At 42.0% G+C, this 144,179-nt stretch overlaps 1 protein-coding gene across 5 annotated transcripts; it reads right to left on the bottom strand.

Annotated features, from left to right (window-relative positions):
* Positions 1-34,464: 34,464 nt before the first annotated feature.
* IPCEF1 (interaction protein for cytohesin exchange factors 1) lies at positions 34,465-142,788 on the bottom strand. Of its 5 annotated transcripts, XM_034765362.1 has the most exons (12): positions 142,644-142,788; positions 142,486-142,533; positions 92,728-92,779; positions 87,520-87,556; positions 86,703-86,872; positions 75,347-75,420; positions 71,851-71,922; positions 69,350-69,411; positions 65,250-65,341; positions 57,645-58,017; positions 42,479-42,669; positions 34,465-38,930 (listed from the first exon to the last, which is right to left on the bottom strand). In XM_034765362.1, exons 3-12 carry the CDS (start codon positions 92,749-92,751, stop codon positions 38,766-38,768), a joined length of 1,260 nt encoding a protein of 419 aa, XP_034621253.1. In that variant the 5' UTR covers positions 92,752-92,779; positions 142,486-142,533; positions 142,644-142,788; the 3' UTR covers positions 34,465-38,765. The 5 variants fall into 5 exon arrangements, with proteins under 5 accessions (XP_034621253.1, XP_034621254.1, XP_034621257.1 ...); XM_034765363.1 differs by lacking the exons at positions 142,486-142,533; positions 142,644-142,788 and adding an exon at positions 120,571-120,649; XM_034765366.1 differs by lacking the exons at positions 92,728-92,779; positions 142,486-142,533; positions 142,644-142,788 and adding an exon at positions 87,679-87,742.
* Between the last annotated feature and the right edge of the window lie 1,391 nt (positions 142,789-144,179).

Below are 144,179 nucleotides of genomic sequence, written 5' to 3'. Positions count from 1 at the left end.
CACAGCAGGAAGGCTGCCTTCAGCGGCACGCCTGCGGGAGGTCCCTGGTCCCGTGGATTCAGCGGCATGCCTGCTGGAGGTCTGCCGGTCCTGCGGCTTCGATGTACCCATGCCGAATTGCCGCCAAAGCCAGCAGACCTCCCGCAGGCAAGCCACCAAAGGCTGCCTGACTGCTGCCCTTGCAGGGACCAGCAGGCCGCCCCCCGCGGCTTGCCGCCCCAAGCACGCGCTTGGAGCGCTGGTGCCGGGAGCCGCTGCTGGGTGCTATTATTCTGCAGTGGATCCACAACAGTATTGAACTCAAAATTTATATTCTGTATATCCATGTCAATGTAGCAAACACCTTCCTTTGTAAATATACAGACCCCCTCCTCCTGTTATTTTTCGGTCACATCTGAGGACATCATATGCTGCATGTCCAAACAAATATAACTTTTCTCACTACCTAGGTTTCTTGTGCTCATATCATGTCAGGTTTGCTTTCCCATTTTAGAAAACTGTTTTCTTTAATTCCTGTCCATGTGTTATTAAACTATGTGCATTCCAGCAAAAAAAAAAAAAAAAAAAAAAAAACCACCATTAGAACCACATTGCTTAAACTACATTTTTACTTTCATTTAAATGTGCATGCATGCAGCCTATCAAGAGATTGGCTATATGCAAATAATTTCCTGTGGCTTTTGTTATAATTTTTATTCTTTCAGTCTTCTTCCCTGTCTGTAGAGTGCAATTAATCACTTCTATCATAAATGCTATAAATTTCTCTTTACCTACAAGCCCTATATCTTCATCTATTCCCCTTATGTTATCTTTTTTGTTTTGAACTGCATATTATTTTACCAGTAGCTCTTTTCCCTCATTAGCATTTTCCTCTTTCTCCACATTATGCTTTGAATATTTTTGGTAGCTTTTGCATAGGCTATTTTATGGATAGTTTTATGTATCTCTCTAGCTCATTCCGCTGCCATGCACACTTTGTATGCTGCACTGTGCTTATCCCCACCACTGCTGCATTTCAGTTGTTTCTTCTACACAGTTCTCGTACAAGTGTTCTCCACATTTCCCACACCTTGTTTTCCCCTTACAGAGAGCCACCACATACCCAAATCTTTGACATTTATAACATCTCAAAGGGGCCATGCTATGTGTCTTAGCCCAGAAGAGGAGATATCCTATATTAACCCTATCAGGCAGCACTGCACCTTTGAACGTTATTCAGAGAGATATAGATGTTGTGTGTTCTCCTCTCTCTTGCTAATCGGTCACTTAACAAGCAGCACTTGGTCCTCACTTATACCCTTTTAATTTAATCCTCAGCCATACCACTCTTGCTTCTGTCATAAATTAAAGTGGCTGGCAAATTACTCTGACTTTTCCCTAAAATTGTAGTTTTAAGAATTTTCTCAGCCTATTTCTTATGTGTACATTCCACTAATAAGTCTCCAAGCTGCATTCTTTTAGCTCTTAATAGACCTGCAATACTTCATCTGACCCATTCTGCTGTTTTCAAGGGATTAACATCTCCTATTCTTGCATCTTCCGCTAATGATTTGTTGATTAAAATGTTGATCCTGTTCCTTACTCTTTTTTCCATTCCCTGCCCACTCCCGGTTTTTCAGATACAGATATTTCTATTTCCTCCCCCGCTTCTTCCTGCACTGAAGCCATTCCTCATCCCTTGCTTCTTCTCCCTTGTTTGCCAACATAACTTCCAGTCTCTCTCTTTCAGACAGTATTTCCAGCTCTCTTCAGCCAGCACAAGCTCTCAGCTTACCCCAGCCAAACAGCTACAGTACCATAGCCCAACTAGGGTTAGCAGGAACGCCCAGTCAAAAAAGAACCCTGGTGGATTGGTACCGCCGACTGGGCCATTAAAAGCCGGTCAGTGATGCAGCAGGGGCCCAGGGCAAAGGCAGGCTCCCTGCCTGCTCTAGCTCTGCGTGGCTCCCAGAAGCAGCTGCAAGGTCCTTGAAACCCCATGGCACATGGGGGGCCAGAGAGGCTCCACACCCTGCCCCCACCCGGAGTGCCAGCTCAGCAGCTCCCATTAGCTGGGAAACATGACCAGTGGAACCTGTGGGGGCGGCACCTGTGGGTATGAGCCTCCCTGGCCGCCCACATGCCGGGGGCTGCAGGGACCTGGCAGCCACTTCCTGGGAGCTGCAGTAAGCACCACCAGGACCCTGCACCCCAAAACCCCTCTCACACCCCAATCCTCTGCCCCAACCCAGAGTCCTCTCTAGGGTTGCCAGGTGTCCAGTTTTTGACAGGAACGCCTAGTCAAAAAGGGACCCTGGTGGCTCCGGTCAGCACTGATGACCAGGCCGTTAAAAAGTCTGGTCAGCAGGGCCGGTGCAAGGAAGTTTCGCGCCCTAGGCGAAACTTCCACTTTGCGCCACCCTCCCACCCAGCTAACCCTGCCCCTCCATGGTAGCTAACCCAGCCCCCCACCAGGAGAGCCCGCCAGCCCCCCACCAGGGGATCTCCCCCTCCCCGCAGCAGCTGCCCCCCCTCTGCAGCAGCTAACCCCGCCTGGGGAGAGGGCCCCTCCCCCCCCCCCACGCGGCAGCTAACCCCACCTGGGGAGACTCCCCGCGACAGCTAACCCCACCTGGAGAGACTCCCTCAGCTCACCTCCGCGCCGCCTCCTCTGCTGAGCTCGCCGGCGCCGCTCTAATTCTCCTCCCCTCCCAGGCTTGCGGCGCCAATTGGAGGAGACTTAGATCAGGGGCTGAGTGCTCAGCGGAGGAGGCAGAGTGGAGGTGATCCTGGGGGGAGGGTAGCAGTTCCCTTGTGCACCCCCCCATTACTGCGGGCAGCTCTGCTCACCTCCACTCCACCTCCTCGCCTGAGCGGGCTTTTAGGGGCCCCCAACCACTAGGCGCCCAGTCGGCTACCTAGTTGCCTAAATGGTTGTACTGGCCCTGCTGGTCTTTGGTGCAGCGGGGCTGAAGCAGGCTCCCTACCTGCCATGGCTCCATGCAGATCCCAGAAGCATCAGCATGCCCCCCCCCCAGCTCCTACATGTAAGGGCAGTCAGAGGACTCCATACACTGCCCCCAGTCCAAGTGCCAGCTCTGCAGCTCCCATTGGCCGGGAATTGTGGCCAATGGGAGCTGGAGGTAGGTAGTACCTGTGGACAGGGCAGCATGCCACAGAGACATCTGGCTATGCCTCCACTTAGGAGCCAGAGCAGGGACATGCTGCTGCTTCTGGGAGCTGCTTGAGGTAAGCACCTCCTGAAGCCTGCACCCCTGCCCTCCTCCCATGCCTCAACCCCCTGCCCCAGCCCTGATCACTCTCCAAACCCTCATCCCAGCCCAGAGCACCCTCCTGAACCCCAAACACCCCAGAACCCACAGCCCCCCTACCCCCTCCCACACTCCAGTCCCCTGCCTCAACCAGGTGAAAATGAGTGAGGGTGCAGGGGGGAGCGAGCAATGGAGGAAGGGGGAAATGGATTGGTTGGGGGATGGGGCCTCAGAGAAGGGGTGGGGGTTATTCAGTTTTGTGCCATTAGAAAGTTAGCAACCCCCAGACCAGCTGTCTCTTACCCCGAACTTCCTCTTTTTATAAGTTTATCCCAGCTCCTCCCGCAGCTGGGCTTCATCAGCTATTAGGCCTCATGACTTCCAGATGCAGTCTATAAAATTAATTGGCCTATTTTATCTCTTCAGGCTTGTATGGGGAGTGGACAGCCACAATGTATAGAGTAATTCCACTATCCCAATTTCAAACCTCATATGAGTATCTTGGAAATTTTTGGTGGGAGGCAAAAGCATTTCTCTGATTTTTTTTTTTTTTTTAATGGTAGCTGTTTGAAGCAGTTCAGGGTTTTGAATAGTTAGAATAAGCCCCAGGGTTCTGGCGTAGTAGGCAAAGGTGAGTGAACTAAATCTATTGCAATTTACCACTTGAATTTTATCTCCCTCTTAATTCTAGTACTTCCTAACCTTTGTGCCTGTTTTTACAACTTTAATGTTATTTTAATGTAGTATCTTGTTAAGATATAATTGTTCTTCCTCTTTGCTCTTTATTTAAGAATATTTGTATGAAGACGTGTATTTAAGTGTTCATTTGCTGCTGTTTATTCCCAATCAGTTCACAGTCCTCTCTAACATCACAATTGGTTGTCAGTCAAAATCACTGTTCAGCTCAGAATTATAAAGGAATTATCACAGTACTTATTATATTCCTATGGACATGAATATGATACCACAAACAGAAGAGTTTGACTTCAGGGAAGGGAGAAGTTTAGGTAAAGATCAGCAGAGCACAAGGATTTTTTAGAAATAACCCTCCTGGTTTATGTCAGTGTCCTTGGAAAAGAAGTAAAAGAAGCATAGAAAAGTACAGAAAACGTGAAATAAGATAAAAGGGCAGACTTACTTTTCCAGATGATGATTTTTCATGAAATATCAGCAGCATTTGAAGGGATCACTTCATATTCTAAGCAAAATCCATGTGCTATTAATATGACTCGGAATATATTTTTCAGATTTCATCCATGAATTTTGCCTTTCTTGCTTTGTTAATCTAGGCATACACCCAATCTGGGAAAGTAAAGGCCACATATTGTTTGGTGAAAATAAAGGAAATTTACGCATACTGCTGAAAACACAACACTTTTCTTTTAATATTAAAATTGGGGTTGGTGGTTTAAAATGCTACCATTTAATTTTAACAATTATCTTTCCTTATTACTGATATTTATAGCTTACCTGTTGCTGTCTATCAAAATTACTAGTGGTTGGAAAATAAAACAACCAAAAGGAGCTTGAGAAAGCTACAAAAAGAAAAATACAAACACTTCTGTAGATGTCATCTGGAAGAGCCACAAGACTGTGGCATGGGAGGAAACTTATAGACGTTTGGCTGGGGACTGCGGTAACACCAGTGAGAGGAAAACATAACAGCAGAAGATAATGTCAACAAAATACTGGGAACCCCTCAAACTTGTTAGTCTCCTTTCAGCTCCTCTTGCATAGAGATGAAGGCAGAGACACAGCATAGAGACTACAGTGAGCATTGTAGGTTTCATAAATATGAGCACAGAGAATGGTTTCTCAGAAACCAGAGTTCTCTATGATATTGTGAAGCACTCAACTGAAGGAACACGTTAGGAGCTATTTTAGAAACTGTCAGGATCGGGGGGCAGGGGAAAAGGAGAGGTGAAACTAGACACATTCAGATTTTGCTGCTGTCCACACAGTTTAACTCAAGCCCAGCCATCTCCTGCTTGCCTTATTGAATTCCAGGAGGCAGGTGGGCACAAGTCTGCCCACCTCTAAAGATCCATCCCCAAACCATAGGGGAGGATCCACTGGATGGGACTCAACTGAATACTGGGGACAACTAAGGAATAACAGGTCAGGAGTGGGCTCCAGAGGGGGGACACCGAACAGAGCACCCCAGACAGAACCCACTTTTCCTAAAAGTTGTGTAGGGAGCCAGCAGACACAGCCCAGAGGAACTCCGCCTGGATGCGTGAGACAAGGAAGGAATAGAAATAGGCCCCACAGTCACAGATCACCTCCCCTCCAGGATCCTCCTCCCAGTATTGTAGATAGCAACTTTACCCAGCGCCAGGAGGAGGTTGACAAGGAGGTCTCACGACTTCGTGGAGCCACAGACAGGTTGTGTGTATATGAAGAGGTGTGGGGAAGAGTGCAGCTAGAACCTCAACGAGAGATTCTGGAGGAGCTGAAAAGGAGGCTTCATTGTGGTGCAATCCAGATTGACACACGCCAGGGTCTCCCTCACGCCACAAATGGACAGGTGGCAGCGATTGGGGTGAACCATACCGGGTACACGCCTGTGCTCATGGCTCTGTGAATTTCTGACCAAGCAGTTTACTCTTAATCAGGACCCAGTCTGAGAGGGTCAGCGCTAAGGGGAAAATATCATAGGATTTGAATAAAGAGCAGTGATTAAAAATAAATTGTCTGAACTTGCTAATGCTCTGAGGTTTCCATTTTACTGGTTGTTAATGGTTGGACCTTTGCATTTAATTTCATAATGTTCCTCCCCTTCACTAGTCATGCAAAGGTTAATGGATTATTATGGTGCCTGTTGAAGCAGTGGTTTCAGATTTCTGTCCATCAGGGGATATTGTGTGTGTGATGGATCGGACCCCCCTTCTAGGATGCCAACTCATGTACTGGGATTTCACTGAGCCTCTCCTGCTCCACCGGCCTGGGTTCCTGCTCCCTTTTGCTGAATTAGCCACTCCAGCCTCTTGCAGCACACACATACAGGGAGGGCCCTACCCAGCCACAGACTGAAGTCAGCTCTGTGTGAGAGGACTCCCCTAGCACTTACGTGCACACCTCTTGGGAGATAAACCCAAAATAATACTGTCTTGCACTATATAGAAAAATCTATATTTATGAGCGCAAGCTCATAAAAATATGCCCTCTTCCTCAATGTGATGAGAGATGTGCACAGCTTCTTCACCCTCCCCATTAGAAATTAAACAAACTGGGTTTAATAATCAACAAAATAAGTTTATTAACTACAAAAGGTAGATTTTGAATAGTTAAAGGGATAACAAACAGAACAAAGCAGATTACCCTAGTAAATAAACAAAAGCTGCAAACTGAGTTGTATCCTACCCATCTAGTTTGTTAAAATTAACAAACTCTCACCCAGGGTGATAAAAAGCTGGCAGATTCTTAAGGCACAAGTTGCTTTGGCTTTCCAGGTTTTATACACAGATCTTAGCCTGGGACCATCACTTCCCACAGTTCAGTCTTTGTTCCTCAGATGTTTTTAGGTGTGCTGTTGTAGGGAGAGTGAGGACCCCTCATGTTCTCATTGTCTCTCTTGTATATCTTCCCCCCACTTGCTGGAAAGCTTTTTTGCTGTCATTTGAGTCAAACAGTTCCCATTGTGTAGAGCTATCTCTGAGAGGTTTCTATTGCACACAGTTCCTGGGGTGATCAATGTGCTGGTGTGCATTTCTTCAATAAGCCACTAGCATTGTTTGGCCTCATCCAATGTAGCACATTTGAAATAGAGAGACATGGTCAATATTCCAGACTTCAGATACAAAAATGATAAATGCATTCAAATTGGATAAACATATTCAGTAAATCATAACCTTTCCAATGATACCTTATATGAGCCATCTTGCACAAAGTACATTTCAGTTATGTCATATCTATATCATAACCATTTTTCCATGAAGAATATGGGGTGTAACATAGGGTGACTAGACAGCAAGTGTGACAAATCAGGATGGGATGGGGGGGAGGGCTAATAGGAGCCTATATAAGAAAAAGCCCCAAATATCATGACTGTCCCTATAAAATTGGGACATCTGGTCACCCTAGTGTAACATCCCAGTGTGCTCTGTTAATAATTAGCACTGCTATAGCACTTTTCATCTGCAATTTGATTATAAACAATGATTATTTATTGGACATTTACCCCAAAGAAACTTGTGAGCATATTGGAATGAACTGAGAAACAAGAGAGACTTTCTGCAGTCAGATGTAGGCAGTGACCCTTTGACTGCCATTTTGTGTTTTGTAACATACTATGAAGAGCAGTCCGACCCTAACATCCTTTTACCTTCCATTTTGTATCTTGTCTGGATGGCAAAACTGACCACATCTAGAATCAGTCCCATCTAATCAAACATCAGGCTTTTCCTGAAGTCAGTTCTGAATTTTTTTTTCAGACAGTCACAATTTGTCTCCTCTCTGCAGCAAGTATCTCGGTTTTTTTGTTTGTTTGTTTATTTTTTAAGAGTATTCTGTTAGTCAGTCCCCTCACTCAGCCAGTGCTAGTGAGACAACTGACATCTTGGTTGACATCAGGAATGAATGAGGGAACCTCAAAAGCTAAAAGCATGAGCTCCTACAGCTTAGGCTAGGTCCAGAGATTAGGCCCTGTATTTGGGAACTATAAGAGACATCCTGTGAGTGAATGCAGGTAACGTACTGAACAGTCGCTTATATTAACATGCTGCTGAGGGTCATTAGACAGCCTTCACAGTTTAGGATTAAATTAATTAATTTTGTGAAACGGATCCTTTTCCCTGTCTTTTAAAAGAAAAACTATTGCCTATTACATAGCAATAAGGCTGGTTACCTAAGATTTGTGGGACTACACTTAAATAAAATGTCTCCTTTAATTGAAAAACTGGTGGTAAATTTCTCTCTCCTAAGCCTCTTCTCTCTCTCTCTCTCTCTCTCTCTCTCTGTTCCTTATTTTAACTTATGGTGTGACACTTTTCATCTGCTTGGACTAAATATGCATTCTTCCCACCCACCCCCCTTTTGGTTGACAGATGAAAGTCACACTTTAGGAAAAATTGACAGTGATCGTGTGTTTGATAGTTTCAGGCTTTATACTTTTTAGAATTAAAAAGAAGTTTGTGAGAGTGAAACACTTGCTAGACCCCAACATATAGGCTAAGAAACACTGTTGTAATGGTTTCCCCCAGTTACCACTTGGAACTGGGGTACCACTGAGCCCACCTGATGCACCAGCCTAGGTTCCCTTTACACTGTACTGCTATGCAGTCTGTCAAGCCCTTCATCAGGCTTCAGACTGCACTTAACCAGCACACATACAGGTAGGGACACACCCAACTGCAGCTATACACACATGCTGAGATCAGCTCTGCATGGGAAGGCTCAGCTAAGGCACCTCCCAGTTAAGAAGGCATGCACCCCAGTCTGGAGTGTAAACCCAAAATTATACTATCTTGCACTGCACAGAGAACTGTACAGTGTACACTCATGAAATTCCACCACCCCCCTCAATGTGGAGGAAGATATGCAACAGCTTTCTGCCCCGAGTTATAATTCACACACACACTGGTTTTAGACAAAACAAAACAAGTTTATTAACTACAAAATATAGATCTTAAGTGTTATAAACAGATCAAAGCAGATTACCTTAGTAAATAAACAAAACCACAAACTGAGTTTAACACACTAAATAGGTATGCTATGAATTAGCAAATTCTCACCCTGAGTGATAAACAGACTGGCAGATTTTTATGGCACAAGCTGCCTTGGCTTCCCAGGTTTTCATAGACAGGTTAAAAATCCCTTGAGCCTGTGACCATCACTTCCCACAGTTCAGTCCTTACCCTTCCGATGTTTCCAGGTGTGTTGTTGTAGGGAAAGTGAGGTACCATCATTTTCTCCCTTTTATATCTTCTTCCCACTTGCTGGAAAGCTCTTTCGCTCTGACCTGGGTCAAACAGTTCCCATTGGGTAGTGCTATTTCTGAGAGGTTTCTATTGTACACAGTTCCTGTGGTAACCCTTGTGCTTGTGTGCATTTCCTCAATGAGTCATTAACATTGTTTGGCCTTTTTACTGTTGTACCTGAAAAGCTGCTTGTGAGTGTTTTCAATCTCACAACATGTTTCAGTAACACATACATAGCCTAACTTCACATATAATGATAGCACATACAATCCAACAAGATATTACTGTCTAGCAGATCAAGACTTTTAGAATGATACCTTGTAAGGCATACTTTGTACAAAAAAATATCCTAATTACATGATAGTGGTGAATATTGGAGTGCCAGCACTGTGATGCTGAATATGCTTATATTTATTGCAATGAAAATAAAAGACCTTCCATGAGGAGAGAGAACTCTGTGAAAAATGATCAAATATTCATGGTACATTCTGCTTTATTCATAAACTTTTTAAATACTAAGAGCAGCAAAAAGAAAAGGCTCATCATAAACCTGGAGAAATATGATACTCCATTTCACACACTCCTTGTCTCTGCTGCCATAAGACCTTTCCCCAACCATTTTCTAATTATTTTTATATTTTATGATACCCAGAGTATGTATGCGTGTGGGCCTGGGACTCGCAATGAATATCACTAACATGCTACTATCCAGTGATCTGGAAAACAGCAGCACCTTGAGGCCCTAATCAGAGATCAACACCCCATTTTTCTACGTGCTGTACAGAAAAATGCAGAAGGGAACATTATGATCATCTAGTCTGTCCTCCTGAATAAATACGTGGATAATGGAGTGGAGAGTATACTTATTAAATTTTACAGAACACACCAAGCTGGGAGTGGTTACTAACAGTTTGGAGGACAGGATTACAGTTGAAAACATCCTTGACATATTGATCTGACAATTGGTCTGAAATCAATATGATGAAATTCAATAAAGGTAAGTGCAAAGTACTACACTTAGGAAGGAAAAATCAGATGCACAACTACAAAATGGGAAATAACTGGGCCGCTGATAGTACTGCCCGAAAGGATCTGGTGGATATAGTGGATCACAAATTGAATGAGTTAACAATAAGATGCAGTTACAAAAAACTCATTCGGGAATGTACTAACAGGAATGTCATATGTGAGACATGAGATACAGGGCACTGGTAAGGCCTAAGATGGAGTACTGTGTCCAAATCTGGATGCCACACTTTGGAGAGTGCAGAAGAGAGCAACAAAAAAGATTAAAGGGTTTAGAAAACCAGATTTGAGGAAAGGCTACAAGAACAGACTAAACATGCAGGAGAAAAGAAGAGGGGGGACCTGATAAGTCTTCCAATATGTTAAGGGCTGTTATGAAGTGTACTGTGATCAACTGATCTCTGGGTCCACTGAAGGTAGGACAAGAAGTAGTGGGCTTAATTTGCAGTAAGGGAGATTTAGGCTAGATATTAGAAGAAACATTCTAATTATAAGAGTAAATAAGCTCCGGAATAGGCTTCTAAGGGAGGTTGTGGAATTCCCATCATTGAATGTTTTTAACAACAGGTTGGACAAATACCTGTTGGGATGGTCTAGGTTTACTTGGTCTTGCCTCAACTCAGGGAGCTGGACTTGATGATATCTCAAGGTCCTTTGCAGCCCTATATTTTTATGATAATACAAACCATAGACCCTTACAAGCCTGTATTGTATGTTTGAGTTATATTATATCTTTTAGAAAGATAACCTTCAAGACTTCCAGTAATGGAGAATCCATCATGTTCCTAGGCAATCTGGTCCAATGGTTAATTACCTTCAAGGTGTAAAATCTGTGATTTATTGCTAGACTGAATTTGTCTAGCTTCCAACCATTAGATCTTGTAATATCTTTTTTTTTTTTTTTGCTAGATCAAAGAGCTCTCTGCCATTAAATTCTCATCCTCATATAGGTACTTGTAGACTGTGATCAAGTCATCTCTTAATCTTCTCTTGAATAAGCTACATTGATTGAGCTTCTTAAGTCTTTCACTATTCAATTTTTTCCAGACTTCTAATCATGCATGTAGTTCTTTTCTGAACCCTTCTAATTTTTCAACATTCTCTTTGAAATGTGGACACCAGATATAATTCCAGCAGTAGTCATTCTGATTCTGTATAATAAGGTACTTGATATTCCCTTGCTTATGCATCCCAGCATCATGTTCACCCTCTTAGCTATATCATCACACTGGAAGCTCATGTTCAGTTGACTCTCTACCATTATCCTTTAAGTCCTTTCTAGTGTCACTGTACTCCAGGACACAGTCCCCCGTCTTGTAAGAGTGACCTACATTCATTGTTCTTATATGTATGACCCTGGCCTTTCCAAGCAATCCATATTAGTGCATGCACTTGGTTGTATTCAGTACTAGGCTACTGCTTCATGCTCAACTAAAAACAATAACATTCAATGAATCATTGACAAAAAATTGAAATATTTTTAAAATGTCATTTTTCACCATTTTTGCATATCACTCCAATAGCGGTAGACTGGATGGTTTCTAGTCTGTTTCACTTTCAGGTTCTCTTGCACTAGAACAATGCTGCACTATGGCAAATGCCACAAGGAAATATTTAAAAAGTAAGTTATGATATTTTGCTCACAATTTATTTTAAACTAAAATCTAGGTTTGGAGCCTGGAGTGTCTCTTTAACAATATAAAAACTCTCTTTCCTCTAAAACAAGTCAATTATTGTACTGAAGTTACTGTTCCACCACTTCAGCAGCCAATAAATTGTTTAATGTATTCCTACATTGCTACATCAATTCCTACATTGCTACATTGCTGGTACATATTGACAATGCAAATGCAAGTTTATTGGGCCAAATTCACCACTGACATAATCAGGGATAACATAATCAAAGTCAACGGATTTAAATCATGTTCCATAAGCTGGAAATTTAACTCTTTCCTATTAGTTGAGCCAGCACAAGCCAATATAATAATTACATACATTTTGCCAAAGATTGGTTTGAATTCCTCAATTCTTAAAAATAGCTCAGATATAAATAATGAAAAACACTGGAAGAAAATTTTTTTAAAGTATTGGACCAAAGGAAACTTGGACAGTCATTTTAAATTTAAAATCTCTATTACAATGAAACTAATAGATCGAACAGAGGTTATAGATTGAATATGTATGTTTGTTACTACTTCTTTTAAGACTATTTATATTTTATTATATTTATGTCACCTAAAGATTGCTTTTCCTCCAAAAAAAGATGGGTTTTTTTTTAAAGATTACACTGCATCTGAATTCCAAGGACTGACACAATGATAAGAAGGAAATCTAGGTAAAGGGCTACCATTTTTTTTAATAAGCAAAATATACATATGGTGTGCAGTGGTGGGATAATGAGCTGCTTGCAGACATGGAGACCATATGTAATTAACATCATCACTAGGTGGCCCACCATTCAAATTGCTCCTCTAGCAGTGACACACTATCTTCTGCATTACCAAGAGATATTGTCCTTGCACACACACTGATCCATCACAAGTTATCACTTACAGTTGGCCTTCTTTTGCCTTTGACTGGCGTCTGGATATGGTGGCCTAAGTTGACATGGCCTGCAAAAAGTTTAAAAAGCACATGCAAAGTTGCAGCAGATCAGAAGTTAATACAAGTCATTCCTGTACAGGAGGATCACCTGATCAACATCATGATGAATCAGTATATCTCTAAGGCCCTTTGTTATTATTATGTATCTAGTCATGTATAAATCTCCAGATTATATCGTACTGTATTGCTTTTTTTATGTGTGGTGCCAGAATATACTAACATGTTATTCTGTAGTGTAATGTTCCTGCATATGAGGTTTACAAATGAAGAACAATAATTAAACCAGAACACCTTGTTGCATTTCTCTAGGAACACTGTCAATTAGAGTGAATAAATGCTCAAAAGAAAGTGAGAAACCTGTATATTCATAGGACTCCATTAAATGATAAGGGATATTCTGGGTTACTTACAATCATATCCAATAATATGGTGTATCAGATGAACTTCTTTGGAGTGCAATGCAATAGCAGAAGCACTCTAATTGGTACCCAGAGGAATAACTTCTAACGTCACATTCTGTGCACACATCAAAATATTAAAGGTCATCATTCTATCCCTATTCTTTGTGCAAAGGTCCCGTTGTTAACAATGGGAGTTCCCAGTATAGGATGAAGGCAACACATGCCTCTAAGGAAATGTGAGGAACAAGAAAGGAAAAGTGGTTTTACACCAATGTGAAGATCACGGGTGACAGTTATCCTAGTTGACAAAAATGCTATTCCATTTACCAAGGCAACTACTATCTGGGGATATTTACATCTGTGGAATATCAACAAATACATGTAATTTTAAAAGCAGTAGCACAGTTCAATCCCTCATTGCTACTTCAGAAAGGTGAGACTTTAGAAACAAAGGCACACAACAAATGATTTGAGCAAATCTCTGAAAACTACAACTTGCAGGGACCAGATGGTTCCCAGACCTTCAGGCCTGTCTGTTTGGAACCAAGTGCAGCTTGGAGTTTGGGGAAGAGGAGAGTTACAAAGGTGACTGTAAGTGACCTGTATGGTTTCATGATGCTTTGGCCACTGGAAAAAAATCGCAAACATATTGTTCTTGTGGAGAATTCAAAAAACTGCTCAGATTTTTAGTCTGGGCAGGGGACTAGGCTAAAAATATAAATACTTGCTTGGATTAGCATTCAGCCAAAACAGTATAAATAGTTTCTGATTCACTCCATTCTTCTGATGTAAATGCTTGACATTTAATAACTGGAAATAGAATTGGGGAGGGGGCAGGAAAATGTTTCAGTAGAGGGGCAGGTTAGAAACTTTTGGGGAAATACAAGGAGATTAAAGAGCTGATCTGGTTGTCTGATTTAGGGATTACTATAATATCTGTCATTGTAATAGCTATCTCCAACCAATTATCAGTTCCCACCAGGAGGAGAGTTGATCCAGTTCTAGAAGTTGTAGATAAATATTGTTATATAAGCCAGTGACTCAAGTAAGTCAGTAGTGCACTCTTTTATAATGTCTGTAGGACCAGGGAATCTTCTGGAACACTACCAAACACTTTGAGAGAATAGTGAAAACTATTAATCTAGGTCTGAGTCATTGCTGGAGAAATGAGTCAGGTTTCTTTTGAAAGTAATTGCTAATATTTTTATATTAATTCCCCAAACAGAGCGACTGAGTTTTGAACAGAGTGATGTGGGGTTTAACAAACTGATATTAGTGCAACAGAAGAGCCAAAAGCTTTACATTTATCAGAAGAAATGACATTTTTGAAACTAACTCCAGTTCTTGTCAGATTCTTTTCAGAGAGAGACACCAGGGGCCAGATTCTGATCTCACATGTGTGTCAACGTGTCATTCAGTTGAACTCAGTGGAGTGAAAGTGATAAAGTCAGCGTCAGGCTCAAGAATCTCACATTTTGCAGCTATGGAGTGGGTATAAATATAGAGAAAGTGGATAAAGTTACACCCAGAAAGCCCCAGGATTTGGGCTCAGCTGCCTCCTCAACAAATCCTCCTTGTCTGTTACAACAATGCACAAGAGGGAGTCTAAACAGGAAATCTCCTTGACATGTTCTCTCACTCTGTTCCACCACAATATACCCTCTGGGAAGCACAGCATGTGGTAGACTAATCAGGCAGAAGGAGTGACCCACAAAAGGAGCTGCTTATATGCCCATCCCCAAGATCTGACAAACGTACATTGCTACCCCTCTCCGCCCCCGTCTGTCTAGTGAGCTTCAAAGAACATAAGAATGGCCCTACTGGGTCAGACAAACGTCCATCTAGCCCAGTATCCTGTCTTCCAACAGTGGCCAGTGACAGGTGCCCCAGAGGGAATGAACAGAACAGGTAATCATCAAGTGATCCATCCCCCGTCGCTCATTCCCAGCTTCTGGCAAACAGACGCTAGGGACACCATCCCTGCCCATCCTGACTAATAGCCATTGATGGACCTATCCTCCATGAATTTATCTAGTTCTTTTTTGAACCCTGTTATGGTCTTGGCCTTCACAACATCCTCTGGCAAGGAGTTCCACAGGTTGACTGTGCATTGTGTGAAGAAATACTTCCTTTTATTTGTTTTAAACCTGCGGCTGATTAATTTCATTTGGTGACTCCTAGTTCTTGTGTTATGAGACGTAGTAAACAACACTTCCTTATCTACTTTCTCTACACCAGTCATGATTTTATAGACCTCAATCATATCTCCTCTTAGCCGTCTCTTTTTCAAGCTGAAAAGTCCCAATCTCATTAATTTCTCCTCATACGGAAGCTGTTCCATATCCCTAATCATTCTTGTTGCCCTTTTCTGAACCTTTTCCAATTCCAATATATCTTTTTTGAGATGGGGCAACCACATCTGCACACAGTATTCAAGATGTGGCCATACCATGGATTTATATAGAGGCAATCTCTGTCTCTCTCTCTCTCTCTTAATGATTCCCAACATTCTGTTCACTTTTTTTGACTGTCACTGCAGATTGAGCGATATTTTCAGAGAATTATCCATGATGATTCCAAGATCTCTTTCTCAAGTGGTAACAGCTAATTTAGACCCATCATTTTATATGTATAGGTGAGATTATGTTTTCCAATGTGCATTACTTTGCATTTATCAACACTGAATTTCATCTGCCATTTTGTTGCCTAGTCATCCAGTTTTGAGAGATCCTTTTGTAGCTCTTCGGAGTCTGCCTAGGTCTTAACTATCTTTGGTAATTTTGTATCATCTGCAAATTTACTCACTCACTATTTACCCCTTTTTCCAGATCATTTATGAATATGTTGAATAGGACTGGTCTAGGTGCTTATAGAATCCTCATCACTGTAGCATTTGAATGCCCTACAATTACTAATAGATTTTTATCTTCACTGCAACCCCGTGAGACAAGCAAGTATTATCTCCATTTTACAGTTGGAGAATTGAGACACTGGATAGATTGCAAGACTTGACCAAGGTCACACAAGTAGTTTGTGGCTGAGCTGGAAATTGAACCCAGGTCTCCTGAATCCCAGTTCAGTATCCTATCCATTAAGCCAGCATTCCCATCACATGCAGATTTCTTTCACAGTGTGTGTGTGTGTGTGTGTGTGTGTGTGTGTGTGTGTGTGTGTGTGTGTGTAAGTAAATGGGATGGCGGTGGAGGGAGTTAGTTACAGGACTTTGATTGTACCATAAGCTTGATTGCTCTGGGATGAGAGTTGTACAGCTGCTCCAAACTCTTCCCCCAACCAGCTGCCATGCACTGGCTCCTTAGCTGCTACCAAATTTCTGCCCTAGTCTACACTACAGAATAACTTCGGTATAATTACATGGCTCAGGGGTGTGAGTGACGGAGTCATACCAAACTAAATGCTGGTGTAGACAATACTCTGTTGGCAGGAGAGCTTCTCCTGCTGACTTAGCTACTGCCTCTCTCAGAGGTGGATCAATTAATCCAATAGGAGAAGCTCTCTCTCCCATTGGCTTACAGCAGGGGTCGGCAACCTTTCAGAAGTGGTGTGCCAAATCTTCATTTATTCACTTTAATTTAAGGTTTCACATGCCGGTAATACACTTTAATGTTTTTTAAATGGTCTCTCTCTAGAAGTCTATATATTATATAACTAAACTAGTTCTGTATTGTAAAATAAACAAGGTTTTCAAAATGTTTAAGAAGCTTCATTTCAAATTAAATCAAAAAAGGTTGATCTTATGCCACCGGTCCGCTCAGCCCACTGCTGGTCTGGGGTTCTGTTCACCTAGGCCGGCAGTGGGCTGAGCGGGGCTTACCATGAGGCTACTCGCAGCATGTTCTGCTCCGCGCAGAGCCAGACATGCTGTCCCGCAGGAGTGCGCAGCTCCGCCTCTCAGAGCACTGCGCATGCGGAGGCATGGCTCCAGGCGAGGGGGGAGCATGTCTGCCTCCCCACGGAGCCAAACACTGCACCATGGGAGCGCTCAGTCCCGGCCCCCAGAGTGCTGTGCGCGTGGCGGTATGGCTCCAGGGGAGGAGGAGGGGGAGGGGCCGGTGGCTTGCTGCGCTCAGCCGGGCGCTCCGGCCCGGGAGCGTGGACCCTGGGAGTGTGGACCCCGCGGCTTGCCGCGCCAGGAGAGTGGGGCCATTTGCCCACCCCTGCATCAGGGTGTGCCTGGGCACACCCTGTGCGCATGCCTATGCTTCTGCCCCCTGCCCCAGAGGGGGGAGTGGAGGGCGGAGAAGAGCGGGCTGGGTCGGGCAGGATTTTTAATGGCACACTGCTCCGGAAGGCAGCAGCGTGCCATTAAAAATCGGCACACGTGCCATAGGTTGCCGACCCCTGGCCAATGCTGCATTTTAAATGTAGACAAGCCCTCTGCAACAGTTACATTATAAGGCAGCAGGATGCTAATGTAGATAGAGCCCCAGGTCCCTGCTCAGGTAGGTTTTCTGTGATTTTGCTCCTATCGGCATCATGCAGCAGAAGGGAGCACGTGTTCCATAGTTGAAGAGTTCAGCCAAACAGTCAAGCGGCCATGGATATAGAAAGTAACGGAACTGAGCCTATCCAGAGCTCCAAATCACAGAACATTCCCATCTGGAAAATCTACCAGCCTCAAACTGTGTTCCTGCCTGATAAACGTTACCTAGAATAAATATCACTGATTAGAGACCAGACTCACAAACACCAATTTGCAATATAAACACACAAAGAAAGCAAAAATCACAGATTATCTACAGCTGCAATCTGCCCCTCACCCTGCACTCAGAAAGCTTTCAAGCTCCCTGTGTTTGACAGGAGTCAGCTGGGAGAGCATTAAAACATCCAAACAATGAAGCAAATCCAAGTCATCCTTCTTCAAGGACATTTGGGTGGTTCTTTGTTTTTTAACCTAACCAGGTGTCCACACTCATTTGCTCAGTCCCACACCTTCTTAAAAGCCATTCGATTACCCTTTTTTCCCCACAGCCAAACGCACTGACAGAGACTCTAAAGCCTCCCACTCCATCTATTTCTACTCTCACAAAGCGTCCCATGAACTTTTATCCCAGTCCTGTCTCCATAAGCAGCACAGCTGGTCGAGTGCACAAAGCTGCCTGTTAAGTTAAAAATAACATTTTAAGGATAGTTTTATCATCTGTACAGCATCTATCCAACAAAGATGCATGTTACTGTCCTGCCTCTCTTGTGCTAGTAGGGTGGGAGGGGAGAGAACTGTCTGTACACTCCACAGAGCCCCAGGGAGGGCACAGACAGGTCAGGCTCCAAAAGAGAGAGACACACCTGAGACACTGGGAAACAAGGTGCCAGTTCTTGTCAGGGCTTTAGGCCTCAGCCCAGCACTGACAAATTCATTGCTGGAAACTCTGCATGTTAGTATGGTTAAAATGGATATTGCACTTATAACAATGGGTTTAGTGTTTAGACTTTATGAAATGCTTGGAAGTTGCTGCATGCATTAATCTCACTTATAATATTTTTATCACATGCTATTAGGTAATATTTATGTTTTTGCTTTATAACTGTAAAAAAAAGTTTGCTCTAGAACTGTGAATCAGTCAGGATGGATCTTCTCCCAACCATCAAGAAGGCTTAACAAAACTGGGCCACCGAGGGACATTACAGTACAAAGACTTTAATTGTCCCTTCACACCCATGAAAAGGGCTTGTCCCATCCAGTTGAATTATGGAAGAAAAAATAAAAATACCTGTCAATAAAAATTTTCATCTCTCTCTTTTGCTGTTTAGACTCCAATGGCCAGAGTTCTGAAACAGAAGCAGAGGTCCCCAGGGTCAACCTGGGTTAGCCCTAAAAAACATTCAGTGCTGACAGATTACCACAGCTCTGTCACCTTCTGGAACTGTAGACTGTAACGTATTTGTGTATATATGTTTGCCTGCTTTAACCTGTAAATAACTCTCATTTCTTTTTTCCTAGTTAATAAATCTATAGTTAGTTTACTGTAGGACTGGCTACAAGCGTTATCTTTGGTGAAAGATCTCAGGTACAAATTGACTTGAGGTAAGCAACTGCTCTCTTGGGACTGGGAACAACCAGAATATTTTGTGATCTTTGGTGTATAGCAATCAACTCTCACTAGGTCCAGCTTGCTTGGGTGGCAAGAATAGACTGGAATGCCCAAAGGGACTGTCTGTAATTCTATGGTAAGACTGTGATAGTGCTTCAGGAGTTCAAATTTGTCACTGGGTTGGTTAAATCTAATTATAAAACACACCACCAGTTTGGGGTGTCTGCCCTGCTTCTTAACAGTCTGCCCTGAAGTCAGCACTCTCAGTCATGAACCACTCCAAACAGCGTGACAACTCCCACAGACTATACATGTAGACAAGCACTGTAATAATCCCCACCTTCATTACTATTATGGTTAAAAACCAACGTAGACCAGGTGAAAGACAAAAAGCTAACTTAGTATTAGCAATGATCAAGAAAAGTATTTTATTTTCCATACCAACAACTTTTTAAAAATGAAACCTTTTCAGTTTAGTGAAAACAACCCAAAACTGGAAAATTTTTGGTTTTCAACAAAACCTTGAAACCATTCAAACTGCTCTATTTAGCGCTGGCGGTATATCCTGCTGGCAGTACAGCCAGTGGCGCCACTAGACACTCCCTCTGCAGGTATCAATCAGCCTTCATTCCGGTGTCCTCCCAGGGGATTCCCAGAGATACCACAGCTGCCTGCAGTGGTGGATGTGGCGGGCTAGTTTCACACCTGGTGCAATTTTGCGTAGCTCAGTTGAAGTCAATAGATCTACACCAGCCAAGAGTCTGACCTTCAGTCTTTAATGGACATCCCCTTCAGCAGCTTTGGTGGGCCTGCACTCTCTAGGGAATGGTAATTGACTGTGGCTATGCACATTATTTTTATTCTATTACATAAAATCATCCTTAAAAATACAAAACAGTTATAGTGAAGCAGTTCCCCATCCCGTGTGTGATGGGTTGAATCACTGAATCCCCCTTGGGAGCTGCCAACTGATGTGCCAAGACTACTTCTGCCCCTGCCTTCTTGCCCGGTCAGCTTAGGACTTCAGAGCCCTGCCTGGTTTGAGCCAGACTCGCTAGCCTGCTGCAAACCCAGACCCAGGTCTGACTCATGTCCCTAACAGCTGTAGGCTTACCTGAAAGCAGCTCACAGAAGTGTTCCTTTAACACTCAGATGCCCAACTTCCAATGGGGTCTAAACCCAAATAAATCCGTTTTACCCTGTATAAAGCTTATACAGAGTAAACTCATAAATTGTTCACCCTCTATAACACTGATAGAGAGATATGCACCATTGTTTGCCTCCCCCAGATATTAATACATACTCTGGGTTAATTAATAAGTAAAAAGTGATTTTATTAAATACAGAAAGTAGGATTTAAGTGGTTCCAAGTAGTAACAGATAGAACAAAGTAAATCACCAAGCAAAATAAAATAAAACACGCAAATCTATGTCTAATCAAACTGAATACAGATAATCTCACCCTCAGAGATGCTTCAGTAAGTTTTTTCCTCAGACTGGACACCTTCCAGGCCTGGGCACAATTCTTTCCCCTGGTACAGCTCTTGTTCCAGCTCAGGTGGTAGCTAGGGGATTCCTCATGATGGCTCCTCTCCTCTCTTCTGTTCCACCCATTTATCTATCTTTTGCATAAGGCGGGAATCCTTTGTCTCTCTCTAGGTTCCCACCCCCGTCCTTCTAAATGGTTAAAGGTGGATTCCAGTTCAGGTGACATGATCACATGTCACTGTAAGAGTTCAAGCCTTCATTCTTCCCAGCCTGACTCATAGGAAGGCCTGCCTTCAAACAGAGCCATCCACTGTCAATTGTCCTGGTTGATGGGAGCCATCAAGATTCCAAACCACCATTAATGGCCCACACTTTGCATAATTACAATAGGCCCTCAGAGTTATATTTCATATTTCTAGTTTCAGATACAAGAGTGATAGATACATTTATACAAATAGGATGACCACACTCAGTAGATTTATAAGCTTTGTAATGATACCTTACAAGAGACCTTTTACATGAAGCATATTCCAGTTACATTATATTCACTAATTAGCATATATTTATAAAATCCTATAGACTGCACAACGTCACACCGTGCACAAGACTCCTACATCCCAGGCGAACTTTAAAAATTAGAGGTTTTGCATGAAATCCTGGCCCCACTGAAATCAATGGCAAAACTCCTATTGACTTCAGTGGGGGTGGGGGCACTCAGGATTTAACCCCTTATCTCTATATTCTGATCATTGTTAACCTTCCCGGCCAGCTTGTTACCAGATTTGCCCCTTACTTTGGGGTACACTCATTTATTAGTGTTACTCTTCTGGGGGGGTCTGTAATTCTATCAATGTACTGCTTGTGTCACTTATGTTCTCATATGGTCTTTCGTGAGTCAGACAGGCTGGGTACTGCACCCGGGTTCCCTAAGAACACAGAGCTGATAGGTAAAAAGTCCCCTCATTGATGGGGTGCTTGAGCTGAGCGAATATCCCCATCCTTACTCTGTGGTACTGGGTCTGATCTTCAATCCACTGCAGTCGCCGCATCAGTCATTGGATCCACCAAACCAGTAGAACCAGACAAATTGCTAGTATAATTTGGAAACCAATGACCATCACGATGGGGTGAAGCATGATAGTCGAAAGACCTGTTTCACTTGGGCTCCACCCAAGCAAAGAATGATTAAAGGTCTTGAGAACATGACCTATGAAGGAAGGCTGAAAGAATTGGGTTTGTTTAGTTTGGAAAAGAGAAGACTGAGAGGGGACATGATAGCAGTTTTCAGGTATCTAAAAGGGTGTCATAAGGAGGAGGGAGAAAACTTGTTCACCTTAGCCTCTAAGGATAGAACAAGAAGCAATGGGCTTAAACTGCAGCAAGGGAGGTCTAGGTTGGACATTAGGAAAAAGTTCCTAACTGTCACGGTGGTTAAACACTGGAATAAATTGCGTAGGGAGGTTGTGGAATCTCCATCTCTGGAGATATTTAAGAGTAGGTTAGATAAATGTCTATCAGGGATGGCCTAGACAGTATTTGGTCTAGGGCAGGGGACTGGACTCGATGACCTCTCGAGGTCCCTTCCAGTCCTAGAATCTATGAAAGTCTCCCACCAGAAGTGATGCCCCATGTTTTTAACTGTAGCAGCTAGCCTAGAGATCTGATGGTTGTGATGTTGAATCTCGAGTTTGCCATTCTCCCCCAAAGTTCAGAGCTTCTGCAGCTCAGCTTGTAAGGAGGGATGAGTTAATAGTCCCTTAATGGCAGTGAGACCAATTCCTAGTGAAATGGGGGAAACCTCCTTGTAGAGGTCAGGATAGGCTTTCAAATGTTGTAGAGTCCATATGGGCACAGTAAACTTAATATCACAACTAACAATAGTGGTTACATTACAGAAACAGCGATTAAGGTAAGGCCCCATGGATTGAATCCAGTGTCCATTAATCAATACAATATTACATTTTGTTCTTATACACACACATGCTTTATCAACATAGACAATAACAGACCCCTCTTCCTGGATAACATTGAAGGAACAGTGAGAATTATTCCCAGGTTGTGGGAAGAAGCATTCATCATGTTTCTCCAATGCTTGGTTTTCACAGATATAGCCCAAACCTTCTTTTCTCCTACACCCTTTTACATTTCCACACATTACCTTTCTGCCAGGCCCAAGTGTTAGGATCTCTGGAGTACATTACTGAGTTAGCATTAATCTGTAATCCCAGTGGGACTACTGGGTGGATTACTCTAATTTCTTTTCCTGCCACAGTTATCAGGAATAACTGCAAGCTTTGCTGGAGTTGATTGTATGAAGCGTTAACTAGTCTCCACCAGGACTGGAGGACTAATTCTTCCTCCGTTACGTTTGGCCAAATCAAATTGATTGCCTCCATGGGAATTTATCCTGCTATGGCTTGCCAAATCATTCCCATGATTACGTTCTGGGTGAGAGCCTGAGCTTGCTCACACACTGAGGTCAATGAAACATTATTCTGGAGGGACTGTACACTAGACATCATTAACTCTTCATCGTTTTATGAGTCTTTCCCACCCCGGAAATACCTTACTTATTAACTGCTGTTTCTCACTTAACTGTTCCAAAGATGCTGTTAATGGGGTCCCCATCTTTCCTATATTTTTGGTGGCATATGATAGTTTATTAGCCAGAACTTCTATGTTTGTGGCATCAACTAAAGAGATTCCTGATTCCTGCTCCAATCACTTAATTCCCTTTTTACTCTATTTACATAGTTGGCCCCTTGCCATATTCTTACAGATTCATCCCAACCCTTATGGCTAGTTCCAATCAAGGGAGCACATACAAGTGCAATGTGAGAGATATTCATGCCTTCTAAGTGGATTTAAACCTCCTTCAGAGAAGTCTTAGGTTGAAGAACCAAATGTTCTTGTTGATCCAATTTTAATACACGGGGTCCTAAAAGTGGGGCTCTTAAACATCGGAGAGGAGCGAGGTTTGTGATCAGAGGGTCAAAATTTAAAACTGTTTTTTGTTGTTGGCCCAATTCCATTGTATACAATCCAGACTCATGGAATCCCTCCAAAATGGCAATGTGCCCATAGAATTTAAACCAAATTGTTGGCATGAGCTTGTCACAATGTGTGGCCTTTAATGGAACTACCCAGTCTGGGGGACATTGCTGAATCAGGTCATGTCCAGTTAATGTCCAGTTCAGCGGTTCCCAGTTTACGAGGATCCATGTGATATTCTTGCCTGCTGGCATGATCAGAGACAGCTGCAGTTCATCTCCAGGTAACAGAGGTGTCTGGGTTCCGACGACAATGATGACACGTAGGGGCATGGTTGCTCCCCAAATAGTGGAGGAAACCAGGACTATCCTGCACCTTCCGCCACCCAGGAGGCTGTCACTGGTTGCGTTTGATGGTGTATGTCCCTTTCGAGACCACAACAGCTTACAGAAAAATGGGACGGAGTCTGGTGTGGTCTTAGTTTCATAACAAAATTTGAGTGATTCCCCGGTGGCATTCTGCATGCAATTGGCAACACTTTCCCAGGGGCAACCCAAGGAGTTGCTGACAGTGTAGAATTGGTAGCAACGCTGCAGGGCCAGGGAGTTGTGCCCTTTCCAATAGAATCCATGCATGTGGCACAGCAATTTTTCTTCCTGGCCTCCAACTGGCAAGCACCTCCAGAAGTTCAGAGGGATCACAGGTTCAGCGTAGAGCCTGGAGAGCATCAGACTCTAGACACTTATGAACACCAGGGGCTGGTGCAATGGTGGGATGTCATGGCTCATGTTTGGGACCTGTGAGGGGGCAGAGAAGAAAGAACAAACTGCCACACTCCCCCCATATATACTGGGAGAGTCTGGGACCAATATTGCAGGGTGAACATGAAGCAGTAATCTATGTGGGGGTGGCCAAAATAAGTCAAGGACTTCTCTGGCCTTTTTCTGCCTCAACATTGGGGTAGGCACTGACCAACCCACCCGATGCGTATTTTCCAATGGCTCCAAGCCGTTCCTTCTTGCTAGCCAAGAAGGGTGGCTGGCAGGATGGAGAAGACAGTTATACAATTCCTTGTGGGTCAGGTGGTTTACCCTTCCACTCTTTGAGCTGTGAGGAATGAAACCATTTCCACAAGGGTTTCCCATTTTTTCCATTCAGGATTTCTACCATAAACACTGGGGCTGGCCTGATTCACAATAAAGCAGGGGCCATCCCAGGTGTGTGTCAAAGAGTGCTCCTTTGCTGAAAACTTTCTGTACATAAATTGTTACCCGCACACATTTCTCTGTTATTCACACACTCTATGGGCACCAACCTTTACCCAGTTCTTAGGGCTTAATTTATGCATCCTTTCCCAGTTCGTAGGGCTCCAGGCAAAAGGCAAGTAACTTTACCCCTCTGTGGGCTCTGGGTTTTACTCCTCCATGGGCTCCAGGCAAACACCCTTTCCCTGTGGACTTGGAGCTTAATCTTTTGCGGGTTTATGGGGTCTCCCACCAGCGAAAGAGATCCACACACCAATATCCCACTCAATCTCCACTTATCAACAATCACCAAAACAGAATGCACCCACCATAAGCACAACGCTCACCACTCCTAACAAGACAGGTGAATCCTTCCTGATGGCCAGCCAGGATCAGATCCATCTGGGGGACTCCAGCCTCCGCACGGTGGCAGCTCCGATCCCGGGGCTGTTTCCTGGAGTTGGTTCCCTTAGACCACCCCCTTTCCCAGGGGCATTTCCCCTTCTTCATTACCCATCTCTCTAACCTGTTGGTTTTCTGCTGTCTCAAGCGAGCAGCCAAGGTTTTTTTTTTCAGCCATCTCTACTTCTCTGATCTCACTAATGATCCCTACCAAAAGCCCTTTCATGCAGTCACAGCATTGCGCTAAAATCTTTACTTTTAAGGCACAACTCTTAACTCCTTATTGCACAGTCCTAAAGTCATTCTAAAATTTATGGGATGTTACCAAATATTCTATGAGAGAGGGAACTCACTAAAGGAGTTTAGTCTGAAAAAGGAAGAGACAGTTTGCTCAGGTCTGTGCCTCAGTTTCCCCACTCCACAGCAACTACTCAACAAGTACCACGTGATTAGGGTCACATGCTGACCGCGTTCCTCCACCAATTCGTTACCCAATTTTCCCATTACTTTGGGGTATGCTCATTTATTAGGGTTACTCTTCTGGGCCGGGGTGTCTGTAATTCTATCAATGTACTGCTTGTGTCACTTCTGTTTTCATATGAAACTCTACTTCTCCCTTCTGCAAGTTCCCTTCCAATGGAGCTATCCTGCAGGGCCTAGGTTCCCCGGGCCGGGTTCTTCCAGCCCCAGAATCAGACGAACACACACACACACACACACACACACACACATTAACAGAGCACATCTGAGAGGCCCGAATTAATCAGCACTCCCAATCTGACCCTTTATATGCCCCTGGATTCATCAGGCTGGGTCAAGCAGCACTTCCAAGCTGCCACCCTCATATTTCCCAGGTTCAGCATGTCCCTATCCCCACATTCACGTTACAATTGTTCTGGTAGTAACCCACTTGATGAGCAAACCCCACGGGATTTTTGGGCGCTGCAGGGATCTTTAACTTAGGTACGAGGAGCGTTGCTGCAGAGTGAATGAGGAAGCCTCATGGCGGGGGGGGACGACTGAGAGAGAAGCAACCAGCTTAATGATTAAAGCTATTTATTGCCAGGTAATAACCATACAAGGGGAACCAAACAAAACAGTTATAATATTAAAATCTAACTTAAATTTGATTATAAAAGTCAGGTTTAGAAAACTATAATTTATCACACAAGTCAGGGTTAGAAGGTTATACCTAGAGAGAAAGAGAACAAGAGAGAGCTGGGATCTCACCATGCCGTGAAGCTTGAATCGATTGGGGTTCCCAGGTGGTGATGGTAGCGGAGGGTCCGGAGTGCTGGAGACAGCACGATCAGCCAGGAGAAGATGAAGTCCCAATGGAACTGATGCAGATGTTGAATCCAGGCATCAGAGCACTTAGTTGAGCATGGGTAGGAGTTTTTGTAGGACAAGAACAGTGGTTCAAGGGAGAACACTAGATTTGTTTATGGGTAAACTGATGGCTCGAGGGAGTATAGCAAAGTTGTTTTGTTCAGGCTAGACAATAGGAACTGATCATTCCTGGCTATGGGTGGTGTTCCTTCAAGGGCGCTCACAATGCAATTAGGCAGCTTCAGTATTTTGGATACCAAGAAAGGATTTATTACTAGAATTGATCTGATAACTGCTGAGTTGGGTGTGTGCAGGCATGGGTTCATTAACATCTGGAGCAGAAATCCCCCATCATGCAGTGCTTCCCTGATTTTCTGGTCCCAGAGTTCCCTGCGGTTCCTGCTTTGGAATCTCTGTTCTCCATTCTCTGTGCTAATGGGGATGCCACCCTGTCCCATCTTGATTCAAATGAGGCTAGGGGAGTTTCCTTAATCCTATCACCTTTGTCTGGAGGGGTTTAGGTGTGTCTCCCAGTGCCTGTTCATTGCTTTTTGTAAATCTTTCTTCTGATCGGCTTTGGTTCAAGAAGAGGCTGGTGGGGGGGAGGTCTTTTGTGAGTCAGACAGGCTGGGTACTGTGCCCTGGTTCCCCAAGAACACAGAGCTGATAGGTAACAAGCTCACAAGAGAGGCAGCATTAAGGTGATGTAACGTGAAGCTCAGCTTGATCCTTCATACTGACCGCTAGAGTTTCAAATAACATGCTCCCAGCCAAACGTTTGTGATTAATCCACCCAGCAGCACAGAAAATAAATACATGTCTTTGGTTAAACTACAATAACAAATTCAAGGAAATCACACTCTGCTCACTAATGTTTCTTGAACAAGATGAGAGGCTAAATTAACTGTGTGTGTGTCAGTCAGTCAGTTCTACTTCGTACCCTTTTCTTACATGGACAGTGTTGTTTTACAAGCTATTCCTTCCTATATCCTCAATGCCCATCTAATTTCCTGAAGACTGAGGAAACCATGTTTCCTTGGTAAGCAAGCTATGTGGGTCTCACAGTCACAGCAAGCCATCATTTGTGTCACTCTCGGAGGCTCTGAGTTGTGTCTGCATAGATGGGATGTGAGCATTCTAGAGCTGCTCCCAGCCAAAAGTATTAGCAATGTAATTCAGCATTTTACAGTATAAGAAAATGTGGTTCAAATCACAGGATGATTGAATTTGAATTCCCTTTGCTTGTCATCATGCAAGCAGGAGAATTTCCAGGCTGAATAATAATACAGAGTTGATATCAACTGACAATTGGCCTCAAGATGAAATAGCAAACAAAGGCCACACAGGCGGACAATGAAAGTAACGCACATTTTTTCTAGTTATGTGCAACATTGTGTATGGTTTCTGTTGGCACAATCCCCTCATTGCAGGGTTGAATGGGGCTTTCCTTCAGCAGAACTCCCCCCCCCCCCCCCCAAGGTGGACAGCAGTGGCAACATTGTATTCACCACTCATGCAGTTTGTGTCACTACGTGCTAGCAACAGTGAATGTAATTCACTGTCTTTAAGAAGACCGAGAATAAAAAAAATGCAGCAGTGGATCTACAAAGAGAACAGTCATTGACGTGCCATAAGGAAAGATGGTTTTGTGGTAACAACACTGGATTATGATTCAGGACAGCTGAATTCTATTCCTAACTCTGCCATAGACTTCCTGTGTGACCTTAGGCAAGTCACTTCTATTCTTTAAGCATACGTTTCCCAATGTGTAAAAGGGGAAATTTCCCTACCTCAGAGTGAGATTTGCAAGGATAAGTTCATTAATGTTTGTGAGGTGCTCCATTACTACCTTGATGAATGCCATAGAAAAGTCTATAAACACAATATTTGAAAGGCACATTGCATGCTCAGAGAAACTTTTTCACGAGTTCATAACTTTGATAATTTCTAACCAATTTTTCTAAGTGTAGGAAGGTGGATACATCGTATGTGCTAAATTTCATATTTCAAATCACAGCTGTGTTTTAAGCTATTTGTAGGAAGAAAAAATGCAGCATATTTTTAGAATGGGAAGAGTATATTTTTATCCATGCTCTCAGTAACTTAAAAGCAGTTGGATTCAGCTTGCTTAAACTTTCACCAAAAAAAAATTATTATTGAGACTGAGACAAAGCATGGAGCATCTCAGAATAAAAAGGCAAATGTTTTGGGAAGTTCTGATGTGTTGTGAGAAAGCTGTGTATTATAACAGAAACAACACAGCAACCCTCACAATAGCATTTGCTACCTATGAGCAAAATAGGTAAGGGAGAAAAAATAATTATGTATAAGAATGTAAGTGAGGAACCATATATTTCCATACCAGTTAATATCCTAACTAGACTTGAAGTCTGTTAGACAATACAATGGTGTGTTTTGTGGAGCTTCTGATGTCATTTCTACAGTTAGCTAAGGTTGCGTAATATTTAAAAATAGTATTTTTTTCTAGCCATTTAAAAATTATCAGTAGATTCTAAAAGACAGAATTGCTTAGATATTTATAAGTGTCCTTTCATTTAAATTTGCTTGTACCAACTTAATATACAAGGAAGCAACAACAACAACAAAACCACAGGAGAGTCAAATAACCTTCATAGGGCATCTAACAAAATCAGGCTTCTGTCATGGAGATAGAAACTGTTATACCATTTATTTATTAGGCACCAACTTCTTGTTTAAGCCACTGCAGGTAATGGATGTGCCTAAATCAGGATTGTAGAATGACCAGGGCCTGATCCCGAAAAGAGCTCCACCTAGAGTAGTCCAATACAGAGGTCTTCGGGGGTTCCATGTGGGCAAAGAATCTGCCTGCCTGGACTCCTCGCAGGATCAGGGCCTAACTTAGCCGTTTATGTGGCACGTAGCAGAAGCTTAACTGACATTCAGCCTGCATAACATGTTTTGGGGTTTTTTGCCAGGGAAAGTGAGTTGGCCAACTGATGTACATGGTTACTATAATTAGGTGTCAGTGCTCAAGTTCAAGTACCTATAGATGTGACAGTGTTTTTTGTGTATAATGCCAAGACTTTGAGTGATGCAATAAAAATACAGATGGGAAAATATAAAGATATAAAAAGGGAAAAAAATCATTAAGTCCTATAAATGAGCCCATTGGATTATTAGGTTTCAGAGTAGCAGCCGTGTTAGTCTGTATCCGCAAAACGAACAGGAGTACTTGTGGCACCTTAGAGACTAACAAATTTATTTGAGCATAAGCATTATTAGTTCACTTGCAATATCACTAAAAGCCAGCAGGCTGTGCATGCGTACTAGTTTTCTTAATTAAAAAAAACCCACTATTTGATAAAGCTATCATAAAGCTGCCTTTTCCCAAAGGCAATAAAAAGGTAGTTTTACCCCAAAACACGGTCACCTGCTTTTCCTGTTTTATTCAGATGTAAGAAAGGAACATCATCTGAGGATCTTGCCCAATAACCATAAATTATTGTGATATATACAGAATGATACACACGTTTTATGTATAGGCGACACACAGTTTTCCACATATTTAAATCTTTTACTTACAGATAAGGTACATGCACAGATCAAAGAGTTCCCTTCATTTACAATCTTACAAAAATAAGCTGATGAGCAGTTACACTTTATGCCACCAAAGGACAGTGTAACCTAAAAAATTGTCGAGAAAGGAGGAAATGGAAAAGACTTAAGTTTGCTTCATAACAGTGTATGATAACAGGGATCTGGAGGAAGCATATTTCCTATGCTGCTGCATGTGTTGCCTTTCTAAAATGAAGTGAAATTTCCCTTATGCAACTCCCATCCCCTTTATTATTTAATTTTAGTAAAAAGAGCTGTCTGGCTGTGCTACATATATGAACATTTAAACACATCACATTTCTTTCAAGGCGTTCATTTGGCATGAGATGTCCTTCTTTAGGAACAGGTTTAGCAGCCAGTTAAAGGGGCTGTTTCAGCCAGGCCATCCAAAAGATATGTTCTCTACCAGAGTGCAAGGCATTTTTCAAAATAGCCATTCACAGAAGCTTCCTGATGCTAAAAAAACAGGCTTTGACATAATAATCCCCAAGTAAATTTGCCTGTCTTAAGAACAGGCTGTTTTTTATGTTACTACAAAGCAGCCAAGTTAAGTTTGTTTGTTTGTTTTTTCAAAACCAATTTGGAAAAAAAAAAAGTCAGAGTTAAGAATTCTGTCTTGCGTGTTTAATGCAGAAGTGTCAATGTAGGAGGCTAGTTACCCTGGGCTACATGTATGTCATGTCCCCTAAAGTTAGGAGTTACATGCATGCATGCACCAAGATGCAAAAAAATTAGTTCCGAGCACACTTATAGCACTTTAAATTTTAAAATATTGAACAAATATTAACCTAACTAGCTAGTAAGCACTGGACTGGGGTTCAGAAGATCTGGGCTCTGTTCCTGATTCTGCCACTGGTCTACTGGGCAAGTCACTTCATTACTCTGTGCCTTAGTTTCCCTATCTGTAAAAAGAGGATAATGATATTGCCCTTCTTGGTAAAGTGCTTTCAGATCTATTATTATTATGCATGTGTGTAACTTTATTCATCTGAGTCATTCCATTGACTTCTCATGGGTAAAGTTACTCACCTGTGTAAGTGTCTGCAAGACTGGGTATTAATCAATCTTCATATCACCATATGAGGTAGATACATGTTTATATCTTCATTTTACAGAAGGGAGAAAGTGAGCCAGGAAGGATAACTTGTGAGAGCAGCTACAGTAACCTGTTCAAGGCCGCACAATATCTGGGACAGAGTGAGCATTAGTACTCAGATGGTTTCTAAGTTCTTGACCAATCTACTAATGCAAAACTCCTGTCTTGGAGAAAATTTACCCCTGTGCAGATGGTCCACAAAAAGGCTCATGTTCACTTAACTCCTCAAAATAGGTTTTAAGTGGGATATTAGTGGCACGTCAACTTGGTAGTGTCCCTCTGCAGAGGGAGAATTTCACTCTAATAGTAGATCCTTCTGTTTAAAGGCTGGGCCAATGTAAAAAAGAAAGCAAGAAGAGTAAACTGCGGAACTTGCTGAAAGTTCAAGGAAATCACGACTGACATTTTAAAGTGTATGTTCTTTCTACATGTCCCACATAAAACAGGAAATACCACTTTGGCCCTACCACTAGAAGAAAACCACTCCATTTCCTGTTATTAGAGTTTAACTTTTCTCATAAATGATACATATTGCCATTGCAATCGATCACAGTTGAGCCACACAAAAAATCTTCCCATACAATGCAAGGAGGAGTCTCCCTTGGAAGTGTCTTACATTTAGAGACGGATTTTATCAAAAAAATAAGTTGGTATACCAAATATACCGTATTATATACACACCCATCCCCATATATGTAGACATGATAGCCATGCGATAAACTGCATTTATCTTCCACATTGATTTACCTGCACTCTGCCCATTAACTTCTCCAATCAGCATTAATTCCAAAACTCTGAGTAGATTTAAATTAGCTCCATTACCACACACACACACTTCAACATACTGCCACATGTTTCCTTTCTCCCCTTCCCCCCCCCCCACCCAAATGGTAGGATTTTCCCCCCACCCCCAAAAAATGACATTTGTCTGAGGCACATGGCTGTCACCATTCAGTCCTGGACAAATGACAGCTCTTCAGTCCACTCTCTGATGAAATCATTACAGCTAGAAATGGAGCTCTGGGATTCTCTCCCATCTCAGGTGATTACAGCATTCACGTCTAGTCCTAATAGCTCATGAGCTCTGGAACATTGAAATAGAGATACATCCTTGATTTACAGAAAAGCCATTAAAAATGGATTTTAGAACTGACTAAAATGGTTAAGTTCTACTTTTCCAATCACTCCAAGGTCTGAACAGCTGGACTTCCTGTACTAATGTAGAGATTGGCCTTACAGACAAAGGAATAATAATGAAGCTTTTTATTTTCTCTTTCTCTCTCGCACACACACTTAATTCTAAAACATTTCTAAGTTCTCCTGAATAATATGTGAAACAACACACCTGGGTGCGATAATATAATGGCACCCATTTAGGACCTGAGGCATAATTCCCTGTATACTTCGCATTTTAGAGTAATGCTGCCATTCCAAATTCATGCCCCAAACCTTTTATACAAACACAATTGACTGCAAAGACCACTGAGCAGAGAACATGGTGTTCAGTGCTCTCTTGTATTGATGTGCTTAACAGTTACACACACCATTCGGGTACGTCTGTTTACATAGGATTCATCACCTCCTCTCATTCTGACTGAGAGATTTGAGATTTTTGAGCTGTTTTTGCTGCAATTATTTCAGCATCAGACAATAGAGTTATTTATCAGCTAAGAAGATTGGAATGTTTTCCCTTAATGAAAAATATGTCCTTTTATTCTGATTCTGTCTCCACTTCACATTCTCCATGCTGTCCATTTCCTTCATGTCTGGGAGGCCTCAAAACCATCTGAAGAGGCAGGAGATGAGTTCTGATTGCTGCACTTATAGGTACAGTAAATTTACTTTCTCAGACACAGGAGTTTTTTGCCTGTGATATTAGCTACATTAAAGTTACCCTGTGCTGAGAATTCTCTGTTCTATTTTAAATAAGAGTGATGTGACCCACCCTCTGCTAGTTTCGGAAAAGTCAATAGTTCAAAAATCTATTAGCCAGTTAACAGGGCAGTATTCCAAAACTATTTCAGGCTGCGTGACCCTGTTACAACTAATTGTACTGCATTTGTCAATCCAAGGGCATTGTTGCATTGCTATATATTATACAGACATACACACGTGAGTATGCACGCATTCACTCAGAGTAAGAGAATATGAATCACTGGGCCAAACTGCGCTTTCATTTGCACAGTGTAAATCTATTTCAACCAATGGAGTTACTCCAGATTTGCAAGGGTCTGAGAGCTCATCACTACTGCTGCTGATCACTCTGGCCCTGATTCAGAAAAGCACTTGAGCATGTGGGCAGTGGAGGTGTTTAAAGTTAAGCACATGGGAAATCAGCAGCTTGCAAGACCAAGACCTAAATGACTGAAATTTGGCCTTCATTTATTGATTGATTGTTTAGCACCAACAATAGGTTTAAATTTGAGATGGACGCCGGAGATTAATCCCCAAGTTGGTACCTCTGAACATGAGGATACCACAAATGGGATAAGTAATTATTTGATCTAATGCCAAATACATGGGCAGAGATCCCTCTTCATTTCCACATCTTTTCATTTTCACATCTAATCATGTAGTTCTCATTTGGGGAATTACATCCAGGCATCAGACAACTGGATTTTCCCACCTTCTAGAGGTTTTGCTGGAAATGATGCAAGATAACAAAAACCACTCCATTTGCTGTTATTAGAGTTTAGTTTTTCTCAGAAATGACAATCAATTGTCATTGCAATCGGTCACTCTTGAGCCACACAAAAAATCTTCCCATACAGTGCAGGAAGACTCCTCCTGTGGTGATGCCTTACATTTCAAGAGATGGATTTAATCAAAAAATAAGTTAGTATATCAAATATACAGTATTATATACACATCCATACCCATATATGTAGACATGATACCCATGCAATAAACTATATTTATCTTCCACATTTGAATGATTTACCTGCATGCTGCCCATTAACTTCTCCAATCAGGATTAATTCCAAAACTCTGAGTAGATTTAAATCAGCTCCATTACCACACACACACACACACACACACACACACACACACACACACACATATACGCACTTCAACAATCTGACACAAAAAATTTTTCCTTTTCCCCAAAATGGTCGGATTCCTTCCCCGCACAAAATGACATTTGTCTGTAGCAAAAGGCTGTCATCATTCAGTCCTGGAGCAATGACAACTTTTCAGTCCACTCTCTGGTGAAATCATTACAGCTAGTTTAAAAAAAAAAAAAACATATTACCGGTGAAAAAATATATACATAGATAAGTCAGCCATGAGATGCTAATTAGTAGATAAAGGTCTCTTTCTTCATTGGAGTCTATACTGCTATAAAGTCAACAATTTAATTCTCACTCTCAGATGTATGCTAATCATTTACATTTACATTGTTTGTTTTACTCCTGAAAACACGTACACATGGGTTCTCTATAGGTAAAATCCACTCCTATGCAGAGGGCCAATACAAGGCCTAGCCACAACTTATTAGAGGGCTTGCATGGGACTGATGTGGTGGATGGGCCTTGTATCTAACTCTATGTTGGTATTATCCAGCTGATTTAATTTCAAGTTCATCTCATGCACTTTGGGAGGTAATTTTGGCTGTCAAGCTAAACAAAATGTACTGACAATAAAATGTTATGTCATCAGTAGAGTTTAAGGCTAGGAGGGATCAGTATGAATAACTAATTATATGACCAAAGCGTGTATCAGAGGGTTGGGGTGGAATGAACTTATTCCACTACTGAGCGAACACTGTGACAAAACAGAATTGAAAAAGTTAGGCAAATACTCTCTCTCTCTCTCTCTATAGAAAATGTGCAACAAATTTCTGTATTGTCTTTATATTTTTCCAAGGCTTTGGCCAAGTTCCTAGAGTGAGGTCCAGCAGTTTGGTGTCACTTTCCCAGTGGAAAGCAGCCCTAAACTCAGCAGATCAAGCCCCTAAAGAGACTCTCCTGGATAGATATATCCTTGAGTAGTGCAGAGCTCCTGTATGGCTCCCACACCACTTACTGTCACTGTCAGCATAGAGGGTGTGGCTAGGGGCAAGGTGTATTATTTGGAGCTTCCATAAACCTGGCTGCCGTATGGACCCTTGGGGCCACTGGCAGCTGATGAAGGTGAAAGGATCTTGAGACTGTGGCCTGGTACAGAGCAGCCCCAGAACCAGGAAGTCCAAAGGGCACTGCACCAAGCACTCTATGTCTACAGGTGAAGATCTGTCCCTTCAAACTTTAGTGATATGGTTTATTTTAAGGCTTTTTTTAAAAAATGTACTTAGTGTCTAAAATCTTGACAATTGATTTTTTTTTAAGAAACAAGAGGAGATATTCCAAGTGTGAGTGAAAATATTGGTTTAGCCTAATTTTTTGTTTACAAAATAACATATGATTAGCTTTAAGGAAAGAAGTCTTACCAGGATAATAAATATCACTTAAAAAATCTGAATTTTGTTGTTCACTAGGAACAACTGAAAAAAATATGCTTGAAGTCTAAAAACATAATGAGGAATTCCTTCATTTCATAAATCAATATTTTATTGATTTATCCTAAACAGAATTTTCTTTAAGTTCCTGAAGTATTTTACAGCTTTGGCTGCATAATGTCAGTGTGCAACTGGCAAAAATAAAATAAAATAAAATAAAATAAAATAAACCTTCAGTATTGTTGCTTAAAACAAGAGAATCTATACACACACACTCAGACATAAAACAAACCTTCATCATGTTACAGTTAAGGTTGCTAATGCAATTCAAGAGAATGGTCTGAATGGGAAAGGCTGGTGTCAGATCTATTTATGTCACTTAGCTTGTGGTTTCCATAGTTTAGGAGGTTTAGTCAAAAGATTTTGTGGTTTTGTTTTTAACAGATGTGCCCAGTGATTGTTTCAGTTTCTTTCTCTGATTCCTATACTAGTTCTTACCACCCAGTTCCAGTCCCCAGCCAGTCCTTGTTCTCTAGCTACAGCTCTCCATAGTCCAATACTAACACTGATTCAACAACCAGTCCCACTCCCTAGTTCCAGTCCAGAGGCAGTGCTGGTATCCCAAATCCAACCCTGCATCTGAGCCACAGCACCCAAGCACCTCCTGCTTTTGCCTCCTGTGTCTCCCCATCCCTCAGGCCACTCTTCTCCTCCCGCTAATATCTGCAAAAGGGAAAACCTGCTTCACGGGAACCTATACAGTCCACCTAGGCAGGGCTCCATTCAATCAAACTTTAGTTGACTTACCAGCTGCCAAAAGTGCCCGTACATCAAAGCTCAGAGCCTCACTTCTTCCTGCATTCAATTCCCACATCCAACCCATCTCTAATGATCCAACATCTCCAGGATGTTCTGGGATATAGCTAAGTGTTTAGATCTTAAAACATTAATTGCTTAGTAATGAAATAATTCCAAGCAATTAAAACTAACTGCTAAGCAAGTGGAGGAGAGCCAATCTGTTCCAGTGAAGATGGTTAATATTCGTTTTCATAATCAAAATTCTAGTAACCCACACTACGCATACAGGTAGGTCAATATATGCGTATCTCTGATTTTTGGTATTTATAGTGTATTCTGTTTAAAGCTAGATGAGTCCAAAAACTCTTAAGAACATTTTTACACACTGGCTAACTGGATTGCATCTCCTTCACACCAGAGTATTTGGGTGTATATCTTTAAATGCTAGTTCCTGTGATGGGGATCCATTTAATAAGGAGGATTATTTCTTAAAACTCAGTGACTTTACAAAGTCATATATGCTGAAATGTGCAAATCAAACTATACTGCACATGTCCCAATTGGGAGTTCAAACACACATCCTGTGCTGAGAAACCTAAGGCTGAAAATTATGCCACTTTGCAGCAAAACAATGTAAGTGTTAATTTTTGATTAACTAGTATGTTAATCAAAACTATGCCACCTGTGGTTATGAAATTTTATAGTAAAATATTTTCCTACCCTAGACTATACAGTGAAATTTTTAAACAAATCTCACCCCGAGATCAAAAAGTAGAAGCAAGGTAGTTAAAATAAAGCTTACAAATGCAACTCCCAATGCGTCCGTAACTTTGGAATGATATGAATATATAAATTTATATTAATTATATTTGGGTATGAAGACTGAGCAGGCATTTCTCTTGAAATCAACAGATAAACAATCTCATCTATAACATTTGGTCTTTTTTACAGTAGGAAATGTACAGTACATAAATATATAAATAAAAATATATACAGTACATGGTCACACATTCACGTAAGCCATAAAGTGACACATATTAAAAAAATATATAAGCAACTATGTTTTATATGTTTGGATCTGCCTCTGCCTCTGATCTCCACCACTGCCTGCTGAGTGTCAACGGGCAAATCACTGCTGTCCTGTGCCTCAGTTTCCCCATCTGTAAAACGGGGATAATATACTGACCTCCTTTGTAAAGCATTTTGTGTTCTACTGATTAAAAGCGCTATATAAGGTTATTATTATGAATATGAATTCAAGATAAACTTGTACTTTACGTATTCACTACTGTCAAAAATATGTAAGCAGAAAATTGTCCTTTACTGAGTCCTATATTCCATAAGAAAAGTTGAAACTTGATGAGACAGAGTTTCCGCATTGCAGAACAAATTTATTTGTCACCAACACACATTAAGGGACCCTCTCCAGATGATGTAGGAAAACAGCATCTTGATCTTGTCCGTACACAATTAGGAAATGTTTATGGTATCCACTGACTAGGTGCCTTGAAAATTATTTAAAATTCAGATGTATGCATAATAATTATCCTAGTTGTCACTGTTTAAATGTTAATGCAGTCAAAACAAGTGTAAGTAGAGATAGAAGTTCTTATTTGTAGTTATCTTGAAGAGACAAGTGGTAGGAGAGAGGATTGTATCCCGTTAGCATTATCATAGTTTTAAAAAAGTTCCTTCCATCAATAGGTTACATGAATAAAATGACCCCGAAGGTCTAGTATCTACAATATGTACATTCCTCTGTGACTTTCAGGTCTTTGTGTGCTTGGTTTACCTCTGACGAAAGATCAGCCATTCTTGAATGTCAATCCATTTCCTCTCTGCTTCAGATAATGTTTGCCTCAGACATGTGCCCAAAGAGGGCATATTTTTTTAATTTTGGGGTTCCATTTTATTGGCATGAAATGAGTTTGGAGAGAGGAAATAATGCTTTGGCGAATGGGTTGTTTTCCTTTTAAAAGGGAAGAGATAAGCCCTTGGAAAAAACAAAACCTGAAACTGTAGTAGCTTAAAGCATCCGTAGGTAAAGAGGGACAGGGAGGAATCCTGTCATGTACTGCAGGTTCCACTGTCCTCAGATAGCGTTTTCAATTAAAGAAAGGTGGTGGATTCATCTATGGCTCCTTGCTATTCCCTCCCGGCACAGCCAGGGCATCCTGCTGCTGATAGATCTCTTGGATCAACATTGTGTTTGTATTCTTCCATTCTCTATACTTCCTTGCTGTCAGCTCAGGATCCTCCAGCAATTGGTTAATCATGGCCAGGTCATGCTCTTTACACTAGTAGGAAATCAAGAGGGTTAATAAATATATATATATATTTTCATACAAACTGTACACTGTATTTCCCTTAATAAAAACTGCATGAACATAAAGCTGGCAAATTGCTCATTTTGGCCATGTGATTCCCTTTTAGAGTATGGGAATTTTAAAACACAGCCCATGGCAAAAGTTTTTTCCAATTGAAGTTACGGTTCTGTTTATACCGGGGTATTTAAAATGTACCAGATTTTTCACAAAAGCTCAAGAGAAGAGTTACGTGAAGAACTGATCACTTTTCACATCATTTTACAAAAATGCTAAATTTAAAAAAAACTGGTAACAGCAGCAGCAATTACTGCAATTCAGACATAGTTTTTGACTTTCCTGAAAAACACTCCCTTCCCACATTGTAAATACTCTACTTTAAGTCCTAGACATATTCAATTTAGATGTAATCCATACTCACATAGGGTAGTTATCTGTCCCACTCTAGTGGCTAGACCACATAGAGAGGTTTACAAGGCTGCTACTACTTTTAAGTTAATGCACCCAGTTCCTTTAGCTCAGTGTATAGAGCTCACATTTTTAGGCCCAGAGATCTCAGCTTCAGCCCTCACAGAGGATGTGAGCAGAGACATCAGTACATGGAGAATAAACAGCTCAAGGTGGACAGGGATGGTGTCCCTAGCCTCTGTTTGCCAGAAGCTGGGAATGAGCGACAGGAGATGGATCACTTGATGATTACTTGCTCTGTTCATTCCCTCTGGGGCACCTGGCATTGGCCATTGTCAGAAGACTGGATACTGGGCTAGATGGACCTTTGGTCTGACCCACTATGGCCGCTCTTATGTTCTTATGTTTTCTATTGCGGAGCTCCATTTTCCTTTTCCAGGTCTACAGTATCTTACTATCCTTTTAGTGTGTCCCAGGCATACAGGGCTCCTGCAAGTGCTGATACTGGATTTCAACTATGGACACGTAGACGTCAACAAAATGTTCTTAGTAATTGTAGGGGGAGGACAAAGGGATCTGAACTGAAATGGTTCTCTACCAATCATCATTTAACTATGCCAGCTCCGGGCAGAAGCCTCTGTTGAGACAAATTAACTGCAAAAGTGGCCAATTCCCTCTGGCATATGCTCGGAGCAGGCCTCTGCTGTTAAACAGCCCCATGAGATGAAATTCTAGTGTTACAATAAGAAGGGATAAGCAAATACCCATTCTGGGTAGAAAAAAATAATAAAAACTATGTACGTGAGGCAGCAGACCCCTCCACTGGCCTATGTCAAGCACCTCTAGTCAGCCTCAGGCAAGGGTCATTACAGAAGAAAGGCAAAAGTAAAACAGAGAAGGTTTCCAGGTCAGAGCTAGGAGGATGAGACAGAGAGTAAGTGGGGAAGTAAAGGCAGGTAAGTGGGCCCAGAGCTTTCTTGACCCCAAGAATTATGCACAAAAGTGGTCCTGACCCATAGCCTCAACAACTTTCCCGGAAGGCCTGACCTCTGTGATCTGTGCTTCTTGAACCAACTGCAACTGGACAGCTTATTAAAAAGGCAGATTACTCAGGTTCAACCCTAATTCTAGCTGGCAACCTTTATAAGAGGACAGCACAAGGCACAGGACAGAGAAACAAAGACGTGCTGGTAACGTAGAAGAGGGGATTTTTTTCCCCCCCAATAGGGAAATTTTCTTATTTTGTGGATCTTTCTTCCATATCTCTGGAGAAAAGACTAATTTCCCCCATTCATTTAACATGTGAAACACTCTGCACACAGCTTCCCTCTCTTCCTAGCCATCCGAAGTATGTTTTGCTAATGATATACTGTGGCAGCAGCAATGATTCATTGCTAGAGATGTGGAGTAGCAAGTCCAAACTAAGAATCCCAGTCAGCTTCGGTATGTTCATAAATCACTCCGCTTTAAGCTCATAAAGGTTTAGTCAAAGCACAGCAAATATGGATCAGATGTAAGACTTTCCTGAGTTCTGCATTTCCAATAGATCATGCAGGGTTAATTATGTTCTGCTTCATATAATATTAAAAAGAAATTACTTTAAAAGCATACTTTTCTACTGATGCACAGTTTGGCATTTTCCTTACTATGAGAATGTGCCTTTCACACTAGCTAATGTAAACACCATTGCTTAAAGAATTCTATTTGTGTCCGTGTGAAATTCTCTAATGCCATATTTATTTTGTTAACACTCCAATCTCCTGGTTTGAATATAGCAGAACCCATATTTTCTGCATTAAGAAAAGTATCCAAGAAAATTATCTTTCCATACTCAACTAGTGTTAGATCAAAACAAAAAAGTCTGAAGTTATAAAAAGTGCTATCCAGGTCCATGATTTACTCATTTATTTTCCCAGAGGGATGTGAATCCCCTTAGGAAATAAACAAAAACTCTAACAGCACTACAGCTTTTATCCCCAACTCACCATTATCCCAATCTGAAGATTTAACACTAACATGTGAACTACCAATCCACTTGGCATTAAGCGGTTCTGTTCTTTACTTTACTGGTGATACACATTACACTGGAAAAAACAGGTAACGTTTTTCTGTCTCCCAGTTTCCTCACCTGTAAAATGTGGATACTATTTATCTATCTTACAAATCTGTGGTGGGGCTTACTTCATTAATGATGAGATCCTCAGACAGCAGATGCTATAGAAGAATGGATTATTATGAGTCTCAGAACAGCTGATTTGGCATTAATACCAGTGAGAAATCTCTTTATAAATTTCTCCAGAGTAGACATGACTTAAAGCTAATTAAAAATATTTGAGGTAAGATACTCGGTTCTTACTTCTAGTAACAAAAAAGCAAGAGGATGGGGAAGGCAATTTTTTTTAATGTTCATTCAAATCTCTCTATTTACAATTTAATTTTATATTAATAAGTTTTTTCTCTCTCTCTCTTCCAGTAGCATCCAGAAACAGGACTAGAAATTCCATGAGACACAAATGAGGCTCCAAGTGATTCCTATCCATCAGAGCATCACAAAGTATCTATCTCTCAGACCCTCCAGGGAATGTTCTGAGAAACCCTCTCATCCTCTGCCCATGGTAAGATTCCAACATGAAAGCAGGATGCCTGTGTTATTAAAACTATTTTAGTTCCAGGAGGCCCTTAAAATAGCTTTAGCACATCCTGTGCATTTTGCAGTAATCCCTTAAGGAAAACTTTCTTGGCTAAGGATCATTTGTTTGTCCATTACCATCAGTGTACTTTTTCTGCTCTCCCTCCTTTGAGGCTGCCCCATTCAGTGCACGCACCAAACACCCACTGAAAGTGTGAATTTTACAACTGACTACTATATGATCTCTTATAAATTCCTGACACCTTCTCCAATCAGGCTGGAACTACAGCAAGACCTGAACTATTGCTTCCACTTTCAAATATAGCCACAAAACACAGAGGCAGGAGAAAGTGAAACATTATTTCAAAGACTTAACTGAACAACATTCACTTTGAGATCTGGGTGAAGTTCAGGATTGTTTCTTTTTAATTCAAACTGTTTCCCCTCTTTTTAGGCTGGAACTTTACCCCTCGTAACACCTCACCTTTAATGTGCTATTCAGCATTCGGATTTGGTGGAGTTTCTCATTCATGGAGGGGTTTTTGCTCCGTTTGGCGAAGGACTTTCTGAGCTCTTTTTTGGTTGAAGGTCGACGGTCCCCGATGGGAGACAAACTTGCTTGTTCTAATGACTTGTAAAGTCGCTCCATTTCATCTTCGGAGCATTTTGCCTGTTCTATAAAGAAAAGAATAATAATAAATAAGAATGTGACTATGATAGCAAGTTACAGTGATGCTGGATTCAATTAACAGGATTTTAACAAAGTTAAAGTGACTATATTTTCAAAATAAAAACAGATGGCAATTTTTCAGTAATATACAGATGACAAAAAAAAAAAGTAAGTGCTGGTATTGATACTTCCAGCTTCTGTCTCAACAGTGACAAGTCTATTTCTTGAAGTGAAGGGCTCTTTTGTGTTCTGAATGTCTTTATTATGTAACTCTGAACAAGTGTTAACAACATTCACTTTGAGCAAAAAGAAGCTTTGATAGAATCTACTCTCATTCAGCTTTTCCCTTCACTCCAAACACTGTTCATCACCTTGAACACTTGTTCCACTGGTCTCTCTCCGTTCCTAGAAAACACAGAGCAAATTCTGTTTGATACAGCAGCATATCTTGAACTAACATTTTGTAGTTTTTAAACACACAACCAAAAATATTTGATTGAGGGAATAAAAGAACAGGGCATTTCAGGAGTCACAAAAGAAGTTTCCGAGATGCTGGGACTATGTATGAACAACTAGGACATATGGTCACATTACATATAGTTGCCAAATTTCATACACTGACTGTGGCACAGAATTCCTCATGGAACTTTCACAATGAATCCTTGTTTAAGAGTGTTTCAATTATTCCTTTCAGTATGACAGCTTTCTAGGTGCAGCACCATCTCCTCGAGATGGGGACATTTGGGAGAAGGAGAGAACAGCTGGGAATTAAGCAGAAAGATAGGACAAAAGCAGCCCTGGATAAAAGGTATTTTTTTAAAGACACTATTTAATATGAAGGCGCAATAATTAATATGTGCCAGGTTTAGATGACTGAAGGTTAGTAAAAAGTAGTGCTGTCACTTAATCACAGTTAACTCACGCGATTAACTCAAAAAATTAATCGCAGTTAAAAAAATTAATCACGATTAATCGCCGTTTTAATCACACTGTTAAACAATAGAATACCAATTGAAATTTATTAAATATTTTGGATGTTTTTCTACATTTTTAAATGTATTCATTTCAGTTGCAACACAGAATACAAAGTGTACAGTGTTCACTTCATTATTTTTATTACAAATATTTGCACTGTAAAAATGATAAAAGAAACAGTATTTTTCAATTCACCTCATACAAGTATTGTAATGCAATCTCTATCGTGAAAGCGCAATTTACAAATTTTGTTACATAACTGCACTCAAAAACAAAGCAATGTAAAACTTTAACGCCTACACATCTACTCAGTCCTACTGCTTGTGCAGCCAATCGCTAAGAGAAACAAGTTTGTTTACATTTACGGGAGATAATGCTGCCTGATTCTTATTTACAATGTCACCTGAAAGTGAGAACATAGCTGGCACTGCAAGGTATTTACGTGCCAGATATGCTAAACATTCGTATGCCCCTTCATGCTTTGGCTACCATTCCAGAGGACATGCTTCCATGCTGATGATGTTCATTAAAAAAATAATGCATTAATTAAATCTGTGACTGAACTCCTTGGGGGAGAATTGTATCTCCCCTGCTCTGTGTTTTATCCGCATTCTGCAATATATTTCATGTTATAGCAGTCTTGGATGATGACCCAGCATGTTGTTCATTTTAAGAACATTTTCACTGCAGCTTTGATAAAACGCAAAGAAGGTACCAATGTGAGATTTCTAAAGATAGCTACAGCACTTGACCCAAGATTTAAGAATCTGAAGTGCCTTCCAAAATCTGAGAGGGACGGAGTGTGGAGCATGTTTTCAGAAGTCTTAAATGAGCAACACTCCAATGCAGAAACTACAGAACCCGAACCTGACTCAGATGATGAAAATGAACATATGTTGGTCTGCACTGCTTTGGATAGTTATAGAGAAGAACCCATCATCAACATGGACTGATGTCCTCTGGAATGATGGTTGAAGCATGAAGGGACATATGAATCTTTAGTGCATTTGGCACGTAAATATCTTGCAACGCCGGCTACATCAGTGCTATGCAAATGCCTGTTCTCACTTTCAGGTGACATTGTAAACAAGACACAGGCAGCATTATCTCCTGCAAATGTAAACAAACTTGTTTGTCTGAGCGATTGGCTGAACGAGAACTAGGACTAAATGGACTTGTAGGCTCTAAAGTTTTACATTGTTTTATTTTTGAATGCAGTTATTTTTTTGTACATAACTCTACATTTGTAAGTTCAACTTTCATTATAAAGAGATTACACTACAGTACTTGTATTAAGTGAATTGGAATATACTATTTATTTTATTTTTACAGTGCAAATATTTATAATAAAAATAAATATAAAGTGAGTACTATATACTTTGTATTCTGTGTTATAATTTAAATCAATACATTTGAAATGTGGAAAACATCCAAAAATATTTATATAAATGGTATTCTATTATTGTTTAACAGTGTGATTAATCTGAAATAATTTTTTTAATCACGCGATTAATCGTGATTAATTTTTTTAATCGCGGGATTAATCACAATTAATTTTTTTAAGCACTTGACAGCCCTTGTAAAAAGGCATTTTCAATATGGGAATCTTGACTGTAGGACTCATTTTGCTGCTGGTTTGACAAGGCCACAGATTTTTGGTCATCAGCTCATAATACAAGCTACACAGTTTAGGCTCATCTAGCCCACATAATCTCTCAGGAAAAAGGCCTGGGTTTATTGTTTCTTTCAGTGATATTGGATCCTTTAGCTGGCAATGGTATAACATTCAATTTTATTTCACTGCTTTTTTTTTTTTTTTTTTAATGGCCACCTATGTGCCAACTGAATTTTGTTGATCAGAATATTTTATAAACTGAAGTAAATTAAAAAGTGAAATTAATCCTTTCCTTTCATCCTACCAAACTGTCTTTTCTTGTCTGAAGGAACAGGTCCCACCCATCTTCCCCCCCACACTCCCCCCAACACACACACTCTCTCTCCTTTATACAAAAGAGCCTTCACATTATGACTGCCCTAACCTCTCCAAGGAAAGGATTAATTAATACTGCCCATAGTGATCCATCTTCTTGGATCTCCACAGTAAATATTTTAAGGAAAAGGTAAATGAAAGCGACCACTGTGTCACATGCTTCTTTTATAAGCCTATGTCATACAGGTTCTTAAGTGACACTTGCCATTAGAGAGCAGCACTAAGGGAGATCAAAGAATCATAGAGTACGCTAAGAGCCAAGATTTGATCCTAAGAATATCTTTGTAAGGTTTTCCTATAGCACCCGACCCATGATCATAATGTCTAAAGGCCTCATCCTGTATCCACTGAAGTGAATGGGAATCTTTCCATTGACTTCAATGGACAGTGGCTCATGCACAAAATGTTGAAGTAGTATAAAAGATGTTTCCCACGTTCTAGAAAATGTTGCTTTCTTTCCCCCTCCCCACAATGCTTTTTAAAACCCTTTGGCTATAGTGAGAAAACTTTAGCTTTATGATACTTTACACATATTTGTGTTTCCAGTGCTTAAGGCATGTGTGGGTTATCAGGCATTTTTACATTACTTTGCAAATATAAACAGATTGACTGTACCTTGACTGGAACTAATTATAGCTTATGGCTTTGATACAATATTTGAGGGGAGGGGGAAGCAACTGCTGTATATTTAACAAGCTACAGGAAACAGAAAAAAAATGCACGTGCTAGGCATAATACACGGCAGTAATATTTCCTGAAAATTGTTGGCTCGCACTGTTTACTTTGGAAGAAGCAGCTGCATTTGGTTCAGAAGTGGATTTCTGCTCATGGCAGGGTTGGCTTTGCTGGTAACATGACATATTGGGATCATAAATGTGACATTCAATTTCAGAGTGAAAGTAACAATTATCAGGTGTATAAGAAACTCAGGAGACAAAAAATAAATGGAATTTTATTTTATTAGCTTCATACCACAGCCCAAAACACACTAATTAGGGAGTAGGGTTCAAAAAAGAACTAGATAAGTTCATGGAGGATAGGTCCATCAATGGCTATTAGCCAGGATGGGCTGGGATGCAACACCATGCTCTGAGTGTCCCTAAACCTCTGACTGGGAATGAGGAACAAGGGATGGATCACTTGATGATTACTTGTTCTGTTCATTCCCTCTGAAGCATCTGGCACTGGCCACTGTCAGAAGACAGGATACTGGGCTAGATGGACCATTGGTCTGACCCAGTATGGCCACTCTTATGTTCTTACACAAGGCTTTCTTTTGGAGCTACTCAATGATGACTACCAATGCACTACAGGGGCCACTGAGGAGCATGAGACATGCCATCCATGAACACACCTCTTCTGATTTCTGCGTGCTGACATCTCATAGAGCAAAATTACTATTCTTAATAATAATAATAATAATAAATAATTAATAATCATCAGGGTATTTTATGTGGCAACACAGAGCACTAATTCCTAGGCCAACCAGACAATTTTCAAACTCTTTTTGATCAATTCCCCTTTCCATTGCCTCCACAAAACAATCCAATTGGAAAGATTCTCAACTTGCTACTAAAACACTCACATGGTCGAAGGCCAAAACCAGCTATTTATCTCAGAGCCTATATGACAATGAGTTGATGAAAATTCACATTTAATTAAATCACTTCATCAATTCGGAGTGGTTAAGGCCAGAAAGGACCATTAGATCATCTAGTCTAACCTCTTAAATCTCACAGGCTATTAAATGTCACTCATTTACCATTCCACTGAGCCCAGTAACTGGTGTTCTCATCCTACCTGCCTATTTTCTCAATTTAAACCTTATGATACAAGAAGGGAGGATTTCCTTATGGCCAAAAACTCAACACAGCAGCTCCCAAGTAACTCCATACAGTAGCTCCCAAGTGACTAGCACTTCAAAGGAGAGACAGAATAGGGTGACCAGATGTCTTGATTTTATAGGGACAGTCCTGATATTCAGGGCTTTGTCTTATATAGGTGTCTATTACCCCACTCCTCCCCATCCCAATATTTCATACTTGCTATCTGGTCACCCTAGACCAGAATTTTGAATTCCACTTCCAAAGCCTTTCAAAACTGCAGAATTAAAGATTTTTTTCCCAAAAAAGGTAGGCCAGAGTCAGTAGATTTTACATAAAATGTTAAAATACGAAGCTGTTTCGCTCAGGTGAATAAAAGTAGCAACAGTGTAGAATCTAAATGGAATTTTAGAAAATGGTTTAAAACAGGGTTCTGTTGACCATGGTATGTGGAGCACTGGTGGACTGGTCACATGATGTTCTTTGTTTCCAGTTGCTCATCAACCAGGAGCTATAATCAAGGAGAAGAGTTGCCACCAGAACAGTTAAAAATAACTAAGTAAATACTTGCCTAATATTTCTCTTTTGTAAACAAATCCTGTAGTTATCAATAGATAACATGCCTGTCTATACATCAGAAGATTTCAGATTTGACTCCTGCCTGGCTTGTAGTTCTGACTTCAGCAGCCTGCCTTTTGAGCTCCCCTTCCCCAGAAGCAAAGCCCAATGCTTTGTGGTCTAGAAGGTTTTACTCAATGCTTCATATTCAATACTATGTGACTGCAAATGTGAGAAGTGATCCAGATGACTATAAATGGCAAAGGAGTTGTCCACTAGACACTCACTTTTCAGATGTGGTCCATGCTTTTGAAATACCTCATTTTAATATGTCAATTAGGTGTTTCAACAAGTCCAATAAACAATTTGTGATAATAAAAAATACTTAGCACTTGGACAGTGCTTATCAACTTTGAAGTGTTTCACAAGCGGTTTGTCATGTCAGAAAACAAGACGACACGAATTGTTGGTTTTGTTTCCATAAAAATATTAGGGAAAAAATTAAGGTTGGATGGTTGTGATAAAGTAAGCACTGACCCAAACCTTGACCTGCAACTGAACTTTTTCTGAAGTTCAAATCATAGGCGCTGACTCCATGGGTGCTCCGGGGCTGGAGTACTCACAGAAAAAAAATAGTAGGTGCTCAGCACCTACAAGCGGGCCCTGCTGATCAGCTATTCAGCAGCGGGCAGGAGATGCTGGGGCGGGAGGTGGAGGAGCAGGGGCAGGAAGAGGCGGAGTGAGGGTGGGGCATTGGGGGAAGGGGTAGAGTGAGAGTCGAGCATCTCCGGGGAAATCCGAAAGTTGGTGACTCTGGTTCAAATAATGTGATGTAATCACAAGTTATTTTCTATCTTTCAGCTTAGTGCTTCTGGTTCCATCCATGACTGGAAACGGAGTACTGATACAGTCTATCACAAGAGCAACTCAGTATTTTATTCCAAACAGAAGCAGGAAGCATAAGAAATCTCACAAGGAAGCCAATTCTCATCAGCTTTGTGAACAGATGTTTTAGGGCTCAGTGAATTCAATAGTTCATATAAAACTTGAGCAATCTTGGGTGTATTATTGTATCATTGCAATACGTTTACTCTGGGTCAGATAGTGAAAGGATATGCAGAGAGTACACGTCACTCAGTCTCCCATGTCTGAGTCATCTATATTGTGACACCCAAATGGGGTTTGTTCTGATGATGTACAGTAGAACCTCAGAATTATGAACACCTCGGGAATGGAGGTTGTTTGTAATGCTGAAATATTCATAGCTCTGAACAAATTGTTATGGTTATTCTTTCAAAAGTTTACAACTGAACATTGACTTAGTACAGTTTTGAAACTTTACTATACAGGGGAAAAATGCTGCTTTTAACCATCTTAATTTAAAAGAAACAAGCACAGAAACAGTTTCCTTACCTTGGCTTGCCTTATCTTGGCAAATCTTTTTTTTTTTTTTTTAAACTTTCCCTTTATTTTTTAAGTAGTTTACATTTAACATTGCCTTTTTTTTTTTCTTTGTCTTTGCTTCTGCCTGATTGTGTACTTCCGGTTCCAAATGAGTTGTGTGGTTGACCCGTCAGTTTGTAACTTTGGTGTTCATAACCCTGAGGTTCTACTGTAGCAGCAAAGTGCTGAAGAGTTTGGGTAGGTGAGCTTTCTCTAGAACCTCTCTGATCTTCATCCTTCCAACTGGCTCATCTAGCCAAATTCAGGTCAAGTTGTTATTCATCTCTAGCAACTTATTTCATAACTCATCACCAATTAGTATTTTCTCTACCCCTGCCCTTCAGAATATGTGGATTCTCTCTAAACCATGCAAGTTAAGCCATATAAATGTAACTGCAGCACTTCTTTATCTCATCCAAATTTTTCAGTTCAGAAGTGGATGATACAAACATGCTTATTTTTCTCCCAGCAGCGGCAGAGGGACTGGAAATAAAGTGAAATAGTGAAGATTAATAGAGAAGAAATACAGCTGTTATGTACTTTTCCATTTGTCTGGCATCATTAGCTACAGGCTTCTAAATTGTAGGATGTTACTGATGAACATACCACACTGATCAGTTTTACAGCATCTTTCAAGCAAGGATCCCCCAGCAGTTTACGAACATTGTTATGTTAAGCCTCACAACACTTCTGAAGGCATTATGTCTGCTATATAAGGGGGGGAGGGATAGCTCAGTGGTTTGAGCATTGGCCTGCTAAACCCAGGTTTGTGAGTTCAATCCTTGAGGGGGCCACTTGGGGATCTGGGGCAAAATCAGTACTTGGTCCTGCTAGTGAAGGCAGGGGGTTGGACTCAATGACCTTTCAAGGTCCCTTCCAGTTCTAGGAGATGGGATATCTCCATTAATTTATTTATTTTATTTTATTTACATAGGTTAGTAAATTGAGGCTGAAAGAGATTGCGACTTGCCCATTGCTACAGAGGGAGGAAGTGGCAGAAAAGGGAACAGAATTGAGACACTCAACTACTTGTTCTCCATTCCCCTAAATACCAGATCACACATCTTGCAAATAATGTCAGATAGACAAACCAAGTAATCTATCTGCTGCATCCTCATTCTCCTCTGCTGCACACAGTTATTGCTTGTGGCCAGGGCCGGATTAATGCAAGGGCTTTAGGGGCTGCAGCCCAGGGCCTCAGGCTAAGGCAACAGGCACGCCGACAGGGGAGGGGGACAATTGCCCGGAGGCCCGGGTGATTTAAAAGAGCCCGGGGGCCCCAGCCACCACCAGTGGTGCAGCGGGGCTAAGGCAGGTTTCCTGCCTGCCCTCGCTCCACCCCGCTCCTGGAAGTGGCCAGCACATTCCTGCGGCCCTGGGAGGGAGGAGGAGGGTGTCTCTGCACGCTGTCCCTGCCCCGAGCACCAACTCCGCAGCTCCCATTGCCCGGGAACTGCGGCCAATGGGAGCTGTGGGGGCGGTGCCTGAGGGCAACGACATGCCGCAGAGATCCCCTGTGCCCCCCCTCCTAGGAGCCGCTGCCAGAGGGATGTGCCGGTCGCTTTCGGGAGCCACCTAAAGTAAGGGGTGACCCCTGAACCCCCACCCCCTACCCCAGCTTAGAGCCCACATCCCCTCTCTCACCTAAACTCCCTCCCAGAGCCCACACCCCCTCCCTCCCCCAAACTCCCTCCCAGAGCCTGCATCCCCTTGGACAGGGCCCCACAAAATCTAATAGCCTCAGGCCCACAGGAGAGTTAATCCAGCCCTGCTTGTGGCTATCACAATGTCCCGACTGTACCAAATATTTTGGTGTCAAGGTTCACAGAAGAGAAAAGAGATCGGAGAGAGAAATGAAAAAAAAAAAAGAAAAAGAAAAGAGAACTCTGCATCTCCATCTTGTGGCTCCCTTTCTCTCTCTCTCATCTCGTCTCCTTTCCCAGTTATGTCTGTGGGATTCCACTGTCTGCTTTTATGGTAATAGAAGACATGGAACCTGTGGTTAAGAGGAAACCAGGGAGACTCAACATCTTATTGTTCATTTTTTTTAAAAAGTCCTGTTTCAAGATTTTGATGATGTTCCTGGGAAGTTAATTACAGCTCCCTCAAAGCCACAGACAAAAGAAACGGGGAAATAATTTACTTAAGAGCATAGATTAAACATACTAGTCCCAGTGAATGGAGAGCTGCAAAACTCAACTCTGTAAAAGGGAGAGAGAGAAGAAACAGGAAAGACATGTCATTACAAACATTAAATACCAGGCCATTTACCCACTTGTACTTTGGGTTCAGAACTGAATCAATTTTTAAAGAACTGAGACCTGACAAGGAGTTGCACAGTTAAAAGCTCATTTGCAAGGTTCTGAAAAATGTATAGGTAAATTTTCACTTTAAAACATTGATCCTTTTCTACATCTATCAGAATTATCATCAAAATAAAGCTAAGGTTAGCCACATCCACCTACAGGGCTACCTTCCACATGCAGCACCAGATTCTCTCCTGAAGCAGAACTCCACCAAGAGAACTCTGTTGGTTAGCTACAGCCAGAATCTTACCCCTTTATACATTCAGAGCAGGAAAAGGGGGTCAAGGCATAGTAGAGAATCTGGCCCATGGCATTATTAGCAGAGATGGGTTAAACCAAGAGAAGAGAATGTCAACTCTGAAAACCAGGAACTGTTCAGATCCAGATCTCATTAACAAATTCCTTCCCACAGAGCCACCCCTGCCAAAGTTCAAGGAGTTTGAAGAACAGGCGCCAGTTTTGCACCATCTCTAATTATGAGCATGTGACAGATCATCAAATGTTACTGGCTAAAATGAAACAACAGAAGAACCAGCATGAGAATCATTTGCCGGAAGAATTTCTTTTCTTAAGCTTTAGGCCATTAACCTCAGCTGGCCATAAATCCTCAGGAAGAAGGATGTTATTGCTATTGTAGAAGAAACCTATATAAATATAAATAAATGTTCCCATTCTCTTGTAGCAATGTTTCAATATCTTCTGCTTCCTTTCTTTTTTTGTTGTTGTTATTATTTGTGGTGATGGTCATAATCAGGCAATTTGTTCCAACAGTTGCCAAAAGAAATAAAAATTACAGGGATTGGTTATTGAGTGTATCTTGCTGCCAGGGAGAAGGTAAGAGAAACCCCTGGATACAGAGCACGTAGTCAGATACTTGTTTGTATTCTTAACTGACTGGTGTTTACTTCTCTGTTTCTTTATGCCAGGTGGAGTTTTGATTCCTTTGTCTTATGTGCAGCAGGCAACAATCCTGAAATATTAATTTCTATAAAAAGCAGATGATGGAATCAACTTCCTATTTCAAAGTGAGAAACCTGTTACATCTCTCTACAGAAAATAGTCCCCTCCGTCTTCTCTCTTATCTAGGGTTTTGCACCACACTCATCTCTACAATATCTGAACCTTCCTCAAAATACAGAGCAGTGGATTTAATACTACTACTACTATTTAAAAGTGCTGTGCAAGTCTCAAAACGTTCCTCATTTCAGTTTGAATAATAACTCGAGTCTGAACATTTAACTGAATCCTTTGCTTCTCTTAAGGACATAGCCATTTTAAAAAGTGAGAATGGGTTTGTTTCATTTCCGTTTTCCTGTGTCCATGTAACGTTACTTCTTAATCATAATATTCACTATGACCCAGTGTATGTTTTGGAGTCTACTGAATTCTATCTCCAAAGGTGTATCACATAGTAGGTGTAGCTGGGATTGTATTTCATAAATTTACTGTTGCTTGTTCCTATTCTTATTGGCTCATTATTATACAGTTGGTTTTCTTTGCAGCAAAACATTTTTTAAACTGGTGTTGCTGTGTTTCTTTTTCTCTTGCCAGGATATCAGTAAAGCAAAATTCCTTGTTTAGTTTTGAACATTCCCCTAGGTGTCAAATAACTGTTTAAATCTGTTTTTATCCCAGTTTTTTTGTTCACATATATAGTCATCCATGGCGCACACAAGCCTAATAACAAATGGCAAAACATCAGGCTAAACTCAGCTGAAGACAAACAAGCAATATATATGCACAACTAACCCGATGTTGGGATTTGCAATTGGAAGGTCTCATTTTGGGTTATGGAACCCTTTACCCACCAGGCTCCCTTCTTTCCTGCATAGCCCTTCCTACAAAGTCAGAGATACTCCTCCGTCCCCGTAGGTCAGGATTTTCCCCATGTAGATCCTTTTTCCTGGCTGTTGATAACCAAAGAATTCATCAGTTCTGGCAACCTTTCACCTAGGTCCTACATGCCACCATGTTAGAAATTCCATTCTGGTCCTTCCCTTTGCCAAAGGGCCTCAAAGTAGATTGTGTGACAGGTTATTTCTCTCCCCTCAAGAGTGAAGAGGGAGGTGTGTGCATGGAGCTGAATGTTTCAAAGCCAGAATATTCATCAACTCTATAATTGTTCTGGTTACAATGGTTCAGGCCATTAGGCAATAGGAGTATTGGACCTTCAAGGAGCAGCAATATAAGCTGGGACCTTGCCCCTTACATCCTATCTGAGAGGCAAAGGGGTATGTAAGAGCAGGCGTGCAGTACATGTACAGGGAAGAACCCATACTTGTTGCATTAACAAATCTTCAAGCCATGGTATATTTATTTCATTGATTAAAACAATCCTTTCATTCTGTTGCTGCTTGCTCTGAATGGAGTATTTTTACATCTGGCTTGCCTGTGCTTTGCTAATGTACTCACAGGGTTCAGACACATCCCTATTCGCTATCTGGAGTGAGAAGGTCCTGCTTGATGAGCCTTAGAACCAGCATTATATTCTTTCCAATATGCTCATCTCAAGCTGAATCCCTGATTTTCTCAAATCTCATAGCTGAAATACCATGAAATTTATCTGCCACTGAGACTTCATACCCCTCCCCCAAATCTGCTACAATAAAAAGCTTTTACTCTCCACCCCCACCCTCCCCTCCACGCACCCCACCCCCACTCCCAACCAAATGAAGGAAAGAAAGACGTGTACAGTATGTAATTGGATTACTTGGTAGTGGGTTATGATGCGCACAAGCAAACACGGAGGTTATTCAGTTTCCATAGTGACTACTCTGTTGAAGTTATCTATTTCTGGAGTTCCATCACAGAACATCAATAGCTAGGGATCAGTTTACAAGCACTCTGCCTTTTTTGACAGCTGCCAGCTAGACAATGCGGGAGAAGGAAATGTTACTTTTCTCCAAAATACGTTCAGCCATTTTAAACCAGTGTACCGATGGGACCTTTATAACTTCACAAGACAATTATACGAAAAGGTTCACAGATTTTCTTCATTGTTTTTAGTGGTTAGTATTGTGTTATCTTAGTAAGATTTACTTCTGAAAAATTGTATTCCTAGTTTATTATTGTGCCTATTCATTATCATGCTAAATCTTAGAGACAAGGTGGGTGACGTAATTTCTTTTATTGGACCAACTTCTGAAACAAGAGACAAGCTGGTCCAATAAAAGATATTACCTCACCCCCTTTGTCTCTCTAATATCCTGAGACCAACATGGCTACAACTATATTGTACAGGGCTTTGGAGCGGAGCCCGGAGCTGTAGCGCGGAGCAGCTCCGGAGCAGTGGAGCTGCAGGTTTTTGCCTGGAGCTGGAGCGGAGCCAGAGCACAGCTCCAAAGCCCTGATACTGTATACACTAAATCTTAGTAATACAAGTAATTGTCAAAACAACTGATTATATCACAGTAGTGTATACTAAGCAAAAAAGGTGCAGCTACAAAAATTTGAATAGCAACCTCTGAGCAATTGGGACAGTCCTCTCCCAGAGGCATGGAACCAAGCAATTACTGCACCCCATCACCTACTATTTAAGGAAGCTTACTCTGCCTAAACGAAACTGTGAGATCTTGGACAAAGAGCTCTTGGCAATTAACACTGCCTTTGAACAGTGGTGTCACTACTTGGAAGGGGTCATCCAGTCTATGTATTTACTGAGCTCGAGAACCTCGAGTACAGTGCAGGGCCAAGCCCATAAACCAACGACAACTCTAGTGGGCCCTATTCTTCTCCCAGTTCAGCTTTACCTTGACCTACCTCCCTGGAACTAGAAACAGCAAGGCTGACACTTTGTCCCAAAAGGTATGGCTCTAACCCACAAGGCCCTAGTCCAGAACCAGCCCACATTCTCAAGTCTGATAATTTCCTTCATGTGACCCACTGCCAGGACCTGTTGATGCTTATCTGCTCTGCCTCTGTCTCTGGAGTTCCACCAGACGAGATGGCCATTACTGATCAAGAAACACATGACACCCAGAAGGGGATCATGTTCGTCAGGGACCACATCTATGTTCCCCCTCGACCTGCAAGAGTGGTTGTTCTTCAACTGTGCCAAGACTCCATCCAGGAAGGACACTTGGGGTGACATAAAATACAACAATTAACATCCGGTCCTTCTGGTGGCCCCATATGCACTCTGCAATAGGGATCTTTGTTGCTTACTGCCAGGCATGTGCCTGCACCATGATCCCATGCCAGAAAGCCTATGGTCTCCTCCGACCTCTGGACACCCCATCTCTGCCCTGGGAGGCCATTTCCTTGGACTTTGTGGTAAAACTATCAGAATTCTGACAATGGTGGATTGCTTTTCCAAAATGGCCCACTTTATTTCTTGCTTTGGTTTACCCTTTGCAGGGGAAACCACCCCCTCTGGCTAAACAATGCAGTCTATCTTAATGGACTCCCAGATCATGTCACCTCTGACCAGGGGCTTCAGTTCACTGCCTGCTTCTGGCACTAGGCCCTACATCTATTAGGGGTCAATGTGCACCTGTCCTCTGTCTACCATCCTCAGTCAAATGGCCAAATGGAAAGAATCAATCAGATCCCAGAACAATACCTATGATGCTACACCAACCATCACCAGGATGACTGGTCTACACTATCACCATATGCTGAGTTCTTGTATAATAATGCAGACCATGCAACCATAGGCCACAACCCCTTCTTTGTCAACTATGGATACCACCCCTGAGTTCACCCACAACTATCAACATCCTCACCCCCCTTCATTAGCGTTGGACCTAGTACAACACATCCATCACATCCAAGAAAAGATGAAGGAGGACTACAAAAGGCACATGGACCAGCATAAGCAATAAGCCTCTACCTACTCCGTAGGACAAAAGCTATGAATTTCTATAGACAGATAAAAAGACTGTATCGGAAACTAGACCACTGGTTCCTTGGCCCATACCAGATTTGGTGACAAATCAATCTGGTCATCTTTGAGCTCCAACTCCCTCAATCCCATGAGTCTACCTTGTATTCCATGTCTCACTTATAAAACCTTACACTGAGAACACATTTCCCCATTGTCTCCAGTCACCACTCCTACCAGTACAAGTACAAGATTAGGAGGAATATATTGTCCACAAAGTCCTCGATTCCAAAGTCAAGCAGTGTAAGTTGTGGTACGTGATTGACTAGGAAGGTTATGGCCCAGAGGAATGCACTTGAGAGCGAGCTGAGAACATTCATGCTCCTGCCCTGGTTCAGGTCTTCCATAGGAGCCACCCTGAGAAACCTAGACCCATGTCTCCCAGAGGGCACCCCTAGGAGAGGGGATGATATCATAACCCACAGACCTTGAACCTTGGCCCACAGGGTTCACAGGAGCAACCACGCTCCAGCCCTCCCCTTGGCAGCCTGCTGACAACTGCTTACCCAGGACTCATGAAGCCCAGCCCGTTTGAGGCTCCACCCCTGAGGTCCTATTGACAGAGTCCCACTGGCCTGACCTAAGCAGCAGCAGGAACAGGAAGGTGTCTGAACAACTGAGATCCACCCTGCTTTGGGCTGTGTGCTTCCCATTCCTACTCCCCCAGCTTGACTTCCTGGCATCCCAACTCAGCTTGACTCCTGGCATCTGACTTGTGGTTCTGATCTCAGGTCTGTCTCCTGCATCTGATCTCCCGGTATCCTGACCTGGCCTGACTCTTGACTCCTGTCTCGTGACTGTGGACGCTAGCTCTGACCATTAGATCTGGCTGCCCACAACCCAGCCATGACAGCAGTTTATGTACTTAATGCACTGTACAGACATTCTCTTATCAATCACACTCCACTGGCAAGTTATTCAGAGAAAAATTAAAAAGAAGAGAGGAAAATGCAGATTTCATGTTCTATAGTCCTGCAGAGAGGTGCCTCTCCGATATGCTCACCTTTGGATAGTGTCTTCGTTCCTATCAAATCTTCTGGCACAGTCAGGCGATCCCTGCTGCTGTCTGATGAAGTTGTGTCTTCACTTAATAAAGAGTTCTGAGATCCATTATTAGATTTAAGAAGCCGGCTTTCTGCCATTTCACTACTGTCCGCCATTGGATGATCATCAGCATGAATCTGGACACAGAAGGATAAAGGCTGATCAACCTCTTCCGTGTTAACTATGTGAAGCCAAGACTGTCTCTCCGAATGAGCCATTTTGGCTAGCAAGGAAGATGAGGAATCTTGTGACTTCATGGTGCTTTCCAGGGAGGAGAGAGAACAGGATGCTTCACTTGATAGCGGCGAGATCAATAAGGACTGCTGCTGAGCCTGTTTTCCGGAACAAATTGAGAGAGAAAAATAATTATTCAACCGCTCCTTCTTTTCTTATTATAATGACCCATGAAACAGTTTCACACATTTTCAAAGTATGCAAAGAACTGCATGGTCACAAATCAACAACTGCTCCCCATACACACTTTCACACACCCCAGAGTGCACATTCTCTTTTGAAAATGGGCATCTGGCTTTCAAATATCAGCTAAGGCCTTGTCTATACCAGAGACCTGTTCTGCTTAAGGCCATTGGTTGCCAGTCATTAGGAATGCAGCAATGGTGCAAACTCCAGTATAGACATGCACATCCACTATTTGCACTAGTGAGACTTACCCCAGTTTCAAACTGGGGAAAACTCCACCAGTGGAATGCTTATGTTTTGGATTTGGCCTTCTTGGTACTTCAAACTTCAATAGATTTTAGTTCTCCCAGCTTTAATGATCTGTGTTCTGGTGACTACAGGTGTCCGTCCTACATGTGTCTCAGGCCTTGTCTACACTAGGCAGTTTCACTAGTGCAACTATACTCATAGCTGGCCACCAATGGCAAAAATCAGGTCAAAACCCCATTGTATACTAGGTCTGAGGTACAACAGGCAAGGTCCTTCACAAGAAGCTATTTAAGAAAGTAAGAAGTCATGGGTGAAAGGCAAAATATTGTTATGACTCAAAAACTGCCTAAGACTGAAAACAAAGAGTAAGAATAAATGGTTAATTTCCATCATGGCAAAAGGTCAACAGTGGGGTGCCTTCAGGTTCTGTATTAGGTATGGTGGTGTTTAATATATTTATTAACGAACTAAAAAAGGCGAAGGGGGGAAACAGCGAGGTAGCAAAATTTGCAGAGGACAAAGTTATTTAGGTTAGCCACACCCAGAGAAGACAGGGGAATTTCAAAGGGACTTCACCATGATAGGTGAATGGGCAACATGATAAAGGATGAAAGTGAATGTTGATAAATGCAAAGTAAATTAATGGAAGCATATTATCCCACATCTGCCAACTGTGGGGTTCTTACAGCTTTCTCTGAAGCATTTGGTACTGACCACTGTCAGAGACTCAATGGGACACAGCATTGAGTCAGTATGGCAATTCCTATGTGGGATGGGGTGTTCACCCCACACCAGAAAGGATGGGGTTAAAAGCAGCCTAGGGAGGCTGCACACGGAGCAGCCAATCAGAGCCCAGTGGGCTTACATAAAGGGAGATGCAGGGCATGAGACATTCAGTTGCTGCAGGGAGCCCAAGGAGAGAGGACTGTATTCTTAGTGGGCTGCAGGAAGGTAGCACTTTGAGCAGAACAGTTGCTGTCAGGGACCGGGGGAGCAAGTGGGAGCTCCTGGCTGGCTGCCGGGACATGCTAGCTGTAGGCCCTGAGAAGAGGGTGAAGAAGGTGCTGGGACTGTGGGGAAGTGGCTCAGGGAATTGAAGCAGTATTGCCGGAGCAGTTAAGCAGGAGGCTTCTATCTATAGGGTCCCTGGGCCAGGACCCAGAATAGTGGGTGGGCCTGGATCCTCCCCACTCACCACGGGGGAAGTGACTGAACTATAGAACTGGGAGTTGCTTCCCCTCCCGGAAGAGGAAAAACAAGGCTAGTGATGCAGCTGGAGGGCTAAGTCATAAAAAGGATGCTGCCGTTCCTGGACTGGAGTGGGTCTACAAGTGGAGACAAGGACAGGAGAGGCACTACCAGGAGAGGGTGCGCCAGATGAGGGAGCTAATGTATGTGATGGCGAGCAGGAGGGGCCGCTCTGGGGAGCAAACTATGTCACACTGTGTTCCTAAAATAGGAGAGATATCTGTAATGATCAGAAGAGAGAACATCTAAACTGAGAGCACTGAAAAATGTTGAAGCTGGGTTGCTAGGGAAACCTCCTGGCTAGGTATGACAAACATAACACACAATCATATCCTTAGGGCCAGTCTAACATACCTATTAACAATACACTAATGATCCATAGATTAACAGCATATCTAAAAACCAAATACAACATTTTATATTATGCTGTGCAAGCTTTTGCAATTCAATGCTGCTGTAACATGCACTATTTCCTTTTAAAGTTGGGGGGGGAGGGGAATGAAGCACAGTTTCTTCCAGGAGTGTAATTATTAATCTTTTGCAGAAGACAAAGAGTGTTGATAAAAAAAAATCCTGAGTAGAGCTATGATTTTTCAGTCACTGGCTGGTCTGAAAAAATTGGAAAAAAAATATCAGTTTGGGTTGAACAGAAACTGAAATTTTTCAGAATTCTCAGTGAATCAAAAAAGGTGAAAAAAATGTATTCATGTCAAACAAAATGTTTTGTTTGGGTATTTTTAATAAAAGGAAATGAAGGGCTAGATTCACAAAACTGGAGGTGGGGGGTTACGTGCCCCCTCACTTGCGCCTTGGCTTGTACTGATCATGCTCAGTAACACTACTGAAACTGGCTGCCCTTCCTCTGTCCCCCCACTATTGGCAGACCCAGGTCGTCTCTGGGGGTGCCCTTATACCCAGTAGCCTGGTAGCTAGGGCACTTCCCAGGCATGGGAGAGATCCAGGTTGAAATCCCCTCTCTGGAGCAGATATTTGAAACTCAGACCTTCCCTTTCCCAGGTGAGTGACTTAACCACTAGGCTATTCTGGAGTGGGTCTCTCTCCATCTCTACTGTTCCACTTTGTATAAAATATTCATTGGGCCAGAGAAAGAGAATAGGAATGACTCTATAACCCAGTGGTTCAGATGCTCACATGGGAAGACTGATGTCTAGGCTCCAGTGCCGGCTGTAGAGTAGGGATTTGAACCTCGTTCTCCCTTATCTCACATGAGGGCATAACTACAGGGCATGAAGAGGGTACTGACACCACCACTAGCTCCAATTTTGTGACTGGTGAATAAATCCCTTTCTGAATCTAGCCCCAACACTGAAATGTTCCATTCTGATAATGACAAAAAGGGTTTATTTCCAAAATATTTGCTTTTTTTGTTTTGACTGAAACAATTCACTGACTTTAACAAGAATTTGTGAAACGTTTTGGCCAACCCACATCTGCATATTTTAATAAAAAAAGGTCAATCCAAAAAAATTTCATCCAGCTCTAATCCTGGGACCCTGTTTATAGCACTGACTGGCTGCATTCTGGTAACTATATTAAAAACGTTTTTTCAGAGCTCTTGAGCCTAACCCAGCTGCTTACATAATTTAAATTATTTACACTGTCATAAATTTCATCTGCTAGAGTCAGAAGTTCCTCATGGTATCCCAAAAAATAAAGCTGACAATAAGCAAATCAGGAGGGTTACTCTTCCCAATAATTTAAGTCAAGGAGAGACTCTGGCCAAGTATCTGTTCCCCAAAGCAGTACAACTAAAACATAAAAATGAATGCCAATGTGATGTTAATGTTCAGATTTTAAATGCTGAATCATCAAGACAGGAAAATGTTGGAATTTACATATGTAAAAGAAAGCCTTAACAATACGTGAACTTTGCATCTTTGTGAAGGACTCTTCTTCTTTTCATTTTGTATTAAAGAGAAAAAGGATGACGGGGGTGGTACAGGAAAAAACTCTTCTAGTTCTCTCTTTTTAATTTATTTATTTTTTTAAAGCTATCCAGTATTTACCTAAGTTACCATAGTGGTTGCTTTGGAGCTATTGCAATCTTCCATATACTAGTAAATCTCCATTTTAGGGACATTTTTAAAAGCAGATGTTTGACCAAGGCAATCCTAAGGATCCCACTGGAGATAAATGAGTCTTTAGGGCCTCTTTTAGAGAGAAATTACTGACATGAAACACCTTAACTGTCCTCTTGGGACCTCTGCAGTCTATTATCTCAATAGAGCTGCTGTTTGGGAGCAATAAATCCACTCACATGTGGACCTGCCTGCCTGAGAAGCCATGGTTTTCAGGAGAGCCTAAGTGACTCTAAAGCTTGAAGTATATAGTCCAGCTTGAGGAAATATACCTGCACTAGCTCTGACCAAGTATGTACCTATGGTCTTGGATGGGCTCATACTCAGGGTGGCTAGCTTCTCCTGCTGTTAGCACCGCCAGGGCTACACTAATTCCTAGCATGCTGGGTCAATCAACTTTATACCTTCCAGTTCTTGTGTAGACATACCCTCAGAAGCATAATTCCCATTTTCAAAAGTGACATAGACACTTAGGGGCCTAAATGTCATTGAAATTCAGAAAGATTAAGGCGTGGTCTACACTGTGTGTGGGGGGGGTGATCTAAGTTACTCAACTTCAGCTACGTGAATAACGTAGCTGAAGTCGACATACTTAGACCTACTTACCTTCACTGCAGTAAGTTGGCGGCTGACGCTGTCCCGTCGACTCTGCCTGCATATCTCGCCCTGGTGGAGTACCGGAGTCGACGGGAGAGCGCTCGGTGGTTGATTTATCGCGTCTAGACTAGACACGATAAATCAACCCCCGCTGGACCAATCACTGCCCGTCAATCCAGTGGGTAATGTAGACAAGCCATTAGGCTCCCAAGTGTATCACTTTTGACATGGGTTTGTGTTCCTAAGATAAATGTTACTTCTAATAAAAATTAGAAAGTATGTAACTAGAGTATGGATTCCAACCTTGGGTGTGTCCCAAAGAGCAGATTTTCATACAATAGCATCCAAAGTCTGGCAAACTTTGGGGATTTATAGCACAAAAATCCTATATTGAAGGCACACGTCAAAAGCATTACTTCACATCCTTCTCAAAACCAGCTGCTCCATTCCAAGCATTACCCCAGTATGAGACATGCTGTTCATTTGTCCAGTGGCTCTGCTGCTCCAACAGCTGCCTCTGGTAATTTATGAAATTTTGGCCAAAGAGGACTTTGATATGACATTAAATCAGGTCTGCTGGTGTCTGAGTGTGCTCTGCTAGCCGTGACTAGTAGTAGCCAGAAAGCTGTGGGTAGGACCAACCAGTTAGGGTGACCAGACAGCAAGTGTGAAAAATTGGGATGGGGGCGGAGGGTAATAGGAGCCTATAGAAGAAAAAGACCCAAAAATCAGGACTGTCCCTATAAAATCAGGACATCTGGTCACCCTACGACCAGTGCCAATCAGTGCACTGCCTATTGACTAACTAAAAAAAGACTGGGTTGCTTAGTGGATAATAGGCTTGTTTCTATCAGGAAGGTGATGTGGGGGTGGGGAGATGAAAACTAAAGAGGGAAGAGGGTGGAAGAAAGAAAAGAGGAGCTTGATGAGGGGAGAGATCAAGGAAATGTGAGTCCCCATAACATCCATCTTGCTTGCACCCCTCCCACTCCTCCACCCTGCTAAAATCCTAAAGCCAGGCTGACTCTTGATGCAGTGGATTTCACATACAACATACAACAGAAGAACATATGGGAAGGAGACACCCAGTGACGGCCTTTGCAGAAAGAGAATATTTAAAATAGTATGATTAAACCCCCTATGGAGAAATGCAGAGATATTCAATTAAAATCTCAAGATCAACATGAGGGAAGGGCAGCTACAACGTATTGTAACAACCCATTTGCTTTTATGCTGGCACTATTAAGTCAATGATTCACTGCAGTATAAAATTCCAGATACTTTATTCATTACTAGCCTTTGACCCAGAATAAATCTTTGAGCAGAGTCTATAAGGTTCTCATTCTCTGCTCTATTTATAGCCACTAGACCACATTTAACTTTCAGTTAGTGCAGTGAATAAAGAATCTTGAATTTTACATGCCAGTGAACAATACATGTTCCAGGAGTGCCAGGTGGGTTGTTTTACAGTATTTAACATTTGACAACTGTTTTAGGAGAGGAAGTGCAGATTCATTTATCTGACTGAAACAAAAGGGGAAATAAGTGAGCGGGTGACACATAATCCTAACTTTATAAAAGCAAATTTAGCTCTGGTGCAGGGTGCCAAACAGACATCCCTGCAGGCAGATTCTCTTTTTATCCACAGAACAGTACTCACAACTACAGCGTAAGCTTCATTGACTAACCTATGTGCCTCAATATATTCAGGAAGAACCACCTCTATAGGTGAGGAGGTATTTAGGGTTTGACTTTTTGCTTAGGGGAAGGGAACATAAAAACAAAAATCAGTCAAATCAACACCTGCCATTAGTTGCAGTGTCAACATTTGGGCTCATGCTCCAGACTGAGCCCAAACGTTGACACTGCAATTAAACAGCTCCTTAGCCTGAGCCTTGCAAGCCCAAGTCAGCTGGCCTGGGCCAGATGCAAGTTTTTAATTGCAGTGTAGAGAACCCTTAAAGAGTCTAAAAAGATAAAGGGAAATGAGGGAGTGGGGCAATGTGCTGCAACATGCAAGGAAGGTGATAAGTAACTAATGGCAGGTGTTGATTTGACTGATTTTTGTTTTTATGTTCCCTTCCCCTCACCCAGGAGCTGTTTACTTTAATCTATAACAGAAGCCAGGCAGGAGGGAACTGGGGAATATTCTAAACAGAAGCTCTACAGGAAACAGAAAAAAAGAGACAGCCAGCCTACTGAGCCTAGCTTTAGTAATAGTACTTTTTTCCTTTTTCTAATCGTTTGCCTGTTCAATGTTAGAAGAAAGTGATTTTTTATCATTTTCACATAACATCATCCTCCCTCCATTCAGCTCTCTCTCTCTCTCTCTCTCTCTCACACACACACACACACACACACACTTACTTCAGTTCCAACAGTTTTAGGACCTTCTCTCAACACCATACCCCCTCCTTCCATGCTAATGAGAAGCTTACTCATGAGATAAGTAGATAAAAATTGATATGTTGGGTGACTATCAGTTAGATTCTTTTCAGTATCACAGAAGAAGAGACTCTTTGGGAGGGATTTAAATGAGGGCAGGGTAGTGTCTTTATGGACCAGCCCTGGAAGGATGTTTGATACACGGTGTGAAATCCACCACTTCCCTCAAAGATACATTCCGCCCTCCAACTTTCGTTCTAAAATGATCACTTTTGGTTTAGCTCGTCACGCAGATTAATCATTTCATCCATGTGTTCAATTCTCAGTGCACTGTCATGGAGAAGGCTGACATACTAGTGTGCACTGTCACTGGGAAGGGCGGAAGGAAAGGAGGGAGGGGAAGGGTGCAGCAAAATAAGTGCATTCATATTTCGCAGGCAGATTAAATAAATGCTTACAGACTTATTGTAAATTATTAGTCAGACATGCACCTACTGAAGAGGGTGTGATGACATTTGTGCCAGCGGTTTAGCAACTGGAAACAAGCTAATTACTGTAATACATACCAAATGAGGAGGAGGTGGCTGTTCTGTGTACGGAGGGGGTGGAGTCTCTACTGCTATTTCTGGATCTTCATGTTCACTCTCACTATAGCATTCTAGGAAAAAAGAGTAATATGAAAAAAAAATAAACACCCATTTATTCCTTCTAGCTGCTCAGCAGTTGAAGATCATTATATGATTATATTCAATTATCTGATTGCCTCCGATTGAAGGGAACTGCACTCAATGACCCAGGAGGTCCTTTCCAGTCCTATGTATTTTGATCTGAAGGCCAAAACCCATTGTCTTAATGTCTCCTACAGCAGTGTCTCCTCATTGCTATTTTATGGCAACTTGTTCTGAAATGTATTTTTATTCCAATTTTATCGTTATGGCAGGAGTCATCAGATGGCGCTGCCATAGACAGTTTTACCAGTTCCTTTTCTTTGCATGTGAGCAGTTTTCAGTCTGAAGAAATGCTGTGTAGTTAGTTTTGCAAGTTTGGGGAAGTTGTGGCAAGCAGTAGGGAAGTTTGTTCCCTTCTTTAGTCTCTCTATCTAGTGTCAATTCCTGGGGCAAAGTTGCTCCGGGGAAGGAGGCACTGGTGTTTTGACCAAGATTCCTGGAAGAGGGTAATTGCCTAAATACTGTTTGTGACCATCTTCATTCTAGGATTGATGTACATAGGGTCAAATAAACAAGTTGCACTAAGAATACACTCAGATTCCACCTCACTATTTTTAACTCCAGCAAGAAAGACCTGAAAGGCCCCAACATCTGCTACTGATCAGCAGAGGGACAACAATATGAATCAAAAGGAAAATAGCAGGGGAGTTAGTGGAAGTATTCACTGCTGCCACTTGGGAGGGGGTTTTTTTCAACTAGATTAAACAAACAAAGCATTCACAAACATGGTATAGGTTCTAATCCAGTTATACTCCGTTACAGACTGAGAAATTGAGACACAGAGCTTAAAATGACAAAGAAGGTGACAAAGGAAATCAGCATGCTGTTGGTCCTAACTCCCAGGGCCCTGCTGTAGCCACTGGAAAACACTGCTTCCACTGGATTAAATCCCTCAGCAGCAGCCACCAGCACTGCAGATTCAAACTCAGAGCAAGTGTTTATATGAGAGACTTCATTCTGTTTAAATGCTTTCCTGTACCACATACCATGTGCGACAGAGTACGCACATACCCTGTACCTGTACATCTGATCTGAACTGAACCATCGTGTGGTTAGCAAGAATCAGTTAAGCAAAGTGTAATGACGACAGCACCAGTGGGTGTTGGGAGACTGAGGTACTCACTGCCCCTGTGGTTTCAATTGGAACCAGTATTCTTCACTTCCTCTTATAAACTGTTGCACAATATTACTATGTGCTGTTAAACAGCAGTAGCAATATCACCTTACTATCTTTGACATAACTTACAGGGAGTTTGTGAGGTTTCTGTTTTTATGTTCATGAAGCATTTTGTGGTTCTAGGATTTCATGGCACCATACAAGTGTGAAATATTATTTATTAGCATCACCATTTGGTAACAATCAATTATCATATCTTTCAGATAAATTGATTGTACTTTTTTGTCTCCCTTCTTTTATATATGGAAAACTGTGTGTGTCACTTTTTTGGTTCTAATAATTTACCTGTCTGCAAAAAGCATTGACGTGAAGATTTTAAGAAAAAGAAAGATGTCACAAAGATGTTGACGAAATGACATTCAGGGGATTTGCCAGGTTTTGTGTAGTTTTGCACATGTTCTTATTTTATTATTGGCAGAACTAGAGGATTATTTTAGTTATTTTTTAACATAGCTACGGTTTTGTTTATTGCAAACTTTGCCCAGCTACATATTTTAAAATCATGTTTAGAATAACAGATTGAAATTTTATGCAAGTAGAAACATTTAAGAAATCAAAGGAACTACGGATTAATAAATGAAATATTCTTTCTGTGACTTTTCTTTTATTCACACATATGACACCGGAAAAGTAAAATCTATATCTGATATTGGAAACGGATTGAAGGAGGGACTAAATGCACAGAAACCATTCCCCTCACTCTCCCCTCAAAAAAGCAAGAATCCAAGAGTGGGAATCTAAGAGCTCCTTGAATAGTTATGACGTGAAAGAGTTACGGTGCTGGAAACTGTAGCATGTCCTTAGGCTATGTCAGCCAAAATGGGAGGAAGATGGATAGGCCTTTAACAACACAACATCAGGAGTACAGGGCAGGAGATGGGGACGGGTACATTTTCCTGAAAATAGCAGTGCGGGGTGTCAGCTTTAAAAAGTTTGGACAATACTTGACAATGTTATGTTTGTTCTGATGATGAAGTGCTAGTCACCTGCTGCAGAGGTTAGCTGGGTAGAGTTTCTCAGGACAGGAGCTCTCTCATCTGCTTACATAGTTCCCATGAAGCTCAGTAGACTTTCCTAATTTTAATTGCTTCTTATTTTTCTAACTCTTCTCTTGCTTCAGCTGTTTCTCCAAACACAACCAGCATACTGTACTTCCTGGAACTTTCATTTTTAAGTTCCTATTTGTATCCATAATATTGATAGGTTGCCAGTTAAATTATTGTCATCATCTTTCAATCAGCCATTCTGCTGCTTGTCTAAACAGCTCAAGAAAAGCTGGACCCCTTCCCTCCTCTGGTAAAATTATCAGACTGGGTTCCCTGCTGCGAGACCTAAGATTCAGTGTAGCAATGTGCCCTCCACCTGCCCCAAACACCTGGGTGAGGGGATGAAGAGGCACTAGGGAACGTATCCACAAATGGCAAGTTTCTGGAGAAAGTTAATGGACCAGTGAATAGAGGTTTCTGTTAAAGAGAAGGAAGGGGAAATACACTGTATCCCAGTCAAAACAAAGGAGACAGTGAAGTATCCTGATTCTCCAGGCACCTCAAGTTCTCATCACCAGTGATTTCTATCAGCACAAACAGCTTGTAATACCACTCCATATGGCACTGAGCAAGCTCAGCAAAGTTAACACTAGCACTGTATGAACGACTCCTATGCATGAGCTACGTCCCCATTCACAGAGGTAGCAGAGGGCCTAAAGCAGGGGTGGTTAACCTTTTTTCTATCATGGGCCCATAGGCGCCGACTCTGTGGGTGCTCCGGGCCTGGAGTACCCACGAGAAAAAAATGGTGGGTGCAGAGAATCCAACGGCAGCCTCCCTACCAGAACCTCCCCCTCCCCCAGCGCCTCCTGCCTGCTGGTGGGCCCCGCCGATCAGCACCTCCCCTCCCTCCCAGTGCCTACTGAGGATCAGCTGTTTCGCAGCATCAGGAGGCTCTAGGGAGGAAGGGGAGAGGAGCAAGGGCGGAGTGCTCGGGGGAGGGGGCGGAACCGGGCAGGGAAGGGGCGGGTAAGAGGCAGGGCAGGGGTGGGGCCTTGGGGGAAGGGGTGAAGTGGGGACAGGGCCTGGGTGGAGCCAGGGAGAGCACCCCCAACAAATGAGAAACTTGGCACCTATGCACGGGCCATTGACCCACATAAAAAATCAATCATGGACCACACACAGCACCGCAGGGAGGTGTGGAGCCTCAGGGCTTCCTGCCCGCAGTGGGGCAAGCCAGCACTCACAGCTCCAGCCCCACGGGGAGGCGCCGACGTTCAGGGCTTCAGGCCTGCAGCACCGAGACTTGGCCTGACCCGGATGAAATTAAGCAACAGGCCAGATCCACCCCACAGGCCGTAGGTTCCCCACCCCTGCCTAAAGAGATGATTGTTTCAGAGTTCTTTGATGCTCATAAACACAAATAGAGTGAACCATTTAGGCTGTAAACTTCTTGGGTGCAGGGACCTGCCATTTTATGTGTCTAAAGCACCATCTACACATATAGTACTGTATTAATGAATAAATAATAGAAACTCTTTTAAATCATAAATTCCACAGTTGTCAGACAGTTAATTGTTGTGCCTTGGTTGATATAGAAATCAGATATTTCAGGGCACAATTGGGTTTTTGGTGCTAGTGAAACATGCAACAGCTGATGAGCCACAAACTGAAAGTTTAAAAAGAACAGCGTTGATATGAAATTCATTGTAGCAAAAATCTCACTGTGTAAAAAAATGAAATCTTTCCATGCAAAATCTGTGATGTGAACATACCTTCTTCATTCTTTCCATTGGATGCCTGAGGAATTACAGCTAGCCCCAGTTTATTTAGCCACCTATGTTATAAACAGAAAGCAAGCACATGTTTAGGGATATGTGTATTCTACTCTGCAACACCTCTGACAGTCTTCAGATACAGTGATCTTCCTATCTTTTATTATCACCACCAGTTCTTTTCTTTCATCCTCAGTTTAAACTTCCTGTGGGAATCAGAGCAGGTCTACACTACCAAGTTAGGTTGGCTAATCTACATCACTCAGGGCTGTGAAAAATTGTATGCCCTCTACAATGGAGTTCAGATGACATAAGATCCAGTATAGACACCACTATGTTGATGGAAGAATGCTATCATCCTACCCACTGCCTTTTGGAGAGGTGGATTTACTACAGCAATGAAATAACCCCTTCAGTCGCTGTAGCAAGTGTCTATACACCACAGCGCTACAGCAGCGCAGCTCAAGGTGAGCCCCCCTGTAGTGCAGACTCTCCTTAAAAGGTGCTGAATACCCCTACTCCCATTGATTACAAAGGGAGTTGAGGAGCATTCAAGCACCCCCCAAGGAAATATGTACTCCTCACCTCACAGGCTAAGGAACAGTTTATAAGGCTATTTAGAAATCCCTCTATTTTTAAACTGCTTCCATACATGGGTATCTGAACCAGTGACTTAATTATTTAAGATACTGTAACAAATTATTTATTCCTCACAGTTACACAATCTTGCGCTCTGATCAGATCATGGCATACTTTGTAAGAGTAGGTCCTTTAACTCAGGCTTCCTGACCAAATTTAGAATTGTGTAAGTTATGTTCTGCCTTCCTAAATGTACCCTTCAGTTTTATATAGCATTCTTCACTTCCTGTTCTAAACTGTTAGGTAGCGTTGCTGCATGCTATTAACAGCCGCTCCGTTTCCCTCCTTCCCTAGAGGGCTGTGTTTTCTTAGTGCATGAAGTGACAGCTGGTTATAGTTTGTGTACCTTTTCAATTGATAAATCGTTTGGATCCTTTGAGCTGTAAGGTGCTATAGTGTGCAAGATACTATGTACTCATTCACCCCCTCTTCAGACTAATCTGTAGGTCTAGTCGACCTCTTATTCAGCAATTAGATGACATAGTGTCTCATCTTGTTCACCATTGAGGCCACTGGGAAATTTGCCAATAACTTCAGTAGGAGTAGGATTGGGTCCTTAGTCCCACCTCCTCCTGATCACTGTATGAAGTATAGATGTGCATAACAACTAAAGCTTATGGGTTGTCATTCCTGTAAAAGTGAAGAATGAATTTTGGCTCCAGTTTATTAAGGACCTTGACCTTACTCAATGAAGATTAATAGAAATGAAAGTAAAAAAGAAATCTTAGTATTTCAAACAGAACGGATAGATCCAAAAAAATCCAGATTTAAAAGGTTGCCATCATGTAGGAGTGTAAGGTGCATATTGGTAAATGCAGGCAGCTATCTGCTATCCAACATTCGTTTGCTTTTTATGTTTGCATGACTGCTGTAAAGAGTTCATCTTCTAGCACATGTACTAAATAAATGACGCAAACTACTCCCTGAATAAACCCATTAGTGGTTTAATGGATGGATGCCTATAAGAGTTAAAAAGAGAGGTCCTACTCCTATAAACATTTATGTACATGAGTAACTTTACACACATGAATAGTCCCAACGAGTTCAGTGGGACAAGTGTAAACAGTTTCAGGACTAGGACCAAGAAGGCAGATACCACTCACTCTAGTTTTATGCATGTGTGACTTTTGTTTATAATACATTTCCATGAAAAACATTAGTATTAATACAACACTGAGAAATTAAGTTCTCATAAATCAGCAAATCCACAAAGATTAACTCTGACCCTATGCAGGGGTATCTCACGCAATCCTCAAGAAAGATTTTCTGCAAACTGCAGTTAAGTAAATTTCATAATGGCTTAAAAAATCAAGGCCAATATTAAATTACTGTATGCCCTATCGTACCGTACCTTACTCTGTAAGGTTGGATAAGAAATTTCAGTTTGTATTATATAATGTACATTAAAATTTGTCAGACAATTCATAATTCACAATACATGCCATATTTTAAAGGCCTAAATTCAAGGGTCAGAGTTAATCTTTGTGGATTTGCTGATTTATGAGAACTTCAGGAATATTGATTTATTTTTATGAAACATTGGCGGACTTATTGAAAATTGGCCTTATAATAGGATCCTAACTTAACCTTAACTATGGAGCAAATATTTCCACTCCATAATATCTTAATTAAATTGGCATGTTTTAAAACAGCCACCACTAGAGCAGGGTGTTTTATCTTACATTTACCTGGAAGATAACCACTGCATCAGCAAGAAAAACAAAAACAGCACTCTTGAATCACAACAATCACATACTCTTGAATCACAACTACTACTTGATAAGTAAAGAACCAACATGCAAACAAAGCAATGGTTCTAAGATGGTGGGCAAGGATAGAGATATTCAGTTGCTGTTACTTACCTATTCATTTCCTCCACATTCTCTGCTGCAAAATAAAATGTCTTGATCTGTGGGTGGCTGACCTTAATAGCACTTCAAGAAAAAAACAACAACAATGCACACACACACACACATACACACATAGAGGAAAAGTTAATTTAGGTAGGAAAAAACAATGAAATTGTGTGAGCAAATTATCCAAAGCATAACACCTTTGTACACCCCATTCTATTAATGCAGACCAAGTTATCCATCAAGAAATGTATTTCTTTCCTCCAAATTCTGTGCCATTTTTGGAATTTTATAGGTATGTCATTTTAGCAAAGATACAAAGAACATTGGTTTGAGATAGATAAGAGGAGTTCCAGGACTGAAAGGACATTTTCAGAAGAAAAAAACTACTAACATATTTCTAGTCTATTAGCGTCATTTTATGGCCTCCTGATTTGTACACCCTTTTGGTGAAGAGAAGGGTAAAAAAGATACACCTCTACCTCGATATAACGCTGTCCTCGGGAGCCAAAAAATCTTACCGCGTTATAGGTGAAACCACGTTATATTGAACTTGCTTTGATCCACCGAAGTGCGCAGCCCCGCCCACCCGGAGCACTGCTTTACCGCGTTATATCCAAATTCGTGTTATATCGGGTTGCGTTATATCGAGGTAGAGGTGTACTTGTGAAAATAAATGTTATAATGATATTAGCTGCCCTCTAACAAACCAACAATGGTACATGCTTGGAATAAGCATTAAAGTATCACAAGAAAGATGTGCCAGCTAAAGAAAAAAGTTTCCAATTCTGGATGCTCACATACCAAGAATTCATCTCAATTCACCTCTGTTCTGTTGCCCCCAAAAAAGAAAATCAGCCTGTTTCAGAAAAGCAATAAAGTTGCCTTCTAGTGAAGGACTGGAGGGCCAACGGGACTGGAATCTGCCCACAGGACTGCATTGAAAGTTGATTCCATTTGATGGTTGTTTGGTGGCTTATATAAAATGAATTGAACTCAGTCCAAATACTGCAGGCAAGTATCCACATAAACACCTATCATCAACTGTGTCAATAAGTGGCAGCTACAATAAAGAACTATACAGCAATAGAGACTGAATTAGCTAGTTGAAACACACTGGTAAGTTACAACAGAAGAAATGTACATTTCTACAGCCAATTTTATCTCTGTTCTGTGGATAACTAGAGGATTTCAGGAAGCCTAAGCAGATCATGGGGCACCTTTTCTCAAAATACCTATGATTTTTTCATTTAAGACATCTCACCATTTTTAAAAGGGCACAACTTTATATGCCCTTCTTCCTACATGTTATTAGGTAGCTTTCTAATTATATGCACCAAACTCTAGAAAGGAGATTATTGTTCTCACATAATTTAAATAATAAAGCAAATTATGCTAATTTCTGCATTTTGAAAATAAGATCATAGCAGGTCCCCCATATGTGATAATTAGAACTGGGAGAATACTTCAAAAGTTTCTGGTAACATTCATTCCAATTTTTAGATGAATTCATTGACTGTTTGCAGCCTTTTTGTGTTTTATTGCAAATATTCTACCAAACCAATTTCTGTCCGAAATGATCACTGAAACAACCCGTTGGAAATTAATTGGAGAATATCCACAGAAAGCAAACATTGAATTTGCAAATAAGAGTATTCGCAGCCAGTCAGGGAATGTAACCACACCCTGTGACTTACGATTGAACATTTCATACTTGAGCCCCTAACCTTAGGCACCTAGAGCCCCTCATTTGCAAACACTATCTAACATGCTTACCATTGCAAATGGTCCATTGAAGCCAAAGGCAACAGTCAACATTTGCTGTGTGTTATGTAGCTCAGCAAACAAGGGCTCTGAGAAACCAACAGGGAACTCTGGAGCCATAGACTCTCGTACTCATTTTACCTCTGTTCCTCAAGAATTCAAGTAACAGGCCTGCCAGCAAGCGTGCCTCAAGAAAAATGTGGGGATAGAGCATAGGGAGGAAGGCATTCTCTTAAAAGCCAGGATAAAACCATGTAATGTTTTATAGATTAAAAACCAAATCCTTGAACTGCATTTAGAAGCATCTGGAAGCCAGTGCAGTGTATGGAGCACGGTGGTCAGGGCCAGCTCTAGATAAAATGGTGCCCCAGGCAAGGAGCATCTTCGGCACCCCTACCCCCCTCCATTTGTTAAAATTTTGAATACCTTATTTTTTATTGCATTTGTAGCCCTTTTCAAGACTGCATGCATGACTTGTCCCTGTCATATAAGATGATAAATTTGCACGCTAGAATCTGTAAATCTGTATTTATTCATGCCATATGTAAGCAAATAAGAAAAAAATTGTTTCCTTGAATCTTATAGAAACCTTTTAATTTTAAGAATAACTGAAATGTACTAATATCAAGAAACTGAACTGTGCACTGGGTGGACCAGTATTAAATAGTGTTACAGTAGGTGACAGTATTAGAATATTAACCCTAGTCCTGGGCTTTCATTTCACTTCACTTTGTTCTTATATCTCACTGACTGACTGTTGATGCCCCTCCCCTTATATAGTATGGCTGACAACATTCTAGAAGGTTCAAAGAAAATGTAGTTCTCAGAAAGTCTGGAAGGTTCCATGAGATTCTGCAAAGAACATTCCAGCAGGTTAGTTTAAAGTGAATCTATATACGGAATACCTGAAACATTTTACTTCTATTTTCCCTTTTGTCACTAACAACAAAAACAGCATCTTGAGCCTGGTGCCCCCCAAGCCTGGCATTCCAGGCATTCACCTGGGTCACCTGCCCCTAACTCCAGCCCTGACTGTAGTAATATATCAGTCAGTTTATGCTGCTAAGTAAGTAAGCTGTCATGTCCTGAACAAGCAGAGATGTCTATGTGATCCTCAAGCATATCCCAAAGAATTCATTGCAGTAATCTAATCTAAAGAATAATCCCTGTTAATACACAGCAATATTATTTATATCATTATTAACCCTCCCAGTTAAGAAAAGGTAGCTAATCAAGAGTGTTCTCATTTGGATACCAGTAGAAAGAAAGCCCTTGGCATAAAGACATATTTGTTGTTTAATAGAGTATTATGACTCTGCATACCATAGATTTTATCTTTACAAGGGTGCACCAAATTCACTTTCCACAACTCCTAAAAATGCATAAATCCCATGCCAGGGTTCTCCGGGGAAGGCTAGCTGCTCAGTCCAGATAGGGCGGCAATACACAGGAGGCGTAGTGAGCAAAAGGCATACCAGGAAAATAAAACAAAACAAAATAAAGTAAAAATAATAAGAAGAATAATTTTCCAGGCAATGTCAAACACACAAAACTAGCTATTCTTTGCACAAAAGTTAAGCCCAGTCATGGTGAAAGTAAGAAACTCAGAAGTTCTTCAGATAGTCTATTCATGACATTTCTGATCTCCATCCCTTTTCATTGACCTCCACCAAATTCAAATGTAGCTTTTGGCGTGTAAAAGCTTTATTCAGCCAAGCATGGGGCTGAGTGACAAACTTACTACTTTTTCTTGCATTCACTCGCTCGGTCCACAGTGAAGTCTGGCAGGTTGATGAATCCTTCAGCTTTCTCAGCCTGCAACAAAATACGTCACTGGCATTAACCCAGGCTCCAGTGGGGGACACTGCTGACCAAGGGTTACATTAATTCCCGACAACCTTTTATTCCATGCATATACATTTCTACTGCAAGGAGCCAGATAGGACTGACTTTTATGTGACTGCATGTTGGGGAATCAGAAACCCTGCATGGGATTCCTATCTCATTGTGATGGTGGTGACACTACTCTGCCTCCTGTGCACATGAGCAGGGTGTGGGCATAGCTTTTGCTCCACACCCCCAAGAACCAAGCAGCACAGGTGAACTGGCACAGCAGGGGATGGAATCTGCACCTAGTATAGGGTTAGGGAAGATTACTCCCCCGTCTGGAGCAACCATGCATTGACTCATATTCAGGATTTGTCACACAAAGTCACACCCTGGTCCGTAGGGTCAGCTATGGATACAAGCTCCAAAAGCAAAATTTAGCCTCAGGTCTGAACAGGACTAAATTAGAGGAGGCACTAGGGGAATGCGCTCCCTTTGTAATGATCAGTGATCACATGCAGACACTGCTGTACATGAACAAAGTCATCAGCCAAACCTCATGTATACAGCATGGGAAACTGAACTCTTAACCTTCAGCTCCAAAAAACAGAAGCCTCTTCTCATTTGAGGTGAAGATTAATGTCAATATAGGTCAGTAGGAGTGAGGACTATATCCTCTTTTCAGATATGGCCATTAGAGACTCAGAGGTGGTAAGCACTTGAGCTGGTTTGACATTCAGTGCAACACTGCTTAGTATACCTTGCTAAAATAAAGAGCCAGCTTTCCCAGGCTTCCTTTATTCACCCACAACATTGCCAGTGCAATTTAGACATCTAAATATCTGATTTGCAGGTATAATTAATTAATTAATTAATTAAAGCATTTACAGGTGGAATTTTTAGAAGTGCTCATCCTGGACCCGGTTAAATGCCTGGTATGTGAAACACAGGGGTACTGAGGAAGGACGGACAACGCGCCCCTCCCCAGATTTGAGTTAATAAAGTTGCAGCCTGCTGCTGAAATCCATCCCCACATCTGTCTTCATTCACTTGTGCATCCTGCTCAATCACTATAGACCTGAACCCTTCCCCTCCTATGCATGGCAGTGATGCAGACAAATAAGAACCTGCATCTGTATGCGTGGGGAAAATATGGATGTGTTCTTTCACAAAAGATTAGAAATATTAATTCCTGAACTACTCATTTTTGTCCCTCCCCCTCAACCCTACCACATTATAATTCTGAAAACGTACACGTGAAAAGCAGATGAGCGATCTAAAGATATTTCAAAGAGCAGGGATAATTCAGATGGAGCAGAGATGCAGAAGACTGACAGCATCTCAAACAACATTGTTTGTGTGTGAATTTGAAGAAACTATAAAGAGGAGGAGATTAGCCAAGAATAGTCTCACATTTTTATACGTCAAAGATTTAAACTAGAGCGACTGAAGACATTGATTGAGAAATTAAGTGCAGAGGAAGCAATGAGGTTAATCATAGGAGGTGAGGAAATTGCAGTTTTGTGGACTGGCTTCTTCTGCAGTGAGAAATGTTGTTGGTTTGCTACTGTTGTTTTTTGTCTTCTCTGGATTATAATTTTAATTATCTGTCAAGGGTGCCGAGAGACTGGGTTAGGCTTTCTTTTACGTTTCACATGTTGAAATGTAATTAAGTTAAATTAATAGCAAGCTGGAGATCAGAAGTTTTTAAAAAAAGGAAAAATAAAGCGTAGGAGAGAATTTTACTAAAATCGCATCATATTTAAAATAGGATAAACAACACCCTGAACTAATGCTTTCAATCTAGCAGCAGCTACAGTAAATGAATGGAAAAGTAAAGGAAAGCCAATAAGAGAAAGAGGAATTCCAGGAAAGTGCCTTCCACGGTTTGGCTACTGATGGTACTAAGGGAAGAGAACAAGTTATGCAGGGTTAGAGTACTGAAAGCTTGGTTACCTCCTGAGCTAAGTACAGTAAACAGACTACATCTACATTTCTCTTCCCAGTAAAAGCTTACAAAAACAAATGCCAACACAGACAAGTGCTCCATGTGGTGCCTAGTATATCATTGAAACAGCTGTTATTAAATGCACCATTGGACTGGAAAGGTACACCCACAATGCTGGTTTCTCCACTCCATCCACCCCCAATCTAGCTATACAATTTTAGAAATTGAGATTAAGATGATCTTTTTAAAAAGGAACATCCCTTATACCCCCCACCGCCAGTCCTACCCACACACCAACGAACTGAAATTTAAAGAACCAATGAACTTTGCAACACCAGGTGGCTCTTTGGCAGCACATAATATATATCTCCATTTATAGAAGAAGAAGAAGAAGAAGAAGAAAAATGCACATTACCATAGTATATGTTTTTATATCTTCCTTGAGGGATCAACAAGATACTACTTGGTGGTAAAGTTTGCCATTACTGAAAATGAATGCAAATCCAAGGCATTCAGAGTCATCCTAATACACGTTTTACCATTTTTAAAGGATGTTGAAAAATTGGAGAGGGTTCAGAGAAGAGCCAAAAATGAATTGAGGGCTGGACAAAATGCCTGACAGCGAGAGATTTAAAGCTCAATCTGTTTATTTTATCAAAAAGAAGATTTAGAGATTATTTGATTACAGTGTATAAGTACCTTCACAGGCATGATATACCAGGTATTAGACTCTTTAATCTAGCAGAGAAAGGTATAACAAAAACCAGTGACTGGAAGTTGAAGCCAGCTAAATACAAATTAGAAATAAGGCACTGTTGTTTTTTTAACGGTGAGGATGATTAGCCATTGTAATTAGCTACCAAGGGAAGTGGTTTCAGAGTAGCAGCCGTGTTAGTCTGTATCCGCAAAAAGAAGAACAGGAGTACTTGTGGCACCTTAGAGACTAACAAATTTATTAGAGCATAAGCTTTCGTGGACTACAGCCCACTTCTTCGGATGCATATAGAATTATATATATGTTCCATTCTATATGCATCCGAAGAAGTGGGCTGTAGTCCACGAAAGTTTATGCTCTAATAAATTTGTTAGTCTCTAAGGTGCCACAAGTACTCCTGTTCTTCTTTCTTCAAGGGAAGTGGCACATTCTCTATCGCTTGATATCTTCAAATCCAGATGGATAGCCAAACACTTATTATGCTTCAGTCAAACAAGTTACTGGACTCAACATGGGGACAACTGGGTGAAATTCTATGGCCTGTAGTATACAGGAGCTCAGACAAGATGATCTAATGGAAACACCCTCCCCCCACCACCTTAAAAATGTATGAATTTATGAATCCAGGCCCTAGCCCTTTTCATTCATCTACAGAGGGCGCATCTCTATAACAAGTGTAGTATATAGCTGTAAGTCTAATTTTGGGATTTTTCAGGTTACACTTTTCATTCCACTGTGGGCCACTCAGTTTTAAAGGGAATCTTTCCCCTCAGTCATTTAGGAAGATGGATACTTACAGCCTCAATACAACAGTGCACTTAAACACAGGTGCTTCAACTAAGCATGTGATTCAGTCCAACTGAAGACACGACTATTCATGTTCTTAAAACGTTAAGTAGGTGCTTAAATGCTTTGCTGGAGTGGAACAACAGTGCTCAGCACTTTTCAGGATCAAAGTGTAAGTGCATGTTAGGGTTCCATGTTCATTGTGATTTCATAATTTCCACATCATATTTGATTCATTTGCAAGTTGGACATGCTATTGTTGGGTTGGCGGGGGAGGGGACGAGGGGTTGTTTGTTCGTTGTTGTTTGTTTTGTATTTTTTTTTTGTTTCGTTTTGTTTCTGTTTTAAATTGACAGCTATATAAACTAGACCTGGTATCTTCATTGCAATCTCAAGACATGCAGCAGGTATAACTGAGAACAGAGTTGTGATAGCTGTGTTGGCTCCACAATATTAGCATGCGTAAAAACCAGTAAAATCTTATTGTTGTCACAGAAATCAACAAATAGGATTCTAAATAAGCACAGGGAGCAGATATGTGAAGTAAAGGTGCCATTTTTATAGTAATTTTTTGGAATGGAATGGCATTTTAAAAGCTGAAAATTCTGTGAAAGTCATAAGCCCTTATTTGTCTCAAGAATTATTTTCTAACATGATTTTAAATGTACCATTATTAATTTCATAAGGATAGGGTCAAGCTTCTCTATGATCTTGTTGTAATATCTCAAGATGGCCATGAAGGATTCAGATTAAAAGAACTCTGATCTACCTTTACAGCAGGATGTTCAAAAAGTGAGAACAAACTGTTACATTGTGGTTTTAAGATGGGTTGCCCTAGGTATAAAGGAAAACTGCCCAATAGTTTGAAAGTTCACAAATCAAGATGTGTCATCATGAATAAACTGGGACGTGCATTTTTTTTTTAAATTATCACTGGTGTGTTAGACCCTAGTATTGAAAGCAGCCATCTTGCTGAAAAGTCAGTGACTATAGTTGGTTTGTGAAAAATTTCAAAATTTTTAAGCTATCAAATGATTTAAAAAAATAATTGCAATTAATTGCGAGATTACAAAAATGATTGCAATTAATTGCACTGTTAAACAGTAATATAATACCCATTTAAATGTATAATATTCATTTCAATGGGTTTGAAATAAACCCATTTGTTTTTTAGTTTTAATGTTTTGCAATTTTAAAGCCATTTATTATTAATCATTTCAGTTTTAGGCAAACAAAAAATATCTATAAAAATCTTGAAAAGTATTTTGATTAAAAATGTCTCTAGATTTATCGCAAAACACAAAAACTGGCTCACTGATGCCAACTTTTTTGAAAGCTTTTTTAAAAAACGGACCAATTTTAACCAAAAAAAACCCTTTTCATTCAAAAGATTTCAACCAACTATATTTGTGATAGACACAAAACACAGGATCCCAGTGAAAGATACTAAGCCACTTTACCATTTACTTTAATAGGTTGTATACCCTCATCTACAGTTTTGGATTCTTATCTTTATTTTTTACATGTTATTTATGTGATACTGTATGGAATCTGGGGGATACTTGAGGATATTATGAATATCAATATTGTAAAATTGCAATGAGTTGTGCCAGATATGCCCTGTAAGATATCTGAAAAAATGTTATAATTTGCCAAATATGATAATCTTGTTTATGTTTGTATCATCTTTGTATTATGGGTTACAGATATGTATGTATGTCTGTATTTCAAAACTTGTGCTATGCTTCTGGGTGACACCCCCAGACAGTTTCAGCAGTGCCTAGCCTGCTTGATGGCCCATTAAGGACCATCAGACAGCTGAGAGGGCATTAAGCATTAAGAGAGGGCAGATACACCTTGTGACTCAGCAAGGCATGCAGGACATGCCTATGGACAGAACTGTAAAGTTTCCAAGCCATGTGCTGGGCAGCTTGTGTTTGGGACAAAGGAAGCACAGGCCTCATGGCAAAAGACTATGAAAAGCAGCTGCATCTTCTCCATTTTGTCTTCAGTCCTGCTTCTTGTCTTCAATCTTGCTTCTTACCTCTGGGGGACTTTGCTACAAACTGAAGCTCTGAACAAAGGACTGAATGACCCATCCAAGCTCTGAATGTGTTCCAGAGGGACTTTCAAGCCAGCAAACACACCAATCAGTATTGGAACTTGATATATGGACTTTGAAGTCTTTCTACGTATGTGACTGTTTTACCATTTAACATCTCTCTTCTTGTTTTTTCTTTATAATAAACCTTTAGTTTTAGACACTAAAGGATTGGCTGGCAGCGTGGTATTTTGGGTAAGATCCAAACCTATATTGACCTGGTAATGTGACTGACCCTTAGGAGTCAGAAGAACATTTTTTAAAATAACTTCTCACTGTACTGGACCTAGGTGCTGGCTGGGAGCCAGAGAACTGGAATGCAATAAAGAAGGTTGTGTGATTTCTTTTTTGCTTCTTGATAACCGGTGTGGGGAATCAGAAACACAGTTTGTGACTGGTTGGGGAGTTTAACTTCAGTGTTATCGACCAGTCTTGGGAGTATCTGCTCTCTCTTTTGTAGCCTGCCCTGACCTTGGCATTTCCAGTGAGATGTACCCCAGGTCACAATTTAGTTTTAACTTTTAAGAGAACATAAGGAATCGGGGGAAAGGTGTGAAATTGATAGCACTGGAGATTGAAGTTGTCACTTCATCCACAGAACAGCAGAACACTGACAGCACAAACTGGTTTCTGTGGCCTCATCAGCGTGCTTCAGTTGTGGCTGGGGGGGGGGGACCATTTGTAGGCATGAGTGAGAAGTTCAACCTCCATGTCTACTCAATGCTCTGCTTCTTTGATAAATCCTAAGATTGCCAGTTGTGGATAATTTTTGTAATGTTTATCCAGGCCTGCAAGGAACCTCATAGTTCAACAGTCAGCAGAATTCAATGACTTTTTGACAGTGCCAAGGGGTCTGATGAGCACAGTTTAAACACAATTAGTTAGAGCAAGACTTAAGGATAAATATTGAGTCCATCATCCCCTGAACCCCCTTTTATTGTATTCATCAGAAGATTTTTCTAAGCTGATTCCTCATGAAGCAGTGTTAGAGATCAAGACTTTGAACAATGTGCATTGCTATAGAAGGGAACTTGCAATTTTTGTCCATCCACTGGAAGTCACACAAGTAATCCTAGAGATACACAACAAACAGTTGATTGGTTTCCCACTTTCAAATGAATCACAAGTGCACATGTGAGACAGACATGAGATGAAACAGGAGTTTAGCACCAGAATTACTTGTGTTCATTTTTTTCCTTCCATGCAGAAGTAACGCCCCACTCACAAGGTTTCAGTATGAATGCTCCAGACTAGAACTAAAACTGCTTGGGGAAGGCAGAAACTGATGATGTACTTTCTAAATGTTCAGTTTAGAAGCATCCATCTGTACAGAATAGCAACAAAAAGAGGGAACTAGAGACTAGCAAACAGTGACTCTCAAAGATGTCTGGAGTTCAGTCTGGATACGCATTCAGACATTTTGGAGCTTATCAGACTAACTTATTAAGATTGCCCCACTTACTCCCAAATCAATTCTCATTCACACCTTTCAACCCCATCAGATCCTTCTCAGTTTCCTTCTCCCAAGGTGCTTCCTTTTTTATTAAGGTCACAACTCTGAAACTGTTCCTGTTGAGATTGCCCAGCTGCTGTCTTCTGGTACACTGTTGGTGAGACATGAATGCATTCGTTTCCCATTCCCTCTTCTATGGAAGACTCAAGGTTTGAGCACAATAGCCAGACCTACAAAAAGTTCCAGAGCTTCTGAGGCCCTAGGATAGATTTAATCAAGAGCATGCAATCCACTGGGGATGGTGGAGAATACCCACCCTAAAACTTGAGAAAATATAAATGTGGATTCTGATATTTCTCCAGCCTTACTAGAAAAAGGCCATCAACACCATACTGCTGTTGCTGTGCTACCGTTGTCAGTATCTGGTTGACTGTAGCATCTACAGAAAGCTAAAAAAAACCTTGCTTCTTAAAATAGTGGTCATACAGAACCACAGATAGCCAAGGTCACGGACTTAATTCATTCTTCTGACCTCAGCTTGATTCCTCCCCCACCACTCTTCACTAGTGTGTCCCCACTCTTCACTAGTGTCTCAATGTCTAAGAGGATCTATGTTTATAGGCCCTTTTTTATAGTAATCTGAGTTGAGTGTTTAGATGCTAAAGTGGAAAGTGACTTCCACTTCTGCTGCATCCTCCCAGCCTGACATACAGCAGCTGATCTCCCCACATTGTTGAAACTACAGAATATTCTAATGATCTTTAAAACATACAGAGCCCAATTCTTATGTCAGTTGCACTGAGGTAAATCAGGATTAACTCCACTGACGGTAATATAATTGCATCAGTATAAAAATTGGTGTCATGCAGGTGAATTGGGTCCATAATATCTTTCAGCAAGTCAATAAGAAACCAGCAGAATCTTATTACATGCTGGTCCACAACACTGCATCTTTATTCCACTTCAGGCACTAGCATTTAGGAGCAGGAGTGATTAAGTGACCAAGGCATTAACAAGCATTTCTAAACATCAATGAAGAGGTGGAAATATTCACTAAGCTATAAAATACGATGGGCCAAATACAGCCCTAGGGTAACTGAGCTGAAATTAATCAAACTGCACCTGGGATGGCTTTGATCTAATAAAGGTAAGCAATAAAGCCTTCCTCTTCCTTTGACACCTTTTCGTTGGTGTGATGCTGCTGAGCACTGTCTAGAACTACGTTGGGCAGAGGCCTGTACTTTAAGTAGGCCACGGTAACAATAGTCCAACTCAGCCTGTTACTTAAAATTGTTTATAAAATCAAGAAAAGGTGGAGACAAATGGACCAGTACAAACTGGATTGCTTACATTAAAACAACGGTGATGAGGGGTCTTCCAGGCTCCTGGCATAAAGCTGCAGATTGTTATGACAATGAGCTGAAAGAGTCTCAAAATGGGAGGAAATGTTTATAGTTGAAATCACTGAATTGTGTTTTGAATGGTTAACTAAATAAGGTAGCCACCCCTTTTTGGACATGGTCTATCTTGGGGGTCACTCAGTGACAATCAGGAGTGTGGGACATGGACTGGAAGGAGACAACTTTATCACCATGGCTTCCATCTGCATCATCTCCTCGGACCCCAGAATCTACCATTATACCATTGGGCCTTCATCATCCTGATCCTAAGAGAGAGACCTGAACAGAGCAAGCCAGGGAAAGGAAACTGATGATATCGCCACCTCCACCTGCTATGTGAGATTTGCATTTCGCTCCTTCATGTCAATTTCCTTCCCAGTCTTATTTTTCCTCTTTCCTATCTCTCTTAGGGTGACCAGAGAGCAAGTGTGAAAAATCGGGACAGGGGGTGGGGGGTAACAGGCACCCATAGAAGATAAAGCCTCAAATATCAGGACTGTCCCTATAAAATCGGGACATCTGGTCACCCTAATCTCTCTCTTTCCTTTTACTTTCTGTCCAAAAAGATTCTGTTTAGCAGGCCAAGTCTGACATGTCTCAGAGTGGCTGATAAAGCTCTGCTATGCCCATGTCTCTCCAGTAACAAGGCTGAAAGTATCAGAGGGGTAGTCGTGTTAGTCTGAATCTGTAAAAAGCAACAGAGGGTCCTGTGGCACCTTTAAGACTAACAGAAGTATTGGGAGCATAAGCTTTCGTGGGGAAGAACCTCACTTCTTCAGATGCAAGTGCACCTTTAAGACTTCTGTTAGTCTTAAAGGTGCCACAGGACCCTCTGTTGCTCAAGGCTGAAAGTCAGGTTCAACAGCAGAGTCAGGAGCTGCATTTTCTATCTTTGTTATTCTTCTCTCCTCGTGTGTCCGCAGGGCCGGCTCCAGGCACCAGCTTAACAAGCAGGTGCTTGGGGCGGCCAAGGGAGAGGGGCAGCACCTGCGGCAATTCGGGGGCGGCAGGCCCCTCACTCCCTCTAGGATCGAAGGACCTGCCGCCAAATTGCCGCCGCCGATCGCGGCTTTTTTTTTTTTTTTTCCCCCAATTGCTGCCGCCGGTCGCGATTGCGATCGTGGCTTTTTTTTTTTTTTTTTCCTTCTTTTTTTTTTTTGCTTGGGGCGGCAGAAATGCTGGAGACAGCCCTGTGTGTCCGTCTTCTTTTTATCTTAAAGAAAGAAGGTTTGGACTTCAACAACAACTGCAGCAACAAGAACTGCTGCAAACCACCTCAATGGTCTTCTCTTTTCCTCTAAAAGAACAGTTAATAGCATCTAAAAAGAGCCCCGGAAAGGAGTTTCTCTCTATAAAAGAACTCTCTACAGCTAAAGGGATGTTAAAATGAAAACCTTTCTTAATACTTTACATTTTAAATGTTTTAGCAGCTTTCTTTGATAAAAGGTTTTTAAAAATTTTAACGGTAATTGTTACAATGTAACTAAGCCAGTGATTACTTGACAAGAAATCCCAGACCACATTTAAAAATGTTTACTGTTGTAATTGTAAACAAAGGTTTCAGTAACATCTTACCCCTTGTTGGGCCCTTTTTCAGTAGAACAGCTATTTGCATTTAGAAAAGTTAATCATTCACTATTCAGCAATTAAACTTCATGGTTCCAATTCACTGTGCTGTCCTAGTCACCTAATCCCTTGACCCCTCCAAATTCTGGGCTCCCTCAGTGCAGGTGTCCATAAAAAAATACAGTAAGAGCTTTTGTGCCAGATCCATGGGACTCATGAGTGAAAAAGGTGTAAGTGGGAGGGGGAAACGCTCCAACTTGTATCCTTCAGGTCAGTAAATGCAAGATGCTAGCCCTGCCTAATCAAGTAGGGTCACAACAAAGGCTAAAACAGGTGTATTCATTCTTCAGTACACACAGTGCCTTTGCACGCAAGCCATAATCTTTCATTAAACATCCAGGTAAAGCATCTTAGCTAAACAGGACTGGCTCTGGGCGATTGGTTGCAGTATAGATCGCCTGACCATGCCAATAGAAAGGCAATTATGCAGTATTTAATCTCTGCTACCGTGACACATTTTTTTATTTCTAATTATTTTTTATTTCACTTGATCACCAAAATCCAGGGACTGCTCATTGTCTCCATCATAGGCTGCTTCCCATTCACATTGTAACAGAAGAGGGAACATCTGGGGAAAGCAGAGTATTGTCATAAATAGAAAGGCTCTTTTAGGGAAAGTTCATCATCTGAACTGAAAGCTGACTCTTGAGTTGAAGTGCCGTGTACAGAGCAGCAGGTTACAAATTAACAAAACACACGACAGTTTAGTTACAGACACTGGATGTGACAACAGAAAGACAAGAGATAACACCATAATGAGCTGGCCAAGCTGTAATTCTGACACCAGCTTTCCTATCAGACAACAATATCAAAAGGAGAGTAAAAGACAGGTCAAGCAAGGTTCAAACTGGAGGTGGGGGAAATAAGCAAGTCCCCTTATTAAAATTAAGCAATTAGTTCAGTTGAGAACATGAGAAGTGTGCTGCCCCTTGTGTGCCTGTCAGCTTCTTAAATTGGCATATTCCTTCCAGCATTTAAATGACAGTGACACCTGTAAAGAACACACAGGTTTAAAGGGACAGACTGTGTTTCACAAGTGCTTGCAGAACCAAAAAATGTGGCAGCAAGTTTCTAGCATTTGCTCATTTTGCAAGAAATCTTAAGGCTGAACAAAAACTAAATTAGCCTGATCATTTATACATCTCCAGATTACACTTCAGATCTGCCCCAACCCTTTCCTTCCCAGTGCCAGTAGTCCCTGCTTAGTCACTCACACATAGTTAGGAGTTTATTGTACTCACCAATTGGCTGCTGTACCAGTATAATGATGACCCCTTCAGCACGAACCAGAACTTTTTCCATTTGTTGCCAATGAAAGGTCCTTTTTCCTTTTTCTTGTAGAGCCATGCCTGGTAATCAACTAGTCCCAGATCCTTGCACGATATCCTCCGTCGACTCATAATAAAAATCCCTGTGCCATTAAAATAAATGGTTCTGCTTGTTTAAATGTACAGTAATAAATAAAGTAAATATATCAGTCCATCTACATTTGCTATATTAACAGTCATCCAAGTGTCTCTTAAAATGCACATAGAAGTCAGATGGTCAGTCAGTTTTATGATGTCTGTTAGACACATTCATTTAAAAGGCATTCTAAATGTACAAAGATAAAATGAGAAGATGTTCTCAGAAAATAAATTACCCATTACTCTAAAGATAATTGCACACAAATAAGACATGAATTATTGTAAAATAAAACATACTAGATAAAAATGTGTCTCGTCCTTCTTACAACTGCATTAGAAAAGAATAGATCTATTTAAGTCACAGCTAGAGAGGACTAGCTTTCAACTAAATGAAAAGCTGCATGTCTCTCTCTCTCTCTCTCTCCTTCTCTCACTCTAGAATCTCCAGCTCTGTGTCTATTGACATACCACAAGGGCTTAGTCCAAATGAACAGCACGCTGTCATTTTTTCAGAATCGATGCAAAAATAAGCAGGGTTTAAACAACAGTCCTTCACCAGCTAACCAGCGGTATGAAAACCTCGACCTTTCCCGAACAAGACACATTTAAAAAAAAAAAAGAGGAACAAAAGAGGAGGGAAAAGATCTGTTACCTTGACTTTTCTCTTTGGTCTTCTGACGCAAGGGAACCTGCGAGAAATGCAGGAAGGAAAGAAAGGAAATTTCAGATTGTATTACAACATTTGTAAAGAAAGACTGGGGGCAACTGGAGGAGGTGGTGTTTATACGGAGGATGGAATCTAAAAACCCACTTGCAGCTAAAGGGAAGCTACTAGCTGAAGCATAAAATGTGTTAATTAAAACTGATGTATGTGCAGTTAAACAAGAACAAATGTAGCACTATTATATATATGAATCTATCCACTAGTGCTTCCTGTTTCACACCCACAGGCAGCCTTTCTCTGACTGCTTTTTAGCTGAATCGTATAATGTTCTCTGAAGTAGAAAAAGAAAAGTTAAGCCTGCAACATTTTAAGCCTCATTACCTTTATTAGGAATAATTACTGACATGTAAGGGTGAAAAATACGTCAGGTATTTTGTTGTTATCACTGAGCTCTTAGCACATTGTGGGCATTATTGTAAACAAATAATAAAATCGAAAATATCACTGCTTTTTTCCCCTTTTTTTCCCCTTTTTTTCTTTCTAGTACACATATCTTCCCCTCCATGAGTAAGATGTTGACAGAATACGTGACAGATAGGAGGATAGTGTCTCAATATTAAAAAAATATTGTCCACATTTGGCTGATTTTCCTAATTATAATGTATAAATATGCTTAGTTGATTATGTTATCCCATATATATTTATGTATTTTAATTATATGCATTCATTTGCATATTTACATATAGTATATTTTATCCAACATTATTATATGGAAAATACATTTGCCTTACTGAACAATAGAGAAACGAAACTAAGGGTTATCAGCTTGAGTTAAAACTTATAGGGGGGCCTGAGGTTGACCTTGAGCTGCCAACTCAAATTAAAAGCTGAGTTGTGAGTTTTCACTGCTATTTTAGCCTGAGTTAGTTCACATGAGCTAGCTAACCCAAGTTAAGAACACGCCATTTTGTGCAGTGTAGACATCACTTCATATAGTTTAAGTTGAGTCCAGAGAATAGGGAATTAGGAATCAGAAGTCCTGGGTTCTGTTCTTAGCTCTGCCCTGACCTGTTGTGTTACCTCAGACAAGGCAACTCACTGCTCTTTGTCTCAGTTTTCCCATCTATAAAATGGGGACAATAATAGTTATTCTTTTTAAAACATTCAGACCTCTCAGGGAAAAATGATGCCTATAAGCTTAGTATTTTGATATTTGTTTATGCACACAACCCAGCTATGCAGAGGTGATATTCATCTGATGAATTGCAGAACTATGTAACAAAGGACTATACTGTATCTTTGACCACTTAACTTGCCAAGATATTCATCTTTTAAGTTATATTATCTTTAGGGACAGAAAAGCTATTTTATGCCCTTTGGGGAGGTTTTCATGGCTCCATGTACAGTTGAACTCATGGTAACTAAGACACTTGGCTTTAGAGTGGCAGGGACACACAAAAAAATACCAAAATCATGTTTTTTAAAACCTCAAACATTTTCTCAATATTTTTCTCTGTAACATAGTTAACACATACATACCTGTGTACCAGACAGTTTTTATTGGTGCTTATTTGGGATGACCTACTTAACTCACTTGTGGATGGCTTTGCCAAGAGTGAATGAAACCAGACTCATGTTAATCATCACATATTCCATATTATTTTTTATTTATACTGTGGTCCATTGGGTGTTTTTCTCAGGACAATGCTCCATGGCAATAGATCAAGGAAAACAATGAGCAAATAGACCAGTTACATGGAAGCCACTAATGTTCCCCCACTCCCATATGGGCTGACCCTGAAGTCTTCTTTCCAAAGGAAGTTGTACCTGACTCAGGCAGGAGCCCATAGGAAGATAGTAAGAGCTGCCAGGACTACCTCCTTGGACCCAATACCTCCTACCTAGCAATTACGATGGGATGAAGAAAGAGAAAGACGAAATAACACCTCTTACGCAGAAGCCAGGTAGTAGGAATGATGCTATGATGCTGTAAAGATGACGAATCGTCTAAATCCAGATTAATGAAATGTCATGATGGTAAGATTGCAACACAGTGACAGGATGTGGCTCTCTGTAACTATTTAATGAAGAAGTAGCTCTCCAGCTAATGCACGACCTTTATCACTGAGCTAAAGCAAAATAGCTTAGACCATAGACAAGTCTGAAGGGAAGAGACAGAATCCCCATTGCATGAATCATTTATAATTGAACGGAACAAATCACTAGTATATATAATGGTGGCATCCCTGGATCTGGGCATGGATTGCAGTCGCCATGAATTAATATACACTTCTGGTACCAGTTTCCATGGTTCTAGTAGCAGAAAGCCATGAACTTTTCTGTTAGATGAAAAACATAAAACCTGTGATTAGTGTGCTCTGTTTTCACAAGCCCAACAGCCTTTATTACTTGTTAATAAAATCATATAAAATAAAATCATATAAAAATAAGAACAGGAGCACTTTCTCCTGTAAGAACTATTCCATTTATTCCTAACAGGTCATGGGCACAGTCAAGGGTCCCTGTAGTCCAGGATTCTGCAGCAGTGGAACTTGTCATGGAATCTTCCCACTCTCACAGAATTGTGCTCCAGAATTTCAGCTCCGATACCCATCCTGGTCCCAAAGCTAATCAATTTAATATGTGGAAAAAACATCTGTACTCACTAAACTCATGTTCATATTTAATATTATTGAAACCTCAATTTTTTTAAATTTAAATTAATCTACCACTAAACTTGCAGTCTGCGGTGTGACAAAGAATCCAGAGACTTGCAATATTTAGGTCCGGCTTGTCACACAACACACAGGATGCTGAGTTGTACTAGCAAATGGTTCTCCAAAAATCAGATTGAAGTTTCCCATCTTCAAGATATCCAGATATGGCCATTATGTGTAGGGAATCTTTCAATTCAGGATACTCAGGTGGGTAGCATAAGGAATCATCAATAAAGAGCCATTTGGGATTTTCTGGTTTGCAAGTTTAACTTCAGACCAAGAGACAAATCCCTTTAACAAGGAGGAGTTTTTCAAGACAATGAGAAGCAGCCAAAAATCAGTATAAAAATGGACCCAACCATAATCAATCAAACTAATGGTCCAAACCAGTGGTATAGCAGCCATGTCAAAAAAGACTATATGGATTACAAAAAGTGCACTCACTGGAACAATACAAGACTACGGTGTGCCAGATTGTTGTGTTTTCATCATGAGTGCCATGATAATTGGTATGCTTCTTAAAGCCCCAGCTCCTGGAGTCACCCAATTTATGTGAGAATCTCAGTTTTCATTATCCTTCAAAGAGGAAAGATGAAAACATGAATCCCCTAATGGCCCCAAAATAGAAAGGCAAATAAACTGAATCTAATTTTTTAAAATCTCCTTATTTTTAAGTCACTCATGATTTTGTTCAGCCTGACTTCTGATTTTTGCTTGCAGTTGACAACAGTGGAATTTTTTTCATTGTAGTTTTACACATCAGGAATGTGGTGGACAGTAATGGGACTAAAAGAACAGGAGTACTTGTGGCACCTTAGAGACTAACAAATTTATTTGAGCATAAGCTTTCATGGGCTACAACCCACTTCTTCGGATGCATAGAATGGAACATATATTGAGGCGATATATATACACATACAGAGAGCATGAAAAGGTGGGACTGTGGCCTACTGGAACCTCTGCACCTAAATGTAGACTGAAAACCTACCGATTACTATCCAGAACTCCTCCCGCAGAGTGCAAATACATATATGCACTAGATGTAGCTTGATGAAACTGCAATGCTCAAACTAGGTCACATTCACTTTTCTCACTGGCTGACCCAATCAATAGGCAGGAACTTATAGAAATGTGACGTTTTGGGAGATATGTCTGTGTCAACTGACAAATTCCATTTTGGTTTTGTGAACATCACGTTGTATTTTCAAACTCCATCTAGAAGGTAGCCTTTGGTGTGGCTTCAAGCATTCATTTGGTAGCATTAATTTGACATCTGGTGGACAGATTATGAGTATGCTCCATAGTGTAGCATAGCTCCATAGTGTAGATTCAGCCTAGCACCAATGGAAGGGGTTTTTCTGTTGCTGTAGGAACACCACTTCCCTGAACAACGTTAGCTACGTCAACAGAAGCACTCTTCCATCAATATAGATGAGTCTACACTGGGGGTTCTCTTGGAATAGCTGCAACACTAACAGATGTGGATTTTTCATACCCCTGAGCACTGACCTAAATTTTAAGTATAGACCAGGCCTTAAGGCATCCTGTAAATCTCTTGTGTTTTAATGATAGAGTGTTAGAGATTAAGGCCTGAAGGCACCACCAGATCATCTAGTCTGACCTCCTGTATAGCACAGGCCATCAACACCATGCAGCAACCGCACACTAGCCCAACAACTGAAATGAGGCCAAAATATTACAGCCCACAGGAGACTAGACTATTGCACTGCAAGTAGAGAATAGGAGAACCCAAGGTGCACCAGTGCCTGAGGGACCCACAATGGTAGAGAAATGATTAAGTGAGAAATACCCAGATCATCCTGGCAAGTGACCCACATGCAGATGCTGCAGAGGAAAGCAAATAATCCCCAAGATCACTGCCTATCTGATCTGGGGAAAATTCCTTCCCAAGCCCACATATAGCAATGAGTGAGAGTATGAGAGTGAATATATAACATATTCCTTTGCTAAGCCTGTGTTCCGTGCTTTACTGCCAGGTTATACCTGAAAGGTGTAAGTAGAAAACCAAAGCTCCCACACCAGGTGATCTCTGGAGAGAATGTGTCTAAACAACTGGAGGTTTGGGAGGGCTGATGCACTGGTTCTGGGGTCTAGACTACCAGATGGTGGGATACCACTGCCCAAGAAGGGTCAGACATGGGAGCTGCACCTGAGAGAGTGCTAGAGAGACCCAGAATCAGGAACAGTGACCAGAGTCACTACCAAGACCCAATGGGCTTAAAAGCACATGGGACTCAGCTGTTGGAGCCAATCAAAACAGACTGGTGCTCCTCCAGAAAGCAGGACTGGACCAGGTTGTAACAATCTCATTGGCTGGCCCAATCAATAATCAAGAACTTATTTAAAGAGTGAATGTGACCTCAGCCTTTTGGAGAGCAAAAGTACACACACAAGTAGGGCACTTCCCTCAACCTATCCTGCGACTAATGGCTCTAGCCAAAATTGGAGATATACTTACAGGAGCATTCCCATCAGCAGCCATGTAGGATTCCAAAACCCAAGGGGAAAAGCTGCAACAAAGAAAAAAGATGTTTATTTAAGATCTAAGCCACATTTTTGCAGCATAAATCTCAGTAAAAGAGGGAAATAGTTTTCAAAAATGTTCTAAATTGCCTAAGTTTACAAAAGTTATGTTCTTCAAACATAAGAGTGTTGTATATGATGTAACTTTACTAGCAGAGAAGTAAAATAATGATCTGGACCTGAGGTCTAGCTTCATCAAGTCTCTTTTCAAGATGCGCAATATAAAAGCTCAAGGTTAAAATTTGTTTCAGACAATGGATAGAGCTGGTCTAAAACTAATTTTCCCTGTAGAAATTTTTTATTAAAATGAAGAACTGATAAAAAACCTCTAAACTTTTCATCAGAAATGTAGAGTTTTCAGACTAAAGGCTTTGGCCAAAAATGGGGTAGTGTGTCAAAGGAATTTAGTTTGTTCTTATGTACCCATTCTCCTCTATGGGCTAGGAGTCCCAGCTGGACTACATCTCCTATAAGCCATCCTGGTGTTCACTTTTGGTGGGGAGAAGCAGTGCAATATTACGTCCTTGGCCAGGGTGTGTTATAGGAGATGTAGTCCAGCAGGGGATCTCTTCCAAAGAGAGAATCTCTCTCCAGGTTTTAGGCCACCAGGCTAGATAATATCAACTGCAGATTCAGTATGATTTTGGAGAGTAATATTCTTTTGGACCCTGAAATACGTATTTGTGTCAAGGAAAATATCAAAGCAACTTACCGGACAGAAGAAAACCACAGTAACTTTACTAGGACCAGCTAGCTAACTAGAAAACCAATCCCTCAAAAATAATGGACATCAAAGAGTCTTTCAGTAAACTGGAGAGTTTAAAGAATATAGTGTTTTGTTTAAATGAGCAGCAGCCGGAATGTAAGGAAATATAGTCACTCTTCAGGGAACTCTATAATTAGTACTTTTTTTCTGTGCTGTCTAAAACTGTGAATTTAAGAGATATGCCATTCTTAATATGTAATATTTGTTTTATTTTGAAAATAAAAACAGTAAACAGAAAAATACATATATACAGAGTCTGGCCCCCAACAGTTTCAAACCAAAAATAAAAAGATGAAAGTAGCTAAATCTGAAGAAATATATTAATAAGGAGAGATGCTATAGAAAAGAATGTCAAGGTTTAGAAGTCATATCCAAGTATAAACAGGAAGAGAGGAAACATCTTAGTTATACAAGCAAATTAAAGCAGAAGCATCAAATGCTGAACCAGAAAACGAGGGAATAACTTAACAACAATTGACAATGGTGATTACCGTGATGTGACAGGTCTTCCCATAATTTTTCATTAATTTTTTTGTAATTATGAGAATTTACACAGATTTAGATCACTCTCAGCCTGTGAGTGAAAGATAAGAAATGTAGGTAACTGTCAAGAAAAAGTTTCTGTATGGCTGGCTAATAGGGGCCATTTATGCTAAGGTGGCTGAAATTGGTTTCAGAAAAATCTTTGTTATGACTTTGACTGAAGGTAAAAATTTTAAAAGCATTGAAGTAACTTGAGAGCCAAAGTCTCATTTCCAAAAATGACTTTGACACATAGGCATCTAAGTCCCATAGACCTTTTCCTCATGTTAGTTAACTTGAGTCAAGTCCTGCAATTGAATAATCTACTGTTACAGCCTCACATTCAGCAGGTCAATGGTCTTATGATAGAGGCCCAGGACAGGCAAATGATCAGTTTCTAAGGTAAAATGTCTTCCCACTAAGTAGACTTTGAATCATACAATAGCAAAAAACATTGCGAAGAACTCTCTGTCAGTCAGAGAATACTTTGCTTCCAGTGGGGTGAGAGTACGAGATGCAAATATAACCAGATGTTCCTCCTGGAGCAGAACTGTACCCGACTCCTGATTGCATTCATCAGTTTGAATCACTACAGGCTTCCTTGAATCAAAAAAAGCACAGGATTGGATCTGACAGAGGACTTGATGCAAGGTTTCAGAAAGCCTGATTTGCCTCTTTAGTCCAGACCAACTGGCCCTGGCCCTGAGTTAAATCTCACAGCAGCTTTGCAAGGATACTAAAATGGGGCGAAGCACGGCCAATACATTTCTATGTATTGAGTTAGGCCAAGAAACAAATGTAAACCCTTATGATCAGTGGGTACCACTAGTAAAGCAACAGCTTGTACCCATTCACCTGTCAGTTTCAAACCATTGGCTAACACAGAATGCCCTAGGAAGTCTACAGCATCTTTTGCAAAACTTAACTTAGCTGCATTCAACTTTATGACAGCTTGTCGGAATTGGGTCCAGAATACCATTATGCTCAGGAAGGGTCTTAGCAATGACAAGACTGTCATTGAAATAGCAACCCTGGATAGTATCAAGGAGCTAAGAGACCGCTCTCCAAAATACCTCAGGAGCAGAGACTAAACCCAAAAAGAAGACGTTGATAGCAGTACCTCCCAAATGACATGTTGGAAGTCAATAACAGCCGTGAACTTCCAGCCACAGGTATTTGCCAATAATCTATCAGTAATCCAACATAGAGAAAACCCAGGATCCACTTACCCGACATGTCACCTCTTTGAAGTTTGGCCGTTAAAGCTGCTCATGCTCCACCTATTTATTAAGTGCACTAAAATCTGTGCACAGTCAAATGTCACCATTCTTCTTGTATACAATCACTGTGGGTGAGCTCCTTTCCACATCCCGAATAATACCATTATCTTTCATGCACTGCAGTTCTGCTTGTATTTTGTCCACAAGTGCAGAGGGTACAAGACATGCAGTCGGTGCAAAGGGCTTGGCATTCCAATCCAACTGCAGAGAATACACACATCCCATGGACAGAACACCATCACTGTTAAATAAATCATGGTGAGGTATCTGAACAATACATTGGGTATGCCCTTCTAATCTAACCGACATAAATACAGTTGAGGTGTCCTGTGCAAGTTCACAGATCATATGACAATAATGGGACTATCTGCACAACAGTGCCTCTAACAACGTAAAACTTTGAAGTCAAAGCTATGCGTTTGCAGAGCACAGAGCGTACAGCTTCACCCAGTGTCTGCAAAGCATACCAATTCCAAGCTTTTATATCCACTGTAGTCAGAGAAATGTCCAGATTATGGACTAACTCAGAGGGGAGTATGTTAAACTTCAGTACCGGTATCCACCATTCACTTCATCGGTGTACCATTAATTTCTACAATACAGGATACTGACTGCCGCACCTTGCCACATGAGAAGATCAGATTAAAAAGGTGACATCAGGGTCCCTGGTAAAGGTAGTCTCATGCAGCTTCATATTCACAGTATGCACTTCAGGCCTACCCTTGTTATAGTGTACCACGGCACACTAACTTAAAGTGTACTTCCTTCCCACAAGCCCAATCCTTAGCAGTTCTAGCTGAGCTCACAGTGAAATTGGCTACGTGACCGTACTGCCACGACAGTAACAGTGAGGAGCGGGCCCCTTTTGCTGATGTGGTCGTGTTGCTGGTTTAGGTGGCATTGTATGACTCCAGGCAACTGAAGTAGAAGGAGGAGCTGATGGTTTAAGAGTAGACACAAAGGTAGTAGCAGCCTGACACACAGAACCTCTTTCAGCCTGGACCATGTCAACTGCCTCATTCTTAGCAACTACAGCATCAAGAGTCAGCATTCTAGAATCTTCCACCAGTAACCATTCACCCAGACAGTCATCAGCTACACCGGTCACAAAAATATCCCTAACCACAACTATCCCTAAATTCACAGTCCTGGGCCAACCACTGCAAACAATATGCAAACTTATGTATGGTTTTATTGGACTGCTGACAAGCTTCAGAATATTTCTTCCTCAAACAGAACAGTCTCTCCAGTGCAAAAATGCTCATTGAGGCACTACCCAACCACACTAAAGGAGGACTTGGGCTCTGGAAGTCCATCCTAAGTATCAATGTTATCATGGCCTAATCAGTCCTGCAGCAAGGGTAACCTAGCAGCAAAAGAGAGTTGCATGATCTGCACATATATCCCGCCATCAACACTTTACTGATCTTTCCCAGTACTAATCTCTCAGCCTCCAATCTTCAAATAAAGTAGCACCAGTCAACACCAGAAATGATGTTCAGGCAGCATGGGTTGCACAATAGGAGTGCTTGTTACTATGTCATCACACTCAAATGTACCCCAGAACACCCAGAAAAAAAAGCAGCAGCAGCAGCAAAACACGCTAGTAAGTTGTCAATCAAAACATGTAATAACCATGAACCAGTCAAGTCAGCAACAGTCTGAACAAAACAGGACAGTCTAAAATAGGATTGCCAACCCTCCAGGATTGTGCTGGAGTCTCCAGGAATTAAAGATTAATCTTAATTAAAAGTAATGTCATGTGATGAAACCTCCAGAAATTCATCCAGCCAAAGTTGGCAACCCTAGTCTAAAATGCCGATATGCAGGAGCAGACCAAGAGTAGCTGCACAGAACCAATTTGTCACAGTGGGATTTCTTCAGAGATGAATGTTTTCATTTTCAGAAATCATTGATATTGAAAAACTATTGAAATTTCTGCACATTGGGGAGTCAGGGGGAAGCAAGCAGAGTTTAGACCAGCACAAATTATTAGTACTCTTTACTCCTGTTCTTACAAGATCTACATTAACCAAGTGGCATGTGAATAACAGATTATGCAATTAGCATGGGAACACAGCAAGTGACTTGTAAGAAATATTTTGCAATCATTTCCACCTGGCTACTGCCTCCATTCTGAAAAATAGAGATATCTCTGTCGAAGATCAAAAAACTACAGAGAGGAAATAAACAGGTACCCACAATCCTCATGTCAAATGGGAGCCCTAATCTGCTAATCACATTTTTCTTGCAGAATTTAAAAGGTACAGTGTCTGAGTTTGTAGCTCCCAGTTTGTAAAATACAGTGCATGTGCTGATTTCTAGAGCTTTTTCTACTATCTCACTTGTATCTCAAGGAGATGGAGGATCATCTGTAGATTTTCTCTGACGTACCTGTATCCAGGAAGGTCAGAAACTAGACTCATCAGTTGTTCCACCATGCCATCTTCAGACCCAAATGATGAACACTTTTTGAATTCCCCATGTACTGTACCCCATGCTGCATTCTGGCCTATGTTGGCTGCAATTAAATAACATTTCAAAATGTAAATGCACTAAAGCAGCTGCAAAACTACAGATTCCCCATTTGTTTTTTAAAGGACAAGAACTCTACACTAAAGCATCATCAACAATTAATGTTTTTCCAAAAAGTACCTGCACCCTGGACTAGAATTATATATTTAGGGGTTGATGTCACCGCCTCTGGATAAATGGCCCTTTGAAAGGTTATGATAGGTATAAAATCAAGGCCAGTCCTGGAAGCAAGAAATGCATTTAACAGATTTATACACAGCTCGGTTAGAGGATTTCATACCTCCAGCATCCTTGTTTTCAAATAGGTTGAAGGGGATTCAATCCCCTCACATGGATCTCCCCCAAAAAGAAGATTTCTGACTCTTCTTGAGAAAGGCCCAAGAAAAACTGGGGCAAGGTTCACTGATATAGATATCAGGTTCCGTAGATATAATCCTGACTGGATTGCAGCCAGTTACTGAGCTTTCAATCCAGCAGGGAGATGTGCAGACAGGCTGCATGTGCACGCATTTCTGAGGAAGTCCGAAGGAAGCAGTTCCAAGAGTAGCTGGCTCCCAGAAGAGAAGGGGAGGAGGAAAAAGTAGATTCAAGGGAATAAGCATGCTGGTGCTAAGGCCACTCCTGAAGCACTCAGGACAAAAACAAATTGTTAGGGTGGCTGACTGTACTGGGGGTATATTTCTACCCTTTATCTACACTTGCCAGTGTAACCAACTGGTGAGTGTGTGGTGTAGGATCCCTTTTGTACTGATCCATAGAAGGTATGAGCTGTTACGGCCCCTAACCATAGCACTTTGGCTCCAGCTTTAGCAGCTCATGCTATTAGGTCTGGAGATCTCTGGTTCAATCCCCAGCATATCAGCCATGTGAGCAGCCCTCACACTTGCAGGCTCATAACATGCTGCAAGTCCAGGTGGGTGAGCTGATTGGCAGCCTGGCTCTGAAATTTACTCTGCTGCTAGTCTCAAGGGAATCCCAAATGGGTTGCCAGAAAAGCAGAGGCCTGCTGGGAGATAGGACTGTGATCTTTATGGTGCTAAAGCCCTCTTACTGAACCTCTTGTAGTGTCCTCAAACAGTCATACAGCAAAGCTAAGCTACTGGTTGCTAAAATGGGTGAGAACAGCTGCTGAACACGCATTGCTGGTGGGTGTAGGTGCTGGGGGAAGTGTTAGTGCTAAGGGAATCCTTCCCAAAAGCTGCTCTCCATTCCAAAATGCAAAATTCCCTTGGTAGTCCAGAAGATGAAAGAAAGGATGATGCAGCAAAAAGGCCTTGCCTGGAATCCTTCCTGAGATGCTGAGGCCCAGGGAAGACTGACAACAAAGGCAATGTAGGGGTCCTATGATGTAGTGTTTTTCCTTCCCTCTGTGGAAAAGTAAAAGTAAACTTTTCCCCCCAGAAACAAATCCCCTGCAAACAACATGCACACGGAACAGACAAGAAACATCTACTGCAGAGAGCCCTGTCCATTCAGCAAGCATGTCAGCAGGGGAGATTTCAAGTATCACCTTCCAAAAAGAGAAAAAGAGGACCTGTGCCTCCATTCACCAGAAATGGACAAGCATACCCAGAGCAGTCGCTCCAATACAAGGTAAACAAACATCTCTCCTACTCAAACTGATAATCACTGAGTTCTTGGGACGCGGAGTGGAAAGGGGTCTCGTAGGGAATCCGACCAATATAGAGCTCCAAACTTATTCTGAGTAGGCATATTCATCTGTCTAAATATAGCGAGTGCGCTTAAAAAATGTCTCCCAGTTGTAGAAATAGAAGGTATAGTTCTGGAACATTGAAAACAGGAAGTGCAGCTAGAACTAGTACACGTTTTTAAGGGCACCCACTAAAATAAAATATTTGTTGCCAAAACATTTCCTGAGGTTTTAGCTGCACAACTCACATTAGTCAAGTGAAGGAATCCTGGGAATAAACCACTGACAAACATTTAGAAAATGTACGGGGTACGGTTCATTGTAGAACTGGTTAGAAAAATTCAGACAAAACATTTTTTCAGTCAGAATTTGGTTAGAATTTGTCAAAAATCAAAATCTTTTGTAAAGACCGGTTGGTTTTGATATAGTTCAAATGTAACCCTGCCTTTCAGGTGGGTTTCCAGAACAAACCTGGGTTGGTTGTCAGCTCGCCTGCCCAGCTCCTCAGTAGCCCGCCTGAAGAGGAGCCAAAACCTGGAAATCCCAGCTCCCAGACTCACAGCACCCTGGTGTCCCTTGCTGTGGGGCAGCGCACCTACCAGGCTGAAAAGGAGCTGAGAGCCTGGAAGCCCTGGTTCCCAAGCTCCCAGGCTCCCAGCTCAGCTAGAGTTCCAGGCTCCCGGCTCCTCGTCAGCCTACCAGGCAGAATTTCATTTTGAAATTATCAACGTGTTATGATTTTTCTAATGTAAACATATTTTTTTATTTCCGTTTTATGTAGAATTTCAATTGTTTTTTTTTGTTCCAAAATGGAAGGAAAAATGCATTTTAAAATCCTCTGAAATGGAATTTACAGATTCTCCTCCCAGCTCTAGTTCATTGCTATGTTATCCCCATCAAGGTCTTAATAAGGAATTTACCCTGTAACTGTCTATATGCACAGAGCCATCTAGTGGCCAGAAATAATTTAATTTAAGACAGTGAACTCATTAATACTTCAGAAACTAATTAACCCACCCACCCGTGCCTAGAATGCCCTCTAATTTCATTAGAACACTTCATGTTCCAAACTGAGCATAGAACAATCTAATATCTGAATCTAATATAACTGACTGGCAGGCAATTGTGGCAAGAGCAATCAGTCCTTTTCAGAAGTGATACTAAACATGTCATGACTGTCAGTGTAACAAGGTAATAGTAAAGCTGCTGTAGGATTGTTCAGTCGCTAATACTCATCCTTTCCCTTTGGCGCACACATTTAAAAGTAAAAGAAACAGAATGTCACTACAATTTATGCTCTCTCTGATTTGTGATTGGATCTTCTCCCTGATCTGGGCCCCTTGTAAATCCATTGTATATGTATAAAGATCTGGCACTGGGAATCAAAGAGAAATGTCAGAGAAAGAGCACAGATTATAAAACAAAGCAAAACAAAATCCATGATGCTGGTCAGAAGAGGGAAAGCTGTGGAGAAATAGCTTGGGCATTACTGTCCTCTTCCATTAAAAGCCTCCATCCTATATTAATGAAAGTGAATTTCTTAGAGGGCTAAAAGGATGCGAGGCTGTCATGACAGGATGTAGTGGTGATGGACAATGCCACCATTCTAGAATGAAATCCATTCAACTAAGGACCATTTTGTGCACGTCCTGTGTATAGAATGGTAAAAGGCACTTCCACAGCAACAGGGTCTAGGGGAACCAGAGTGCCAGCATCAGAGTTTTTGTTGTAACAGTTTAATTGGCAATGACTCCAGAACTTAATATCCAATCCTAAACACCAATACGGTGCAGAGCCAGATTCACCAAATCATGCTGCTTCTGATATTTATGAATCAGAGCAGGATGTGCTCCACTGAAGGGAAAAATTATATTTTAAGATAATAAACTCAAAGAGCAAGTGTATTGTACACACAGTTTGCACTGAAAAATATTTTTGCTACTTATTGGACAATCTCCCCACTTACTGTATTATTGATTTTAGCAACACATTTCATTTCCTTTTAATCCCCTATTTGATTGACCTTCACTTTTTTTACCATCATTTTAGAAATGAAAGTTTGACTAGAAAGGAAGAGGTTTGTAATTGTACTTAGCACTTATGTAGCACTCTATAGCTCCAGACTGCTACATGAACATTAAGGGTGCAAAGTTGCACCTGTAGGAGGAGGGTTCAGAGAGAGAGGGCGGTAAGCAGAGGAGTATGAACATACAAGAACAATCAATATTAATTTCATTCAGTCCCCACAGAATGGGAAACTTTCTCCTTCCTCTGTCTTTTGGGGCTTCCTTTTCTCACTGACTCCTGCCCAAGGAAAACCGGCAATATGATTAGCCTCTAGCACCATGTGATGGGCGAGGATATTAGACTGAACTGGTCTGGGTAAAAGGACTCTGGGAATGAGACATAATTGTTAAGAAGAGAGAAGAAAAAACTGACCCTGAGCACCCTTACAGTGTCATCTAGGGAGGGGTGCAATGGAAGTTTTCCCACAAGTGTGAGTTCTGCACTTTTAGTATTTATATAGTATTTTGAGTCAAGCTGGTACTTTACAGATTCTGGCACAGATTTTCAGAAGCGACTAGTGGTTGAGACATTTTCAGGAAAAGATGAGCGCCTACCCAATGAAAATCAGGCATTTTCAAGGTGTCTCAAATGGCGCACCCACAACCACTAGTCGCTTTTGAAGAAAATTTAACCATAACTTTATTACTGCCGAAGCTAATAGGATGTAGAAGAAAGGGGATTTTCCCCGCTACATTCAGTGTTGCCAACTCACAATTTTATCATGAGTGTTGCAATGGGTGTGGATTTTTTGAAAGCCTCGGCTCTTGGGGTCACATAAGTATGTAAGAATCTCAGCTTCCATTTAGAAAAGTCTTCACAGTGGGAGAGAAAAGCTTTAAAAATGTGAACCCCAAGGTTCTGGAAGCCAATTAAAAAAACATCCAAAGTTGATTACTTTTTACAATCATGATTTTATTGGGGCCTGACTAATTTTAAAAGCTGGAGGTTGGCAATAGAATCCACAAACAGTGACACAGGGACAGGCAAAAGATGGAAGTTGTAATACGCTGCATGGCGTAGTTCAAGCATTTCCTTTATACACACCCATAAAATGTAGCAATCAGTCATAGTCTGACACCGTTTGTGCAGAAGGAAAGAGAGAAAATGGTGTTCAATGAAAGGCTAATTGGTACTAGTGTATTTATATTGTTAAATCGTTGAGAATTCAGACCCCCAAGTAAAGGAGGCAGGAAGGAGAGAAACATGATGTGTGAGAAGTGACGCTCCAAGCATTGGGAGCTGCATGTAGAGCAGAGTAGGCAACCTATGGCACGTGTGCCAAAGGCGGCAATGCGAGCTGATTTTCAGTGGCTCTCACACTGCCCGGGTCCTGGCCACCAGTCCAGGGGGCTCTGCATTTTAATTTAATTTTAAATGAAGCTTCTTAAACATTTTAAAAACCTTATTTACTTTACATACAACAATAGTTTAGTTATATATTATAGACTTATAGAAAGAGACCTTCTAAAAATGTTAAAATGTATTACTGGCACGCAAAACCTTGAATCAGAGTGAATAAATGAAGACTCGGCACACCACTTCTGAAAGGTTGCCGACCCCTGATGTAGAGAATGTCTCCTGTAACTGAACCACAGATAGTATTCTAGTTAAGCAGCTGTTTCTCAATACAAATCTGTTATCTTCACCTAGCACTCAAATACTATACACCACCAACCAGGGAGAAGTGGCAGAGGTTAACTGTCCTCTTTACCACCTTCAAAGCTAGAAAAGTGTGACAATTTCAGTTTGGAAGTAGGAATTGTCTGCATGGAAACTGCCGCCTTTGGGTCATTAAAGAGACAAGCAGTGAGATAATATCTTCTATTGGATCAACTTCTGTTGGTGAAAAGACAAGCTTTTGAGCTACACAGAGCTCTTCCTCAGATTCTGGCAAAGGTAACAAGAGTGTCTCAGCTAAATACAAGGTGGAAGAGATTGTTAAGCACAAGGAGTCAACCCACATGTTGCAAGAGACCATTCAAGTTTAAGTGGGCAGTTAGCGCCTCTGCAGTCATAGGACAGAGTTCGTGAGTTACGGATTGTTGTAATGAGCCATAAATCCAGTGTCTTTACCAAGTCCATGATTTTTATTGTCTAGCAAAATTATGAATTTAAGCTCCCAGGGTCATCTTTTCAAGGTGTAGTGCAGGTTTCCATTGAGAACAAGGACTGAGAGGTCAGTTGTGGAGTGATTATTCTGTGAAAAGTATTCACCCCACAGGTGATATGGTATATTTATCTTATTTTTCTGTGAGAGTTCATTCGGGAGTGTAGGGATTGTCTCATTTCACCTATATGGTTGTTACTGGAGTGCTTAGTACACTGGATGAGGTATACAATATGTTGTGATGGGCATGGGTAGGACCCATGGATCTTGAAAGAGATGTTGGCTGGGAGGGGTTATTGATCATCGTAGCAGTGAAGATATGTATGCAGGTTTTGCATCTGTTGTTCTGACGGGGCTGATACCGCTTTGAGTTGGTGTGTCTTGATCTGTGGGGAGGTTGCCTCTGATGATGAGTTTGGTGAGGTTTAGGGGTTGTTTGAAGGCCAGAAGAGTGGGGTTTGGGAAAGACTTCTTTCAGGATGTGGTCTGCATCAAGTATGGGTTGTAACTGGTCAAATGATGTTCTAAAAGGGGTCCAGTGTGGGGTGGTAGGTGAAAACTAGGGGTGTGCAGTCAGCGGTTTTGTCCCCCCCCCCCCCCCCTCCGGATTGAAGTAGGTTCTCTTGGGATATTTGGGTGGCCCATTCCATAAGATAATCTATTTCTCTGGTGGAGTGTCCTTGTTTGGTGAAAGCAGTTTTAAGTGTGTCAAGGTGTCATGATGACCACAAAGAAACTCAGAAGCAAGACAGTCACTCGGAAGAGGCACCTCTTTGTAGGGATGGAAATATCTCCAAAGGAATCTTACTGCTGCTCTGCTAAACTTGAGCTAACCAAGCCGTTCTTCTGTCTCTGAGTTAAAGTCCAAGAATTTATGAAAGACAGCAAAATGCCAGATTCAGATTTTAAATATACAAGAGTAAATCCAGAATAAATTATTTTAAATCCAGGGCTTTATTTGAGTTATATCAGTGGGTATAAGGCAGCAGATTCGGGCCCGAAATTACCAGATGTTTGTGCACTTGTAGCCTTCACAGATCTCAGACATGCCCTGGGCTGTTTTTGATTAGGATAGTGATGATGGAGAGGAGACAGAAGAGAGGAAAACCTGCTGTGTCTATAGATCACACAAAGAGCCTATGTAGAAATATTTGGAAAAATTCCTATACCTATTGACAGGCTGGAAAAGGGATCACATATGTACCAGATGTTTAAAAAAACACCACCACCAGAGAGGCCTAGGAGCAAGCATAAAACATTAGCTAAGCTCGCTGCTAATGGCAAGGGTAGTTGGAGATATTTTACTGTTGTAATCAGCCAGACTGAACATACTGGATCTATTGTAGCTATAGTTTCATGTTTAAGCCTAAAATGCACAGAAATGGATCCCCAATGGAAGATTGTTAATTACCACTCATAGCGGGGTAGCCCTGTCTCAGACAATTGCTTTTGGAACTTTGTACTGTTGAATAGCTGATGAACACACTCAACACATAGATTAAGAATTGCCACCATTGCACCTGAAATTAGGTGATTGCAGCCAAGCTGGTCCAAAATAGTGATCAAAACTCGTCTCTTACCAAAAATGGCCCTTTTTGTAAATTATTTTTTTTTTTTTTTTTTTTTTACAAAATGAAAATAGTAGTGGAAAAATTTTCATCATTTTCCCCCATTAAAAAATGGAAAATTTCTGTGAAAAGCCTGGAAATTTTTCATTTTTTTTTATTAAAAATACTTACTATTTTGTGACCAGGTCTGTATTATATTTTTTGCTCTCATGGGCTTTAGAGTGTGGAACTCATTCCCCTCTAAAATCTATCCTATTACAGCTCTCTCCACATGAAACACAAGTTGAGGGCTCCTTTTTTAAAAGAGGGGAAAATGTATTTTTGAATGACTAAAGGTGACCCTCTATCACCTTCCCTCTCTCCCATGCCCCTTTTTTCTCTAAATTGGACCCAATTTGTTTGTATGTGTTTGTATTTTAAGGAGACATTTTATTTGAATTTACACTGTTGTACAGCACCTCAAATACTTTAAAAATAATAATTTCTTCAAAATTATTGGTGCAGTTCTGGTGGGAAAAGAAAGCACACTTTCAAAATTTTAGAGTGATAAATGCATGGACTACTTTGTTGAGTATAAAAAGTACAAAATAAAAACATTGTAACAAACTGTTTAGGGGTTTTGTGTAGTTTAAGTCTAACTCTATAGCTTGCATATGCTGTATTTCAATGACACATGGGGGGATATGGATCAGCGATCACGTCGCACTCCCTGTCAGTACCCAGTCCAAGCTGGGGAAGCTAATGATCCAACCAGCGGACCAAATTCGTTGATCAATCCTAGTCACGTGCCACCCGAGGCGTGCTGTGCATATGCTAAGAAGAATGACACCTGGTGAATAGAATTAGGAATGAAGACTGAAGAGCAGGGCCGGTTCTAGCGTTTTTGCAGCCCCAAGCACCCAAGCAGGAAAAAAAAAAAAAAAAAAGCCGTGATCGCAAGCGGCGGCAGCTCTAACGCTGCTTCATTCTACGGCGGCAATTCGGCGGCAGGTCCTTCACTCCGAGAGGGAGTGACGGCCCCGCCGCCGAATGTGCTGCCCCCTCTTCATTGGCCACCCCAGTCACCTGCTTGCTAGGCTGGTGCCTGGAGCCGGCCCTGCTGAAGAGAGTCATTTGGACACATCACTTCTTGAACATGGCATATCTATCTTATCAAAAAGCAGTAAGTGCCTGGAGGATAGCTAACCCACATTCAATACATCCAACAGTCATGTACATTGATTTCAACTGCAGTAATTTAAATCAGCTAGGGATTTTTAAAAAAGCTTAATATCAGTACTTGAAATACCAGTGATTTAAGTTGACTTGACTTAAACCAATCCACCTGGCAGGATAGTGCTTTTGGACTGAACTCTTGCCTAACGTATGGAATGGCACCTTTGTCCCTCCCATCTAATATTAATGGCCTGTCCAAGTACATGCTGCTATACATCCTGTTTTTGTTGGCTGCTACGTGACTTTTCTCACCTTCTGACCAGATATTCTAATCTAGTGCATATGTTTCAAAAGTGTTATCATGCATCAGATAATAGCTCAGCGGTTTGAGCATTAGCCTGCTAAACCCAGGGTTGTGAGATCAATCCTTGAGGGGGCCATTTAGGGAACTGCAGTAAAAATTTGTTTGGGGATTGGTCCTACTTTGAGCAGAGAGTTGGACTAGATGACCTCCTGAGGTCTCTTCCAACCCTGATATTCTAATGTCTTACAGAAGTACTGTAATGGTAAGTTACTTGGGCAAGTGACACAGGCTATGTCTACACTGCAATGAAAAAAACTACAGCTGGCTCGTGCCAGCACACTTGGCCTGTGGGGCTGTTTCATTGCAATGTAAATTTCCAGGCTCAGGCTGGAGCCCGGGCTCTAGGACCATGCGAGCTGGGAGGGTACCAGCTCGAGCCCAGAAGTCTACACTGCAGTGAAACAACCCTGCAGCCCGAGCCCGAGTCAGCTGGCCCATACCAGCCACGGGTGTCTAGTTGCTATGTAGACTTAGGAGACTGCAGCACAGAGAAACTATCTGCAAAATGGGCTTAACAGCACTTTCCTACCTCACAGAAATGTTGTGAAGATAAATACATTACAAGTTGTGCAGTGCTTTGCGACCTACTAGGTATTATTATTACTATTATTTAATGTTTTGGATGTAGCTCATCTAAGACCAGTCTTTGGTTGGCACTAGTACCCTACCATAACTGAATCAGTGCCTTGTGACCAGTGATGATGCCTGGGTCTGACTGAAGACAGTTAAAAGATCACAGAAAGCTGTAAGTGCACTTGCAGAAAACCAGGTTCCTATTCAATAAGGGCAAAAAGCCAGTCTTCCTGAGGTAGGGCTGCTATAACGCATGGCCTCAAACCTGCTTTTAAATAGTGAAGACATATTTAGGAAAATTAAAAGGCACATGACAAACACCACAACTGAGGAACAAATTTTGTCCTTGCGTATGCACATCTCACAAATCTAAATCATATCTGTTGAAGCAAGAGCTGGCCAAACCAAAAAAATCAATTATTCACCCAGCTCTAGTTAGAGCAGAATGTGTGTAGAGGAATGTACTACATAAGGTCTTGTTTACACAGGGAAAAGTCCCAGAACAGCTCATGCAGAATTGTTCTTGCCAAATAGCTATCCACATTAGCTCACTGGCTCCCTATGTGGATACTCTTATTCTACACTAAGGGCTTACCTACACAGGGACAGGCAGGGAAGTTAAGGTGACTCAGCTGAAGGTGTGATGTGAATGTGCCTGAGGGTATGTCTACACTACAAAATGAGGTCGAATTTATAGAAGCCGGTTTTATAGATATCGGTTTTATACAGCTGATTGTGTGTGTCCCCACATAAAATGCTCTACGTGCATGAAGCCAGCGGACCGCGTCCACAGTACCGAGGCTAGCGTCAACTTCCGGAGCGTTGCACTGTGGGTAGCTATCCCACAGTTACTGCAGTCTCTGCCGCCCATTGGAATTCTGGGTTGAGATCCCAATGCCTGAATGATGCAAAACAGTGTCGCGGGGGGTTCTGGGTACATGCCGTCAGGCCCCTCCCCCTCCATCAGAGCAATGGCAGACAATCGATTTGCGCCTTTTTACCTGGGTTACCTGTGCAGACAACATATCACTGCAAGCATGGAGCCCACTCAGCTCAGCTCAGCTCAGCGTCACCATATGTCATCTGGGTGCCGGCAGACGTGGGACTGCATTGCTACACAGCAGCAGCTAATTGCCTTTTGGCAGTAGACGGTGCAGTATGACTGTTAGCCTTCATCGGCGATCTGGGTGCTGGCAGACGTGGGGCTGGCAGACATGGGGCTGCATTGCTACACAGCAGCAGCCCCTTGCCTTTTGGCAGTAGATGGTGTACTAAGATTGATATCTGTCATCGTCGTATTCCAGTTCAATCAGAGGCACCTGGGCAGACATGCTTTGTCTCCTGGACACTCAGTCCTGCTGGCAGTCCTATTGAACCATCTTGACGATGATGGCTAGCAGTCGTAGTACAGTATCTTCTGCCAAGCACCCAGAAGATGCCGAGGGCTATCAGTCATGCTGCACCGTCGGCTGCCAGCTTAAGATGTAAAAAATAGATGTATTTATTTGCTTCCCCCTCCCTCCGTGAAATCAACGGCCTGCTAAACCCAGGGTTTTGAGTTCAATCTTGGGGGGGGGGGCATTCTGTGTGACAGTTGTTTGTGTTTCTCCATGATGCACAGCCACCTTTGTTGATTTTAATTCCCTGTACCTGTACGCCATGTCGTCACTCGCCCCTCCCTCCCTCCATCAGTTTCGCGCCTTTTTTCAGACCAGACGCCATAGCACTGAGATCATGGAGCCCGCTCAGATCACCGTGGCAATTATGAGCACTATGAACACCACGTGCATTGTCCTGGAGTATATGCAGAGCCAGAACATGCCAAAGCAAAACCAGGACCAGCTGATGAGGCGATTGCAGCGAGGCAATGAGAGTGATGAGGAAATTGACATGGCCACAGCCCTCACACAAGGTACGGGCCCCAGCAATGTGCAAATCATGGTGTTACTGGGGCAGGTTCATGCCATGGAACGCCGATTCTGGGCCCGGGAAACAAGCACAGACTGGTGGGACCGCATCGTGTTGCAGGTGTGGGACGATTCCCAGTGGCTGCGAAACTTTCGCATGCGTAAGGGCACTTTCATGGAAGATTGTGACTTGCTTTCCCCTGCCCTGAAGCGCCAGAATATCAGAATGAGAGCAGCCCTCACAGTTGAGAAGCGAGTGGCGATAGCTCTGTGGAAGCTTGCAACGCCAGACAGCTACCGGTCAGTCGGGAATCAATTTGGAGTAAGCAAATCTACTGTGAGGGCTGCTGTGATCCAAGCTGACAGGGCAATGAAAGACCTGGTGATATCCAGGGTAGTGACTCTGGGAAACGTGCAGGCCATAGTGGATGGCTTTGCTGCAATGGGATTCCCAAACTGTGGTGGGACGATAGACAGAACCCATATCCCTATCTTGTCACCGGAGCACCAAGCCACCGAGTACATAAACCGCAAGGGATACTTTTCAATGCTGCTGCAAGCCCTGGTGGATCACAAGGGATGCTAAATTCGACCTAAACTCGTAGTGTAGACCCGGCCTAAGATCACTGTACTCCCAAGCGAGAGCTGGTGGTAACAGGCTTTAACTCAGCCCTGGTCTACACTACGTGTTTAGGTTGACTTTAGCAGGGTTAAATCGAATTAAGCCTGGACACGTCCACACAACGAACCCTTTCTTTCGATTTAAAGGGCCCTTTAAACCGGTTTCTTTACTCCACCTCCGACGAGGGGATTAGCACTAAAATTGGCCTTTGTGGGTCGGATTTGGGATAGTGTGGTCGGAATTCGACGTTATTGGCCTCCGGGAGCTATCCCACAGTGCTTCATTGTGACCGCTCTGGACAGCACTCTCAACTCAGATGCACTGACCAGGTAGACAGGAAAAGCCCCACGAACTTTTGAATTTCATTTCCTGTTTGCCCAGCGTGGAGAGCACAGGTGACCATGCAGAGCTCATCAGCACAGGTAACCATGATGGAGTCCCAGGATCACAAAAGAGCTCCAGCATGGACAGAACGGGAGGTACGGGATCTGCTCGCCATATGGGGAGACGAATCAGTGCTAGCTGAACTCCGTAGCAGTAAACGAAATGGCAAAATATTAGAAAAGGTCTCAAAGGCCATGAAGGACAGAGGCCATAATAGGGATGCACGGCAGTGCCGCGTGAAAATTAAGGAGCTAAGACAAGCCTACCACAAAGCCAGAGATGCAAACGGAAGGTCTGGGGCAGAGCCGCAAACATGCCGCTTCTACGCGGAGCTGCATGCCGTTCTAGGGGGTGCAGCCACCACTACCCCAACCGTGTGCTTTGACTCCTTCAATGGAGAAACACACAGTGAAGCGGGTTCGGTGTACGAGGAAGATGAGGATGAAGATAATGTAGATAGCTCACAGCAGCAAGGAAGAGGAGAAACCGGTTTCCCCAACAGCCAGGATATGTTTATGACCCTGGACCTGGAACCGGTAACCCCCGAACTCACCCAAGGCGTGCTCCCAGACTCTGAGGTCACACAAGGGATCTTTGGTGAGTGTACCTTTGTAGATATCACACATGGTTTAAAAGCAAGCGTATTTAATGATTAATTTGCCCTGGCAATCGCGGCCAGTACAGCTACTGGAAAAGTCTGTTAACGTGTATGGGGATGGAGCGGAAATCCTCCAGGGACATCTCCAGAAAGCTCTCCTTCATGTACTCCCAAAGCCTTTGCAAAAGGTTTCTGGGGAGGGCTGCCTTATCCCGTCCGCCATGAAATTTAGAAATTAAAGGAGATATCCCATCTCCTAGAACTGGAAGGGACCCTGAAAGGTCATCGAGTCCAGCCCCCTGCCTTCACTAGCAGGACCAAGTACTGATTTTGCCCCAGATCCCCAAGTGGCCTCCTCAAGGATTGAACTCATAACCCTGGGTTTAGCAGGCCAATGCTCAAACCACTGAGCTATTCCTCCCCCAAATGATATGGTAGGACACTTTACCATGCCAGGCCAGTAGCACATAGTCTGGACTCATTGCATAACAAAGCATGGCAGCCTATGGTCCCGGTGTTTGCTGGCATGCAGACAACATCCACTCCTTATCTCTCTTTGTTATCCTCCAGCCACCCAGTCACTCCACCCCAGATAATTGCCCGAGCATCGGAAGGCTTCAATAAGTGTTAAAGTTTTAAAGTTTTAAACTGCAGTGTGTCCTTTTCCTTCCCTACTTACCCACCCCTTTCAGGCTACCTTGGCAATTATCCCCCTAGTTGTGTGATGAATTAATAAAGAATGCATGAATGTGAAGTAACAATGACTTTATTGCCTCTGTAAGCGGTGTTCGAAGTGGGGAGCGGAGGGTGGGATGGTTGGTTTACAGGGAAGTAGAGTGAACTGGGTTGGGGGGGCGGAGGGTTCATCAAGGAGAAACAAACAGAAGTTTTCACTGTAGCCTGGCCAGTCACAAAACTCAGTGGCTTGGTGCTCCGGTGACAAGATAGGGATATGGGTTCTATCTATCGCCCCACCACAGTTTGGGAATCCTATTGCAGCAAAGCCATCCACTATGGCCTGCACATTTCCCAGAGTCACTACCCTTGATATCACCAGGTCTTTCATTGCCCTGTCAGCTTGGATCACAGCAGCCCTCACAGTAGATTTGCTCACTCCAAATTGATTCCCGACTGACTGGTAGCTGTCTGGCGTTGCAAGCTTCCACAGGGCTATCGCCACTCGCTTCTCAACTGTGAGGGCTGCTCTCATTCTGGTATTCTGGCGCTACAGGGCAGGGGAAAGCAAGTCACAAACTTCCATGAAAGTGCCCTTACGCATGCGAAAGTTTCGCAGCCACTGGGAATCGTCCCACACCTGCAACACGATGCGGTCCCACCAGTCTGTGCTTGTTTCCCGGGCCCAGAATCGGCGTTCCACGGCATGAACCTGCCCCAGTAACACCATGATTTGCACATTGCTGGGGCCCGTACCTTGTGTGAGGGCTGTGGCCATGTCAATTTCCTCATCACTCTCATTGCCTCGCTGCAATCGCCTCATCAGCTGGTCCTGGTTTTGCTTTGGCATGTCCTGGCTCTGCATATACTCCAGGACAATGCGCGTGGTGTTCATAGTGCTCATAATTGCCACGGTGATCTGAGCGGGCTCCATGATCCCAGTGCTATGGCGTCTGGTCTGAAAAAAGGCGCGAAACTAGTATCTGATGGACGGAGGGAGGGAGGGTGGGGCGAGTGATGACATGGCGTACAGGTACAGAGAATTAAAATCAACAAAGGTGGCTGTGCATCAGGGAGAAACACAAACAAATAACTGTCACACAGAATGGGCCCCCCAAAGACTGAACTCAAAACCCTGGGTTTAGCACACCGTTGATTTCACGGAGGGGGGGGGGAAGCAAATGAATACAGAACAAATCTATTTTTTACATCTTAAGCTGGCAGACGACAGTGCAGCATGACTGATAGCCCTCGGCATCTTCTGGGTGCTTAGCAGAAAATACTGGGCGCTTTGCAGAAAATAGCATGCTACAACTGATAGCCATCATCGTCATTGGAAAGGCAGTACGATGACGACGGATACCAGTCGTAATATACCATCTTCTACCAAAAGGCAAGGGGCTGCTGCTGTGTAGCAATGCAGCCCCACGTCTGCCAGCCCCATGTCTGCCAGCACCCAGATTGCCGATGAAGGCTACCAGTCATACTGCACTGTCTACTGCCAAAAGGCAATTAGCTGCTGCTGTGTAGCAATGCAGTACCACGTCTGCCGGCACCCAGATGACATATGGTGACGGTGAGCTGAGCTGAGCTGAGTGGGCTCCATGGTTGGTGTGGTATTTTGTCTGCACAGGTAACCCAGGTAAAAAGGCGTAAATCGATTGTCTGCCGTTGCTCTGACGGAGGGGGAGGGGCCTGACGACATGTACCCAGAACCCCCTGCGACACTGTTTTGCATCATTCAGGCATTGGGATCTCAACCCAGAATTCCAATGGGCGGCGGAGACTGCGGGAACTGTGGGATAGCTACCCATAGTGCAACGCTCCGGAAGTCAACGATAGCCTCGGTACTGTGGACGTGGTCAGCAGACTTAATGCACGTAGAGCATTTTATGTGGGGACACATACAATCGGCTGTATACAACCGATTTCTATAAAACCGGCTTCTATAAATTCGACCTAATTTCGTACTGTAGACATACCCTTAAACTGCAGTAACTTAATCCAACAGCAAACAGAGGCTACGCCTATACTACTGGAGCCTATGTAGCACAGCCCCCTACTGTAATCACAACCCATACCAACACAAGGAGTTTTTCTGACAGTGTAGGAATACCTCCCCAAACAACATTAGCTATGTCAACAGATGCACTCTATTGGCATAGCTCCGTCTACACTTGGGGATGGGGGGGGAGGGGCTGGCATAGCTATGCTGGCTGGGGTGTGTGTGTTTTTTTCATAGCCCCAACTGACATAGCTATGGTGACATAATTTCTAATTGTGGACCAAGCCTAAGGCCTTGTCTACACTGGCGGTGTACAGCGCTGCAACTTGCTGCGCTCAGGGATGTGAAAAAACACCCCCCTGAGTGCAGCGAGTACAGCGCTGTAAAGCACCAGTGTAATCAGTGCCTGCAGCGCTGCACACTCCCTTGCAGCACTGCAAGCTATTCCCCTCGGAGAGGTGGAGCACATACAACGTTGCGAGAGCTCTCTCGCAGCGTTGGCGGCGCGACTACACTCGCGCTTCGCAGTCCCAAGTGTAGCCAAGGCCTAAGAGTGCCTTTGTGAGCTTAATCCACTTCCAAAGTGGACTAATCTAAGGGCATGGCTACACTTGCGAGTTAGAGCACATTAAAGCAGCCCCGGGCAACCTAGCTCACTCCCCGTCCACACTGGCAAGGCACATAGAGCGCCTGGACTCTGCAGCTGGAGCACTCCTGGTAATCCACCTCTACGAGAAGCATAATGCTTGCTGCACCTCGGCTGAGCCCCAGTGTCAGTGTGAACAAGGTGTTGCATTGCTGAGTTTTGATCAGCCTTCGGAAACATCCCATAATCCCCTTAAGTCAAGTGGCCTCTCTTGTCATTCTTTTGGAATCTCCGCAGGCATGCCGATATGCTCTTTGAAAGCTCCGTTTCTGACATCCGGCTGCTTATCTGCTCTGAGACAAAGCAACCATTACTGTGGAATGCTGTGTGAGAGAGGCGGCAGGAGGATAAGGGGGGGTCTGCTGTTGTCTGAACTTACAAGACAGCATGTTGACATGCTCTCAGCCCCCCAAAAACCCACTCTCTCCCCCACACAAACACACAACACACTCCCTGTCACACTCCACCCCACCTCACCCCCCCATTTGAAAAGCACGTTGCAGCCACTTTCATGCTAGGATAGCTACCGCAATGCACTGCTCTCTGTGGCCATTGCAAGAGCTGCTAATGTGGCCACGCCAGTGCGGTTGAATCTGACAGTGTGGACACACTGCAGCGCTTTCCCTACTGTGGTCTCCAAAGGCTGGTTTAACTCACAGCGTTCTACATCTGCAAGCGTAGCCATCCCCTAAACAACACAAAGGCACTCTTGGGGCACATCTACACGGTGACACTCAGGCCGTGGCTACACGCAAAACACTTCAGCGCTTTGAAGTGCGAGTGTGGTTGCGTGCCAGCACTGGGAGAGAGCTTTCCCAGCGCTGCAGGTACTCCACCTCCACGAGGGGATTAACTTGCCGCGCTCCCAGCGCTGGGGCACTATTTACACTGGCGCTTTACAGCGCTGTAACTTGCTGCACTCAGGGGGGTGTTTTTTCACACCCCGAGCGAGAAAGTTGCAGCGCTGTAAAGCGCCAGTCTAGCCATAGCCTCAGAAAAGTTAAAGTGAATCAATTAAGGTGTGAAATCAAGTGTGAGTTGAAGCACATTTAACACCCTCTGGCTCCACAAACACCTGTATGGATGCTCTCACTCAGGAGTAAAGTGTGGTCTTTGATTTGGGCTACACTTAAAAGTTATATCAGCATAGCTATAGCAATCAAGGGTTGAAAAAAACCCAAACAGATGCCAACCAACATAACTATGCTGACAACAATCCTAATGTAGATGCAGCTGTGTTGACAGAAAAGCACTTCCATGGATGTAGCTACTGTCGTTCAGGGAGGTGGTGTTCCAACATTGACAGAAAAACTGTCAGCATAGGTGGCACCTACACAGGGGGTCTATGATGGCACATGCTCTGTAGTGCAGACGTAGCTTTAGTGAGGAATAAGAGTGCTCACATGAGGAGTTAGTGCAGAATAGCTTTGCACTTTAAATTCACACCTTAGCTATTTCTCATTAACTTTCCTGCGACTTGCCTGTGTAGACAAGCCCCAAATTGTAACTGATCTATTGAAACCTTATTCCAACCTTATTCCAGGTGTAACAGCAACAAAGTGGGGAAGTGTATATAAGGAACACCAACAAGTTTACTGCCTAGGGTGACCAGACAGCAAGTGTGAAAAATCGAGACGGGGGTGGGGGGTAATAGGACCCTATATAAGAAAAAAGAAAAATCGGGACTGTCCCTATAAAATCGGGACATCTGGTCACCCTATTACTGCCTGATAGATATTTTTAAGAAGTTATTCAAAAGTATTCCTGATACTGTTTGCAAATATCTGTGTTTGTACTACATGTTTGTCAGTAAGAACTTGAATGGTACTCTCTCTTTGAGGCTGTGTGACAGCTATTAACAACACTTACATTTAGAGTTTTGCATTTCATGGCTCTGAGGTTTAACTCTGTTTAACACTTCTCTAAAAAAGTTGTAAAGACAGAACTCTGGTCTATGCTGCCTCAGAGAGGTAAGCCGAGGTGCAAAAAATGGGGACTGTAAAAAGAGTGAGTGTATTTCCTGCTAGCAAGTCAAACCTTGGCAGGTACTACAACCCCATAGACACGGGTGGCCAACCTGTGGCTCCAGAGCCACATGCAGCCCTTCAGAAGTTAATATGTGGCTCCTTGTATAGGCACCGACTCCGGGGCTGGAGCTACAGGTGCCAACTTTTCAATGTGCCAGGAATGCTCACTGCTCAACCCCTGCCTCTGCCACGGGCCCTGCCCCCACTCCACCCCTTCCCTGAGACTGCCATTCCCTCACTCCTCCCCTTCCCCCCGCCAGAGCCTCCGGCCCGCCACGAAACAGCTGATCAGGAGGTGCTGGGAGGGAGGGGGAGGCACTGATTTGCAGGGCTGCTAGTGGGTGGGAGACGCTGAAAGCGGGTGGGGGGAGCTGCTGGGAGGCTGCTGATGTATTACTGTGGCTGTTTGGCAATGTACATTGGTAAATTCTGGCTCCTCCTCAGGCTCAGGTTGGCCACCCCTGCCGTAGTACTTTACATGGCAACTGGATCAGACCAGGCCACAAATCCAAAGTGCCACTCCAACCTCCTCGTGGTGCAACCCAAGTACTTAGTTACGTAAGCCAAAAAACTAACAAAATGAGCAAGATGGAATCTGCTCATAACCTCGGTCCTACCTCAACTTTGGCATTGGAAAAAAGAGATGATGATGATGATGATAAAAGTTATACGTAATATTATCTCATCATGGAACGACATTCAGACTGGTTTCATTAGCATTAAGTGATGCAGCAGCCAGGCCTCTTTCTCCAGTTTTGCTAATCATAGTACATGCACTATCAGAAGTCTGAGTGGCCTTCAAGGCCAGCCCCGTGCACAGCTTTGTAAAATAACTATACCTGACAGTGACAAAGGCCTGGACAACTGCATCAATTTGCATATCAGAAAAAAAGAGGTGCACCCACCCAGCCAAATCTCAAAGGTGCAGTGTTCTTGGCTTCTCCTGCTATGCTGGAATCCAGTAGCAGCTGAAGATCCATCAGGACCTCCCATTCTGCAAACTTGCTAACAAAAGGCTCCATATTCCCCATCCTTTAACCATGGGAGCAAACCACATCTCCCTCCCTGGATAGTTCCCTCCAGCCACTATTACCACCTCTTTCATCCTGGTTGAACCCCAGCCAATTCATTCCCATCCACGGCCCTGTTATTTTAGCTGGGCACAGAAACCATAAAAACAGAGACTTTACCAGAAGCCCATACTGTCTCACTGTCTCCCCTAGCGGCCTCAGAGGTACCTTCAACGGGATGGGGAACAGTATAAAACTCAGCAGTGCAACACACAAGCAAGCACACCATGCTGAACTGCAACATCAAAACATTGCACCCACCCTGAGAGTCATTTAACAACACCTTAAAGTCCTTTGCAGCGTAGTTGCAGCCATGTTGGTCTCAGAATATTAGAGAGACAAGGTGAGTAAGGTAATCTTCTACTGGACCAACTTCTGTTGGTGAAAGAAACAATCTTCATGCCCTGTAAGCCCTGCTTGCCGGATGCAAGAGAGCTCCATAAAAATCAGAAGTGTGCCACAGTTATCAGGACAATTGGAGAGCAGCTTGTGCATGAAGAACTAACAATTACTCCACTAATATGTGTAATTTCACCTCTCTCTCTCTCTCCAATGAAAAAGGCAGTACCACATTCATAAAGAACACAGAAGCTGCAAACAGAATGTGCACACCCCACTCTTTCTCTTAGGACTAAGAGATTGCCATCCCATTTCCAAAAAGAAAAGAGAGAGAGTGAACAACCTGGACAAAGTCATAATGAAAACACAGTTAAAAGAGGAATGTCCACACATCACTGAATTCAGACATATGGAAATAGATTTTCTTGTACTGTAGGACTTCTACCTGATCAAGGTACATGCAGGAATGTGGCTAGAAGGCCTATGTAATGAATGGCATAGAAGGAATATTTACTACTCCCAGAGTGCACTAAATTTCTCTAGGAAGCTACAGAACTTGAAAGACTGGGAAAAGAACAGAAGTGATAGCACTCAATGGAAGTTACCAAAACATTTCTCACTATATTAAGAGATACCTAAAAGAAGCTTGCTCTAAATGCTGAATTGTAAAACACTGGCATCACTGAAAGACTACCAAATCCTTAGAGAGACAAGGTGGGTGAGATACTATCTTTCATTGGATCAACTTCATAAACAAACTAGGGAAATACAAACTAGATGGGGCTACTATAAGGTGGGTGCATAACTGGTTGGAAAATTGTTCCTAGAGAGTAGTTATCAGTGGTTCAGAGTCATGCTGGAAGGGCATAACAAGTGGGGTCTCGCAGGGATGGGTTCTGGGTCCAGTTCTGCTCAATATCTTCATCAATGATATAGATAATGGAATAGAGAGTACACTTATAACGTTTGCAGACGATACCAAGCTGGGAGGGGTTTCAAGTGCTTTGGAGGATAGGATTAAAATTCAAAATCATCTGGACAAATAGAAAAAATGGTCTGAAGAAAATAGGATGAAATTCAATAAGAACAAATGAAAAGTAATCCACTGAGGAAGGAACAATCAGTTGCACACATACAAAATGGGAAATGACTGCCTAGGAAGGAGTACTGTGGAAAGGGATCTGGGAGTCATAGTGGATCACAAACTAAATAAGAGTCAACAGTGTAATGCTGTTGCAAAAAAAGTGAACATCATTCTGGGATGTATTAGCAGGAGTGTGGTAAGCAAGACACAAGAAGTAATTCTTCCATTCTACTCCGCGCTGATTAGGCCTCAACTAGAGTATTGTGTCCAGTTCCGGGCGCCACATTTCAGGAAAGATCTGGACAAATTGAAGAAAGTCCAGAGAAGAGTAATAGAAATGATTAAAGGTCTAGAAAACATGACCTATGAGGGAAGGTTGAAAAAATTGGATTTCTTTAGTCTGGAGAAGAGAAGACTGAGAGGGGACATGATAACAGTTTTCAAGTACATAAAAGGTTGTTACAAGGAAGAGAGAGAAAAATTATTCTTCTTAACCTCTGAGGATAGGTCAAGAAGCAATGGGCTTAAATTGCAGCAAGAAAGGTTTAGGTTGGACATTAGAAGAAACTTCCTGACTGACGGTTAAGCACTGGAATAAATTGCCTAGGGAGGTTGTGGAATCTCCATCATTGGGGATTTTTAAGAGCAGGTTAGACAAACACCTGTCAGGGATGGTCTAGATAATACTCAGTCCTGCCTTTAGTGCAGGGGACTGGACTAGATGGGGTCCCTTCCAGTTCTATGATTCTATCAAAGAAACAAGCTTTCGAGCTACACAGAACTCTTCTTCAGGTCTGGGAAAGGTCAATAACTGATATTACCTCACTCACCTTGTCTCTCTAATATCCTGGAACCAACACAGCTCCAACACTGAAAATAACAAATACTCGATAACTATATTCAGATTTGTTAGCTGAAATAAAATAATATATTAGCAAGGGGTACATTAGGATTTAAATTCAACCAAGCACAGAGAGAGAGACTATCATACCGCCCAAAGGGCACCTGTTGGGAGTCAGAGATGCTTGGAAAGGCTACTTGTCTGAACCTTAAATAGGTCTGAGTTCAGTTTAGGGGAATTGGTATTAGGTTTAGACCCAGTGTTTTGTAATCTGGAATAACCTATTCACAGAGAAACCCAGGATTTGAACAATACGAGAGTGACTGTTAAAGTCTTAGCTGAGTGAGAAAGCTCACATAATACATGCCTGTCATTTTGCATACCACCACCGCCCACCCCCCACCGCCACACACATTTTTATGAGCAAAAAGATGAAAGATTCACATATTCCTTCCTTCTTAAAAAAAATAGAAAACCACTTTACTTAGTTCTATTGCTACAGCAGATTAAATCCCATTGTTTATATAGCACCATAAATCCACATAACATGTTATGAGACTCACACATTTTTCTCTGAGAAACTAAAATTGATTTAGCAGTTTCTGTTTACTTAACTATCAAATACTCATCTTCACATACATCATATTTCAGCGAAGTAACCAAAATGAGGCTCTCACACTGACCTCTGATGCAGCTTAGAGATAATCAGTGGGATCTTTTACAAAGTAGAAATACATTCATTTAAAAAAAATATTTCAGAATAATCCATTTCCTTTGTTTAACCAAAGGAAAAAAGGAAGTAACACATCTGTTTTAAGCAGACCTTTATGCTATGTGCCTATGTGAACAGCTTATGTGCCTATGTGAACAGCTTCCTTTATTTTATAAGTGTAATTACATTTGAAAGGAAGTGAAAATTCAATACCATGATAGTTATTCAGCAAAGACAAGAAAGCATCCAATTTAGGAGGAATGGATTAAAAGTTACATACCCACCAGCTAGGAATTCCTGTGACCAGCCACACACTTGCCCTGCCAACTCCTATACATCTCAAAATGGAGAGGAAATTCTTACTCAAATTAGTTGCAATGCTGAAGTTGCCCAAGAGGAAACTGGTGTGTCTTTGAAAAGTCATAGCTATGCAAACTAAAAGTGGTAAATCAGTTGACATAGCAACTGCTGAATGCCATGCCAACCAGGACCATGCTAGCTGGGCCTGCAAAATTGGGATGGATATTTCATGAACAAGTTCTCTCAAGGTATTCCTGCACATCTAGTCCTGTAATCCAAAAGTGTAGAATGACAAGGGGGGAGAGGGGGAGCAGAAATTAAATGAAACTTTCCAACCGTCTTGGTTTAAATTTTGGGATTTGGGGCTTTCAGTGCTCCATATTACTGTGGTTAGCTTCTTCTTGGGTTTGTTTTACTGCACCGCACATTTATTGTTTTGACTACTGGCATCATTGACACTATTGATGTCATTTGTAGACCATTCAAAAGACAAATTAAATTTGGGTTTGCTTTGACCTGGCCAGAAAGACCGTATTACAGATTATCACGCTTTTTGGCAATTAAGGAGAGGCCCAGGATTTAATGACCACAAAAATGAACGACTCATTTCACACTGTAGTGGCAGTCATTCTAAAGCCTCAACCACACTGGGGAGATTGTACCACTTTAAATATATTGGCATTGTTAAAGCATGTCCATGTGGACACTGTTATATTGGCATAAAGGATAATTAATCATGTATGGGAAGGGGAATAACTAGAGCAGTGTAAGGTACCTTTACACCATTACAATTCATCTGAACTAGGGTTTGTACTGGTATAACTGTATTGGTAAAAAGTCACACTCCTAACCAACATGGATATATGGTATAAATTCCAAGTGCAAACTAGGCCTATGCCAGACATATGCTCAGACTAGGCCTATGCCAAGGTTGAGACGGGTTAATAAGGCAAAAGTTTACATTGCTGCTGCCCATGTCAGATTTTCTTTAAATAGAGGACTTCTGCTATTAGCAAATATCTCCAACTGCCAGAGATGGGCAGTAGACAGAGAGGGCTCTGAGTTACTACAGAGAACTCTTTCTCAGGTGTCTGGCTGGTGGATCTTGCCCACATGCTCAGGGTCTATCTGATCACCACATTTGGGGTCAGGAAGGAATTTTCCCTGGGTCAGATTGGCAGAGACATTAGGGTTTTTTCACCTTCCTCTGCAGTGTGGGCATCTTCACTTGCTGGTTTGACCTAGAGCAAATGGTATAACTTGAAGACTTGAAATCAAGATCTGTGGATGTCAATAACTCAGCCAGAGATTATGGGTCTATTTTAGGAGTGAGTGAGGAGGTTCTGTGGCCTGCGATGCGCAGGAGATCAGACTAAGTGATCATGATTGTCCCTTCTGGCCTTAAAGTCTACACGTCTGTATGTAAATTCAGCACCAAGGTTACTTTTTTAAACAGAGTAAAAATATGCTTTATTATTAAATATTTAGTTGTTCTTGTGCCACATCTCCATGATAGATGAAGTCATCTGTGTTTGAAAGTTTGTACTGTTTGTGAAGCATCACTGGAATTTTCTGATTGGGAATGTTCTAGTTAAGCGTTATTAGGTACTAATATTTTTTAATCAGAAGCAGTTGTATTTATTAGTTTATTTGTTATATTTTTATCCTATATTGACAAAGGTTCCAATCCCTCTATGACTAGTCAGTTTGAGTCCCCTACCTGACTCCAGGGAGAAATAAAACTTGAAACAGAGGTGGACATTAAAATCAGAAGCTTTTCATTTTCTGAAGTCCCTAGCTATCTACGGTACTAGTGACTTTCCAGACAACAAAGTCTATTTACATCTTCTTTCCACTGTATAATTTTGAGGGTACATATGAAGACTAGGGTAAGTGTGTGCATATCTGGCTCTACATTACCATTTTAAATATCTGAAGGGTATTCAGCAGAGTAATCTGTACCAACTGAGCCATGAAAGTATCCACTCAAAAGAGGAACCTGGGTGTCATATTAGACAGCTCAGTGAAGGCCCTCTGCACAATGTGCCGCTGCAATTACAAGTCCCAATAAAATGTTAGGATGCCCAAGAAATGGCATGGGGAATAATACAGGTAATATTACAATGCCCTTATAGAAACTGAAGGTGTGACCTCCTGTGGAATACTGTGAGCAGTACCGGTCACCCTGTTTCTAAAAGGATACTGCAGAACTAGAGAGAGTTCAAGAGAAGAGTCACAGGAATGATCCAGGGCCTGGAAAAAACTCTCATATGAAAAGAGATTGAAAAGATTGGGATTTTTAATCTTATAAAGGCGATGAATAAGAGGGGACACGATAAAACAGCAACTGGTCTAGGGAAGGTAGATTAGGAAAGTCTGTTTTCCCTGCCTTGTAACACAAGAACGCAGACTGTTCAATTAAATTAAAAGGTGGCAAATTCAAAATTGAAAAAGGAAATACTTTTTCACACATTGTGTAGCCTGTGGAACTCACTGCCACAGAAGTCATTGAGGCCAAACACATAACATGTTTTAAAGAGACTGGGTGTCTAGAGGGATATGAAGAATACCCAGGCTTATAGTTAATGACATAAAGTGGAAGAAATATTAAACCTTATGCTTCAGGGTTTAAATCAAACTAACTATAAGAGACCAGGGTGAGACCTGACTTAGGAAGCAGATTATTCTATATTGGCCTTCTGCAAGGTTCTGACACCTTCCTCCAGGGGTGCTAGAACAATGTTTATAGTGTGGGTGCTGATGATGGAAACCATGTATTTGGGTTGTTATTACTACTTCAAGCAGCACCCCCAGTACCCTTAGTTCTAGCACCACCGTCTTCCTATGAAGCATCTCGTGCTGGCCACAGTCAGAGATAGCATACTGGACTAAGTGGACCTCGGGTCTGCTCTAGTCTGGCAATTCCTATGTTCCTAAAGGAGGGACATAATATTATTATGAGGGACATAATAAAGAAAGTGGACTCCTAAGTTCTGGCGATCAGGCAGCAGTCCGAGTGTTTTTATAGATAGTTCCTTAGAGATTTGCATTGCAGTTTGTGTAAGTAAAGATGACGTGAAGGGGATTCCTTGCAAACACAGAAGCTGGAATAGAAGATTGAACCCAGGAAGGTGCATGAAGGCAACAGCCACTGTGTGCTACACCTAGAGCTCTAGAGGCTGGCATGGAAGCAGAATTATTATACCTGTGATATGTGGTGGATCACTGTGTATGGGACATTCAGGAAGAAAGTAGTTCCCAGTAGAAATATTACATCCCACATGTCTAACAGGCAATAACTCAAATATAGGAAGTTAGCTTTAGGCATAGTTTTCCAGACTCAAATGGTCATGCAAAATAAAAGCCCATTTCTGGGCCAGAGGATAGATTCTGTGCACTGAATATGTGTGGTTTTGATTCTGCTGAATGATGCAAACCCCAAAAGAATCAAAACCATTTTCCCTCAGCAAAAAATAAATCCTACTAACATTACAACGTATTACACATATCTCAAGGGAAAAAAAACTGACTCCAACCCCCTGCACACACACACACACACACACACACACACACACACACACACTTTATTTAAATGCTTTGTCAGGAAAGCTCGATAAATAAGTTTTTAGCACAAAAATCTGGTAATCACTGTATCTCCCATCAGAAAGGAAAATCAAGCTGTCCATCCATTCTTCCCATCCAGTCCTGATTGTCTATCCAATTTAATAACTGGTGGCTATGCATAAAGAAACAAGAAAGCCACTAAAGGAAAGTTGCTCAGCACGCTTCCCAGATTCTGCACTCGGTTTGATATCTGCCGACCACTACATACCACAAATGAGAAGATGCAACTGTTTTCAAACCAATATGATTCAGATTTGCCACACCCACTTGCTACAGGGAAACAGTCACATCACATATCTAAGATTTATATTTAAAAACCATACACCACCCTCACTTCTTCCTTCCCCCCCCCCCCCCCCCCCCCCCCCCCCCCCCCCAAACACACACAATGTTCAGATAATTCTAAAGGGTTTTACTTTTACTCATCAAAGCCAGGAAATTCTGAGTCATGTACAAAGTCGTTGTTTGTTTGTGTTGTTTCTACTTAGATGCGTGAAGTGGTTTTGCAGCTCATAAAAATCAACTAGTGTTTGAAAACTCTAGCAACACTTCAATACAAAGAGGATGGTGGGACTTAAAAACACATTTGTAGCCTGAGTTTTACTTTTCCTTACTTTCTGGGTTCAAGTCAAGCCCCCGGGATTATTATTTCAAAGCAATTGGGAGGGATTTGGCTGTGCAACTCCCATTAATGCCAGTTCTTATCTTTGAAAATATAATCTCAACAGATTTTGAGGAATTCATTTTCTTTTGGTTAGAATAGGGAATCAGAATTCTTTTGGTTAGAATAGGGGGATAGTTCAGTGGTTTGAGCATTGGCCTGCTAAACCCAGGGTTGTGAGTTCCATCCTTGAGGGGGCCACTTAGGGATCTGGGGCAAAATCAGTACTTGATCCTACTAGTGAAGGCAGGGGGCTGGACTCGATGACCTTTCAGGGTCCCTTCCAGCTCTATGAGATAGGTTTATCTCCACATAACTCCTAGGTTCTAGTCTCAACTCTGCCACTGACTCACCATGTGATTTAGGGCAAACAACTGACCGTCTCTGCACCTTAGTTTCTCCATTTGTAAAATGGGTGTAAATAATAATTACCTACTTCAGAAGAACGTTGGATGGTTTCATTAATACATACTTGTGATGAAGTGTTGGACGCTGCTTAGATTAAATGTTTCATGTGAGGGCAATATATTGCAGTGGTTAAAAAGACAACAACAGAACGAGAGGGAGACGAAAGAGAATCTCACCAGAGTGAACAGAGGGTTGATTAAATGACTTGAAAACAAGTAGTAGTAGGTGAATCTAGCTGAGAATAAAATACTGGGTCAACAGCAGCACTAGGCAAGGCATTGTTTAAAATTTTGTGAACAGAATCCTAAATCTCAATGCATCTTTTCAAATTATTCATTTCATAAACGTACATCGCTGCTTTTTCCCCTCCCACCACCTTTGACTTAGTAGACTCCAGCAGCTCCAGTCACGTTAACTCAAATACTGTCTATTGTATGTACACAACTGTAATGTGTTTGTGTAATTAGTAGCATGCAGTAATTTATCTTCATATGAGTAATTATGTAGACAATTTTCCTTGACATCTGTCAGGAATTCATCTGACGCCAGGTGCAGCCACCTACCAAACCAATGAGCTCAGCTGGACCCAATAAACCCTCGCTGAGTGAGTGTGTTCCCTGATTAGACAGAAGGGCCCATAGATCACCATTTAAGTCTTGTAGCAACAGCAGGACAGTGGTTGCTCAATGCATTCCACGGCCTGCAGCGGTGCCAGACCTGCTTCCTGTACTGGCCCTGGCTCCAACCCATGCCTGCTCCCACTCCAGCCCTAGTCCCTACCTTCCTTAGAACTCCTGGCTCCGACTCCTGGCTTTCCCCTGGTCATGCCTCTGGCTCTGCACTTTGATTCTGCTCCAACTACTCAGCCAGACTCCTGTTCTGACCATGAGATCACACCGCTTACACCCGAGTGTGACACCACCTTTGTATAAAGCCCCATAACCCGTGATTGATACTGAATATTCCAGATACAGTAGGTACCTGCTGTGCTTGCTGGTGTTACCAGTTACATCCGAATGTTCCACTAAAACAAGGTCTATACTAGATACTTCTGCTGGTACAGTAATGTTGATTAAGGGTGTGATTATTTTTAAGGACATTTCTATACTGACAATAGCCCTAGTACAGATGAAGTTAAACCATCCAAAAAAAGCATTCTTTTGCTGCTATAAGCTGTGTCTGCACTCACGAGGATAGTTATACTGGCAAATGGGGCTCAAACTGCTGTGAAAAAAGTGGGAGCCTATCATAATCTGGGTGCTCGGCTTTGGGAAGGCAGTGCTTAAAGTGACCCCTTCCCTGACGTGGCTTGATTAAAAATATATATATATTTGCCAGGTTGGCAACCCATTGTGACCCATCCCCCCACTGTACCCCCACTTTAAGCACTGCCAGCATTTTTTTCTAATGTACAGTAGGCTTAATAGAATGATAGTAGCACATCAGGTTCAGCTGAAGGCCTACTCTAAAGGAGTTAAAGAAACTGTAAAGGTATGGATGGCTATGTATGTGGGGAGGTGGGCAAGTGTGCAAACTTATAGAATCGTAAGGCTGGAAGGGACCTCAAGAGGCCGTCCAGTCCCCTGCACTCATGGCAGGACTAAGTATTATCTTCTAGACCATCCCTGATAGGTGTTTGTCCAACCTGCTCTTAAAAATCCCCAATGATGGAGAATCCACAACCTCCCCAGGCAATTTATTCATCATACCAGTAGAGCCTGATCCAGCGAGCCTTTTGCACATAGAAAAACAATGAAAATCACTCTGCCACAAACTGCTTGCTGGATTAGCCCCACCGATTACAATACAGCTATAGCAACTGCTTATGCTTCTTTTTGACATGACAGGTTGTAACAGCTCTTTTTTGGACTAGCCAAAGTAACACAGTATGGACATAACGGTTGGACAGATGGTGAACTGAGACTGTTTATTATGAAAAATGGGCGCATTGTAGCATATACCTATCCCTCCCAAAGTACAAGAAAAAAATGTAAGTGTTCCATTTTCAAAAACTGGAAATGGAAAACAAATGCATTTCCTAGTGAACATTTGCATTTAGAAACTTTCCTGCCAAATAAATTGGAAACAAAACTTCCAACAAAATATTTCAAATGAAAACTTTTTGGTGAGAATTTTTTAAAAAACAAATAATTACATATAATTTTTTCAACCAGCTCTTCTTGTCATAAAATGAGACAGGAACTTTCTGGGGTAGGGAGCAGTTTTTATTTATTTGTAGAGCACCTAGCACAATGGGATACCAGCCCAACGGTAACACAAAGAACAAGAACCACTACATTGATATGGATATGCAGTTAAACCATCAACAATTATTACTCTATATAGGCCTGACCTATATAGGTCTATTGACTTCAGTGGTCTTTGGTTCAGGCCCCATGTACATCAGTCACCTCTCAATGTTAATATGATGTGAATGTTTTAACATGCAAGGCCTCATCTCCATTATGGTCAATTTTAAATTTACAAAAAGTCCATTTTTATATTAGTAATAAAACAGGGATGTAACATGGTATAAGTTTTATGTTTGCATCCCAAGCTCTAAAATAGTGGCTTTAAATATATATAATGCAAGAAGTATGGGGAAGAAGCAGGAAGAATTTGAAATGCTAGTAAATAAGCACAAATATGACACAGTTGGCATCACAGAGACTTGGTGGAATAATACACATGACTGGAACATTGGTATAGAAAGGTACAGCTTGCTCAGGAAGGACAGGCAGGGGAAAAAGGAAGGAGGTGTTGCCTTTTATATTAAAAAAGGTATAAACTTGGACTGAGGTTGAGATGGAAATAGGAGACAGACTTGTTTAAAGTCTCTGGGTAAGGATAAAAGGGGTAAAAAACAAGGGTGATGACATGTTAGGGGGTCTAATACAGACCATCTACCAGGAAGAAGAGATGGATGCGGCTTTTTTAAACAACTAACAAAATCATTCAAAGCACAGGACTTGGTGGTGATGAGGGACTTCAACTACTCAGGCATCTGTTGGAAAAATAACACAGCAGGGCACAGATTATTCAACAAGTTCTTGGAATGTATTGAAGACGATTTTTTATTTCAGAAGGTGGAGAAAGCTAGTAGAAGAGAGGCTGTTCTAGATTTGATTTTGACTAATAGGGAGGATCTGGTTGAGAAATTGAAAATGGAAGGCAGCTTGGGTAAAAGTGATCATGAAATGCTAAAGTTCATTATTCTAAGGAATGGTAGGAGGGAGAACAGAAAAATAAAGACAACAGATTTCAAGAAGGCAGACTTTAGAAAACTCAGGGAATTAGTAGGTAAGATCCCCTGGGAAGCAAGTCTAAGGGGAAAAACAATTGAAGACTGTTGGCAGTTTTTCAAAGAGACATTATTAAGGGCACAAGAGCGAAACTATCCCACTGCGTAGGAAAGATAGGAAGTATGGCAAGAGACCATCCTGGCTTAGCCAGGAGATGTTCAATGATCTAAAAATCAAAAAAGACTCCTGCAAAAAGTGGAAATTAGGTCAAATTACACTGGTTGAATATAAACAAATAGCACAAGTATGTAGGGACAACATTAGAAAGGCCAAGGCACAAAATGAGATCAAACTAGCTAGAGACATAAAGGGTAACAAGAAAACATTCTACAATTACATTAGAAGCAAGAGGAAGACCAAGGACAGAGTGGGCCCATTACTCAGTTGGGGGTGGGGGGAGGGAAACAATAACAGAAAATATGGAAATGGCAGCGGTGCTTAATGACTTCTTCATTTTGATTTTCACCAAGAAGGTTGGTGGTGATTGGACGTCTAACATAGTGAATGCCAGTGAAAATGAGGTAGGAGCAGAGGCTAAAATAGGGAAAGAACAAGTTAAAAATTACTTAAACAAGCCTAGATGTCTTCAAGTCACCAGGGCCTGATGAAATGCATCCTAGAATACTCAAGGAGCTGACTGAGGAGATATTTGAGCCATTAGCAACTATCTTTGAAAAAGCATTGAAGACGGGAGAGATTCCAGAAGACTGGAAAAGGCAAATATAGTACCCATCTATAAAAAGGAAAATAAAGACAACCTGGGGAATTACAGACCAGTCACTTAACTTCTGTACCCAGAAAGAGCAAATCATTAAGCAGTCAATTTGCAAACACCTAGAAAATAATAAGGTGAGAAGTAAAAGCATGGTTTTGTCAAGAACAAATTGTGTCAAACCAACCTGATAGCTTTCTGTGACAGGGTAACAAGCCTTGTGTATAGGGGGGGAAGCAGTAGGCGTGGTATATCTTGACTTTATTAAAGCTTTTGATACTGTCTCACATGACCTTCTCATAAACAAACTAGGGAAATGCATCCTATATTGAGCTACTATCAGATGGGTGCAAAACTGGTTGGAAAACCATTCCTAGAGAGTAGTTATCAGTGGTTCACAGTCATGCTGGAAGGGCATAATGAGTGGGGTCCCGCAGGGATCAGTTCTGGGTCCAGTTATGTTCAATATCTTCATCAATGATTTAGATCAGGGGTTCTCAAACTTTATTGCATACCGACCCCCTTCTGACAACAAAAATTACTATACAACCCCAGGAGGGGGGGACCAAAGCCTGAACCCGCCCAAGCCCTGCTGCCCTGGGTGGGAGGGCCAAAGCCAAAGGGCTTCAGCTCCTCACTAGGGGCTTGTAACCTGAGACCTTCCACCCCAGGCTGAAGCCCTTGGGCAGTAGGGTTCGGGCTTCAGCTTCAGCCCCAGCAAGTCTAAGCCAGCCCTAGCGAACCCATTAAAATGGGATGGTGACCCACTTTGTGGTCCCAAACCACACTTTGAGAACCACTGATTTAGATAATGGCATAGAGACCACACTTACAAAGTGTGCGGACGATGCCACGCTAGGAGGGGTTGCAGGTGCTTTGGAGGATGGGATTAAAATTCAGAATGATCTGGACAAACTGGAGAAATGGTCTGAAGAAAATAGGATGAAATTCAATAAGGACAAATGAAAAGTAATCCTCTGAGGAGGCAACAATCAGTTGCATACGTACAAAATGGGAAATGACTGCCTAGGAAGGAGTACTGCGGAAAGGGATATGGGGGTCATAGTGGATCACAAGCTAAATATGAGTCAACAGTGTAATGCTGTTGCAAAAAAAGCAAACATCATCTGACACATATTAGCAGGAATGTTGTAAGCAAGACACGAGAAGTAATTCTTCCACTCTACTCCGCACTGATTAGGCCTCAGCTGGAGTAGTGTGTCCAGTTCTGGGTGCCATATTTCAGGAAAGATCTGGACAAATTGGAGAAAGTCCAGAGAAGAGCAACAGAAATGATAAAGGTCTAGAAAACATGACTTATGAGGGAAGGTTGAAAAAATTGCGTTTCTTTAGTCTGGAAAAGAGAAGACTGAGGGGAGACATGATAACAGTTTTCAAGTCCATAAAAGGTTGTTACAAGGAGGAGGGAGAAGAATTGTTCTTTTTGACCGCTGAGGATAGGACAAGAAGCAATGGGCTTAAATTGCAGCAAGGGAGGTTTAGGGTGGACATTAGGAAAAACTTCCTAACTGTCAGGGTGGTTAAGCACTGGAATAAATTGCCTAAGGAGATTGTGGAATCTCCATCATTGGAGATTTTTAAGAGCAAGTTAGACACCTGTCAGGGACGGTCTAGATAATGCTTACTCCTGCCATGAGTGCAGGGGAGTGGACTAGATGACTTCCCAAGGTCCCTTCCAGTCCTATGATATACAGAGTGAGAGAGAGAGAGACTGCCAAAGCCAAATTAACACCCAAGTTGCAACCCTTTGTGAAAATGTACAGATCAAAATGAATGAATGCCCAAAACGAAAGCTTTATAATGGAAATGCTGATAAATTCTTGGTTAGAGCAGGATTAGCAGGTGGCATCCTCCAAAACTGTTCACTTGTCATTTCTCGTCAGCACTTTCTGCTGAAACTGCAAATAGCAATGTTTTTCAGTTCCTCTTTTTATACTTTACTCCTCCACTTTATTGCTTTCTTGAGCATTGCAAATACTGTTCTAGCATGCAAAGAATGACACAAGTTCCTTCTCTGTTTTTTTTTTCTTTTTTCTGTGCTTCCTCCACTCCCAGTTTATTTGCATTCTCCATTATTAAAGATCAGTTCACTAGACAGAGTGATCAAGAAATACTCTGCTAATGTTAGACTCGTGGTCTAGTGGTTAGAATTGATCTTTATTTATTTTTAATGTGCCCCTTACTATAGTATCTAAGCACCAAGAATCAAGACATCTGGGTTCTCTCTATTTTGCCATTGATTCACTTGTTTACAGTAGCACTTTTCTCACCATTGATTTACCATTGGTGCAAACTCCACTAGTGGTAGCAACAGCAGGAGTGACAGAGCTGAGAAGGAGCAAACTTTTTCACTAGTGTGCTGCCTACCACTTGTGTGTTAAAACTGGAGATCTCAAAGCAACATTAAAATATGGTTCCATACTGTATTATTCCCACTTTGCATATGAGAAAATTAAGGTACTAGTGTTAGATGACATCCTGCATAAAAATAAAAACCTCTGCCATTTCTACACTGGCACTTTCACCATTGCTACCGGTAATGAAGATGCACTCATGCTAGACTAATGGCAGAAGCACTGGAAATTCCCAGTATAGTTGTTCTCACTCCATGAACTTGGCAAGTCACATGACATCTTGGTGCTCCGTTTCCCCATATGTAAAATGTGAATAATCCTTAACCACCTTTTATTTAAAAAAATAATTTCATATTCCCATGACTATTATACTGCCATAGTGGCATGCAGAATGGACTTTTGTCTTGAATGGTCCCTTGCAAGTCTTCGTCCTTTGGCAAGAGTCCATACAGGAGGGGTTAGGCTTCTTAAATCCTTCAAAATTGCATCTTCCAAGTTCACTTATGCACTACTTCCTTCAACTTCAGTTCTATGAACCTTCTGTAAAAGCATACCTTCTTCTGCATGTTGGACATGATCCCACCATGGCAGTTATCTTGTTCTCAGCTGATGCAAGACTCCAACTTGCTGGGATCATCCAAATATCTCCTCGTTTGTGACAAAAAAAATATCAAACCAGCGGATGTTAAGAACACACCATAACTTTTCACATTGAATATTGCTTTTAGTTTCCTCTCTGCTTTTAATGACCATGTCTCTGCTCCATATAAGACAGTTATCATCTCTGCTGTGTTGAACACTCATATCTTAGCTGTCACACAGACATCCCATCAACCAAACAGACACCTTGGAGGACACATTTGTTAGTCTCTAAGGTGCCACAAGTACTCCTGTTCTTCTTTTTTTGAAATACCATTGACGCAAGACCAATCCAACATACAACTTCTTTGGCTGTAAAGCCTTCTGCTGTCAACCAAATACCCTAGGGGGATAAAAACTATACACCTATTCAATGTCATTGCCATCTACGTTCAGCATTGGCAGGCCATTCATTTCTGTTTTGATAGGAGATGTGCATAGCTTTAGTTTAACCACCGTTGACCTTAAGTCCCATAGATTCTGCAGTTTTCCCACAGCTCCTCCAGCATTAGCTGTAGTCTCTTCAAATAAGGCAATATCATTTGCACACTCAATATCATCTCATCAATATGACATAAGAGCAAAGTGAGCTATTGTGTTTTTAACTCATGAACACCTTAGATTCAAAAGAAGAAATCTGCTTTCCTTTTAGATCCTGGTTTAATTTCAAATAACATGTATATGTCATTCTTACTGATGTGAAGGAATATAAATTAAACCCATGAACAGCAATGTAAGAAAATTGCACTCATTTTTCTCAGCCCACCAGTCTAAAAATACCTGCAAATTGTATTATTTTTATAAAAAGGTCTTTGAAGTTGGCACTGCTGACCCAATTGGTGGAGGTGGCCATCTTGATGGAAGTGAGGTCATTTGAGAGGCTGACAGCACATGAGAAGAACCGACATGAAAACAAGTTTCCAATAATCAGAATACATTTCACAAAGACACAATCTACAGTTTATAAATGGTGACCATTGCTGCTTATATTGTGAACTTTCCTACTGCTGGGCTGAGTAAAAGGGATGCACATTTTCTTTTCACTGCTTAAGCCTTCTGCAGTGTAAGAATAATGAGAGAACCCCTAAAAGTATAAACCCTTTAGAAACTCTGCTTTCAGTATACCTACAAAACATTGAAACTTGGTGACTCACAGAGGGCTGTTTATCTTGTAAGATCCTCTGTTAAGAGTTGCAATGATTCCAACTGCCCAAAGCAAGCGAATTCAAAGTCCTTCCTCATCCACTCACCTTACAAGGTGCTCCCTCCAGGTGACGCCCACCCTCAAATCAAGCAGGGGTCAAACCTATGCACCCAGTCAACACTCCTAAGAAGTTGTTTCTTCAGTGCAATCAAGTGCTGAGCCCCCGCCCACTCGTGACACAGTGCTCTGGGTGTGTTTTCAGCGGCTTTTGACCACTGTTTTCCATGATTAAAACAGTCCCTTGTTTAACTACCCAAAATGGTGAAGCAATTAAGAGAATGAAATAGAGTGTAAAAGGAAATAGACTTTGAGGGTTTTGGGGGAAAGGCAAGAGACAATTATGGCTCTAACTGGGCTGGTTTTGTATTGCTCATTCCTGCTTTACTGCATTTGCTTCCGTGATGTCCTGCTTCTCAGCTGCACACCGCATGTGTTCCATCCCCCGGCTCAACATCTCCATCCTTCCCTGAAGGGTCTGTAAATCCTGGACATTTAGCCAGAGAGGAGCTCAGCACAGCACTGGATAGTTTCTAGCTCCAGTCACTCCCCTCCCTGCTTTCCAAACCCAACCCTCTTAGGAGGGCCCAATTTTTTTTTTTTTTAATTTCACCATTTCATGGGCACTTCCTGGCCTGATGCTGCCTGCTAAAGCCTTTTCTAGCCCCAGTTCCTATCCATTTGGGATTAAACACTGTAGATTCAGCTCCAGAATTTCACAGTTAAAAACTAACAAGGCGGTATGACGGAAATTCTCTCTTGCCCCAGTAGATAGACCCCAGGAGACCCCCTCTCCTTACCAGATGTTTCACACTAAACCATGCCCACCTCAGTCCCTAGCCTTCAATTAGAATTGCCTCCCAACTCAGACTGTCCCTACAATCTTGCTCCTGAAGCAGTAATCATCTGAGCCGACATGACCCAGGGTGTGGAGGAACAGCACAAGGCCCTTTGCATCCTTTGGCCCCACAGCAGGACCGGGCAACAAGACCGTGAGCAGAGCAGTCACGCAGAAATGCCCACATACCTCCTGGGTCTTTGAACCAGCCTTAAATAAACTAGAGCAGAAAGCTGACATGCGGGTCCATATGTGTGCAGATCCAGTGGCTTCCAGCTCCATGCAACTGGCATGGATCACACCTATAATGCTATACTCTACATGCAGAAGGCAGTTTGGATTTGTCTGATGATGCATTTGTAAGATGATGCAGACCTAAAGCTCATACTTTTTAGAGGACAGAGTTGTGGTAGATTGCTTCCATGTTTTTCTGAGTTAGTTCACACACTCCTAATGGAAAGGAAACAAGTGTTGAATAAGTAGATCTATATCTGTTCAAGTCTAGTGAAGGTGAGATATGTGGGACTGACTGTAGCATGTATCCTTTCCCCCCACCCTCCCAAAATCTGTTTCTCAGGGCTACCTCATGTCCAGAACAATAGTTTTGCCTATAACATTTTCCCCCACTCAATAAAATTCTGAGCCAAGATGTGTCTCTTTATAAGGCTTCCCAAGCCTGAAGGCTTTGTCAGTCCTCAGAAAGAGCATCTCAGGGTGAGTAAGAGTCCACATCACCTTGAAAAGAAATTCTATGACACTGCATGTCACTCATAAAGATCTTGAACTGCACTAAGATTCACAACAAAAGCTGATGTTTCACAAACAGTCCTGGCCTCTCCTTGAGAGCAGCTGGAGTTGTCTGTCATGGTTTTGCCCCGGAATTTCCACAAGGTGGCAGCACCTCAGAACACTACTCCGGGTTAATTTTTACATTGCGGCATTCATTGGAGTTTTAAAGGTCACTAGCAATGTTGTGCTGGGAAGCGGCTGCACACACCAAACAAACAGACAAATGGAAACAGTTACATGCCAGTGCTGCTATGCAAGACGGCTTGATTAACTGATATTATACAGTCTGTATGCATGCACACTCTAAGCAGCTATTGCATAGTATTATATTTAAATCATCAGGCCTCCTACTCCAAATCTTTGGGCTGTCTCCCATAAGCACTGAAATGGAGTAACTCCCAAGATTTTCTAGATCCTGACCCCATATAACAAATGTAAAGCATTCTGCAACCCTATCACCTCCAGCCATAATGTCTAACTATTAACTACTTGCTGGACTGTAAAGGATTTCTAACAGGCACAGAATACGTTCTGTTTTACTCAGTGTGTTAGGGCTGGAGAAAGCAGTGTTTTAAAAAGAAGGTCTTTTTGTGATGTGACAGGCTCCAGTGACCCACTTGAACAACCAGAAAGACCATGGGGACCCACTCTTCTCCAACAGGGCTCAAGCTGCAGAGAATTTAAATTTCAACCATGTGCTCCTTTGTCCAGATCTCAGTTCAAAATGCCAGTGTCAGGGCAACAAGTGAGGCTATTAGTCCCTACAGGAGGCTACAAAATAATTTTTAAACATGATGATCCCACCCACTGTAGCTGGCCAAACCGTGGTGAAAGCTGGTTAAGTTAGAACAGTGTTGAGCTGTGTTATATTTTAGAGGTTATGATCAGCACTACGCAAATTTTTCCAGAGAGTGCTAGTTACAACCGGCTCTAAATTCCCTGAACAATACTCAGATTAAGCACTTAAGGGCCTTACATAGCCCTACAACACATATGGGAGCACAACTTTCTGTGAACCCAGCCAAAGAACCCTGGAAGAAGAAATGGACATCAAAGAGAGACTTTGAAAGAAAGGGCACAAGAAGGTTATTAAGATCCTGGCAAAACTATATACAGTTCTTACTTCAATGCCATTTGAACAATTATAACCCAATACAAAGCTCCAATTTCTATAGACACCTACACTCCACCACTATAGAAGGACAATCTAGGAACTTAAATAGAACTCACCCTCTATGTGTAACACACATAGCAAATTACAAATCTCAAGCATCTCTTGCACATAACTTTCCAGTAACTTGTGAATATCATCTCTCACACACACATACATACAGAATTTGGTGGTTTTTGTGTGTCCATCTCCAAAATGGGAAAAAAATAGAGGCACTCTATATTATTAAGAAAAATAAAGCTGAAAACTAGCAAAAAACAAATGACAACAGGGTACAAGGCTGTTTGAGATGCGTATAAAACTATGATTTGTTAAGGACAAACACTTACACTGACGTGGCTCCAGTAGAACTTCAAAAGATTTAGACACATTGATCATTGTTGTCACTGCCAAAAAAAAATAAAAAAGCCGGGTGGGGAGAAGAATACAAATACAAGCTATGGAATTGCCCTGACAAAGCAAAACAGTGGCTGGAAAATCAAAATAATTCTGGATAGAGCGAAATCCGACCCTACATCTTTTTCATTGATATCGTATACATTCTTAGCCTCACATGTTCTCAATAAACTAGGCTTCTGACCGTGCACTGAATCCTCTGCAGGCATAGGGGTCTGTCCAGCCAGAGGTCATTGCAGGATCACAGAATCATAGAAGATTAGAGTTGGAAGAGACCTCAGAAGGTCATCTAGTCCAACCCCCTGCTCAAAGCAGGACCAATCTCAAATAAATCATCCCAGCCAGGGCTTTGTCAAGCCGGCCCTTAAAAACCTCTAAGGATGGATATTCCACCACCTCCCTAGGTAACCCATTCTAGTGCTTCACCACCCTCTTAGTGAAATAGTTTTTCCTAATATCCAACCTAGACCCCCCCACTGCAACTTGAGACCATTGCTCCTTATTCTGTCATCTGCCACCATTGAGAACAGCCGAGCTCCATCCTCTTTGGAACCCCCCTTCAGGTAGTTGAAGGCTGCTACCAAATCCCGTCTCGCTCTTCTTTTCTGAGGACTAAATAAGCCCAGATCCCTCAGCCTCTCCTCATAAGTCATACGCCCCAGCCCCATAACCATTTTCGTTGTCCTCCGCTGGACTCTCTCCAATTTGTCCACATCTTTTCTGTAGTGGGGGGGGGACAAAATTGGATGCAATACTCCAAATGTGGCCTTTGCAGTGCCGAATAGCGGGGAATAATCACTTTCCTCGATCTCCTGACAATGCTCCTACTAATGCAGCCCAATATGCCGTTAGCCTTCTTGGCAACAAGGGCACTGTTGACTTATATCCAGCTTCTCGTCCACTGTAATCCCCAGGTCCTTTTCTGCAGAACTGCCGCTTAGCCAGTCAGTCACCAGCCTGTAGCAGTGCATGGAATTCTTCCGTCCTAAGAACAGGACTCTGCACTTGTCCTCGTTGAACCTCATCAGATTTCTTTTGGCCCAATCCTCCAATTTGTCTAGGTCACTCTGGACCTGTCCCTACCGTCCAGCATATCTACCTCTCGCCCAGCTTAGTGTCATCCACAAACGTGCTGAGGGTGCAATCCATCCCATCATCCAGATCATTAATGAAGATGTTGAACAAAACTGGCCCCAGGACCGACCCCTGGGGCACTCTCCTTGATATCAGCTACCAACTAAATATTGAGCCATTGATCACTACCCGTTGAGCCCGATGATCTAGCCAGCTTTCTATCCACCTTATAGACCATTCATCCAGCCCATACTTTTTTAACTTGCTGGCAAGAATACTGTGGGAGATGATATCAAAAGCTTTGCTAAAGTCAAGGAATAACACGTCCACTGCTTTCCCCATATTCACAGAGCCAGTTATCTCATCATAGAAGGCAATCAGGTTAGTCAGGCATGACTTGCCCTTGGTGAATCCCTGTTGACTAGTCCTGATCACCTTTCTCTCCTCCAACTGCTTCAAATTGGATTCCTTGAGGAACTGCTCCATGATTTTTCTGGAGACTGAGGTGAGGCTAACTGGTCTTTAGTTCCCCGGATTTTCCTTCTTCCCTGTTTTAAAGATGGGCACTATATTTGCCTTTTTCCAATCATCTGGGACCTCCCCCAATCGCCACAAGTTTTCAAAGATAATGTCCACATCAGCCAACTCCCTCAGCACCCTTAGATGCATCACATCTGGCCCCATGGACTTGTGCATGTCCAGCTTTTCTAAATAGTCCTTAACCTGTTCTTTCACCACTGAGGGCTGCTCACCGCCTCACCATACTGTGCTGCCCAGTGCAGCAGTCTGGGAGCTGACCTTGTCTGTGAAGACCGAGGCAAAAAAAGCATTGAGTACTTCAGCTTTTTCCACATCATCTGTCACTAGGTAGCCAGAGGTCATTGCAGGATCAGGGACTAGGTGACTGATGGGTGCCTACCATCAGAGTTTAATGAATAATCTGCAGACACTAAATTGAGGGACCTTTGAGAGGAAGGAAGGATGGCACAGTTGTTTGAGCACTAATGTAAGACTTAGCAGGTTTAATTCTCTGCTCTTCTATGGGCTTCTTGTGTGACCTTGACCAAATAACATGAAGCCTCGTGCTATTCCCATTAAAGTCAATGGCAAAACGCCCATTGACTTCAGTGGTGTAAGAGCAGTAGTGAGAATAAATACATTAAAGATTGTGAGGCGCTCAGACACTATGGTTACAGGGACCATATAAGTATCTTAAATACTAGATAGCCATTCTGCATGAAGACCCAGTCAGTGACAGTCATCTCATCAATAGCAGTGTCCACCATAGAAATTAGACAAATTCAAAGAAATACAAGAGCATATTAAACTGCTCAGCCAAAGTGTGATTAATAAGGGCTAGGCACTGTAAACTATAACTGCAGTTGTACAGAAAGACTTCCAACTAGGTCTGACTACAACAGAATGCAACAGCACTGATCCCGCTGCCAGTCCTTGTCCTCAGCACCAGGGACGTAGACCCTAACCCTGCAATGGGATCCATGCAGGCTGATTCTGATATCCGCACAGAGCCCTGTTGAACACGGGCTGCAAGCGTCCACCTGTGTGGATCCAATTGCAGAAGTAGGGCCTAAATACCAAGCAAGTTTCCTTTTGTCTGAAATTAATGAAATAAAACAATTTCCCTGGCCCAGTTGAAGACACAATGTTTCCCTCTTCCCAGATACCAAAGGTAACAGGGGAAAGATGCCAACTCTTCCTATTTTTCACCAGTATTCAATCTAGTATTTTGTCACTTTCCCTCTAGAAGCATCTCCCAGGACCATTAATCTCAGTACAGTAAAAACATGGGGGTTTGTTTTAATTCCCTACTTAAAACATTTTCAGATGTTGCCAGATATGATAGGAGTATTCACCTCTCCATACAATAGATTTCCCTCTCAATTTTGCTCTTTAAGATTGTCAGGTGGGGTGGGGAAGGGTTTCCTGGAACATAAGTTAGAAAAGGAGGATTTCTTGCCACCAGCTTGTTTGTTTGAAATACAAAACTTAGAGTGCAGAACTCCTGAGAAAGTGGGTAGCAGCCTCTTTTCTTCCACTTTTAAAACACAGCGATGTTCCCCTTTGATTTAATCTTCTCTGCTCAAAGAACCTTTTCTCCAGGGAAGGGAGAAAGAAATACAAAAAACATGAATGATACCAATCCTTCTTTCAAAATGATATAGTATCTGTCTCCTGAAGCCTGCCACAGAGAAAACACTCCTTTTTCCTTCCTTCCCCTGACCCTTTAAGGAATTTATTTCACCTGCTGTCCTCTCTCCAGCCTGATCCAGAGTCTAGATCTCTGAAGCATCCAGATGTTCCTGGCAGTTACTGCTGTTAGGCCTGCACTAACCCAGCTGAAGCTAATGTAAAGACTCAGGTGTGACAATAACAGGAATGGAGGCAATAAGAGCCCCACTGTTGAATAGGCTACAAGCAGATGGGCAGACTAAGACAGCTAAGTAAAAAACCACTGTGATAAGCCATTGGTTGGAATACTTTGAGCTATCATTGTTTGTATACACACTTTTGATAACCAATAGCTGTCTCAGAGACTTTCCAGGTATTGTTTGTAACCACTAGTGGTTGGCTGAACTGGTGCCAGCTAAAATAAGGAACAAGAAGTCAGGCCTCCTAATACTGTTTCCTAATTCAGCATCAAACATTGATATTACATTATTATCCAAAACCTGCAGATAGGATCAGGGCCCCGTTGTGCTAGTTGCTGGATGAACACATAGGAAGATGTCATCCTGCCCCAAAGATCTTACAAAGATGAGCTTGCAAGGACAAATGAGATAACCATCAACTGATGTCTTTGCAATGGTTAGAAGCAAAGCCTGCCCCCAGGGAGCCACCTAACTAGCCCACTTTTGGCCTCTGCCAAAATAATAATGAAATGAACAGGAATATTTAGAAATCTGAGTGTGTTTGCATATCTATCAGGAATCAAACTCGGAACTGAGGACGCTGTTTATGTTCTTGCATATGCCTTCTGATCAGAGCCAAGAAAATAGTTAAAAAAAAAAACAAAGTTTCCACGCTCTGAAATGCCACTATTTGTGAACTTTTTTCAGTTGTTCCAGTTGGTTTTATTTATGTAGAGACACAAGCGTGGTAAATTTCAGAGCTATAATTTGTGGCTTCCTGACTCCAGGATCATTCTGAAGGAGTTCTCATGTGGCCATTCTGCTAGCTAAATATTTACACACATACACAGTGCATAACATTTACTTATGTGTATGGGCAAGAGCTCAGCATATTTCACATAATTTTTCAGGGTCTACATATGTTTCAGATCATGACAATATGTAGAAAATATGTGCCTACAAAACACATCTTAAATGTATTTATACAAAACATTACGTGCTTGTCCTTGAGGTGTTTTCTATATATAGAAAAACTGAAGATTAGATTTCCTGTTCTCCCTCACGATCTTTTCTTATTATTAATCACTTCCTGGCCTTCATTAGGGATCAATCATGTGTTATTTTTATCATTATTTTATAAATTCAAACCTTAAGATAATACACACAACATCCAAAAAACACCCAACCTGGAAAAAAAAATCCTGAAGAAACAAGTGAAATTTGATAATTTTACAGCAATTATGGTGGGAAAGTACAGTACTTGCTTTATAGTCAGTAAGATCATCTCTGTTAAGAAGCCACTTCTGACAGATCCTGAATGCACAGCCAAAACAACTGGGATTAAGAATGGTTGTTAAACTTGGCTGTGGCTGAACTGAAATCATATTTTTTTAAAACCTGTTTATAAAACAGTTTGGCTTTGTCCACACATAGTGAAACAAATGGAGTCTAAACCTGATCCAGTCACAGTTCAGCTCCACAACATTTTAAAATGTGATTGCTTAGGCTGTGGTTTTTACTGTATGGACAGGGCCATAAATGCACTGAGGTCACCTCCTCACTATAAGATCCAAGGGTCTTTGTTCTCAATAATCCTTAGGCCCTGCTCCTGCAATATGTTACACACATGCTAAGTAGTCCCATTGATTTCAAATGGGAATACTCATCCAGCTAAGATCTATCTATGGCCCCACTAGTGTAGTCTCTGAGCACCTTAGAATCCTTAATGGTATTTATCCTCACAACACCCCTTTGAGGTAGGGCAGTATTGAAATCCCCATTTTACAGATGGGGAACTGGGATACAGAGAACCAGATCCACAAAAGGACTTCAGTGTACAGCAGAGCCAATGCTAGCCCACTGGGGGCCCTAAACAGGAATATCCCCCCACACACACACACAATTAAAATGGGCAAGTTCTAATAATAAAAAGCAAACAGGGGGCTCCCTTGAGATACTCGAGGTCCTACGCAATTGCTCAGTCTGCTTATAACTAGCGCCGGCTCTGGTGAAAAAACCCCAGATTTAAGCTCCTAAATCCCAATGTTAGGCATATCTGTGATCCACACAACCCTCGTTTGGCTGCTGCCTAACTCTGTAGGTGCCGACACTCACTGGGCACCTACATTTCTGCTATAAAGGTTCCCTAGGCACTTAACTTTCTGCCTGTTTGCATGCACATGGCTGCCTCACTCTAAGCATCTCGATGCCTCGCTCCTGCCTAAACTCTGTTCCAATCTCCTCAGGCAGAGAGGGAAGGGAACTGGGGTTCTCCCAGATAGTTTTTCACCAGGAAAAAGTCTCTGTAACATTACAATAAAACCGGAATGCCTTACCTTATCCAAGTGCACAGAGAGGGGGGTTGAGCCAGAGGATAAATGTATCTATACAACCAAAGGAGGCAAAATAAAGCATATTTTAAGAAGTGCAAGTGGCGCCTTGTAGTCTACAATCTGTCAGGTTAAGCCAACAAAAAGAAAAGAAAAAAACCCACCTTGTAAATAAAGTGATTACAAATCTAGTTTCTAAATTCTGGCATGAGACCAAGATCTAAGTATGAAAGACTGAAAGGAAAACCTGTTGTAAATTCCTTCACGTGAAAGTCTGTGTTTAAAAGGCACAGGATACCAGTTTCAGAAAGGTCATGAAGTCACAACAGTATTTCCAAAGCAGAACTCAAAACAAAGTGTAAATCTGCAGACTCTAGCAAGGTCAACATTCAACCGGACTCATTTTGAAAGTCAGACAGCTGCCATAGAGAAGCAAATCCTTTGCGTAGGAATGCCAAATAGTGATCAATGAGAAAATCTTGCACTGAACCTTGTATAGACTACTAGGCTGCCGTGACCAAAAATTAAAACAAACACTTTCAGAACATTGCATAATCATCAGCATCTGAACTATTATATTTGTTGTATATTCCAAAACAAAAGAGATGCACCCTCCCTCACACATTTTAAAATAGTAATTGAAGTATGTCACAAGGTGAGCTGTGGCTGGTTTAACCTGCTTCCCTGGTAATGGGATTGAGTCAAAGGCTCAGCTGACAGTCATGTGACTTAGCTACAGTATATAAGGAGAAGCAGAAGCCTGCAAGGAGGGGATGTAATAAAGGTGAAAAAGTGGAAGTGGGAGATTTAATTCTCTTCTGAAGGAAACGAGAAACATCTAGGAAGTGTTTTCTCTGGTCTGTTTGACCAGGCTAGAGGCAATGTTTGAACCTGGGCTATAAAGTATGGTAAAATCCTAATAAGAGCTAGTAAGCCTGGGGATGAGGGCTGGGAGATCTGCTTTATGGTAAGCTGATAGTTTATATTAATAAACTAGACCCCAATATGGTGAACTAATTCAAAAGCCCCAGTTATAGGCTCTTTGACTGGAAGAGGTAAACTGAGGCATTGGATGGGTCTGACATCAGATCAAGTAAGATACTGCTGCTACAGGTCTCTAAGTGGACATCTGGCTGCACTCAAGCAAGCTTTAGTGTTATCAAGAGCTGGCACCTGACATCAAATAGCAAAGAAGCTTTTTGGTGCATACATTCTTGGACAGTGCTGGGGGTATGGTAGTCTGTTCAAATGTGTATTCAGTCACATTTCTACTGTAACTACTCAGGTAATTGTGCCTCTAGCCTTGCTGAGCTTGCATGTATCAGTTATAATTACAAACAATTCATCTGTAAAGTTCTGTTATCTGTTCTCTAGATGGAAGTACCTGATCCTGCTTCCCTAATGAAGTCACTGGCAGCATTGCCATAGACTTCATTGGTCACAGGATGGGGCTGTGCTCAAGAAAGGGAGAAACTGGGGTACTAACTCTCTACTCTTTGCCCCAGTTTTACACTGGTGTAATGAGGTGTCTTCTATGCTTATGTAAAGTGGATGGAAAATGCTACCATTATGCTTTGACAGCATTTTGCACAAGGTGTATGGGGCCAGATTCTCTTCTTTGGTCTGGCGCCTCTGTGCGGCTTTGGGTCAGAAAGTTTGCAGATTGTCCCAGCTAAGGATTCTACTGGCACAGAACTGAC

Source organism: Trachemys scripta, chromosome 3 (genome assembly GCF_013100865.1).
Source record: "Trachemys scripta elegans isolate TJP31775 chromosome 3, CAS_Tse_1.0, whole genome shotgun sequence".
Classification (NCBI taxonomy): domain Eukaryota; kingdom Metazoa; phylum Chordata; order Testudines; family Emydidae; genus Trachemys; species Trachemys scripta.
Note: the sequence above shows the minus strand (reverse complement) of the source record. Positions and strands in the feature narration are given on the sequence as shown.

What these genes read in the sequence shown, in the direction of transcription:
- IPCEF1 (XM_034765362.1), bottom strand. Translation starts at nt 92,751, where the DNA reads ATGGCTGCTGATGGGAATGCTCCT. An exon ending in CAATGGAAAGAATGAAGAAG is followed by an intron (nt 65,342 to 69,349) that starts GTATGTTCACAT and finishes CTTTTTTCCTAG; the next exon opens with AATGCTATAGTGAGAGTGAA. An exon ending in AGCCACCTCCTCCTCATTTG is followed by an intron (nt 58,018 to 65,249) that starts GTATGTATTACA and finishes TCCGGAAAACAG; the next exon opens with GCTCAGCAGCAGTCCTTATT.